Source organism: Musa acuminata, chromosome BXJ2-8, assembly GCF_036884655.1.
Source record: "Musa acuminata AAA Group cultivar baxijiao chromosome BXJ2-8, Cavendish_Baxijiao_AAA, whole genome shotgun sequence".
In the NCBI taxonomy this organism is placed as follows: domain Eukaryota; kingdom Viridiplantae; phylum Streptophyta; class Magnoliopsida; order Zingiberales; family Musaceae; genus Musa; species Musa acuminata.
The window spans coordinates 42,806,121-42,950,299 of NC_088345.1; the positions used below are offsets into that span (position 1 = coordinate 42,806,121).

Below are 144,179 nucleotides of genomic sequence, written 5' to 3' on the forward strand. Positions count from 1 at the left end.
TTTTATAGAGGGTGGTTGGGCATAATTATAATATTTCGATTTGTCTCATATTAAAAATCAATATTTTAATCTAAAATATTTTAATTAGTGATTTAAATCAAATAAAATTGATGAGTTAATTAATTAATCAAATCGAATTATTATATTTGATATTTAAGTAGGTTGAAGCATCTGATAAATATATTATTATCAATTTTATGTAAGTATTTTGATCAATGATTTATATTAAATGAATGATAACACGAGAACTAAAATACATTATAATGTGCATAAATTATACGAATCAATTAATTCTCCTCAAGTGGCGATTGTTTTGTTTCCGTATCTGAAATAATTCTCCTCAAGATCACAATCACAAGCTCTGTAAAGTCTCTGCATAAAATCCTGATGAATCCTTTGTTGCAGCTCTCAATTCTTCCAAGTTTTTCCACCAAGAGTTTCCTATTCATCCCCCACCGCACTCTTTGGATTGGCAGTCTCTCTCTCTCTCTCTCTCTCTCTCTCTTCTTTCTGTGGCCTTGCTTCAATTACAGATCTGTTTGTATCTCTTCTTTTCTAGCAATCAGAGTTTCTCTCTCTCTCTCTCTCATTCATTAATTATATATATATATATATAATAAATATATATATTTCTGTCAGTTTCTGTGGCGTTGATTCAATCCCAAATTCTGTGTTATAAAAATAGTAATAAACAAATAATAAAAGGAGAGGACAGACTGCTCTGTACATTATCTCCTGACGAATGATCCAAAAAAAAAACACATATTTTTCTTAGGTATATATATATATATATATATTCGTGAAACGATGACGAGCAAATATTCTTATTTGCCGGCCCCCTTTCTTGTTTCTTATTTTGTTGGTGCAGTGGCTTTGAACTCTGCCGTCAGAAACCCACTAAAACGGCTCCGTCTGCACTCTCACTCTGTTCTCCTCCTCTGACCCTCGAGATTTTCAGGTGGTAATCCGATCGGATCGGACGGAATCCAACTTTTCTTTATCGTTTTCGGATGGCTTATCTCATCAAATCATTTTTTGTTTTGGGGGTAAGAGTTGGCTTTTTCGACTGGATTTCAGGGATAGGAGGTGAGGGATCTCCATCGGGAATGGCACCGAAGCCGTTGGATTACGAGTCGCTGAACGAGAACGTGAAGAAGGTCGCGTATGCTGTGAGAGGCGAGCTTTATCTGCGCGCTTCGGAGCTGCAAAAGGAAGGGAAGAAGGTTTTGTTTTCTTCCGCTTCACCATGTTTGATTTTGCGGCATCAGGGTTTAGGTTGTACATTGCTGATTGTGCTTTTATTAAGAATCGTGTTTCGGAAAGAGAGAATGATCCTTGTGTTGTCGAATGCCTTGATATTGAACATATCTAGTTTTAGAATTGATGTCAGTATTGAAGAATTTTACTGCTTTAGGTTCTTATTATTTCTTTGGCGTATCCTGTGTAAGATCAAGATTTATAATGAAAAAAAAATCAAGTTGCAATTTACTCTCAAAAAGTATGTTGCAATTTGGGGTTAGTCTTCTTGGAAAGTCTTTAACCGGTAAAAATTGAAATGCATGAGAATCTTGTTTACATAATTTTGTTATGAATTTGAATTTTTCTGTTATTTGCAGATTATTTTTACAAATGTTGGGAATCCTCATGCTCTAGGACAGAAGCCACTAACATTCCCCCGTCAGGTTATTTGTCTTCCCTGTCTTCACTATCCTTTTTCAATAAACTAGTTGATGCATCATTATCAATTTCTTTCTTCTTTAATGTTTTATTCTACTTTTATATTTGTTTGAGAAACTTATAGACAGTGTAAAGTTCATAGGTCTCGTTAGGTGACATATTTGTTTCAATATGGAGCAAATTTTCCTGCTCGGACTTCATGAAGCTTCTTTTTTTTTTTTAGATATCGCTTCTGGTTGTGTAATTTTGACATTATGTGGTACATTCTTTTGCAGGTGATAGCATTATGCCAGGCTCCATTTTTGTTGGATGATCCTAATGTTGGGCTTCTCTTCCCAGCAGATGCCATTGATAGAGCTAAACATTATCTTTCGTTGACCTCGGGTGGTTTAGGTACTCTATTGGTTACCTGCTTCAAGATGGCAACTTGGTCAAACCTGTTTTCTGTAGAGTTCATGCTTCTCATTTATCAGGCTTGGAGATCTTAAATTTTCACTTTTGTTCACTGGCGGTTGACCTTAAGATGGCAATTAGATGAAATATCTCTCCATACTTGTTCATGCTTTTCATTAATGGGCTTTTGAGACATTGATCAATAATAAGTGCAAAGTCTGCTACTTCTGGTTCAACCAATAGTCCATCTTTGTTTTTGTCTAGTTTTATCACATATGACTTTAAATTGATAATATCAATTCATTCGAAGACCCACTTTGGTCTTTTACTTTTAATGATAAATCTTGATTGTCTCTATTCTATGTATTTCTTATTCCTAACTGTTTCAGTGTTACTTTATTAATATCTTTTCCATGTGTTTCTGTTTGCTTATCTTTTTTGCCTGTGGAAGTATGGCTCCATAATCACTCAAGTGTTGCATCTACTTGTTGCTTTTTACCATTTCAGTTAATCTACGATTAGGTTTTGGTATCCAAATGTGGGGCATATAATTTGGAGTTACATAATGACTGGATTGGCTGCATTAGCATATAAATACATCATACTGGCATTTAACAAAATGAAACCTGATGTTTTCAATGTGTTGCACCATTTTAGGATGCATATTGTTCCCAATGGTGCAGCAGTTCAGGACAAATTTGCCTTCGGATATATAACCCGTAATTATTCTTCGGTGTCCACGCACTTCAAGATCCATTAAACATTAGATCTAGAAAACTATATAATTAGACACATACGATATGATGTGATTTTGGTCATTTAATATTTTTTTTCCAAATAAACCAGCAATGAAGCTATATTTGTTTTACCAGATTATCTGATCTTAATCATATGTCAGAAAGGAAAATTGTTAATCCTACGACCCAGAGTCCCCATATTTATAGTTCATGCTAGTATACTAGGCCTAGTCCAAGCTCATGTAAAATGTGATGATGCAATGTTGCAACATTTTTTTTGTATTTTACCAGGTTAATCAAAATTTTTAATTCTCAAGTGCAGTGTTTGGTGTTCATAATCTTTCAGTTTCATTTCTTAGATTTGATTCTTTTATTAGCTATTATTATGCAATAAATCCAAGAGAATGATATGCTTTGGTTTTCTTGACAAGAATCATCAATTTTCTTTGAGCTATCAGGTGCCTATAGTGATTCCCGAGGTCTTCCTGGAATCAGGAAAGAAATTGCTGAGTTTATTGGACGGCGTGATGGGTACCCTAGGTAACAAGATTATGACCAAGCTGACTGATTATATTCTAACAAAGGAACATAGTAACTAAATTTTAGTAAGGATATTAATCTTGTATCTCACTAATTGCAGTGACCCAGAGCTAATATATCTCACTGATGGAGCTAGCAAAGGTGTGATGCAGATTTTAAATACTATAATCAGAAATGAGAACGATGGTGTAAGATTTTTCTTGAGAATATAAACATATACCCAAACAAAACTCAAAGGAAAGAAACCATGATACATAATGTTAGCCATTATTGATTTCTCTAATTTGCAGTTTTCTTCTTCTAAGATTGTCGGGATTAAACACTTGTAACTTGACAGATTTTGGTTCCAGTTCCACAATACCCTCTTTATTCAGCTACAATATCCTTGTATGGTGGATCTCTTGTTCCATATTATTTAGAAGAAGAGGCCAATTGGGGTCTTGATATCAATCACATTCGCCAATCTGTAGCAGCTGCTCGGATGAAAGGAATTTGTGTAAGCTAGTGTTGTTTTCAATTTTACATTTATGTTTTTCTTGAAGTAATTTTCAAGAACCTAGCTTTTTGTTGATGTTGGTGACAACCAAATCAAAGTTCCAACTTCCCACTACTTGTCAGCATTGCATCTTTTACTACTAACATCTACAAGTATCAATATGTTGTTATAGTATTGTTTAAAAAACAAATTCTTGGTCACTGTTCAACTTTTCATTTATGTTTTATTGCAGTTAATAACATTCCAGCCTCTGAATTAATTTCTTCATATGATATTACTCTTCACTCTTTTATGTCATTTGTACTATAATCAGATAACAACTTGCATGTTATCTGTATGGAAATAGCAACATTGTGACCCTTCCATGCATCTTCATTGCACCTTTAAAGCAATCAAGTGTTTAACCATTCTAAAAAGATATAAATATGAAAATTTTTAGCTTCTCAAAATTCTCTGTGCGGCATAACCATGTACGCCATCGCTATCCAATTCCTAGTATTTTATATTAATCAAGTACAGTTAAACTATGTACTTTCCTCCCAAGTCCCACTAGGCTTGAATCAAACGACAAAAGTTGAAATTTTTTGTCTGTATATATATGTTTTTGGCTTTGGAGAAGTTCTCATCAATATCCTATCTGTTATGGTGCTTGCTTTTCCTTGATTACAATTAAAAACATATTTTGTGTTTTATTTTTATCGACTTCAGCTGGAGGCTCTGCACCTTAGCTAGCATAACAAATAATGTTGTTGTGGACACAGGTTCGAGCTCTAGTTATCATAAACCCAGGAAATCCCACTGGCCAATGTCTGAGTGAGGCCAATTTAAGAGAATTGTTGAAATTTTGTTTTCAAGAAAACATAGTCCTACTTGCTGATGAAGTTTATCAACAAAACATATATCAGGATGAACGACCCTTCATAAGTGCAAGAAAAGTAAGGAAGTGGAAATGTGTTTTCATTGCTAAAATTCTTGTATGATTTGTCATGACTGGTATTTTGATCTAGAATCTACTCAATACTTCCAGATATTGTTGGACATGGGGCCACCTATTAGTACGGAGGTCCAACTTGTGTCTTTCCACACTGTGTCAAAAGGATATTGGGGAGAATGTGGTCAGCGTGGAGGATACTTTGAAATGACTAACCTACCTGCTAAGGTGCATTTTTTCAAATTTTTTAACTGGTGTTTTATACTCTATTACATCTTAGTGATGCATTGCATGTTTATCCTTCTGTTATGATCACCGAACACTAGAAGATGCATGAAATAAAATACCTTTTGTACATTTTTACAAAGTCCAAAGAAAAATCGTTTGTCCTAGTGCTTGATGTGATCTGCTCATCCGTGCCTATAAATGTCTGATGGAAATTTGAATATGATCAGTACCTGAATGATGTCCTATACCAACTAGATGTTGACAAATTTATGTCTGCGCTAAAAATAAGATGATATCTCTATGCTAATCAGTTCCAGAATTATCAGAATAGTTTTATCAGCATGTTTTCATTAATAACACTTGACATGATTAAGAGCTTTTATCCGATCATGGGTAATTCTTTTTGGTGCATCACAGAGGAATCAGATATGCCAATGTTCAAATTTTCATAAACGAATGCAAGTTTGTCCATAAAGCAACTAGATAGTAAAGCAAATTATTAATTTGTTAAGATGGGATGAGATACATCTACCACCAGCTCTAGAATTAATTAAAAAAACTTGTTAACAAATTGTGCAAAGGATTGATTTATATTCCTTAAGTTTACAAGTGAATTTTTAGGGATCTCATAAAGGAACCAGATTATGGTATTTGGAGCTATCAAGGTTAATGCAACCAACAATATCATAAAGCAGTCCTTCACAGTGCTTTCCTCATAACCAGATGCCCTATTCTAATGATACTGCTTGATTTTTAATATTATGCGTAACATTTAATTCTTTTACAGACTGTAGATGAGATCTACAAAGTTGCATCAGTGTCACTCAGTCCTAATGTTCCTGGACAGATCTTTGTAAGTTTATTTTTCTTGTTAACTTGGTTCAGGTTGCTCTTTAACTGTAACTGCTTGTTATATCATAATATGAAAAAGGTGATTTACTTTTCAGTTAGGGCTGATGGTTAACCCCCCCAAACCAGGAGATATCTCTTACTTGAGGTTTGCTGCAGAGAGGTACGAATAATTAGTAAGCAACTTCCAGGATCAGTGTCTTTCCTTTTCCAGATTTTAGTATGAGATATGCATTTTAAGATCTCGTTTTCAAATACATCAACGTATACAAAAAGTGATCACCAGTTACCTTCTGTGAAAACAAGATGATTAAAATAGCGAGGGGTGTTAGGAGTTTTGTGTAATCATCGGATACCTTTGAGATTAAAAGAAAAATTTTATAAGATAGTTGTGAGACCAATAATACTTTATGGATCTGAGTATTGAGCATTTAAGAAACAAAATATACAAAAAGTTTGTGTTACCGAGATAAAAATATTAAGATGGATGTGTAAAGTTATTAGGTATACGTTGAAAGAAAATTGTTTGAGATGGTATGAACATATATTTAGGATACCTATGGATGCAGTAGTTAAAAGAGATGAAATGATTAATGATACGAGGAGAGATAAAAGAAAACCTAAAAAGACCCTAATAAAAATCATAAATAAAAATTAAAGTACTCTAAGCTTTAACTAAATATATGATTTTTTACATATTTCAATGGGTTAAAATATTCATGTAACTGACTCCAAATAGTTGGGACTTATGACTTTGTTGTTATCGTCGTCATCGTATTTTCAAATGCATCAACATGTACCAATCAAGAATTGATGATGTGTATCATATTTAACCTAGTCCATACAAGCTTTATATATGTAGCTCTTTTGGTAAAAATGCATGTGACATCATTGATTATGTTATCTTCATGATGCAAATTAATGTTTTCCAATGTTACCTAAAATTATTGATGAAACCTATCACTTGTCTTGTCTAAATGCCTATGTACTATGAAGTCTTCATTTAGTTTCTGTTGTATAATGTTATGTACATTGTCTTGTACAAATGGTATAAGAACAACAATGAATGCTGTAGCAGCCCGAATATCTGTACTTCCATTGGAAAATCCTAGTAGCAAACTTGGTCCCCTGTATCAAGTTTGACATTATAGCTTTCCAAATGTGAAGAAAAATCATTTATGATAGTGTTGACCATTATTTATACTGATTTTTTAAATCTTGCTTATGTCAATTATGTGGACTAACTTCCCTATAATTTAGTTAGACTAAACATGGAAAAATCGAAGTTTGCAACTTTTTACTGAAAACCATCAGATTTGCTACCATACCACTATAACTAGATCAAGCTGTATGACCTCCTAATATGGAAAATAGGATTTTTTGGAACATCAAAGATCATGATCCTAGACAAACAGGTTAAACACTTGATTTACACATTCACTGTCTATGAATTCCCATGTATAATCCAACATCAACTAGTTTGCATTACATCAATAAGAAAGTATAGAAAAGAATAACCTAACAGTTTAGGCAGATAGACTAAAGAAAATGACATGTTTTGGAGTAATTGATTGGAATGACTGGGTCAATTTGGATTTAAATATATCAATTGCAGTTTTTCATTATCACACAGGTTGATGCTTTGCAATTGGAATTTATATCATGTGAATCTGTCATATGTCATTTGATGTGATATAGAATTGATGCTCAAATCACTGCCTGACCCACCTGTTTGGTTTGCAACACCTTGCCAGTTGATTTGTGTAATCAATTTTTTATGGGATTAATTTTATCTATTTTAATTAAAAATAAATGTTTTTAATGTCATAATTATTTATATAATTCTGTATTACAAATACTGAATGCACATCGTTTTTAGTTAACTGGACCTAGGCGTATAATAATATGTCATGCTGTTAAATTATGGTGCAGTAATGCAATCCTCGAGTCCTTGAAGAGAAGAGCCCATATAATGACTGATGGGTTTAATAGTTGCAGAAATGTTGTCTGCAACTTTACAGAAGGTAATACATGTGAATCATATTGTGTCAACATTAGTCAGCATGAATTATTGGCTACTAAAGTTGAGGCTGGTTTTAGGTGCCATGTATTCATTTCCACAAATACGCTTACCACCAAAAGCAATTGAAGCTGCTAAAAGGGCTGGCAAGGCTCCTGATGTTTTCTATTGCCTCAAGCTTGTGGAAGCTACAGGAATTTCAACAGTACCAGGCTCAGGTTTCGGCCAAAAAGAAGGGTACTTATGAGTTATTCTGTAAACTGCTTTTAGATTTTTTTTAATTCATCTTATCAGGTTTGTCGAATCTAAGTTCTCGAGATTGAAGTATATAATGATCTATAAATGAAGTATGATTCACATAAATGGGTATGCAACAATTTAAGGAAATCCATTCATTCTGGTTTTTTGACGCAAGAAAAATTCCATTGTCCTAATTGTGCTATGTAAATTGGTTATTTCGAGCAATACATACATAATTTGATAATAATTTTGATTTAGAAAGTTTATGCAAAGGAATCATGATCATTAAGGATTAAGACCTGAGTTTATAGAGCATAGATATTTCTCGAGGAAGAAATAATGGGCCCTGATTATCGCTTTTGTTTTGGGTTACATGAAAAACTTGAGACAAAATTTGCTGCTACTCGGCAAAGCTAGGAGTTGATCTTTAGAAGCTCTACTTAAAATGACGACAATTTCTTCAATCAAGTTCAGCTTAAATGTCTTGCAGTTCTATTGAAATATAGAAGTTCTTTTCATTGAATTTTTAAGTTTGAGATTTTGCTAACCTTTGAATGTGATGGAATAGGAATTTGATTTCCTTTTTTCTTGTGGAAGTTGAGACAGGCAAAGCCTGTCTGAAACAAAGGTCTCAAAACCTCAAAGAAGCTTATAATAATCAAGCCTTTGGTTCTTGACAGGGTTTTCCATCTAAGGACAACCATCTTGCCAGCAGAAGAAGAAATGCCAGCAATCATGGACAGTTTCAAGAAATTCAATGATGAGTTCATGGAACAATATGAAGATTACAGAGGTTACTCCCGGATGTAGATCGATTAAATGGAAGTTGAAGCATACTGAAACCGCAAGGAAAAGGAAGAATTCTCTCCGATTATGGAAGTTGCTTTGCTGTGTCATATCAGCATGAACCCTTACAGAATATTTCAGTCCACCTTGTAATTGTTCCAAGCAAAATTCATCAAGGAAAACCTGTTTCATGTAATTGATTAAGAGTCGGCTCAAGGACTTGGAGCATAGAAATATTACGTGAATCAATGACTTTTGTTATGTACATTAAAAAGCTTGTTTTGGAGGAAGCTGACCGAACCCGAACCAGATGACCCGAATCCGACCCCTTATCGCTCTCGGTTAATCCCACGGACTGCCGCCCGATCGGTATAATCTGAGCCGTAGGATTCAAGAAACAGAGCGTTTCGGCTGCCGTTACTTCGGGTCTCGGTTAATATCCTCACGCGCTTCTCGACGCCACCCGTCCGCTCTCGCCCTCTCTTCCCCCTCTTGGTGTACTCTCCAACGACAGATTCCCCATTTGCTTCCTTCTTTCTTGATCTATTCGCTGATTTATTATTGATTTGACTTGATTATCTCGTGTCGATTAGATCCGGCATCGAGGCGGTCGCGGGTCACGGATGCGATGGCGCTGGTGAGTTTTTGGAACGATGTAACCATTTTCGTTCCTGTAGTTGTATTTCTTTTATTGATCGGTCCTCTTCGTCCGAGAGTTAGGTCTCTTTATTCATTTGAAAGTGTGATTGGATTACCAGTCATGCTGTCACTTTTGTTTTGATTTGTCCGCAATTGTTATCTGGGGTTCGGAACATAAGAAGTCATCTTTGGGTTTTCGGCCGTGTTGGTGTTGTTGGATCTTTATCGGAACATGCTGTCTTTTGATATGCTCCCATCCTTGTGTAATTGTAATCTAACATGTGCTTGCAACAAATGGATCTATGTTATGATATCAATTTAGGTCAAAAAAGAGATTTAGCTGTTGGATCCACATGCTCCTGCTTCTATTTGCTGTTATAATGTCGTTCTCGCTGGACATTTTTATCTACATTCTATCCCTTTTCCGTACCTGTGGGGGTCCGGTTGATCTTGTAGAAATCCACTCATGTCGCTTCTCCTCTGGTTGTTCTAACCACTAAGGCTTGCTGACTTGTGGCATTTATGCTGTATGTTAATGGATAACAGTATTAATCGACTTAAATGACATTAGATAGTGACAAATTACCATTTGCTTGGGTCAATTGTTGTTTGACTTTTTCAGAGTTTGGCTCAACTATAGTAGTTTCACAGGGGTTGTCGGGGATTCGTGTTGACTCCGTATAGTTGGGATTAAGGGTTTGCTGTTTTTTATCATTAAGCCAAGAAAGAAAGGTGTGAGAACTCGGTGCTCAAGTGGTCGGGTGGACTGGGTAAGCGTTGCTAGTCGATAGTTCAGGAAGCTGATGTTAGTTGGTAATAGTGGCCTCGGCCATGCAGTTGGGAGCCATGAAAAAAGGGTTTTCAGAAAAATTGCTAATCAGCAAACTTTTTTCCTGCTATTTTAATTATAAGTAACTGGTAAAACTTAAGAGAATTTAATGTTATGTGGTTTTCTTGTCGCCTTGATATCTGCAGCTAGATTATGCAACACCAATAGCAATCAAAGCTATTAATGGCTCAAGGCATATTGAGATTCAAATACAAAGATCTCTTGGAGCCTAGAAGCAACTTCCCTATTAACCTCTACTTTTGACATCTCGTGTGGCTTCCTTCTATTTTCCTAGTTTGTTTGGGCCCTGGTTGTCTTAGTATGAAATAAAGTTTCTATTTTTTTTCTCTTTGTATAGTTCTTATCAGTTCGTGAGTCTGCAGACTGTGCACTTTACCATGTTTTGGCACAACTCTCCAAAGAGATTCATCTTCTTTGGTAAAATCTTTTGGTTTTACAGCTGCATGATGTTTCAGATTTTTGTTCCTCAGGTTCTGCATGCTGGCAACACAAACAAGAATGCATTTAAGACACTCATTGCAGCAGACTACAGCGGGGTCCAAGTTGAGTTAACCAAGAACTTTGAAATGGGTGTTTCGAATAAAACTTCGAGTTTCTCAAGACGAGAACCATATAGGAAAGGTAGGTAATGTTTCTATATGCAAATGTTTATTTTATTTTCATACCATAGTACAAGCTTGTGTAAGTTGTATATCTTTTGTAAAATCTGGAATTACTTTTGGTTTCAGGTGCCTGTACTGGAAATACCTGATGGTCCCACATTTTAGAGCATTGCTGTAGCTCGTTATGGTATGAAAGAACCACTTTGTTTTCAAGTTTTTAATTTATTATGGTTTGTTCACCATCAGTGATTATGAGTATTTCATACACATTATTCTTCCATTAAATATTCATATTTAAATAGTTTTAATGCACTAGAATTGTGATTTGTTTTTCACATGACCGATGCCACTAAAAAGTGCAAATTTCCATTTGACCAATAACAAAGGTGATGTGTACTTCTTTGCTCTTTTGGTCTCTTCAGTTACTCACTTGAAGGCTGATAACCCTCTTTATGGCAGTTCACATATGGATTATGTAAGTTATTTGCTGTCTTTTATCTTTTTTGGCCTCCTCTTACAGTTTACCTAATTGTTAATTCATGTTGTTGTCGGGCCCACATTGAACAGATAATTGATTTTGCCTCAATGGAAGTTGATGCAAATACTTCCCGCTGGCTTTATCCATGGCTTGGCCATATGCCTTACCTTGCTGTTGTGAGCGTGACACTTGTAATTGCATTATATAAGTTGTAGAAATTGTCTTTTAGGCTGAGGAATCTGCAATATCTTGTCTGAAGAGGAAACTTCATGTTCTGAACCCTCATCTTGCCGTGAACACGTTTCTTGTTGGCCATTCTGTTACTTTAGTTGAAAATATCATGACATGCAATTTATACCTCGGGTTCAGTCTGATCATGCTTAAGAGTTTTACCTCGGAGTTCCCTCATGTGGAGAGGTATTTCTGGACTATGGTTAATCAACCAAACTTCAGATAGGTGAGGCGTGGTCAAGCATGCAGACTCAGTTCCATCTGTTCCATCACAAAATAAGTCTCAAACTAAAGAGGCAGTTAAGCCAAAGGAAGTCAAGAAAGAACCAAAGCAGGAGGCTGTGAAACCCAAAGTACAGGAGGTTGTGGAAGAGGAAGAGGAGGCTCCCAAGCCCAATCCGAAAAATCCTCTAGACCTATTGCCACCTAGTAAGATGATATTGGATGAGTGGAAGAGGCTCTATTCGAATACAAAAGCTAACTTTCGTGAGCTTGCCATCAAAGGTATCTCTTCTAGCTTTGGATCCTGATTGAATTTGTTTTTCTGATGATCGTTAAGTTGTGATTGAATTGGGTTGTTGATTGAATTTGACAATGAAGGAGAACTAGATAGTATGATCACTGATGATAGATTTTGATTTTTTTTTAATGTGCATGATGTCTTTAGCTACTTAATTGGTAATTCACTGTTCATTTATTTTTATGATATAGGTAGCAATATCTGCTAAACCTAATTCATTGCAATTCTTGAAACAAGACATGCTTAAATATATGATGGATTTTGGTTTTAACAAGTATATAATAGTGTACTTTTTAACCTATTTGTGATATAGGTAGCACTCATGACAGAACATTTGTAGAGGATTTAAGAGCAGAGGTGTAGATTCTAGTGAGAATTGATAATGGATAAGAATTAATGCGGTGCAAAGTGATAGAAGAAGCCTAAGAAGACTTTATAACAAATAATAAACAGTGATGACTGTTTTTTATTCAAGGGTGGCAATAAAGTTTTTTTTTTTTCTGTGCATTTAATAAATGGTAGGAGAACCAATGACCTTTTCTATTGAATCTATTTCTAATAGTTGTATGAACCATATTCCATGTTCTAGCTTTATCTTGTAATGCAGTAAAAAACTTTTTGTTTTTGCATTATATTTCGGGTAGCTTTACTGACTCCTTTTATTATGGAGCATGACTCCAGGTTTCTGGGATATGTATGATCCTGAGGGTTACTCTCTTTGGTTCTGTGACTACAAGGTACAATGATGAGAACACTGTGTAATTCGTGACCCTGAACAAGGTCAGCGGCTTCCTGCAGCGCATGGACTTAGCTCGCAAATATGCATTTGGAAAGATGCTCGTGATTGGTTCTGACCCACCCTTCAAGGCGAAGGGGCTGTGGCTTTTCCATGGACTGGAGATTCCAAAGTTTGTGCTTGATAAGGTCTACGATATGGAGTTGTATGACTGGACCAAGGTTGACATTTCTGATGAAGCACAGAAAGAGAGGGTGAATACCATGATTGAGGACCAGGAGTCATTTGAAGGTGAGGCCCTACTAGATGCTAGACGCTTCAAGTAAATATTTTTGGAAGAGTCTGCATTAATTCATCAGATATCTCGACTTAGTGATGAAATTTTGTTGGAAACACTGATGATTTATGGGTTTTTCTGTTGGACAGTGTATATTAGTGATAACACCATATTCATCTCGAGTTTCACTAAGCGTATCGGTTATCATTTGTATGGAAGCTCTCTTTGAGACTAACTTGTATTTTATCAAGGCTATTACGGCTACCTCAGATCAGGAAATTACTGGTGAATGAAGTTGGTTATAGATCCCCATGTCTACACAGTAATTTCTTGGATTGCAGCTGTGTTACACATCTGGTGACTTCTGTGGGCACACGAAATCATTGCCTGATGGATAGTTGGGTGTCAATATTTTTCATTATACATGAGATCATCATATTTATCACTTTGCCAAGTCTGCATGTTGATAAGACTACATTCCAGCGACAGTATTAAGTGGTACAAAACTGTAGGAAATGGAGTTAAAGTGCAGTGTGCATATGAGGTTTCATGAGTAAATTGCACATCTTGCTGGGTATACAAATAAAAGCCTACAAGCCTAATGCACCAGGTATGTTAATCCAGTTAAGTTGCAGCTCCAGTTCACCGCTCTCCACATTTCTGAGCCTGAGAACAACATCTTGCACAATCATGTCAGCCTTCCAAACAATGGCACTCTCCTCAGCCAAGCAGTTCTGCCTGTTGGGAGTCAAAGTTTTGATTATGGTACCATTTGGGAGGCCAGAGAAGTTCATTTTGACTGCCTCCACAAATGGCTGGATATCGATCTCGGCGTCACCCATCTTATCATCTCTGCTGAATGTGTCCTTGTCATAAACTTGCTACAAGATCATATCAACCGCAGTTACAACAAGGCACAGATAATTATCTCAAGGTTTGCTCTTTGACTTTGATCTAATTTATGCAATAGGACTAGACAAGTCATCTTCTTGCCATCAACTAGTTTCTTGCACGACTTTAAGAAGTTGATCATAGTAGCTAACACTTTATATTGCATTATTTCATTGTAGTCAATTTGCTGCTACTTTTTCAAACTCGAGTTCATGCTTCTTGTTCAGTGCATTATCATGAGAAGCAGTTCATCAAGATTACCATTTTCTTGTAGCTGATATTGATAATAGTCTATCAACCTTCATGCTTCTTTTTAGCTGTCTGTATATTAGCAAAATGTTTGTCCAAAGCAACATTGAGCACTAGAATTATATTAATAAATGGCATCTTATTATGTGTAGGTTATGTTTTTGTTTGTGTATCCATTAAAGCAGACACATGTTAGGATATATTTTTTTTTCCTAATCTGTTCATAGCAAGCAAGCTCTTGATGTCCTCTATAGAGTTTAGCTAGCAGAGTAGAAAGATTATATAAGCAAAGACAGGCGCATACAAGTTTAATTGGTCGGAGAGGCTCCGAAACAGAAAGAGTGAGATCCTCATTCCAAACTGGATTAACATTGTGTTTCTTGACACTGGTCTTCAGTTTCTGCCCAACAAAATGATAGATAAAAATAACCATTTGGTAAAGCAAGAAATCATTGAATAATGTGAGATTAAATATCAATATGTGGACAATAAATTTAGCTAACGTTATAAAAATGGAACATAGGCGCCCTAAACTTCCCACCATCAAAAACTTATCTCTTAACATTATATAAATCAGGTTGGATGTAGATGAAGAGGCCATTATTATCTTGTCCAATGAAAAGACTTGTTCATGATTCTACCATGTATTTGAAAACTAGTACCGATTCTAATGCTATCTGGTGGGCATCATATCACAGAAAATTAGACATGCAACTAAAGAAGGAATTCTAGGAATAAGCCCTCGACAATAGGAGGAATATTAGTCCTGAAACATCCAAAGCTTACAGAGATATCTGAGATGAAGGAATGAATGTAACACAGGGATGACAGGCATGGGGAGAAGGGTTCTGATAGACCTGGCCGCCCATGCGCATGACCACGTATGGGTCGCTGCCTCGGGCATCGCGGTACGCAAGGTTCACCCCTCTCACCACCCGCACCCTGAGAAGCCCCATCATATGCTCCATCTCTCTCTCTCTCTCTCTCTTTTCTCTTTCAAGAAGAAGAAGACGAAGCGTCGGAGGAGGAGATGGATCGCGTACCACCACCCCCACCAAAGAAAAACAAAAGTCTTCCGAGGTAGAGTCGACGACTCCGCCTCTTTTTATGGGGCCCTCGTTAGAATTTGAACGCGGATTCTATGCATGAATGACCGTCCGTCCGTCTGACTCGAACACCGATGAGTGGCTGGGATCATAGGAGGGAATGGATGGACGGTGATGGAGGGAATTCTGAAAGACTTGTATGCGTAGGGTTTGCATGCCTGCATATCCGGCCTGGTTTTGTTAATAGCCGATGCCGACGTTGACTTGGTTTGCACCCGGTCAAAGACAATGCGGTCCGTTCGATCTCCCCGGAATCATGCAACGAGGTATGATTTCACTTTTCTGGCTGGCTCCAGTTAATTTCTTCTGTACATTTATATATTGATCGAGTAATAAGAAAATTTAGGTTTCGTTTTGGCATTTTTTGTGTAGCAATTAAGATGTAGAGACAACTAAAAACTATATTTTACATGCATCTATCTCCGAATAGTAACAAACAAGCAAATTTACAAATCAAATTTAATCTGTAATTTCTGTATGTATCGATCGATATATATTCCTTGTTTTAACTACATTTGTGGTTTGGTGTAGGATCCACGTGGAATCTAAATCTTGTTTTGGATTGCAATTCATGTTATTTGCCAACATCTCAGAATTGAACGTATACACTCAGGAATAAATATCAGGTTAGAAAATATTAATTATTTCGGATCCAAGTAACATTCCAATTGAGTTTTCGGCTTATCCATTAATGCACTCCTGGTAGATAACGAAAAGCATACATGTTTTATGTGTGTAGCATGTTTAATCCACAATGACTTAATTGCATGAAGAGGGTGATGATGGCTGTCTTTTTAAGCACCCCATTACCTAATTCATCTCCAATTGCCTTTCCCAGTGGCCATGCCAACAATGAATGGATCTCCACAACCAACACAGACATGAAAAATAAAATTAAAATAAATACAAGTGCCATAGTGCTTACTACTAGCTCAAATATCCAATTTGATCTCCTCTCAAATGACAGCAATACAGCTATATCAACCATAGTACACGCACAAGATTCCAATCTCTCTTTGAACCAAAAGTCACGAGTAGAAAACAATGGACATCTCTGAAAAGCTGAGTTAGAGGAGTCTAGCTGTGGGAGAGGTGACAGTGGCTGCCATTATTATGTGCATTGAACTGTTCTTTAGCTCTTGAGGGATCTTCTTCTTTCACCATTAATTATCACTATGCTTTCATGGTGGCATTGTTTGAGTGGTAACTCATTTGTTTAGGCACATGGTCTTCACAAATCATGCATGATGGACAGGCTCCACTTTTAAGGAGCTACACTAGTCTTTGATGCCCATGAAAGGCCCTCTTCATCACTCTTTTTTACAATACAAAACCAATCTTTATAATGTTTAGGTATTATGTATTTATGCAATTATGTTAGGTTAATAGGTTGAAGCAAAAAAACACAGCCCAACACAAGTATCTCAACTTGTGGACATGCATGGCTTAATATACCATAATGCAGAGGATACCTTTGGAATTGGTCTGGTTATGCAAAACCAGTAGTTTTATTCAAGCTGATCCCAAGTCACTTGTATTACATAGTTAATGTTCCACGATTATATGTATGTGGCATGCATTGATAGGTCACAACTAATTGTTTGTATGTATCATATTAGTATCATCTCCTTTTTCAAAAAGTGTTCAAGAATATATTTAGTAACATACAAGGAATGTCTTACAGTCTTATCAAGCATAGAGATTGTTTTGAGGAAAGAGATAAATTATCCTTTTTTTAAGGCCATAAAAGAATGATTTTACCGTGATGTTAGGATCCTCCCTCCTGTCCTAGCATTTATGAGATTGGCATATCTTTGATAGCATATCTCAGCATTTATATAGGCTTGTGTGGAGTGCCAACTGGGTGAGTTTTGTTGGTAGATTGGTAGCAGAGGACTTGCTGACTCCCCTCTCCCAGCCTGACAGGAACAAATCAAGTCCATCTCCTCTGTAAACAGCCTATTTGGAGGCAAGGAAGAAAGAGGGAAAAAAAGGGGTAAGTTATACATTTCAATGAAAATTAATGATCCAGCTTGAATCACAAACAAAAAAGAATATAGTGGTCCAAATCTGATCTCTCAGCTCATGTCTCTCATGGTCCTCCTCACCTCATACACTATCTTAACTCTACACTCCAGTGCGTCAGAATGAACAGGCATAAAATGATGGTGTTAATTCATTTATGCTGACAGATTACTAAACTTTGGCTGAGAAAAATACAGAAAGAATTGTGTCAAGTTATTATATCATTAAAATTACAAATAAACTGAAGTACTAAAGAAAGGGGCAAAAAAAGATTCCTCCTTGCTCACGGGTATTTTTCTGGGTACCAGCTGTGCGGGATACGTACCCAACCCGGCGAATCTGACGGGGATCGGATTCGGACCGCCAGTCAACAATAATTAGGTGGGGCCCGGGACCGGGCCCAGAGACACGGACAAGAAGTCGGAATCAGCGTGGGCAGAGGGAAGAAGAGAGAGAGAGAGAGAGGTGGGCGGTCAATGCGGGGGGTGGAGCGAGGAGGGTTGTTTAGGTTGAGGATGTCGCATGTAGAGGGCGCAGCGCCCCGCGATTCGTGCGCCCTCGCTTTCCCTTCGTCCCTCTTCCCCTTTCTTCTTCCTTGGTTGACTGCTCCGTCTCGGTTTGAGCCACGCACACCAGAGTTTGGTGGCCACTGTGTGTTGTTTCTGCGAGTGATGAGAGCTTAAGCCTCTCTCTCTCTCTGCTCCCTTTTGCTTTCTTTATGCCTCACGAGGCACCGCCCCACTGCCACGGCACGTGCGCACGTGAGTCCCCCTGATATTATACTGCCCTGCGGCCAGGGGCTCGCCGTGGATGCCGACCCTGAGCTGCACATTTGCCCCTGCTTTCGCGTACTAACACCATCCTCCACCCCCCCCCCCTCTGTCCCACCACCGAAACAGAGCTCAATGTAACAGCTGACATCTGCAGGCTGCAACAGCCAAGGTTGCTTAGGTAGTGCCAATTTTGTTCTCTCTCTTCTTTTTTGCAGATTTCTTTTCTTTTGGTTCCTCTTGCAGAGGAGACTGACGACAAGATTAACCGGGGGGAGGGGGGTTCTGCCAGCTGCAGTCACCTTGATCCTTGAGGAAATGTGCCAACCAGTCGACATATTGTTTGGCAGAATGCAAAATGTGGCCAGCATTTCTTGTTCGAAGATGCTACCGAGAGACTATTTAATGGTCTCCCTGTTGCCTCTTTACTGTCTACTCACGTGCACTGTAAGGCGGAGATCTGATCATTTGTGGTGGCTGAATCTGGTATCGGATTGTATGACCAGGGTAATTCGAGCTGTTATGCTGGAATTCTGTGCGGCGGTGGAAGTTTGATCCGTCCGCCATCCATGTTTCCTTGGATTGCGGGATGGCCATGGGTTGTGGACAAAGTGGAGCGGGAACGAACCATGCATGCAGGTTCATGGCGAGCGTGAGCTGGGCAACTGTTGGTATCCCTCTCTCATCTCGTCACCTGAACAAGCAACAGTGTTGTCAACTGCGCTCGAGGGTAGGTCTGTAATAGGAGTTAAAAAGTAACCCGAGGTTAAAAGAGACAGGACCAGCATGCCACATGACAAAGCAGCAAGGGAAAGAAGCTCACCCGTATCCTCCTCAACGTTGAACTGTTTTCTACTCCTCCCAAAAGTAAATAGCCAGACACCAACAGCTCCAAAATCCCTCACTCACTCTCTCTCTCTCACTCTCTGCTCTTTTGTTAACAAACTTGGTCAGGCCACTGCGAAAGGTAGGAAAGCTGAGGTGGGGATGTGAGACCTCCTGCTGCAAAGAGAGAGTTGGAGAGAGACCAGAGAGAAAGAAAGCCGAGGGGCCCTGCCACTCCTCTTTACTTACCCAACCTTGGTGTGGGGTTTGGTTGCACTGTTGATCGAAGGTGTGATAGCATCATCGGAGCAAGTTCAAGGAGGGTGAAAGGGAAAAATAAGTATATATCAAACAAAGAGTGAGATAGAGATAGAGATAGAGATAGAAGGAAGAAAGAGATGGTGGGCTCAGGAGTGGGAGGAGATAGTAGAAGCAAGGAGGCCGTGGGCATGTTGGCTCTCCACGAGGCCCTCAGGAACGTCTGCCTCAACTCGGATTGGACTTACTCCGTCTTCTGGACCATCCGACCTCGCCCGTATCCCCTCCGCTCTCTGTCCTCTCTTCTTCGATTCATCATCATCATCATCTCTTGGCTCCCCCTTCCCCCGACTCCTATTTCTTGAACTGTTTGTGATGTGTGGTTTGCTGCTGTAGGAGGTGTAGAGGAGGAAATGGCTGCAAGGTTGGGGACGACAATGGCAACCTGTGAGTCGTGTTCTTCACTCCACACCACCTCGTGTTGCTCTTTTGCTCGGCAGATGGAATAAATAATTTAATTTAATTTAATTTTTTTTTTTTTTTTTGTCTGATTCCCTTCTATTTGATTGCTTCCTTTGGCCTGCAGGATGTTGATGTGGGAGGATGGGTTCTGTAGGACAAGAGTGGATGATATCGATGGAGAAGACCAAGTGAGAAAGGCCTTCAGCAAGATGTCCATTCAGCTGTATAATTATGGAGAAGGGTGGGTACTGGGTAGGTGTTGTTATTATTTTCACAGAAAGGGACACTATAATTATTATCTTTCTCTTCATTTTGCCTGTGGTGTAATCCTTTGCCCAAATTTGTTTCTTTAGCCAGTACAAGTTAGTGCTAGTCTTTGTGTCCTCTATTTTGTTGTCATTGGTCTGGAAAAGGTAAAGAGCAGGAGGAGCAAAGGGAAATTAGGACGGGAAAGAGGGGAGTTGTTTTGCAACTTTTGCTTTTTTCACTTCTTCTTCTTCTTCTTCTTCTTCTTCTTCTTCTTCATCTTCTCTCTAGCTCTAGCTCAGGCTTCAACCTTAATATGGTTTGATTGATTTGATTCGAACAGGCTGATGGGTAAGGTTGCTTCTGATAAGTGTCACAAATGGGTCTTCAAGGAACCTTCTGAATGCGAACCCAACATCGCCAACTACTGGCAGAGCTCCTTTGATGCTGTATGTACCCCTTGCCCCTGTGCCACTGTTTTGCTTTTTTTGTTTCTTCCCTCCTTTTGTTGAGCGAGTGAAAGAAAGAGGTCCTGTAACACTAGTAGTGGATTCATATGCTAGCTTCTCTGTTCACTGCAGCTTCCTCCTGAATGGAATGATCAGTTTGCTTCTGGCATTCAGGCAAAACCCACACTCCCATTTCCACTCTTTTTTAATCCTGTTTTATTCACCTTCCGTTGCTGGTGCTGAGGTGAGTGATTCTGATGTATTGATGTTCTGATGTATTGATGTTCTGTGCACAGACTATAGCTGTGATTCAAGCTGGCCATGGGCTGCTACAGCTGGGTTCCTGCAACATTGTGAGTGGCAATGTTCTTCTTTCTGTTTGTGGACCAAGATGAACAGTCCCCAAGTGCTTCATATTGACATGCTCCTCCTCCATCCGTTTGTATGGATGTGTATCAGATACCTGAAGACCTGCATTTTGTGTTGAGGATGAGACACATGTTTGAGTCACTGGGTTACCAATCTGGCTTCTTCCTTTCCCAGCTGTTTTCCTCTTCCAGGAACAGCTCTCCATCACCATCTGCCCCGGTGAAGCAGATCCCAGCTCGGCCTCCGCCGCCGGTCTTCAACTGGAGCCACCCTCCACTCGCTTCCCCTGCTTACCACCCTTCGGCTCAAATGGGACTACCCAGCAACAAAGACGACACCCAGCTGTACCTCCTCCCTCCCTCCTCCGAAGCACAGATGGATGAGATGATGCCGGAGCAGGAATCCGACCTGAAATGGCCCAATGGACTGTCCTTCTTCACTGCTTTAACGGGAAGAACAGATGATGCCAAGCTACTGTTTGGTGCCGAGATGTTGGGACACCAACCACCACCTCATCAGCATCCTCTCATGACGGCTCGGAAGAATCTGACTGCAAGCTCTCCGGTCAGCATCTGTGGCAATGCGGATGAGTCGAAGGCCATCGAGGCTTCTGGCTTGCCGGGCCAGGGAAATATAGGCGATAGCGGCGCAGCACTCAGTGCCAGTAACACCGAGGATCTCTTGAGTTTGGAAAGTCATTCCGGCAAGGCTAGGAAGATGGAGAACAGCAAGTTCAAGAGGAGCTTCACATTACCCGCAAGAATGACTACCTCTTCTTCGTCGTCTTCGTTGGACCATCATCACGCATCAACACCACAGCCCATGGATTACAGGGGCTCGGAGGCCGGGATCTACCAAGACATCATGGAAACCTTCTTGGACTAATCCGAGATCAGGCCTAGTGTCTGTGGGAGGAGGTTGTAAGACAAGGGTTTGAACTAGTGATCATGTGGCTTACTCTCCTCTCAGTGGCTGGCTCTACTCCATCCTTGCTCCTACCGGTCTGCCTTCAACTGCTTGTTCACCTGTATCGATATGCTGCGGATGATCTTCTGAAGGATTTTGTTTGCAGTAGTTTTAGAGTGATTTAGATGGACTTTAGGATTGGATTGCAAATATAACTCTGCTAATGTTGTGCTCGGTTTCTTGGTGAGAATGAGAAATGTGTCTAGTTAATTAGCAAGAGTATGTTGTCTTGCTCTTTTTGTTTGGAAAATAAAGCAGCTGAGTCCTCCTCTTTCATATTTCCATGATTTAACTGCAAACAAGAAGCAGAAGGCTCATACTGAATTAGATGACAGATGATGGCCACCATATATGCAACTTCTTTTGCTTCTGACATCTTTGCTCTTGTTGGAGAATATAAAAGGATGTTGAAGTAAACACCCCTTTTGCAAAGATCACAAGTATAGTGAGTTTTGCTATGTCTAACAAGTGCTTAGAAGATTGGTTTATGCATGTTAGTCTTTTTTGCTCTGACTATTTATTCAAGTTCATTTGATGTGTAATGTATGATGTACAGCTTGGTCCACAACTAATATTGACCAGATCTTTGAGGATTCATCAATGGACTTAGTTTAGAATCTGTCAGCTGGTGCTTAGATAATTGGCTTTCACAGTTCTCTATGCTGGGTTGCATATTTTGTATGTTTTAATAGGCATTTGCTGTGAGCAGTATATGATGTTATTATATGGGTAACTATGATTAATATTCCGGTTCATATATTTAAAAAAAATAGTATTGGGGTTCCTATGCTTATGAAAGTAAAATATTTAACCTTAATTCTTCTTACGTCGTTAATTTTATCGACAGAAAAAAAAAGTATATGTTATCACGTACAAAAACGATACGAATGAAAAAGGATAAAAATATAATTTTATTATATTTTAAATTATTAATTTTATATAAATTTCTCGTCATGATCGATTTCCTCTTCTCCTCCTTGCCCGTCGCTCGTCGCACCTAATGTTACTCTTGCTCGCTCGTCACACCTCCTTTTGTCATCGTTCGCCACTTCTTGATCAAAAGTAAAGAGATCGGTGGCCAATTGCTCCTGGTCCTCCTCAATATCATCATTTTCATATTTATAATCTTTTTTGTTGAGGCTCTCATCATCCATCCTTATGATCACTCTCGGAAGTAAGGGTCAAGATGATCTCTGAAGACCTACTTGTAGAGGAGGAAGTTTGGCCAAAGGTGGAGGGCATGGTCGGGGTGGAGGTGGGTGAGGAGCTTGTGCTTGACATGGAGGTGTTGTGGATCTTGACTGAGACATCTCGCCAATACCAGCAGAAGGGGAAGGCCACGGGGGTCGCGGAAGTGGTGGGTAGTGTTCACTCGATCCGTGATCAATTATAACTTCTTCTCCCGTGTACAAAGCCTAGCAAGGAGGGCACCCCCTAATAGCGACGACAATAGGGTCACGTGCTCCATATCAGCATCACTTCATCCTCCTCCCTCAACTTCTTTCGCTTCATCGTTGGTAAGATTGGGTTGACCAAGGTGCTGCCTCGAAGAGTGCTGACTATGGTGAAATGATAACTCGCCTTGCCTCTATAGGAAAATTTATGGGCGATATCATAGGCGCAGCATAAGAACAAAAGGAAAAATCCCAGATTTTCACAAAAAAGTTTCATCGTCGTGTGAAGATTGGTGCACAAAAACTCACGGAACTAAAAATCACGTATGAGATAGTTGTGTTACCCAGGAAGATTATATATTCTTGAATTCCTATGGGAGAGGATGAAGGAGACCAACTATTCTCTGTAGTAATGATCCACATGGTAGGGGCTGCGAAGACGCTCCTTAATCGCTACCCAAATCTTCACACACCTCAAATAGGGGCTGTTGGTTGAGGAGGAAAATAAGATGTGATAGTCAAATAGGCATAGCCTATGACCTTTTGGTTCCCTCCTATTTACAAAGGCCCCCTATCAACATAACCCTAATGGATCCTGTCCTATTGGGTATTGATCTCCATCCAACTATCTAAGCCTATTAGATTAGTGGATCTCAACCCAATAATATCTCATTAGCTCTTATTGGATCTCATCAATATGATCCAATAATAATGAGGCATATTCGATATCTAATAAGATAGAGGCTCCAACGGATATCTCATATCTGAATCTCTACTTATCGTAGTACCTACCATATGTGTGACCCTCTAGGCCCAATATCAAGTTGGTCGTGAGTCATATCTGTAAAAATTTCTTCTAGCTCATTGAATTATTATAGAGATAATAATTCACTCGACTCATCGACATACTAGACCACTACGCCGTACTCCCTAGACGATACAAGGAAATCCAATCATTAGACTTATCTGTTCTTAGTTACCATATATCTATAGTCCCTTATTCATCTAATATCTCAAAGACTATATATTGGGCATTGTGTTGTCAGGCCTATACGGTTTCTACTGGAGTCTTGCTCTAATCGGATTCTCCTAGAGAACTCTTTCTCTTTCAATCCGAATGACCCTAACTAGGGATTTGTTTGAATAAGAACACACAGGATATTTCTCTATCGACACTCAATAACCATCGTAAGGTTGGCTACCACTCTTGATAATTGACTATACTAAATTTGAAACTTCTAGACTTATAAGTTTGGTACCAAATAGTGGAGTACTCATATAGGACATTCTTAGTGTCTCAAGTCTAAGGACCAGATACACTATTGGGACGATGGAATCATTATTTGACAATGAGATATCATCAACCATTTAGCATTTTGTGAGCGGATCAATTAGTGAACTCATTCTCTAATGAGACTAGCTATGCGACTAATTGCTTTCATTATATGGATGGGTATATAGTATACCAATTTGTTCAGTTATCTTTGATGTCCCTCTTGCGTAACTTATGACTAAGATTCTTTAGGATCTGTGTTTAAAGGTGAATCGGTCTCATTATCATGATCTCATTACGATTTGATTCTTATTGCACAGATTCATTGATATTATAATATTATATATATATATATATATATATATATATATATATATATATAAAGTGAGAAAATATCATAATAATAATGATAAAAAAGAGTATGTCATGTCACACGTACTATCATTCGTGTGATTGGCTTGTAGAGCACCTATAATTAGCAGCCTCAACTACACCACTCTTGGAGGTTTTTTGGGAGCATCAAAACCTTAAATTCGGATATACTTGCTCTTATTAATCCATGGTTTTAATCATTGTGATAGATAATTGTAACTCTTATAACTCATGATCATGGCCATATAGGGAAGGTTATATAAAATTAATAATATAAAATTAGTAAAATTATATTTTTTATTCTTTCCATTTGTGCCCCTTTTGCATGACATGTATCTTTTTCCATTGATGAAGTTAACAACAAAAGAATAATTGAGGTTAAATATTTCACTTTCATAAGTGTAAGGGACTCCAATACTATTTTTAAAAGTATACGGATCAAGATGCTAATCATAATTAACTATAGGGGATAATATATAATTACCCCTTTATTATACTTTGCCAAATTGGCAAGGTTTATATTTCATGTCTTAAGCATATGCTATACATTCAGCACTCTTGAGTTTTCAAGGAAGGATTAATTGGTTAGTTTTTGCTCTCAACGAAGAAGAGAGTTTTCACTCTATTTGCTCGGGAAGTTGTCATACAAGTCTATCATGATCTCTTATGGGGGCTTTAGATCATTAAATTTAGCTTATTTTCTTACTTAATCTTTAATCAAATTTATTAGAATTTTTGGGATCATACATGTATAATTAAATGTGTTAAGCCATTATTTTGATTAGCTAAAACTAAAGTGACATAATTAAAATAAAATTATCTGGCTAAGAGGCATAATTATCATAAAAATTAATTGTGTAGATGCCATCAATAATATTTCTAACTTGGTGACGAGATAAATTAGAAATATTAAACGGCATAACTATAGATACAATTATGAATATAAATAGGGTTATGATCCTCAGTTGCAATATTAAATTCAAATTATCTTCACCTGTCAAAGAGAAACTAAAAGGTTATTAAGGATACTATGTAATTGGAAGGCCAATTCACTGATTAATTCGGTAAATACTAATTCATCAAATATGCTTCTATATTAATGTGTTTCATAATTATTATAGAATTCCATGTATATTATTGTGGATGTAATAAGTTTTATGAAAACATTCTAAAATTTAGTTTTGGGTCTATAAAGCATGTTTGATCCATATTTGTTATGTTAAATTACCAACAATGAATAACATAACATTGGTATCAAAGTCATCCTACAATAATTACTGAACATCTAGGCTTTATTTTCACATATTTTCTTGATATTTTGGTAGTATTTTAGCATGATTTAGTTCTATCATCGTCGAGGAAGACGATGGTTTTATGTAATTACATTGCAACGTACTTCACAGTCTATCGTGCCTTAGCACTATAATGCATAAATCTTCTTGTTGTAGTGTATCCTATAGTTTATTTTTTTAAATGTTTCTTCAATGCCTTTTTCTAAAAACATTGCTCGCTCCAATGCCTTTGGATTTTCTCATTAATTAAATTCATACAAATTTAATTAATAATAATTAGTTTATGCATAATATTGGTTCTTTAAAGTTATTTGTTGACATAAATTAAATAGTGTATATACACTAAATGTTTAAGTTAATAAATTAAGATCAAACTAATTTGACTAATATGGTTCAAATTTAATTAATGATTATATAGTTGTTTAATGTTAGATTAAGTAATTTGATACATGAAGTCACCAAAGTCACCTCTCATGAGTGACATTTCTCATGAAAATATATTAAATATAGTGTGAATTTATATCCATGCATTAATTACTCGACCCAAAAAAGGTTAATATAAGATTTTATACACACTTGTAATGGTAAACACGTAACAATTATAAAGTTATACATATGAATGATAAATCAATCCAAAGATGAGTTTATCATTTGATATGTTTTATTGTCAATGTTTGATCATTACAATAAGACTCACTAACAATTAATATTAAAATCCAAAGATAAGATATAAATGTTGCTGGTATGTTAAGATGGGTTATATCATTATTTGAATTTACTTAAGTATAATTTATGGTTGTATATTGTTATCTGGCTATAATATCTGCTAACCTCAATTTAGTACCGAAATGGAATCAACTTTAAGGATTGGAAGGATATTTTGATCGTTCTAGGCTGCATAGATCTGGACCTTACACTAAGGGAAGACCAACCCGCTTCTCTTACGAAAACTAGTACTCTTGATGAAAAGAGACTATATAAAAAGTGGGATAGGTCTAATTGCATGAGTATCATGATCATTAAGCATGACATTTCGGTGACCTTTAGAAGTACAATATCCAAAGGGATTATCAAGGCCAAAGATTTTCTTGCCTAAATAGAAAAGGTGTTTTCTTATAAACGATAAGGCGGAAACAAGTATTATGCTTTAGAGCTTGATTTCCATGAGGTACAATGACAAAAGAAATATAAAGGAGTACATTGAAGATGTTTAATATTGCTTCAAAGCATTAAAGTTTGACTTATAAGGACTTACTTGTCCATTTAATTCTTATATCTCTCCCTACATAATTTAGTTAGTTTAAGGTCATCTCTTAACGAGCTCATTTCATATTGTGTGCAAGAAGAGGAAAGGTTGAAGCAAGAAGAGATTGAAGGTGCTAACTCGGCTAGCACTTGTAAGGATAAGGGCAATAAAATAAAATACAAATATTGAAAGAATGCGGCTAATAAGGATCCAACACAAAAAAAAATAAAATAAGGTTAATACTTGTTTCTTCTATAAGAAATCTAGGCATTTGAAGAAGGACTATACCAAATATCACGCTTTGGTATGTTCCTTTTTTTGGTTTATTCTGAAGTCAATTGAACTTTAGTACCTAGAAACACTTGGTAGTTAGACTTTAATGCAACTACTAACATTAGTGTTTCAATGCAAGGTTGCCTAAGCTGTCGAAGGGCCAATAATGTTAAGAGATGCATTTATGTGGGGATGAAAAATCGATGGATATGGAAGCTATAGATACATTTAGATTGTTATTGTGTATTGGATACTATTTAGATTTAAAAGATAATTTTATTGTACCATCATTTAGATAAAATTTAATTTCTATTTCTTATTTGGACAAATCTTGTTATTCTTATTCATTTAGAAACAATCGATTTACTTTATCTTTAAATTCAAATATGATTAGAATTGGTTCACTTATGACTTATGACAATCTATATTTACTTGATACTATAACATTCTATCATGAATCTATAAATGCAGAATTGCGAGGTATTAAACGTAAAATTAAAAAATCGAGTGTATTATGACACAAACAGTTAGGTCACATCTCTAGATATAAAAGGTAAACAAATCAAATCTAAAAGATCAGGTGCATATAGAGCTACAAATGTTTTAGAATTGATACATACTAATATTTATGAGTCATTTCCTATACCTTTGTAGAATGGTCAATAATACTTTATATCATTTATATATGATTACTCTAGATATGGATACTTGTATCTAATATATGAAAAGTCTCAATCTTTAGATATGTTCAAATCATTTAAAGTTAGAAGTTAAAAACGCAAAAGGATAAAAAGCATTAGATCTTACTGTGGAGGGGAATATTACGACAGAAATGATAGCTCAAGTGAACAACTTCCAAGACCATTTGCTCTATACCTAGAGGAGTGTGGAATTGTCCTTCTATATACAATGTCAGGGTTACTTAGCATGAATAGTATAACTAAAAGATGAAACCACACACTTAAGGATATGGTAAGAAGTATGATTCCTCTATCTAATTTGTCAAAGTTACTCTAAGGAGAACAATAAAGACTACAGCTTACATTCTTCATAGAGTACCAACTAAAGCAACTGCAAAAATACCTTATAAGTTTTGGATTTGGAGAAAGTCTAGTCTAAAACACTTTCATATATGGGATTATTTAGTTGAGGTAAGGTCTTACCGGCCTAATGAAAAGGAATTGGAACCTCGAACAGTGAGTAATTACTTTATTAGTTATTCTAACCGATCTAAAGGGTATAAATTTTATGATCTCAAATTAAAAAATATTTTTGAGATGGGAATTGTTACATTCTTTGATGTTATTGAGTTTGGGGGGAGAAATAATGTTAAAGACTTTACCTTTGAGGAAGAATTGGTTCAATCTAATCTAATTCATATAGTTTGTATTGATGTGATAAATTTAGCACCTCAAAAGTATATAATCATTTCAGCTCTCATATAGTATAAGGAATTTGTTCATAAAGAATAAACTCAACATCCACGAGAACCCCTACCATAAGAGCTAGCACCTTTACAAAGGTCAACTAGAGAAATGAGGAGTGTCATTTCATATGATTATATGGTATTTCTCCAAGAATACGAAGAAATTAGTGGTATGATGGAAGATGATCCAATCAACTTCCGTGAAGCTGTGGAGGATTCCAATTCGGATAAGTAGATTGAAGCAATGGATCAAGAGTATAAGACTATGCAAGATAATAAAGTTTGAACTTATCCTATTACCAGAAGGTGTGAAACCCATTGGTTGTAAAGAAATTTCTAAAACCAATAGGGATTCTAATAGTAATGTGGAGAGGTATAAGACACGTCTTGTGGCAAAGTATTATATTAAAAAGAAAGTGATTGACTTTAAAGAGACATTCTTTCCGGTTTCAACGAAAGACTCTTTTAGGACAATTATGACTCTAATTGTGTATTTTGATTTGAAGTTTCATCATATGCATGTAAAAATAGCGTTTCTTAATGGAAACATTGGTGAAACAATTTATATGGTATAATAAAAAAACTTTTTGTTAGGAGACCTAAAGAAAATGATTTGTAAATTTACAAAATCAATCTATAGGTTAAAATAGGTATCTCGTCAATGATATCACAAATTTCATTAAGTAATTCTCTAATTTGGTTTTGAGGTGAATGTTGGTGATGATTATGTGTATCACAAGTTCAATAAGAGAATATTCATTTTTTTGATATTGTATGTGAATAACATTTTGGTTGCCACAAATGATATAAGCATATTAGAGAAAACCAAGATATTTCTATCAAGAAAATTTGAAATTAAAGATATTAGTGATACTTTTTTATATTAGAAATTCAAATATATTGAAATAGATCTCGGGGTATTCTAGGATTATCACAAAAGAGCTATATCGATAAGGTACTCAAAAGGTTAAATCACCTCTATCGCAACGAGAAACAAGTTTAGTCTCAATCAGTGTTCTAAAGGAAATATGAAAACTCAAGAAATGTAAAAGATTCCCTATACATCAATTGTAGTGAGTTTAATGTATACACAGGTTTATACGCATCCGGATATAGTATACATTATTGAAGTGTTGGACAGATATTTAAACAATCTTGGAATAGATATTTAAAGAGAACAAAATATCATATGCTCATATATAGAAGATCAAATCATTTAGAGATCATTGGGTATTCTGACTCCGATTTTGTTGAATGTCAAGATAGTAGGAAATTATTGGGCTATAATTATATGTTGGTTGGTGGGCCGATTTCTTTGCATAGTGCCAAGAAATCTCTTATTAATTCTTTCACCATGATAACAAAATTTGTAGCATATTTTGAGGCATCCAATCATGAAATTTGACTAAGAAAATTTATCATAGGACTGCAAATAGTACAAGGGATTGAAAGATCGCTAAATATATATTATGATAATAAATTAATTATTTTATACTCCAATAACAATAAGAGATCGACTAAGTCAAAGCACATTGACATTAAGTTCCTAGTTATGTAAGAAAAGGTGTAAAGTTGAAAAATTTTTATATAACACTTAGGGACAAACTTTATATTGGTAGATCCTCTCACAAAAAGTGTACCACCTAAGGTCTTTCGTGAGTATACTGCTTATATGTATATTAAAATTGGAGAAAATTTTAATTTAGTAGGAGTTTATCATATATTTATTGTATGTTCTATGTCGGATTTTATATTTGTATAGATATTTTCTAATCAGAAATAAATTTTAGTTTATTATACTTTATACATTATGGCTATTAAAGTTATTAATGATTTTATAAAGATAAAGTTGGATAAGTTGAAAATTGACATATACATATCAGTAATTTTCATGCTACATATTTTATAATTGATCAATGTAATTTGGTTATATGAATATTAGTAATCATTGATGTGTTTAGCTATAATTAATAAAACAAAGATCACTTTAGTCCTATACTAATATGGCTAATGGATAATATTATTTTGTATGTCTTGTTTAATAATGATAATAATTTTGAGCTCATAAAGTATAATATATTTATAAGAATACATATGTGACCCAACGAGAAATTGTTATAATTTTTAAGGTCACACATGTATAAATAAATATGTTAAGCCATTATTTTAATTATCCAAAAATAATCTAATTAAAATAAAATTATTTTATTAAGAGACATAATTATTATAAAAATTAATTATGTTGATACCATCAGTAATATTTCTAACTTGGTGACGAAAAATATTAAACATCTTAGGGCATAACTATAGATATAATTATAAATATAAATAGAGTTATGATCCTAATATCAAATTTAGATTCTTTTTACTTGTAAAGAGAAATCAAAAAAATCTTAAAGATACTCTACAATTGGAAAGCCAATTCATCAATTAATTCAGAAAATATTTTGATTGACTCATCTGAGTATATTTTCGTATTAATATATTTCGTAATTATTATAGAATTTCATCTATATTATTATGGATTTAATAAGTTTTATAAAAAAATTAAAATTTAATTTTTGGTTCATATAACATGATCCATATTTATTGTGTTAAATTACCAACAATGAATAACGCTATAAGATTATTTATATTCTATCATCCTACGAACATAGTTGGTCAGTGTGTTCATCAATGCAACATGAACATGAGATCCTCCCGTTCACTTTACTCGTCTATCGATATACGTATAAGATCTATACAATCTTTGGATCCTGCTCCATTTTAATTGAGGTATTAGAGAACCTATGGAGGTGATGGTTGAATCTTGTTCTCTGCAACACCGACGGAGCTCAGCTTATCAAGCAGAGAGAACATGCGGAAACACTTTCCACCGTCGTGCTTCCAACATTCTGCAGAAATCAACGGTTGCATGCATGCCTGTGTGTAAATGTTTATTTATACGTCTCTCACCTTACGATACATACTCGTACGTGTTTCTTCGACACTGAAATTAACCGAGTCGATCCGCAAATGACGGTCCAATCGAACCGGACCGTGGGCGATCCAAGCCGAACCGGGCCGCACCAGTCGGGCCCGAACCGTGTTCCATTCCGGACCCGACCATCAACCCGACAACGAAGGAGGAAATAAAAGAGTAAACAGGGCGGGAGAGAGAGAAAGAGAGGGACGGGGGATAGGAGAAACCTGCAAACGCCCTCCGAAATCCCTCCCCTGATCAAGGCCTCTTTTCCTCCGTTCTCATCTCTCAATAGCGGAGATCTCGCCGCCGTTACGATCCTTCCACGATTGCAATATTTCATTTCTTCGATTCGTTTGGTTTCTTGGAGATCCATTCATCCAAAGCTCCTCGCTCCTTCCTTCGGTCCCCGAACTCCAAGGTCCGGGGATCCTAAGGGTCGCGGCGGACGCGGACGTCGGGGATTTTAAAGGGGACCGGAAGGGGATAGGGTTTTCGCTATGGCTTCGGCGAAGGTCATGCCCAGTTCGGTCGCTTCGTCGCGCAAGAAAGGGCACCTCGAATTGGGGAAGAAGAAAGTAGGGTTTCGATCTCTCTTTTTTTAGCTTCCGGTCGATGTTTTGGGTGTTTCTTTGTGGCATTCTTGAGATCCGCAATCATGAAACCTCCAAATGGATGTATTCGTATTAGAATTTAGGTCTTTTTGATGATTAAGTATCAAGAAACCTCCGAATTTCTGTATTTAAATTAAAATTAGGGCTTTCTTGATAACTTTGGCAAATTTAATTTCCTGAGTTGGTGTTTCGAATAGTATATTGTCATGTCCGTGCTGGCTCAAAGTTCATTTGCGAGATCACTCTTTTTGATTTAGTGGAAGAAACATAAGGCCTACAGTGTTGCCCTCCAGAACCACAGCACCTTTCTTGGCTAAGGATAGGAAGCATGAGTTATTCGCTTACGGCTCCATGCAGATAACTAGGGTCACTTGCTTGATTGAGGTCAATTGCTCTTGGCTTGTTTTGATAATTGCTAAATGTGTTGAATGCTCTCGCAAATTATGCATGTCATTGTGCATCATTTTGATATTGTAATATCAAATTCCCTGAGAGCAAAGGTGTGGAATAGAGGTAGCTAATAGGTAAACGAGTGAATGATTTAAAATGCTGTTGTATTCCTTTGCTGTTATTATGTGAAACTTTGAGCTGTGTGATCATCGACTATCTTTTAATTTGTCTCAGTCTAACCACAATTGTCTATTGATGTTTGCTTTTATTAGATCAAGTATATTAAATTTCCTATTGTTAACGTAGGGGACTAGGCTAGATGGTCAAATGCTTATAACATGAGAAGTGATACTGAATCTCATGGGAAATCTATTAATTGGAATGTTAATTGAAATCTATTAACTGGACTAGACTAGATGGAAACTCAGAACCTGGATTTTTCATCTGAACTTTTTCTATAAATTTGCAGATATGAATATCCAAACAACTTGATGCTTAGCAGACATATCGTCTTTCTGAATGTATACAAACATTGCATGTGCCATTTTATGCATTATTTGAAATAAATCTTTTATTGTGTTGCTTCATGAAGACAAATTTGTTATATGAAACTTTGGATTTTTCTAAGAACACTAAGAATATATGGTTTTACTCTTCTGATGTGTCTTTTTCGTTTTCTATTTCTTGGTTGGGGTGGGTATGGTAGTAACTGTTTCTTGTGAATCATTGGTTTGCTTTTATCAGTTAGAGGAGTTTCGGAAGAAAAAAGCTGCTAAGCAGGTCGTATCTGCTGGCCAATTGCAGCAGTCATCTGATATAGGCCAATATGAAAATCCTTCTAAAAATAATCAGCTTAAGGGAGATGAGTATTCTTCAGGTGGAGATGGTACAGATGTTGCAACAACTTCCGGGGTCATGATGCCCTATGAAGGTAAAGAAGGTGGTTCATCCCAAGACAGTGATGTTGATTCCTCAACTGGGATGTCTGTTACCTCAACTGCCTGGAACTATGACAATCATTCGTCACATGAAAATTCAATTCATGAAGCCCTTAAGAGCAGAGTCTCCAACTCAAACGAAAGCTCAACTTTTTCAGAATTAGCTAATGGTTATCATAATCACTGGGGAGAGAAAATCGAGCATAGTGGTAATGAGGAACCAAAGGTTGGATCAGTTGCTGGTTTTAGTATAGATCAGCATATTGCTTTTGTTCCAGATATCACAAAGCCATGTATTGATGGGAACGTCAGCAATTCAGGTTTACAATTGCACAACAATAACAAAAATTCTTCCAGAAGTCACATGCAAATTATGGATGTGCCAAGTGCTTATAATATGGGAACTATTCCTGAGAAATCAGAAAGTCATTCTGCAAGGAAAACATTGGGTCGTCTTAGCACATCAACCAACATATATGATGGTAACAACTTCCAACTGTCAAGCTTTTTAAACTAGCATTTTGCTACTAATGAATTTAATATACAAGAGTTAAGTTCTTAACAAAACAAGTGTCTGTTCATGCAGTGAAGCAACCTTTTCAAAGCAGTAATGTAGAAAATCATGGTACCGTTGGTGTGGGAGGGAGGATAGCTGATGCCATTAATCGTCACCTTAATGTTGAAAATTCAACCTGGATTGCACCAGAACCTTCGTCTGCAGGATTTAGTTCTGGTTTTGGAAATTCTTCTAGTGATTTTACAGGTTATAAGACTACTTTTAGTCGATCCCGTCCATTTTTTCTTGATTCACTTGGTCTTCCCAGAGTTCCTTCTAACATTCTGCATGGCGAGCCTGATAGCACTGTTACACCAGTGCCATATGACAGTTCGAAGTTCCAGAAAACAGAGGTTCAGTTGGCATCTTCTCTGCTGCAGCCATCTGCAGATAGCTTCACGGAACAGTCTCTCAGCTTAACAACTCTTGATTCCTTTAAAGAAAATCAATTATCTCTCAACACTTCGGCTTCTTTGAATGAGGAACAACAGCTGAAGCAGGGAGCAAGAGAACAAGATATGCCAAGGGACCATGAGTTTCCATATTTGAATAAAGATGCAGATTTTGCTGCTCTGGAGCAGGTTATTTGTTATTTGTTTTTCATTTAAATTGATATACTAAGTTTTAGTTGCTATTGCTTTCTTTGTACCATGTTGGAGTAACATTTTGCAGGTCTTAAACTCATCATATGCAGTAATACTTGAACATAATAATTTTTTTGTGGTGTACCTTACCTGCTTCTTACTTTATCTTTTGCAATGTGATGGCTTATTAACTGACTCAAGTTGCTTGCAGATTTTCCAGTTAGGATCCTTCTGTTATTTTTCTTTTGAAATTTTTACTAGTATTTACAGATGAATTGCCACCATCATGAAATTTATTTTTCTTCACTTCTCTGTTCGTAGTTTGTCTAAGGGTCACTTTCTGAACAGTTATATTGTCAAATTTTCAGCATATTGAGGATTTGACTACAGAAAAGTTTTCATTGCAACATGCTTTAGAGACAGCCCAAGGTCTAGCAGGGTCCTTAGCTTCTGAGAATTCATCAATAACAGACAGCTTTAATCAACAGGTGTGATCTTTGACTGTGAATAATATCTTTATATGATAATGTAATGCAAATAACATTTATCGTTGCAAGTCTGTCACTTGTTTTCTCAGGGGAAAGTTATTACTCAGTTAAAATCTGACATGGAAAGATTGCAGGAGGAGATTAAGGCTCAAATGGTTAGTTCCTTTTTTGGCCTATGGTGTAAGTCTGTGCTGCATCCTTTTCTTTTCCATTTCAGCATAGTGTTAACAAGTGGATTTCTTATGTGATACTTTTACTGTTGACAAACAATTTATTTTTAGTAGTTTAAACAAACTTCTTGGATTTAGATTTAAGAGTTGATTTTGAGTGGGCTGTTCTCAGAGTCAGTTATATTGTGAATAATTGAGTAGCATTTTATGTATATCTCCCTAATTATGAGTTTGAGTTGAGAGAGATTGGACCTATTTGCAGTTCCAGATGCCATAATGAACCTAGCTGTGAACAGGATACATTTTAGTTCATCTATTAATATGTGGCAAACGTTTGCATAGCATGTAATTATTTGGGAACTGGGATATTGGTAATAAATGACATGAAATGAACTATCTGTTGGAAATATAAGTATATATTTCAATATTTCCAATTTTTGGTTGTCTGCACTGATAAAAACCATTCATGTGACTTCCGCTTACTATTTCATGGGTTCTATGATGTGTTATTCATTCACATGATTATCTACTTGAATGTTAACAGCTTGCACTTGAATCTGTTAAGTTGGAGTATGCAAATGCTCAGCTAGACTGCAATGCTGCCGATGAAAGAGCCAAAATACTTGCATCTGAAGTGATAAGCTTAGAAGAGAAGGTAGTTAATTTTTTAACTTCATTATTTATGATTTAAGAGTTCATGGTATTAATCTGAGAGTTCTTAATCAAGACAACATTGTTTAGATCTTTGCAGGAAAAAGTAACTTGTCTTATTGTGTATTATGTTTCTACAGTTGTTTCTTTTTAACTTTTTTCCTAATAAAATAAGGTAGGCTGCGATTGTGGTTATATAATTTAAATATGATTGTAATTGCTTTGAGTGAAACTGACATGGTTGAGTATATTTGTCTATTAGTTTATCTAACGTGAATTCTTTTCTATATTTTTTTAAAAAATATGATGTATGGTGCTGTACAATCCATTCATCAACATCCTCTATGTAATTTGGATTTTTTTGTTGGACTAGGTTCCACAAGAGCTCTAAAGAATAAAGATCATAAGAATTTCAAACAACTTTTAACATGAACAGGATATGGTGCTTCTTTTTTTGTAGGTTATATAATTTTTTGTTAACAAATGTCAAAATGTTAGTTTAGTGGTTGTTAGGAACAATTTTCTTGAAGGGATTTGTGACATGTAGGAGTGCAATATGCATGGCATATTAAGGTATAATTACAAAAATCAAACAAAATAAAGATAAAAAAATAATATATGCAGTCAAGTAAAAAACCAATTGCATGGTATTTATATTAATTATGAAGTTATTTAAGTGATAAGTTATAAGGTCAACATTAAATTGTCATTGACTATGTTTTGTACATTTAGGACAACATAATGGTAGAAACACGAACAATAAGAAGGAACCATAAACCATATTTGTGATCTTAATTTCAGGAAGGATATAAATTTTTTCTTTTTCCCTTGTGATTATCCATGATGTTGTAAGTTCACTCCATTGATTATGGAAATGTTGCTATTTGGATATAAAGAGAAACATGCAGTTATTATGCAGCTCTTTTAAGCAAATTAACACTCGACAAGGTTGCCTTCCCATTTGCCTTTGCCTTTGCATGCTAGGTAGACGACTATGACGGTTGGGTCTCTTTAGTTCCTTTCTTATGGCTCAAACAGTCAAATTGATCATTTGAATTAGGATAATCTCAGCCCGACATAGATCCCCTATTGCTCGATACGGGGTCATGTTACATGTACCGCCCGGTATAGGGCGATCCACATATAGGTCCCTTATTGGATCGGTACATATCGCTCGTAGTGGGTGGTACACCTCGGTACGATGAACCTTGGTGGAAAATGACTTTGTTACAAGGGGTTTCTGTGGCTAGTAAAACATGAGTATACCAATCTCTAGCCGTTTTGGTCCATAGTAATTAATACAGTATGTCATTGGCCCAATGATGATCGACCTTGGCTAATCATTTTTTCAAGTGTGTTGTTACTCCCTTATTATGGCATGAGACCTTTTGTTGATACATACATGATGCAGTTGACTTTTGTACGATTAATACAACATTCCTTGCCTTCAGGATTTTTGGTGGCCTTTGCTCAAAAATCCAAGGAGCTAACATATTAGGACTCATGGCATCCTTGCCAACCATGTTCCTTGTGGTGTTTGTTCATACTAGGATGCCTCCGTCTTTTCCCATCTTTGTTTCTTTTCTTTACCCTTGTCTTCTCTATCTTCCTTCAAGGAGGCATGTGTAATGGTAGTCTACAAACATTTTTGGACAGTGAACTTCATGCTCTATAGGGTTAAGTGAACAATTAAGTTAAAGATTAGAATTTACATTTTGGTTTGACTTCGATCAATTAGTTGTTGATAGAAGTCAAATCTTTTATTTTTATGATGACAATTGTTATGTGAAAGGAATAAATTTGTGCAATTTTTGCATCTGCATTGTCGCACAAAGGAATAAAGTTCATGTTACTTCTCCTCTGCCATATATTATTGCGTGAAAGAAGCGCACACCATTTCTCTGCTGTTGTGTTGTTGCAGGAACAGAGAGGATGTGCTTCTAACATTTTAAAACTTTTTTCTAGTTTCATGTGTGTCCCATGAATAAGCCATATCAATTATAATTTATGGGCTTAAGGTTTCCACCATATTTCTTTAGCTTTAAGTCTAGAAAATCAATGACCTAGTGACTTACATTTGCTTTGATTTCTAGTATGTTGTACATTGGCTGAAATTAAAAATATTCAATTTTGTTGCACAAATTAGCTTTAAAGGGTTTAACAGGCATTACACAACTGTGCATCCTCTAGTCAAGAATGATGCAATTCCTAATGAACAAATGTAAAAAATTTATAACATTGGTTTCTGTGAAATTTTACATCCATTATGTAGAAAAGAAGCTGTGACTAATCAGTCCCTAGTGTTCGTATTCTAACACAACTTCCCATGTCATCTATTTTCCTTTTTCTCTTACAATTATTTTGGTATTTATCCATTTATCTTTTGTTCCACTTATCAGTCATTGATGTCAACTCATTAGATCAACATAAACATTAAACAGGCACTGCGATTGAGGTCAAATGAGCTAAAGCTAGAAAAGCAATTAGAGAAGCTGAATTCTGAGATGACATCATATAAGTAAGTTCAGCATTTTTTTATTTTTTTTATTATTGCTGATTATTGATTTCCTAATCAAATTTTGATTCACTAGTATCTTGGAATAGATGTGAAAAATCAGTGTACAAAGGCATATTTATATTCCTGATGCTTAAATCTCTTGTGTTCCTCTAAATCAAGTATGAGTTTGGACAAGTGTAATTAGGTTCCTGACATCTAAAATTTGGTGTGTGATTTCTGTTCAAACATGTTGCTTCACAATATATACCTACTTTAAAAACATTTCAAGTGATAGTCATTGCAAGGTGACAATTAAATATTATGGTCTACTATGGCAACTAGTTAATTCATGTCTTGTTTATGGATATTCATTTGTTTTACACTATAGTTGTGCTCAATAATTATGGTAGCTCATGTTCATCTTTCCCCCTACTATGAATTTTGTGTTATTGATTTTATTTTATTTTATTTGTCATTTCCATATTTTGTACAGAGTCTTTGTGTAATGATTAATGTTTAGTTTGAATTTTTACTATTTTGGATAAAATATTTCTGCAAGATTTTTTCTGAACATTTGTTTTCACAAAATTACTGCTAAATCACTTGTTCCATTAACTAACACTCGTTGTTTAGCAACTTGCTTATGGTTAATATTCCAAAGTCAAGATCTGTAAAACAATAAATTAAATCATGAATTGTTTTTGTATATTAGATTGACAATATTCTGGTTGTGACCATAATTAATAGCACTTTAGGGCAACCTTCATATAAAATTAACGTAGTTAATCAGTCACAGGAGATATTCATGCACTGTTTAGAGGTGTTAGTTTTGATCTTTCATTTTCTTTTTAAACCTTCAATTTGGGATTGCTAATTAATTTTTTTTCAGTATATTGTAAAACATATTTCATCAAACAATATGAATATATTGATGTTTGCACTTGTATTTTTTTGCAGTTGTTTCACATGTAAGAAAATTAGGTGCTTGTTTTTGTATCTTTGATCCCTGGACTTAATTTGGGACTTTTGCATAATAAGTTATAATATATTTTTCTTAATGCATTTGGTGTGTTAAATCTATGAAAGAGCAACCAAAAATTTTTGGCTTGTTAATCGGGGCATTTGGTTTCACATCAGGGCACTATGAGCTACATTTCTCCCCAAAAAGGAGAAGAAAAAAGACTGATGATTGAAGATTGTTTCTAATTTAACTTCTGAATCTGCCTGATATTATGACTTTTCACGACCATATTGGTGCGATTTGTGGCTTTTGAGTATTCATTAATCTACACAGGCGTAAAGTATCGATTCTAGAGAAAGAGCGCCAAGATTTCCAGTCTACTGTTGATGCCCTACAAGAAGGTATGATTTCCTTGATCTATATAGTCTGAAGCTTTACTGCTGACTTTCTTTGGATAGTTCCTTCATTTCTAGTGGTGTCAATGTTCATTCAGACAGATGGTCTAGACTGATCCAGCCTGTATTGACCTATCTAAGATGATCTGTCGGGTACATGAGATAGGTTATGGTCAAGGATTTTAAACCATCTGTGGGTTGGGTTTGGTCAAGCATATATTATCTTGATAATAAGGTTCAACCTGAACTGACCCTACCAACTTGGATGTATAAAATATGTCTTTACTTGTAAAACCAATCTGACCTAACCTTTTCAACCTTAACTGCCCTACTGTTGTCAGAGGTCTGGGTCAACCTATTAGCAGGTCAGTTTAGGTTTGGTTCAGCTTATGGTTACCGACCATTGCATGCCAACTCGATCGGCCCTTTGACTCCCCTATCCTTTGCTCTATGCACTGTAGCCCATCCGAATTTTAACCAAATCATTGAGATCACTGTCCTTTTCTGTATGCACTGTAGCCTATCCAAGATGATCTGTGGGGTACTGTCAGGCGGCGGTAGTGTGTGGGTGACCTGATCGAGTGACAGTACGGGCTTGCAAGCAGGACTTGTGACTGCTTGCAAGCCCTAAACCCTATGTTTTATTGAAAATAAATATTCGAACTGGACCACTGAAACAGGGGTGGTCCGCATCCCACTTGGTGGTTGGACCAGTAAATACCAGCCGCATCGTATCAAACTGATTGGTTTTACATTTCATGATCAGTGCTACTCTTGATGGTGGAGTTACATAATAAATAAAAGAATAAACAAATTATGCACCAAATCTTCACCCTTCAACATGAACCTTCATTATTAATATATATTTTTTCATTATTAATATTCAATATTGGGCTTCTCATGGTCTTATTCTTGTGCATCGCTTCATGCTTAATATAGGATATAAAAAGTTGGGCCTTCTTTGACAGTTGATATAGAGATTTGGTGCTTGTCTGTTGCCACATATTTTTTTAGATATTGTATTAGTTACATATTTATGTTATCCTTAATTTTGATCTTTGCCTATATTATTGCTGTTTTGTTAATTTACGTAGCTTGTTTTCATGCAATCTCTTACTCAAACTCATTATGTTAAATGAAATCTTACTATTATTTTACTTGCATTAAACAGAGAAGAAAGCATTGCAGTCTATGCTACGAAAAACATCAACTGATGGAAGAACCAAGGTTGTAATAGAAAATTCTTCCATTAAACAAGATGCATCTACATCCACAGATGATTTAGGTATGTATATTGTGCTTTCTCCATGTCGTCCATTGCCTATGGTTAAATATTGGGTTATTTCTTGGGATATAATCTGTCTCATGAAAACATGTGTGGCTCTCAATATGTCTCGGTTTCTTGGATGACCAGTGAACTATTCAATCTAACGTAAAATCCAGTAATCAACTAGCTGGGATAATTTTTGATTAAATGTAGATACTCCTACATTGGATATGGATATGTTTGATTAAAGGATGACAAAGCAATAAATAAGTACAGTGTGTAATTTATGGATATGTTTTTACTTCTGACAAACTTGATTCTGACTTTCATATTTTACCTTCACAACTTTAATGACTCTGCTTCTCAAGGTGGACTAGCTATATGCTGTTCTCATAAAGATGCTTAAACCACAGATATTATGTTTAAGGGTTTTTTTGTGTGTATGTGGCAGATGCTGGAAGCAGATTTTCGATATAGTGAAGTAAACGAAATGACCTGTGAAAATAGTCTTTGTGGCTTATCAGAAGTGTTAAACTAAAACTAGATCTGATTACGATATTTTATGAACTTATGTTCTGCTTTTCAGTCACATAAGTTGCACATAGATGTTCTTCATCAGCATCCAATTTTGTCCTCCAGATGTCAAAGATGGAGAGACCAGCGCAGAAGGAACTGCGCTGCATACTGGCATAAATTCAGTGCAAGATGTCAGACCATCTGTAGCTCTCTCCAATTGTACATCTCAATCCTCTTTCGTTCTTAGTGATAGAAGAGTGGATCTTCCAGATGGATACGGTGATCTTCCAGAAGACCAGCTCAGAATGATTGAGAACATTAAGGCTTTGATATCTGAGGTTGCACTTTTTAAATTATTCTTCTTAAGCCTTCTACTTTTGTTTTTAAGTCACTGCAAATGGTGAAAACCCAAATCTGTGTAATCTTCAAAACATTCTCTTATCTTATATACTAAGTGGTGTTCATTGTAAAATTACAGTTATCAGTGGAGAAAGAAGAGTTGGTACAAGCACTGAGAATTGAGTCATCTAATTGTTCCAAGCTGAAGGTACTGATAACTACTTCTGACTTGTAAAATTCACGACAAATGTAGTTAGTTTTGCAATAAGGTACTGAACTGAAACAGTACGGTAGCATGTTTTGAGTATGACAACAAATATTGTCAACTTATATTCTCACAATGCTGCTGTGATTGTTCGTGGAACTTTAGAAGCATGCTCATGCAAATGTATTTGGATTGCTATTTGTCTATTGGTCCTAATGATGGTGGCTATGAGAAAATGGTGGGAAGATAGGCCCTGCATGCAAAATGATCCTATCTTTCAGTGGAGATCACTCATTTGGTGGAAGGAGCATAATTCCTTGAGCAAGCATCAATCCTTGGACTATCTGATTATTCTGATCATGCTTGTTTGCATTTAGTTGGTTATATATGAAGCCTTTGTTTCCAGCATTACATGTTAACTGATGATTGTTATTTTGTGTTTAACTTAAAGTGATATGCTGGTTAAGAATGAATGCATTTACTAGGATTGTAACTTTTCTTGTATTTTTCTAGCTCAGTGATATCAATCTGTTCCTATCTATCCATTCATGGTTATATTCTTTGGGATACCTAAGACATCTTTTTCATATGAAAATTAAATTTAAAAAAAAAAAGAATGTCTAAAAACTGCTTGTAGATGTCTTAATTCCAGATGATCATTGCCAGATTCACTACACTGTAATATAAATGAGAATTTGTTTAACCCTAAATAATCTGTTTCTGAAACCAGTGTAGAAAGAAAGCCTTATTGGATAGGGTGAATTCAGGACAGTTGCTTTCGAATGGTAAATCGGAACATTTGCTTTCTAAGGAATTTCTGAAGTTTGTCCACCTTTTATGTCAGGGGTTGTTTGAGACATATGCCTTTGGAAGAAAGTGCTGCATGGTAAACCTTGTTAAACGAGATTAAGGAAAGATGAAAAAATTATTTTTATAAATTATTTAATGAATATTCCACATAAGACTTAGATTTAATGATAAATAATAGTGATAGATTTAATAATCATAGATTTGTTTGTAAAATTAGAGCCAATGAAGTAACAGATACATTAAAGAAGATGGAAATAACTAAGAGTATAGGGCCTGATGGTATCCCTATTAAGGTTTAGAAAAGTTTAGGGAACAAGGGAGTAGCTTGGTTAACTAGTTTATTTAGCAAAATTATGAGATTCAGAACGATGCCTAATAAATGGAGAAAGTTTTTTATATCAATTTATAAAAATAAGGGTGATATATAAAATTTTTCAAATTAGAAAGGAATTAAATTCATGGGTCATACTATATAACTTTGGAAAGAGTCATCGCAAGTAAGATAAGGCTTAAAACAAATATCTCTAAAAATCAATTTTATTTTATACCTAAAAGATCAATCATAAATGTTATTTATTTATTAAGACAATTAATGGAAAAGTATAAGGGGAAAAAGAAAGACTTGCATATAATTTTTATTGACTTAGAGAAAGCCTATGATAGGAAATCTAGAGATTTATTATGGTGGGTTTTAGAAAAGAAAAGTATATCTACTAATTATATCGATATTATCAAAGATATATGGTACTATAGCTACTAGTGTTGGAACTATAAGGAGTATGCTTAGTGAGTTTCTTATTAGCATACGATTACATCAAGGATCCGCATTAAATCTTTACCTTTTCAAATTGATAATGAATGAACTTACTAGTTACTTGCATGATACATTTTCTTAATATATATTATTTAACAAATGAAAGCCTATGTGGAATTAATTGAAAACTTGAGCTATGGAGGCAAGCCTTAGAAATTAATGGTTTTAGATTAAGTAGGACTAAAACCAGGAGAATATATAAAATATAATTTTAGTGATTATAGAAATAAATAAAAGAATATAGTTAAATTAGATGGACAAAAAGTTCCTTTAAGTAAAAGCTTTATGTATCTTGGGTCAACTTTTCAACAAGATAGAGAGATCGATGAAGATATTATTCATAGAGTAAAAATAGGATGCTTATAATGGTGAGGGGCATTAGGAGTCTTATGTGATCATCATCGGATATTTTTTATATTAAAGAAAACTTTAATAAAACGGTTGTGAGACCAATAATAATTTGTGGATCTGAGTGTTGGGTAGTGAAGAAATAACATATACAATAAGTTTGTATTGTCGAGATGAGACTGTTGAGATGGATGTGTGGAGTTTCTAGGAAAGATAGAAAAAAAATACTTTTATTCATAAATAACTAGCTATCGTTTCGATAGAGGATAAGATGAGAGAAAATTATTCAAGATAGTATGAGTTCATGCTTAGGAGACTTCGGGATGCGGTATCCAGAAGAGGTGAAATGATTAATATTAATGGTACAATGAGAGGTAGAGAAAGACCTAAAAAGACTTTAATAGAAACTATAGGTAAAGATTTAAATACTCTGTATTTAACTAAACATATGAGTTTTTACGGAACTCAATGACGATAAAAGATTCATGTAGCCGACTTCAAATAGTTGGGACTTCAGTTTTGTTGTTGTCAAGGTCCGCCATACCATAACGTACCGGAGTTTCGACCCGGGCTCGGTACGATACGGGTGTATCGACCGGTATACCGAGGTGTACCGAGCAGTACACCTGATTTTATCGATTTATCCCTCCAAAATACCTGAAAATTAGAAAAAAAAAGTTAGGATAGTGTTTTCAAGTTACAAATACATACCTCTTGATTAGAAAACGAATACATACCTCTTGATTAGGAAAGTTAGGATAGTCTTAATTATTCTCTAATTAAAGAAAACGAATACATACCTCTTGATTAGAAAAGTTAGGATAGTCTTAATTACTCTCTAATTAAAGAAAACGAATACATACCTCTTAATTAGAAAGTTCTTCCTTTTAATCTTCCTAAATTAGTCTCGATTGAATTCACAAATCATTGTTTTATAGAGTTTAGGAGAGAAAAAGAAAGTTTGAGAGAGAGTTTAAGAGAGTATAATGAAATAGGGGAGAGAAGAATGGTTTAAATAGGAGGAGAAAAAGCTCCAATGGTCAAATTGATTGTTGGAACACTGTAGCACTGCTACAGTGTGGTAACGGTCGATTTCGATCGTTACCGAGTGGTGTCGGATGGTAACGGTCGAAATCGACCGTTACCGAGTGGTGCCGGGCGGTAATGGCCAAAATTTTGACCGTTATCGCCCGATTTTGCCCCGTATCGCTCGATACGAAGGTTAGCGATACGGGGGTTTTTGGGGTGTACCGCCTGGTAGCAGGCGGTCCGTGTACCGGTAACCTGTCGGACCGATACGTACCGCCCGGTACGGGCGGTATGCTTCGGTACGGCAGACCTTGGTTGTTGTTGTTGTTGTATTATTTACTCTTGAGAAATTAAAATGGTTTTCAATCTCAAATTGAGAGAGACAACAATGCCTGCTTTGTTTCCTAATCTGAGTATAACTATCAATTATTGTTTCCTCTTCGGTGATCTTTTGTTTCTGTTAATTTCTACCAGAACAACTTTGTCAAGCAACTTCAAAATTTTCTAAACTTGCATTATTGATTAGCTGCATTCATCATGAAAAGATGAATTTCATCACTGACTATGTGGAGTGTCTGATACGAAATAGTTGCCCTTTTTTTTGCTTTCCAATGATTAATGTTACTTCTCTTCTTTCTTTGCCTGAATACTCAAGGATTTGAACAAAGATTTGTCCCAGAAACTTGAGGGTCAAACCCAGAGGTTAGAGCTCTTGACCACCCAGAGAATGGCAGATGAGAATGTTGTGGCAAGACCAATTGTTACTTGTAGCACGCATGATACAACAGAATATGCTGATGAGGGTGATGAGGTATGACAGTTACCTGATGTTGTTTCCTTCATGCAGCGGTTTCATAGAATATAGAAGTTTGTGCTAGCATCAGTTTAATGCTAAAGATGATCATCATGCTTTATTAACTATTAAGGTAGCTCTTCAAGCTCAATCTAATATCTGCTGGCAACATATAGTCAATAAACATCAAATCGAAATCAAATTGTTAGATAAATTACAGTTTGATTTCATGCTAATTGCTTTTCTCATTGATAATTGATGTTTAGTGACTTTAAAACCTAAACTATGTCTTCCCTATTTCTGTTAACATTTTATATCTTATATTGTTGTTGTTCTTTTAGGTGGTTGAAAAAGTATTGGGTTGGATAATGAAGCTCTTCCCTGTTGGGCCGAAGCGACGCAACAGCAAGCTTCTGTGATGGGGAGGGAGGACAGCAAAATTGCAAGACCGTCTTTACCAGAAAGCTTCTCTGATGGGGAGGACAGCAAAGTCCCAAAACTGACGTTACTACTGGTTATATATTGAGGTCTCAAAAAATGTACATGGGCCGTTAGTTGTAGCCGTTCTGTTTTTTGCACAGAAAATAGGAAATAGGTGTTTCTTCTTCTCTAGATTATATGCATGGAAAAGTGCATTGGTCGACGGAGAGAATAAACAGTAGATGTCCCCCACATTCTTTTTCGGCATTCTGTTTTGGCTCTCTTTGGTGGTTGTGAGGTGGGAGGGGGGGGAGGGGGGGGTGATATATGTAAGAAGAAACTGTTGTATTAGCTGTCGTTCCATCTTCTTCCAATTTCTGAATTTTGTTTTGAGCCGAGTCTTCTTTTGACCCACAACCGAGGCTGCATTGTTAGTGTATCTGATACTATAAGAAATTAACTTTTACGTCAAGAGAATTCGTGGGAACTGGACAACGCCTGGTGCTCCACGTCCTGTTATCCTTTGCTTTTGGAGGTTGTGGATTAAAATCTTTGGTTCGGATTAGATGCAGACTTGCACGTTATATTTGTGATGTTGCTAATGTTCTTGCGTCAATGTAGCAGGGATTAATATGAAAAGAATCAATCTACGCAATCTTACTCGAGTTGTTCATAACAATTAATTATACTGTCATATCTTCTGCATCTAGAACTGGTATTACCCTAGAAGAATTCCCACTAACACGATCCAAAGCCCCAGGTCAAGTTTCTGACCTTGACCTGTGAGGGAGGGGGTAATCTTTCAAGCCATTGCTGCCTGACCTCTGCAGAGAAGGGGGCTGGAACGAGTCACCCCAAAATTTGTGTTTGTCCCCTTTCAACACAGTCAACCTTGGCGTCTGTAGGTCAAGATTTTGTCCTGCCCTTTTCGAGTGACTGGCAATGGGGCTGACCAGGCTGTGTCAGTCAGTGTTCATACCAAAGCCGATAAGGCAACATTATACCACCACAAATCCTGCTTCCTGCTCCAGTATATATACACACAGCTCAACCTCTCATATTCACGCCATCATTTAATCTAAAAGTTTGGTCTCCACTTATCCTGCAGCGTCGACATACAAAATGCTGCTGAATTTGACAGTCAGATCCATGTGGATGTCAGAGTGGGAAAGCAAGAACTACTTACATCTTCGATTCAAGTACTTGTAAGGCCAAAATGCTGCTGGGTTATGCTTCTTCTTAGCCGTTTTGTCTTTTTTGCCCAACACATCATAGATTAGCACTCATCAGATTGTATCCCAACACTTGCATTCTCATTGACCACATCAATCTTTCATCTTTGTGCGCTGGAAGAACCAAATCTCTTCTTGATGTCCTTTGCTAGCCTAAATCTGCCGATGGGAGGCCACCTAATTCCATACATAAATAGTTATCAGATCATCAAATAATTTGCCCAAGTGGGAACGAATGATGAGCAATTCTGGTCAAAACAACCTCATCCAAGGTGAGGTCTCTTTTGACCTTGGCCTGCATTTGGTCATGCAAGTCATGAATAATACATGCATGGTACTCTTTTTGGTGAGCCTACAGCATCAGCTAAAATTCCAAATTCTGAACCTGTGCATGCAGAGCTCAGTCTTTGTGTTGCATCCTGCTATGATTGATTGGTCATGCGATTGTGTCGAGCTTTTAAGTCTCAGCAGCTTCATCCTCAAGGTGAGAAACATGCAACCAGTTAGGGTGTCAAATGTCATACACACACACACACACACAAAAAAAAAAAAGTGTTGGTCCATGTGTCACTGTTGGGATTTAGCCGGTGATGGAAACTGATGGTAAGACCTAGTCCGCATATTGATCCTATCTCTATATTCCTTGTTCTAATCATATCACAGAAGGCATTTTGCTTTCTGCCCAAGGCTTCAATTTCAACCATTCCTACATGATAAGTGCACGGATAGTGTCGAACACAACACAGAGGTGGGTCAATATAATTTAGGGAGACCCAAAGAGGGGTGGTTTACCAAATCGTATGCTTAATGAACTCAAAAGCTGTGTAGCACATTAGGAAGAAGAATTCAAACCTCCATTTCATCTGAAGAATGGTGAGGAGGGGTATCCTATTGCAATCAAGAACAAACCATCTCCATGTTATGTGCAGAAATCACCAATCGAGTCTCGCTCGCTGCAGTCTTCTCCTTCCCCACTGCCAAAAAGAAATAGCACTTGAAGACAGCTGGGTTCGGTGACTCCACCTACATCACAGAGCCTATCAGTTTGCACGAGAAAAAAAATATGTTGTGAGAGAGGAAAACAAAGAGAAGAAGACATGCAATAGAACAACAGCAACGCAAAAGAGCAAGTTGGAAGCTTGTTTTATGCGTTGGAATAGTCGAGGGAGTGAGTCGTTTGATCTACCCGTGACTCTAAATTCCTTTATGTTGAATTGAAGAAACAGCTGCTATTAAGTAATGGAGACAGTTCTGATATGCTGCCCATATTCTGTAGGACCATGCTTTGACCATTGCTGAGCAAGTAATCTCATTGGAAGGATTCCTACCATATAGATTTACTTCCACAGAAGATGTCAGATAAAACTTTTGATGCAGAATAGAAGCTCAAATATGTCGTCAACATGCAGGTGTTTTCACCCCTTTCTTTCTCCCTCTCATCCTCCAATTTTCTCTTCTGTTCCAGAAAAGCAGGTGGCGCAAGGAAAGGGGGGTTGTGAATGCAACCTGTAGAGGCAATAGGGAAGAAACAAAGCAGACACTATGTTCTATCAGTCAAAAGGGATAGAAATGACGAGATTGAAGGCTTGGCACTGTTACAGGTTACTCGAAGATGCTCACAGCACATAGATGACCATCTCACTTTGACTAATAAATGCTATCCACTTGGAAATGATAAGATTTTGGCCTCTCAAAGTCCAAACCTAAACCGCTCTTATAGTGCGCGATATTAAGCCTCGATTCGATTGGGTCAATATGAAGGTGTTTCTTTGAAAAGCTAAAGGGGATGGAGTTTTTGTGTCATTCCATGTGGAAACCACCCCAGCTGGTGGTGGGCCCATACAAGTCATGCTTGTGAGTGAGCCCCAGAAGCCGAGAAAGATATTGGGATGGGGCGCTCTGATGCTCGTCACTGAAACAAAAAAGGGGTGCATGCATACAAGGACAAAACTAACACCCATAATTGAATGGTGAATGTGGAGCCCCAACCGCTTGCCTTTTCCCAACCCAACCCAACCCACACTCTCTGATTTGATGACACCACCCGCTCTCCTCCCAAACCCCATCTGCTCCTGATACCCTGCAATCACTCCAAATCTCTCTCTCTCTCTCTCTCTCTCTCTCTCTCTCTCTCTTCCGGCTTGCCAACCCTCGTGAGAAGTCCCAGAAGGGCACTGGAGCTGTATCATTTAATGGCGGTTTCTGAGATTGCCTGACAAGACCCTTCTCTCTCTCTCTTTAAACCCTCCATTTCCCCAAGTCACACACAGCCCAAAGCCCTGCTCTCATACATCCATGCATGCATGAGTGCAACCAACAGGCGTCTCTACCCGACTCTTCATCCTGTTCTTCTCCTCCTTCCTCTTTTCAGACAACACCGGATAAAGTACAGAGATGGATACGTACCGGAGGATCACGCTGGTTGTTCTACTGGTGGTGATCTCTTTCCTGCCTCCTTCGGCTCTCTGTCGCTACTTGGACTCGGTGTACATGGAAGTTCTTTTTGAGGTGAGGAAATCTTTCACGGAGGACCCCCGAGGAGTGCTCGACGACTGGAGAAGGGATAACCCCGACTACTGCTCTTGGAATGGAGTCACCTGCGATCTGGACTCGGCGGTGGTGGCTCTCAATCTCTCCTCCTCGTCCCTGGCTGGCTCCCTCTCCCGCTCCCTCGGCCGGCTGAGTCGACTCGCCACCCTCGATGTCTCCTCCAACCGGCTCACGGGTACAATCCCGAGCCAGCTCGCCGGGCTTTCCGCTCTGACCACCCTCTTCCTCTACTCCAACCGTCTCTCGGGAACGATTCCCTCTTCGCTCGGCTCGCTCTCCAGCCTTCGAGTCATCCGGCTGGGCGACAACCCAGGCCTGTCGGGACCGATCCCGGACTCGTTCGGCGACCTCCGGAACCTGACCACTCTCGCCTTGGCCCTCTGCAACCTCTCCGGCTCCATTCCGCGTCGACTCGGCCGGCTGACACATCTCCAGAACTTAGTCCTCCAACAGAACCAGCTCGACGGTCATATCCCCTCGGAGCTCGGCAATCTGGCTGATCTCCGGATCCTAAACCTTGCCAACAACTTGCTGCGGGGAGAAATACCGAGTCAACTCGGCAAGCTGAGCCAATTAACCTACCTCAACATGATGTCCAACCGGCTTGAAGGGACCATTCCGAGATCTCTCTGCAAGCTCGTCGGCCTTCAAAATCTGGACTTGTCGATGAACGAGCTCGAAGGCGAGTTCCCCGCCGAGCTCGGCAAACTGAGTGAACTCAATTATCTAGTCTTGTCCAACAACAAACTCTCCGGCGGCCTGCCGGAGGACCTCTGCCAAAATGCGACTAGGTTGCAGCACTTGTTCCTGTCCACCAACAGGTTCTCCGGTCAAATTCCGGCCGGCTTGGTCCAATGCCTGTCCTTGACGCAATTGGATTTGGCAAACAACAGCTTCACTGGCGCAATCCCGGTCGAACTCGGTGAGCTCGTCGACCTTACTGATCTCCTGCTCAACAATAACAGCTTGTCGGGTTCGATTCCTCGCGAATTAGGCAACCTCAGCAATCTTCAGATACTGACGCTCTATCACAATGAGCTGCGAGGGCAGCTGCCGGAGGAGATTGGCAGGTTGCAGCAGCTTCAGATCCTTTATCTCTATGAAAACCAGTTGTCCGGCGAGATGCCCTCGGCCATTGGGAACTGTTCAAGCTTGAAAATGATCGATTTCTACGGGAACCAGTTCTCTGGCGGAATTCCGGCGACTATCGGCCGGCTGGAGCAGCTCAGTTTCCTGCATCTGAGGCAGAACGACCTCTCCAGCAAGATCCCCGCGTCGCTGGGCAATTGCCGGCAGCTCACGATCCTCGACTTGGCCGACAACCGGCTCCCTGGGGGGATTCCGGCGACTTTTGGGCTCCTGAAATCGCTCCAACAGCTCATGCTGTACAACAACTCGCTCGAAGGAAGCATCCCCGATGAGATGTTTGATTGCCGGAACATCACGAGAGTGAACCTGTCCAACAACCGGTTCAACGGGAGCATCCTTCCGCTGTGCGGCTCGACCTCGCTTCTGTCGTTCGATCTCACCAACAATTCCTTCAACCTGGAGATTCCAGCGCAACTCGGAAACTCACCGGCTCTCGAGCGGATCCGGCTGGGGAACAATCGTCTGACCGGCAAGATACCGCCGATGCTCGGAGAAATCGGGGCTCTCTCGCTTCTGGACTTGTCGAGCAACTTGCTGACCGGAGTAATACCGAAGGAACTGGCGGCATGCAAGAATCTCACCCACATTGTTCTGAACAATAATCGGCTAACTGGAGTCGTCCCGACGTGGCTTGGGAGCATACCGCAGCTGGGGGAGCTCAAACTCTCTTCTAACAGATTCTTTGGGCCTCTTCCTGTTGAGCTCTTCAATTGCTCTAATCTACTGAAGGTCTCTCTCGCAGATAACTCACTCAGTGGCTCACTCCCTCCTGAAATTGGCAAACTTGCATCCGTCAATGTCCTGGACTTAGCCCACAATCAGTTCTCTGGAGCAATCCCTGCCTCCATAGCGCAGCTAAGCAAGCTTTATGAGCTCCGGTTGTCGAGGAATCTGTTCACCGGGCCGGTCCTGGTCGAGCTTGGACGACTGCAGGAACTACAGAGTGCGTTAGACCTAAGCTTCAACAACCTCAGCGGCGAGATTCCGTCATCGCTTGCGTCGCTTGCGAAGCTCGAATATCTGAACCTCTCGCACAATTTTCTGACCGGAGATGTCCCGCGACAAATAGGTGAAATGAGTAGCTTGGTGGTGCTCGATCTCTCGAGCAACGATTTGGAGGGGCAATTGGACGGCCGATTCGCCCGCTGGCCACCGCAGTCTTTCGCTGCGAACCTTGGTCTCTGCGGGAGTCCCCTCCAGCCGTGCAACATTATCAGGCCCGCCCGCGAAGGTTCCACCTTAAGCTCAGCTGCTGTAGCCGTGATCTCTGCCACCGTGACGCTGGTGATCATTCTCCTGCTGATAGCCGCTGTGTTATGGATCAGAAGGCGGTGCGCAGAGAGATCAAGCGAGGTCAATTGCGCATACTCCTTCAAGGGTTCCTCTTCCAAGATTCATCGAGAACTGATCGTGAAGGGATCCACGAGGCGAGAACTCAAATGGGAAGCTATCATGGAAGCGACGTGCAACCTGAGCGACGAGTTCGTCATCGGTTCTGGCGGGTCGGGCACCGTCTACAGAGTTGAAATGCCGTCCGGTGAGACAGTGGCCGTGAAGAAGATTCTGCATGACAAAAGGGAATCCTTGCTGCAAGACAAGAGCTTCGTGAGAGAGGTGAAAATTCTTGGCCGGATCAGGCACCGGCATTTGGTCAAGCTACTGGGTTACCTTAGCAGAAATCAGGGGGAGCATCTGCTGGTATACGAGTACATGGAGAATGGAAGCCTGTGGAATTGGCTGCACGAGCCTGCAGTGAGCCAGAAGAGGAAGCGAGAGCTGAGCTGGGAGGCCAGGTTGAAGATCGCGATCGGCCTTGCCAAAGGAGTGGAGTACCTGCACCACGACTGCGTGCCAATGATAGTTCACAGGGATATCAAGTCGAGCAATGTGCTGCTCGACGGTGACATGGAGGCGCATTTGGGCGACTTTGGACTGGCAAAGGCGGTCGCCGCCGAGAATTACCCGGACGGTTCGGCACGGTACACGGAGACTGGCTCCTGCTTCGCCGGATCCTATGGCTACATGGCTCCAGGTACGCTGCATACAAGTAATCAAACCCGTGGTTTGTTCACTGTCATATCAAATAAACTTATAGCGTTGCAACATTATCAGAATATGCTTACTCCCCAAAGGCGACGGAGAAGAGCGACGTCTACAGCATGGGCATTGTTCTCATGGAGCTCGTTAGCGGGTTAATGCCCACAGATCGGAGGTTCGGAGGAGACATGAATATGGTGACCTGGGTGCAGTCTCGGACTGCGACGACGATGACGGTGACAGAGCGGGAGGAGTTGCTGGATCCTGCTCTGAAGCCGGTGGCACCGCGTGAGGAGGCCTCTCTGTTTGAAGTGCTCAATGTGGCCTTGCAATGCACCAGGAGGGCTCCTTCCGAGCGGCCTAGTTCGCGCCAGGTCTCTGATAAGCTGCTTCACGTTTCCCTGAAGATTCAGAGAGTAAGCACCGGAAAGAAAGTTGCAGTATAAGCATTCTGGCAGATTAGTTGTGTCGAAGCCTTAGTTTGGTTGGTTGACTTGAACAAAACCACCATTAGGCACAATTGGTAGCTCAGAGAAAATGATCACTAATAATAGTACAGTCGTGTCTATGTAGCAGGTCTAGTGGAGGTGAAGAATGGAAGAGATGTTCTTTCAAATGCTAACGTGAAAGCAGAGTCGTCATGTTGGGAGAAAACATGTCCTAGAGTATTCAAAGAGTCAAATTTCTAAGAACAGACATTCACCTTGCAGGTTTACTATCCAATTATAATGCCTGAAGATGATGCAGAACTGCACCTGGTTAAAGATAACTTCTCTTCATGATTGTAGGCATAAAAATTTAGGGAACTAGTGATCATGAATTTGTAGGAAAGATAAACCCCTATAAAAGGCTCAAAAAATTACCAATGAAGCACCTGATGTATTACTCAAAACTTCATCATCTGCAACATGATAAAAAAAAGAGCAACAAGAATAGAGAACCTCAATGAGCACTGATAGAAGTTTGTCTAATGAGAAAAACTTCTTGTCGAACAGCAAAAACATCATTAATTTACAAGAACATTAAATATTGCTTCACCTATGAAATCTTTGAATTTAGCTAAGTAAAACATTACATTGTTTCCCTGTATCCTAAGGGCAAGTAGCATGTTTACAAGCCAATCTGCAGTTGATGGTGCACAGAAGTAGACAGATTAACAACCACCAACTCATTCACAAAAACCAACCAATCAAGATATTTCCAAGAATCAGTGGATGAGTTTACTTGATCTAAATAGTATTTCATGAAGATTGCACTCTGCCTGCAGCACAACTGTTGCTGAGAGACATGCCTGTCTTTGGATTACAACATACAAAGCAAACAATCTCACATAATTTGTTAGCTGGTGGTCTGTATAGGTATATTCACATATATACTTCTCTAAAGTTGATATCAGTGCCATCCACCATTTTCTATGACAAATGAGGGAAAATTTAGAGTTATTCAGTTTTATAATCAATGACGATCCATATTAGTGAACAATTTCATGCACCAAAGTTCTACGAAGGGGCATACAAGCATTTTCTGAATGATGCTAAACTTTGTTAATTACTGTATAGACGTTGGGAAGCTGAATTTTTCACAATGCAAATCATATTTTTAAGACAAGTTTTTGGAGCAGAAACAGGGTAATTTCTTCCCTTCATGCAATACCTCAATATACAGGTAATTTCAATTAAAAATATGAAAGCTACCAACATCATCATAACTGTTCACACCTGCTTGACAGCTTCATCCATTCAACTGTTTTTAAGGGAAAGGATAATGATGATGGTGATCTTCAGCTGGTGATAAAGAAGAAAGGGAAAAAAGAGTTTTAAGTCCCACTAAAAGACGGTTGTACCAAATTGGATTTATAAGCATATCTGCAAGAAACAATTCATTTTAATATAACTTCCCAAAAATAGTCACAGATTTCCAGAAATTGGGTGCAGCCTTTTTTTTTTTTTCCAAATGGAAATACCCCTTTGTGTTTGTCTCTGCTTAGTTTAAACTTGGTAAACATTTTCTTAGATTATCACATGTCATGTCACTAAAAGCGTCTGGACCTGCACATATTTTTTAGATGGTATATAACATTAGCTAGTGTTACAAAGCTCAAAATAATCATCGGTGTACTCTTATAAGATACTTCAGTCCTATCACAAAGGAAAAGAGATGGCACCAACATGATTTATTAGAAGTACTAGAGATGTCAATTAATCTTGAGAGTTCATGATGGAATAAACCTACAGAAATAACAATTACTGAGCCCTATTCACGATCCAGATTGATTTTTTTTTCCTTTTATAATGATGATTTTTCTATTCCATGTGATGGAGAAGGTGCATGGATTAACAAGTAATGAAAATTTTGCAGATACAGTATGCCAAAACAACTTAAGAATATGTTCTATTAATATTTTTCCTACATGAACCAGAAAATTGCAAGAACTACAGACTAAGAAGACCTTGATCGACTAATATGCTAAATCTGTATCGATTGAGCATGACAGTTGATTAATTTGACTCCTTAAGAACTGAAGCAAGTATACATGGATAAGCTTACACATAAAGGTAGAAGTTGATTGGCAAGATTTATCAGCATTTACCAAAAAGATGAGCGCAGGCATCCAATTTTGTTTATCCATCATCAGCATCTATCAAGTTTGCTACACAAGCATCCACCAAGAAAATAGGAAGTCCCATGAGCATTATGAATCAAATGAACAAGTTCTAAATCATTACCTTATTGAACTGTGCCGAGTCAGACAATGTGAAAAACAATGTTGTCTGAAACTTGGCATACAATAACAAAAGAGAAAGGAAATTATGTAGGATATTTCAGTATTCTTTTCTTTCATATAGTATATATCCTTCCTTCCTTCCCTAATTGTCATTGTTATTTCCTTTTAATTTTCTCTGTCTGTGCTCATTGTTACAAATTTTTAGGTGTGCAATATCTATTTTGTTATCGAATCCTTCGAACATCAAAATACATCCACAATCTTCAATTACATAGCGCGACCATCTCAATCTTTCAGTGGTCCCTAACAGTACCACCTCATGTGGATACTTGGCGTCCTCACCCCTCAATTCTTCCACAAACTCTCATATCTCGCAAACCTTCAACGCGAGGGATCAGAAAGAATGCTTCTTGAACACCTAAAATTAGGTTTTCAGATTCAGAACACCAACTGGTGATCAAATCGAACAGGATAAAGAAATCAAGAAGGGGTAGGCAAAATAAAAAGACGGACAGAAGTTTCTGTACTGGTTGACGGCCATTGCCTTGTGCAGCATCTTGTCAACCGCCGCCTCGAGGTCGTCGTCCTACGAAATGATTCACGAAGACGACCCTCAGCCTCATCCCAGCACGCAAGGTAACGTAGAACCGATCGATCCCACCCATCCAACACTAAAGAAGAAGATATCAAAGAAGATTAGGGTTTGGGGTGCCGGAGGAAGGAAGGGGCAGTTGCGTACGCCGGATATAGAGGAGCTTGCAGAGGGCAACGGAGTGCATCTAAGATGCCCGGCCCAAACAGGGTTCCCACCAGCGTCAGCGTCAGCGTCGGCGTCGGCCCCGGCAGCATCTCCTTTATTCTCTCCGAGGGTAATGGATTCACGTGAGAGTTGATCTCTGTGACGGGTTTACACTTGGGCTTTGGGCCACAACACCATTGGTTCGTAATCGTCATTGTAGCTAAACAAAATTAATCTCTTCTTGATTGACATGGTATTTTCTTTTAAGCCCTCGACTTCTGGGCTAATTATATACTAGCTGCTACTCCTCTCATCTGTGGTAGTTATTTTCACGTAGGCCCTTCTCCTTGAGACTAATCGCATTATAGTTCTTTTTTCCTTACCATACGTACGTGGGACAATGCGGGCTTTGTGAGTACTTTTTTGCACATAAGCCCTAGTTTTTGGGATTTATTGTATTGTAAGTTGGACAATACACTATGTGAGAGGGTTATTTGCATACAAGCCCTCATATCTGAGACTAATTACATTTTAGGTTCTCTCTGTTGTTAGCATTCATGATCCCAATTTCTACCCACTGTTCTTGATGACTTCACCAAATAGAAATTACAAGACTACGTTGTCGCCCAACTCCTCGTGCAGGATGAGCTACAACAACCGAGTCAAGCGTGGCATGCACAATATGCCCTTCGCAAGTAACACGACTCTCTATGTTCAACAAATCCTTATGTGTGTGATATGCTCGGCGTAGTTTCCCAGTCCACACATTCGTACTCTTTAGATGTGCCCCAACCAAACAAATTTAATGACACAATTAAAATTAAATAATAATAAAATGATACTTATCTTTCGATGTTATTTAAAAAAAAATTATTTGATATATAAGAGCATTGTTGTCGGATTCGAAAATCACAATGATATTGATATACAAAACGAATTAGACTCGTTTCCAACCACCAATTGATACAAAACGAATTGATATACATTTGATATAATAAAATAATATTTTTCTCTTTCTATGTTTCACAATACCACTATTATAAGAAGAAGATCATTATCTTATAGGGATAGAAAAAAAAAAAGTCAACCCATAGAAGCTAGATTTAAAGGAGAAACTGACATTCTTCCTTCCATCAATGCCCTGCAATAAAAGAATTCTAGAGAGTTACTTTCCAACCACCAAGGATCCTTCCTCGCAAGATCCCTTAACCACTAGTAGATCTAGAGTCAATTCTTTCGAGAGAACCAAAGGAGAAAGCTAAGGAAGCACTATTGCCCAGAATCAAGCCACCAGCATTCCTATTTCGGGTTGCCAACCCGTGCAGGCCAAAGGCTTCTACATCTTCCTAACCCTCTATCAAAACCACAAGAGAAGGTCTTGATAGCGAAGAATCCCGTAGAGCAATGCCCAAGTTAGCGAGAACATATTCTACCGAGAGATATTTTGTCTAATCTATCGGAGAATTATACAATAGAAAACAGTCACAAAACTAGTAGCTTTCTCTTTATCCTTACCATCTAAGATGCAATTGCAAACTCAACATATTCTACTGAGAGATGCTTTGTCTAACATATCGAAGAATTATACAATAGAAAACAGTACAAAACTAGTAGCTTTCTCTTTGTCCCTGACATCTAAGATGCAATTGCAAACTCAACATATTCTACCGAAAGATACTTTGTCTAACCTATCGGAGAATTATACAATAGAAATCAGTCACAAAACTAGTAGCTTTCTCTTAGTCCTTGACATCTAAGATTTAATTACAAACTCAACATATTCTACCGAGAGATACTTTGCCTAACCTATCGGAGAATTATACAATAGAAAGAAGTCACAAAACTAGTAGCTTTCTCTTTGTCCTTGACATCTAAGATGCAATTGCAAACTCAACATATTCTACCGAGAGATGCTTTGTCTAACCTATCGGAGAATTATACAATAGAAAGCAATCACAAAATTAGTAGCTTTCTCTTCGTCCTTGATATCTAAGATGCAATTGCAAACTCAACATATTCTACCGAGAGATACTTTGTCTAACCAATCAGAGAATTATACAATAGAAAGCAGTCACAAAACTAGTAGCTTTCACTTTGTCCTTGACATCTAAGTTGCAATTGCAAACTCAACATATTATACCGAGAGATACTTTGTCTAACCTATCGGAGAATTATACAATAGAAAGCAGTCACAAAACTAGTAGCTTTCTCTTTGTCCTTGACATCTAAGATGCAATTGTAAACTCAACATATTCTACCGAGAGATACTTTGTCTAACCTATCGGAGAATTATACAATAGAAAGCAATCACAAAACTAGTAGCTTTCTCTTTGTCCTTGACATCTAAGATGCAATTGCAAACTCAACATATTCTACCGAGAGATGCTTTGTCTAACCTATCGGAGAATTATACAACAGAAAGCAGTCACAAAACTAGTAGCTTTCTCTTCGTCATTGACATCTAAGATGCAATTGCAAACTCAACATATTCTACCGAGAGATGCTTTGTCTAACCTATCGGAGAATTATACAATAGAAAGCAATCACAAAATTAGTAGCTTTCTCTTCGTCCTTGACATCTAAGATGCAATTGCAAACTCAACATATTCTACCGAGAGATACTTTGTCTAACCTATCGGAGAATTATACAATAGAAAGCAGTCACAAAACTAGTAGCTTTCTCTTCGTCCTTGACATCTAAGATGCAATTGCAAACTCAACATATTCTACCGAGAGATGCTTTGTCTAACCTATCGGAGAATTATACAATAGAAAGCAATCACAAAATTAGTAGCTTTCTCTTCGTCCTTGACATCTAAGATGCAATTGCAAACTCAACATATTCTACCGAGAGATACTTTGTCTAACCAATCAGAGAATTATACAATAGAAAGCAGTCACAAAACTAGTAGCTTTCACTTTGTCCTTGACATCTAAGTTGCAATTGCAAACTCAACATATTCTACCGAGAGATACTTTGTCTAACCTATCGGAGAATTATACAATAGAAAGCAGTCACAAAACTAGTAGCTTTCTCTTTGTCCTTGACATCTAAGATGCAATTGCAAACTCAACATATTCTACCGAGAGATACTTTGTCTAACATATCGGAGAATTATACAATAGAAAGCAGTCACAAAACTAGTAGCTTTCTCTTTGTCCTTGACATCTAAGATGCAATTGCAAACTCAACATATTCTACCGAGAGATGCTTTGTCTAACCTATCGGAGAATTATACAACAGAAAGCAGTCACAAAACTAGTAGCTTTCTCTTCGTCATTGACATCTAAGATGCAATTGCAAACTCAACATATTCTACCGAGAGATGCTTTGTCTAACCTATCGGAGAATTATACAATAGAAAGCAATCACAAAATTAGTAGCTTTCTCTTCGTCCTTGACATCTAAGATGCAATTGCAAACTCAACATATTCTACCGAGAGATACTTTGTCTAACCTATCGGAGAATTATACAATAGAAAGCAGTCACAAAACTAGTAGCTTTCTCTTCGTCCTTGACATCTAAGATGCAATTGCAAACTCAACATATTCTACCGAGAGATGCTTTGTCTAACCTATCGGAGAATTATACAATAGAAAGCAATCACAAAATTAGTAGCTTTCTCTTCATCCTTGACATCTAAGATGCAATTGCAAACTCAACATATTCTACCGAGAGATACTTTGTCTAACCTATCGGAGAATTATACAATAGAAAGCAGTCACAAAACTAGTAGCTTTCTCTTCGTCCTTGACATCTAAGATGCAATTGCAAACTCAACATATTCTACCGAGAGATACTTTGTCTAACCTATCGGAGAATTATACAATAGAAAGCAGTCACAAAACTAGTAGCTTTCTCTTCGTCCTTGACATCTAAGATGCAATTGAAACTCAACATATTCTACCGAGAGATGCTTTGACTAACCTATCGGGGAATTATACAATAGAAAGCAATCACAAAATTAGTAGCTTTCTCTTCGTCCTTGACATCTAAGATGCAATTGCAAACTCAACATATTCTACCGAGAGATACTTTGTCTAACCTATCGGAGAATTATACAATAGAAAGCAGTCACAAAACTCGTAGCTTTCACTTTGTCCTTGACATCTAAGTTGCAATAGCAAACTCAACATATTCTACCGAGAGATATTTTGTCTAATCTATCGGAGAATTATACAATAGAAAACAGTCACAAAACTAGTAGCTTTCTCTTTGTCCATACCATCTAAGATGCAATTGCAAACTCAACATATTCTACCGAGAGATGCTTTGTCTAACCTATCGGAGAATTATACAATAGAAATCAGTACAAAACTAGTAGCTTTCTCTTCGTCATTGACATCTAAGATGCAATTGCAAACTCAACATATTCTACCGAGAGATGCTTTGTCTAACCTATCGGAGAATTATACAATAGAAAGCAATCACAAAATTAGTAGCTTTCTCTTCGTCCTTGACATCTAAGATGCAATTGCAAACTCAACATATTCTACCGAGAGATACTTTGTCTAACCTATCGGAGAATTATACAATAGAAAGCAGTCACAAAACTAGTAGCTTTCTCTTCGTCCTTGACATCTAAGATGCAATTGCAAACTCAACATATTCTACCGAGAGATGCTTTGTCTAACCTATCGGAGAATTATACAATAGAAAGCAATCACAAAATTAGTAGCTTTCTCTTCGTCCTTGACATCTAAGATGCAATTGCAAACTCAACATATTCTACCGAGAGATACTTTGTCTAACCTATCGGAGAATTATATAATAGAAAGCAGTCACAAAACTAGTAGCTTTAACTTTGTCCTTGACATCTAAGTTGCAATTGCAAACTCATCATATTCTACCGAGAGATACTTTGTCTAACCTATCGGAGAATTATACAATAGAAAGCAGTCACAAAACTAGTAGCTTTCTCTTTGTCCTTGACATCTAAGATGCAATTGCAAACTCAACATATTCTACCGTGAGATACTTTGTCTAACATATCGGAGAATTATACAATAGAAAGCAGTCACAAAACTAGTAGCTTTCTCTTTGTCCTGGACATCTAAGATGCAATTGCAAACTCAACATATTCTACCGAGAGATGCTTTGTCTAACCTATCGGAGAATTATACAACAGAAAGCAGTCACAAAACTAGTAGCTTTCTCTTCGTGATTGACATCTAAGATGCAATTGCAAACTCAACATATTCTACCGAGAGATGCTTTGTCTAACCTATCGGAGAATTATACAATAGAAAGCAATCACAAAATTAGTAGCTTTCTCTTCGTCCTTGACATCTAAGATGCAATTGCAAACTCAACATATTCTACCGAGAGATACTTTGTCCAACCTATCGGAGAATTATACAATAGAAAGCAGTCACAAAACTAGTAGCTTTCTCTTCGTCCTTGACATCTAAGATGCAATTGCAAACTCATCATATTCTACCGAGAGATGCTTTGTCTAACCTATCGGAGAATTATACAATAGAAAGCAATCACAAAATTAGTAGCTTTCTCTTCATCCTTGACATCTAAGATGCAATTGCAAACTCAACATATTCTACCGAGAGATACTTTGTCTAACCTATCGGAGAATTATACAATAGAAATCAGTCACAAAACTAGTAGCTTTCTCTTTGTCCTTGACATCTAAGATGCAATTGCAAACTCAACATATTCTACCGAGAGATACTTTGTCTAACATATCGGAGAATTATACAATAGAAAGCAGTAACAAAACTAGTAGCTTTCTCTTTGTCCTTGACATCTAAGATGCAATTGCAAACTCAACATATTCTACCGAGAGATGCTTTGTCTAACCTATCGGAGAATTATACAACAGAAAGCAGTCACAAAACTAGTAGCTTTCTCTTCGTGATTGACATCTAAGATGCAATTGCAAACTCAACATATTCTACCGAGAGATGCTTTGTCTAACCTATCGGAGAATTATACAATAGAAAGCAATCACAAAATTAGTAGCTTTCTCTTCGTCCTTGACATCTAAGATGCAATTGCAAACTCAACATATTCTACCGAGAGATACTTTGTCCAACCTATCGGAGAATTATACAATAGAAAGCAGTCACAAAACTAGTAGCTTTCTCTTCGTCCTTGACATCTAAGATGCAATTGCAAACTCATCATATTCTACCGAGAGATGCTTTGTCTAACCTATCGGAGAATTATACAATAGAAAGCAATCACAAAATTAGTAGCTTTCTCTTCATCCTTGACATCTAAGATGCAATTGCAAACTCAACATATTCTACCGAGAGATACTTTGTCTAACCTATCGGAGAATTATACAATAGAAAGCAGTCACAAAACTAGTAGCTTTCACTTTGTCCTTGACATCTAAGTTGCAATTGCAAACTCAACATATTCTACCGAGAGATACTTTGTCTAACCTATCGGAGAATTATACAATAGAAAGCAGTCACAAAACTAGTAGCTTTCTCTTTGTCCTTGACATCTAAGATGCAATTGCAAACTCAACATATTCTACCGAGAGATACTTTGTCTAACCTATCGGAGAATTATACAATAGAAAGCAGTCACAAAACTAGTAGCTTTCTCTTTGTCCTTGACATCTAAGATGCAATTGCAAACTCAACATATTCTACCGAGAGATACTTTGTCTAACATATCGGAGAATTATACAATAGAAAGCAGTCACAAAACTAGTAGCTTTCTCTTTGTCCTTGACATCTAAGATGCAATTGCAAACTCAACATATACTACCGAGAGATGCTTTGTCTAACCTATCGGAGAATTATACAACAGAAAGCAGTCACAAAACTAGTAGCTTTCTCTTCGTCATTGACATCTAAGATGCAATTGCAAACTCAACATATTCTACCGAGAGATGCTTTGTCTAACCTATCGGAGAATTATACAATAGAAAGCAATCACAAAATTAGTAGCTTTCTCTTCGTCCTTGACATCTAAGATGCAATTGCAAACTCAACATATTCTACCGAGAGATACTTTGTCTAACCTATCGGAGAATTATACAATAGAAAGCAGTCACAAAACTAGTAGCTTTCTCTTCGTCCTTGACATCTAAGATGCAATTGCAAACTCAACATATTCTACCGAGAGATGCTTTGTCTAACCTATCGGTGAATTATACAATAGAAAGCAATCACAAAATTAGTAGCTTTCTCTTCATCCTTGACATCTAAGATGCAATTGCAAACTCAACATATTCTACCGAGAGATACTTTGTCTAACCTATCGGAGAATTATACAATAGAAAGCAGTCACAAAACTAGTAGCTTTCTCTTCGTCCTTGACATCTAAGATGCAATTGCAAACTCAACATATTCTACCAAGAGATACTTTGTCTAACCTATCGGAGAATTATACAATAGAAAGCAGTCAGAAAACTAGTAGCTTTCTCTTCGTCCTTGACATCTAAGATGCAATTGCAAACTCAACATATTCTACCGAGAGATGCTTTGTCTAACCTATCGGAGAATTATACAATAGAAAGCAATCACAAAATTAGTAGCTTTCTCTTCGTCCTTGACATCTAAGATGCAATTGCAAACTCAACATATTCTACCGAGAGATACTTTGTCTAACCTATCGGAGAATTATACAATAGAAAGCAGTCACAAAACTAGTAGCTTTCACTTTGTCCTTGACATCTAAGTTGCAATTGCAAACTCAACATATTCTACCGAGAGATATTTTGTCTAATCTATCGGAGAATTATACAATAGAAAACAGTCACAAAACTAGTAGCTTTCTCTTTGTCCTTACCATCTAAGATGCAATTGCAAACTCAACATATTCTACCGAGAGATGCTTTGTCTAACCTATCGGAGAATTATACAATAGAAAGCAGTACAAAACTAGTAGCTTTCTCTTCGTCATTGACATCTAAGATGCAATTGCAAACTCAACATATTCTACCGAGAGATGCTTTGTCTAACCTATCGGAGAATTATACAATAGAAAGCAATCACAAAATTAGTAGCTTTCTCTTCGTCCTTGACATCTAAGATCCAATTGCAAACTCAACATATTCTACCGAGAGATACTTTGTCTAACCTATCGGAGAATTATACAATAGAAAGCGGTCACAAAACTAGTAGCTTTCTCTTCGTCCTTGACATCTAAGATGCAATTGCAAACTCAACATATTCTACCGAGAGATGCTTTGTCTAACCTATCGGAGAATTATACAATAGAAAGCAATCACAAAATTAGTAGCTTTCTCTTCGTCCTTGACATCTAAGATGCAATAGCAAACTCAACATATTCTACCGAGAGATACTTTGTCTAACCTATCGGAGAATTATACAATAGAAAGCAGTCACAAAACTAGTAGCTTTCACTTTGTCCTTGACATCTAAGTTGCAATTGCAAACTCAACATATTCTACCGAGAGATACTTTGTCTAACCTATCGGAGAATTATACAATAGAAAGCAGTCACAAAACTAGTAGCTTTCTCTTTGTCCTTGACATCTAAGATGCAATTGCAAACTCAACATATTCTACCGAGAGATACTTTGTCTAACATATCGGAGAATTATACAATAGAAAGCAGTCACAAAACTAGTAGCTTTCTCTTTGTCCTTGACATCTAAGATGCAATTGCAAACTCAACATATTCTACCGAGAGATGCTTTGTCTAACCTATCGGAGAATTATACAACAGAAAGCAGTCACAAAACTAGTAGCTTTCTCTTCGTCATTGACAGCTAAGATGCAATTGCAAACTCAACATATTCTACCGAGAGATGCTTTGTCTAACCTATCGGAGAATTATGCAATAGAAAGCAATCACAAAATTAGTAGCTTTCTCTTCGTCCTTGACATCTAAGATGCAATTGCAAACTCAACATATTCTACCGAGAGATACTTTGTCTAACCTATCGGAGAATTATACAATAGAAAGCAGTCACAAAACTAGTAGCTTTCTCTTCGTCCTTGACATCTAAGATGCAATTGCAAACTCAACATATTCTACCGAGAGATGCTTTGTCTAACCTATCGGAGAATTATACAATAGAAAGCAATCACAAAACTAGTAGCTTTCTCTTCATCCTTGACATCTAAGATGCAATTGCAAACTCAACATATTCTACCGAGAGATACTTTGTCTAACCTATCGGAGAATTATACAATAGAAAGCAGTCACAAAACTAGTAGCTTTCACTTTGTCCTTGACATCTAAGTTGCAATTGCAAACTCAACATATTCTACCGAGAGATACTTTGTCTAACCTATCGGAGAATTATACAATATAAAGCAGTCACAAAACTAGTAGCTTTCTCTTTGTCCTTGACATCTAAGATGCAATTGCAAATTCAACATATTCTACCGAGAGATACTTTGTCTAACCTATCGGAGAATTATACAATAGAAAGCAGTCACAAAACTAGTAGCTTTCTCTTTGTCCTTGACATCTAAGATGCAATTGCAAACTCAACATATTCTACCGAGAGATGCTTTGTCTAACCTATCGGAGAATTATACAATAGAAAGCAGTAACAAAACTAGTAGCTTTCTCTTCGTCATTGACATCTAAGATGCAATTGCAAACTCAACATATTCTACCGAGAGATGCTTTGTCTAACCAATCGGAGAATTATACAATAGAAAGCAATCACAAAATTAGTAGCTTTCTCTTCGTCCTTGACATCTAAGATGAAATTGCAAACTCAACATATTCTACCGAGAGATACTTTGTCTAACCTATCGGAGAATTATACAATAGAAAGCAGTCACAAAACTAGTAGCTTTCTCTTCGTCCTTGACATCTAAGATGCAATTGCAAACTCAACATATTCTACCGAGAGATGCTTTGTCTAACCTATCGGAGAATTATACAATAGAAAGCAGTCACAAAACTAGTAGCTTTCTCTTCGTCCTTGACATCTAAGATACAATTGCAAACTCAACATATTCTACCGAGAGATACTTTGTCTAACATATCGGAGAATTATACAATAGAAAGCAGTCACAAAACTAGTAGCTTTCTCTTTGTCCTTGACATCTAAGATGCAATTGCAAACTCAACATATTCTACCGAGAGATGCTTTGTCTAACCTATCGGAGAATTATACAACAGAAAGCAGTCACAAAACTAGTAGCTTTCTCTTCGTCATTGACAGCTAAGATGCAATTGCAAACTCAACATATTCTACCGAGAGATGCTTTGTCTAACCTATCGGAGAATTATGCAATAGAAAGCAATCACAAAATTAGTAGCTTTCTCTTCGTCCTTGACATCTAAGATGCAATTGCAAACTCAACATATTCTACCGAGAGATACTTTGTCTAACCTATCGGAGAATTATACAATAGAAAGCAGTCACAAAACTAGTAGCTTTCTCTTCGTCCTTGACATCTAAGATGCAATTGCAAACTCAACATATTCTACCGAGAGATGCTTTGTCTAACCTATCGGAGAATTATACAATAGAAAGCAATCACAAAACTAGTAGCTTTCTCTTCATCCTTGACATCTAAGATGCAATTGCAAACTCAACATATTCTACCGAGAGATACTTTGTCTAACCTATCGGAGAATTATACAATAGAAAGCAGTCACAAAACTAGTAGCTTTCACTTTGTCCTTGACATCTAAGTTGCAATTGCAAACTCAACATATTCTACCGAGAGATACTTTGTCTAACCTATCGGAGAATTATACAATATAAAGCAGTCACAAAACTAGTAGCTTTCTCTTTGTCCTTGACATCTAAGATGCAATTGCAAATTCAACATATTCTACCGAGAGATACTTTGTCTAACCTATCGGAGAATTATACAATAGAAAGCAGTCACAAAACTAGTAGCTTTCTCTTTGTCCTTGACATCTAAGATGCAATTGCAAACTCAACATATTCTACCGAGAGATGCTTTGTCTAACCTATCGGAGAATTATACAATAGAAAGCAGTAACAAAACTAGTAGCTTTCTCTTCGTCATTGACATCTAAGATGCAATTGCAAACTCAACATATTCTACCGAGAGATGCTTTGTCTAACCAATCGGAGAATTATACAATAGAAAGCAATCACAAAATTAGTAGCTTTCTCTTCGTCCTTGACATCTAAGATGAAATTGCAAACTCAACATATTCTACCGAGAGATACTTTGTCTAACCTATCGGAGAATTATACAATAGAAAGCAGTCACAAAACTAGTAGCTTTCTCTTCGTCCTTGACATCTAAGATGCAATTGCAAACTCAACATATTCTACCGAGAGATGCTTTGTCTAACCTATCGGAGAATTATACAATAGAAAGCAGTCACAAAACTAGTAGCTTTCTCTTCGTCCTTGACATCTAAGATACAATTGCAAACTCAACATATTCTACCGAGAGATGCTTTGTCTAACATATCGGAGAATTATACAATAGAAAGCAGTCACAAAACTAGTAGCTTTCTCTTCGTTCTTGACATCTAAGATGCAATTGCAAACTTAACATATTTTCCCGAGAGATACTTTATCTAACCTATCGGAGAATTATACAATAGAAAACAGTCACAAAACTAGTAGCTTTCTCTTTGTCCTTGACATCTAAGATACAATTGCAAACTCAACATATTCTACCGAGAGATACTTTGTCTAACCTATCGGAGAATTATACAATAGAAAGCAGTCACAAAACCAGTAGCTTTCTCTTTGTCCTTGACATATAAGATGCAATTGCAAACTCAACATATTCTACCGAGAGATACTTTGTCTAACTTATCGGAGAATTATACTATAGAAAGCAGTCACAAAACTAGTAGCTTTCTCTTTGTCCTTGACATCTAAGATACAATTGCAAACTCAACATATTCTCTCGAGAGATACTTTATCTAATCTATCGAAGAATTATACAATAGAAAGCAGTCACAAAACTAGTAGCTTTCTCTTTGTCCTTGACATCTAAGATGCAATTGCAAACTCAACATATTCTACCGAGAGATACTTTGTCTAACCTATCAGAGAACTATACAATAGAAAGCAGTCACAAAACTAGTAGCTTTCTCTTTGTCCATGACATCTAAGATGCAATTGCAAACTCAACATATTCTACCGAGAGATGCTTTGTCAAACCTATCGGCGAATTATACAATAGAAAGCAATCACAAAATTAGTAGCTTTCTCTTCGTCATTGACATCTAAGATGCAATTGCAAACTCAACATATTCTACCGAGAGATGTTTGTCAAACCTATCGGAGAATTATACAATAGAAAGCAGTCACAAAACTAGTAGCATTCACTTTGTCCTTGACATCTAAGTTGCAATTGCAAACTCAACATATTCTACCGAGAGATACTTTGTCTAACCGATCGGAGAATTATACAATAGAAAGCAGTCACAAAACTAGTAGCTTTCTCTTTGTCCTTGACATCTAAGATGCAATTGCAAACTCAACATATTCTACCGAGAGATACTTTGTCTAACCTATCGGAGAATTATACAATAGAAAGCAGTCACAAAACTAGTAGCTTTCTCTTTGTCATTGACATCTAAGATGCAATTGCAAACTCAACATATTCTACCGAGAGATACTTTGTCTAACCTATCGGAGAATTATACAATAGAAAGCAGTCACAAAACTAGTAGCTTTCTCTTTGTCCTTGACATCTAAGATGCAATTGCAAACTCAACATATTTTACCGAGAGATGCTTTGTCTAACCTATCGGAGAATTATACAACAGAAAGCAGTCACAAAACTAGTAGCTTTCTCTTCGTCATTGACATCTAAGATGCAATTGCAAACTCAACATATTCTACCGATAGATGCTTTGTCTAACCTATCGGAGAATTATACAATAGAAAGCAATCACAAAATTAGTAGCTTTCTCTTCGTCCTTGACATCTAAGATGCAATTGCAAACTCAACATATTCTACCGAGAGATACTTTGTCTAACCTATCGGAGAATTATACAATAGAAAGCAGTCACAAAACTAGTAGCTTTCTCTTCGTCCTTGACATCTAAGATGCAATTGCAAACTCAACATATTCTACCGAGAGATGCTTTGTCTAACCTATCGGAGAATTATACAATAGAAAGCAATCATAAAATTAGTAGCTTTCTCTTCGTCCTTGACATCTAAGATGCAATTGCAAACTCAACATATTCTACCGAGAGATACTTTGTCTAACCTATCGGAGAATTATACAATAGAAAGCAGTCACAAAACTTGTTGCTTTCACTTTGTCCTTGACATCTAAGTTGCAATTGCAAACTCAACATATTCTACCGAGAGATACTTTGTCTAACCTATCGGAGAATTATACAATAGAAAGCAGTCACAAAACTAGTAGCTTTCTCTTTGTCCTTGACATCTAAGATGCAATTGCAAACTCAACATATTCTACCGAGAGATACTTTGTCTAACCTATCGGAGAATTATACAATAGAAAGCAGTCACAAAACTAGTAGCTTTCTCTTTGTCCTTGACATCTAAGATGCAATTGCAAACTCAACATATTCTACCAAGAGATGCTTTGTCTAACCTATCGGAGAACTATACAACAGAAAGCAGTCACAAAACTAGTAGCTTTCTCTTCGTTATTGACATCTAAGATGCAATTGCAAACTCAACATATTCTACCGAGAGATGCTTTGTCTAACCTATCGGAGAATTATACAATAGAAAGCAATAACAAAATTAGTAGCTTTCTCTTCGTCCTTGACATCTAAGATGCAATTGCAAACTCAACATATTCTACCGAGAGATACTTTGTCTAACCTATCGGAGAATTATACAATAGAAAGCAGTCACAAAACCAGTAGCTTTCTCTTCGTCCTTGACATCTAAGATGCAATTGCAAACTCAACATATTCTACCGAGAGATGCTTTGTCTAACCTATCGGAGAATTATACAATAGAAAGCAGTCACAAAACTAGTAGCTTTCTCTTCATCCTTGACATCTAAGATACAATTGCAAACTCAACATATTCTACCGAGAGATGCTTTGTCTAACATATCGGAGAATTATACAATAGAAAGCAGTCACAAAACTAGTAGCTTTCTCTTCGTCCTGGACATCTAAGATGCAATTGCAAACTTAACATATTTTCCCGAGAGATACTTTGTCTAACCTATCGGAGAATTATACAATAGAAAACAGTCACAAAACTAGTAGCTTTCTCTTTGTCCTTGACATCTAAGATACAATTGTAAACTCAACATATTCTACCGAGAGATACTTTGTCTAACCAATCGGAGAATTATACAATAGAAAGCAGTCACAAAACCAGTAGCTTTCTCTTTGTCCTTGACATATAAGATGCAATTGCAAACTCAACATATTCTACCGAGAGATACTTTGTCTAACTTATCGGAGAATTATACAATAGAAAGCAGTCACAAAACTAGTAGCTTTCTCTTTGTCCTTGACATCTAAGATGCAATTGCAAACTCAACATATTCTCTCGAGAGTTACGTTATCTAATCTATTGGAGAATTATACAATAGAAAGCAGTCACAAAACTAGTAGCTTTCTCTTTGTCCTTGACATCTAAGATGCAATTGCAAACTCAACATATTCTACCGAGAGATACTTTGTCTAACCTATCGGAGAATTATACAATATAAAGCAGTCACAAAACTAGTAGCTTTCTCTTTGTCCTTGACATCTAAGATGCAATTGCAAACTCAACATATTCTACCGAGAGATACTTTGTCTAACCTATCGGAGAATTATACAATAGAAAGCAGTCACAAAACTAGTAGCTTTCTCTTTGTCCTTGACATCTAAGATGGAATTGCAAACTCAACATATTCTACCGAGAGATGCTTTGTCTAACCTATCGGAGAATTATACAATAGAAAGCAGTAACAAAACTAGTAGCTTTCTCTTCGTCATTGACATCTAAGATGCAATTGCAAACTCAACATATTCTACCGAGAGATGCTTTGTCTAACCAATCGGAGAATTATACAATAGAAAGCAATCACAAAATTAGTAGCTTTCTCTTCGTCCTTGACATCTAAGATGAAATTGCAAACTCAACATATTCTACCGAGAGATACTTTGTCTAACCTATCGGAGAATTATACAATAGAAAGCAGTCACAAAACTAGTAGCTTTCTCTTCGTCCTTGACATCTAAGATGCAATTGCAAACTCAACATATTCTACCGAGAGATGCTTTGTCTAACCTATCGGAGAATTATACAATAGAAAGCAGTCACAAAACTAGTAGCTTTCTCTTCGTCCTTGACATCTAAGATACAATTGCAAACTCAACATATTCTACCGAGAGATGCTTTGTCTAACATATCGGAGAATTATACAATAGAAAGCAGTCACAAAACTAGTAGCTTTCTCTTCGTTCTTGACATCTAAGATGCAATTGCAAACTTAACATATTTTCCCGAGAGATACTTGTTGAATCTCGTATTTTGATGATGAAACTACTTGATATATGTTTATGATTTAATCTGCGTTTTGAGTGACGCAGGATGCTTCGATCAGGATGAGACAATTAAAGCAGGAAAATCATGTTGTGCCGAAGGAACATGTCAGAAGATTGGACGTCGGGCCGGTGGATCGGTCGACGTATCGACAGAAGGCTTCGGGCCGTGGACTCGGGCATCGGGCCAAGAAGAGCGGGTATTGTGCCAAGGATATCGGAGTTGCGGAGTCAACTGGCCGATTGGGCAATAGGCTGCACGAGAGGACGATGCGCCGAAGAATCGGACGAAGCGTCGAGGGACCAATGACATGTCGGACAACTTGGTTAATTGCTTAGGATTAATTGTCTCGATCGAAGTTTTGATTTGTTGTGCAGGATTAACTACGATGAGAGTAAGACAAGCAGCAGGAGTTGCGCCGGAGTCAAGATCATGATCACGTTGGGAGTTCGGGAGTTCGACGGAAGTTCGGACGGTCGTCGGAGGTTCAGAGAGAACAGATCCGAGAAGTCCAGAATCTTACCAAGCGAAGCTCGTCGGAACTCGCCAAGTGGATCGTCGCAAAGTCCAGGAGTATGCCGGATGTCCGCAGGAGGATCACCGAGGGTTATCGGTTGATCGACGGAAGTTGGCCGGAAACTCGCCGGAAGAAGCGATTGACGCATCGGAGCAAGCTGCAGGAGTTGTCTTAGAGATAATCGTAGTTAGCACGATGATTAAGCAGGAAAATGGGAGGTGAACCCATTAGCTTAATCTTGGGGCAATTGGGCCCCTGAAAAGATTCAAGTGGGTCGAATGGAGTGAACCATTCGGACCCTGATTGCACCAGGAGGTGCAACCGCCCCAGCCAGGAGGTGCAACCGCCTGGGCTGAGGGGTTGAGAGGTGCAACCGCCCCAGCCAGGAGGTGCAACCGCCAGGGGTGCACGGCTGGGAGGTGCAACCGCCCCAGCCAGGAGGTGCAACCGCCAGGGGTGCACGGCTGGGAGGTGCAACCGCCCCAGCCAGGAGGTGCAACCGCCAGGGCTGCACGGCTGGGAGGTGCAACCGCTCCAGCCAAGAGGTTGCACCGCCAGAGCTCAAGTTCCGAGCTCTGCCAGGCGATGCAACCACCAAGCTCAGTCTTCGAGCTTTGGCAGAGTGGTGCATCAGCCTGAGCTCAGTCTCGAGCTTTGCAAGGTGATGAATTCACCAAGCTCAGTCTTCGAGCTATGGCAGAATGGTGCATCAGCTTGAGCTCAGTTTGGAGCTCTGCCAAGTGATGCAACCACCGAGCTCAGATTTCGAGCTCTGCCAGGTGATGCAACCACCAAGCTCAGTCTTCGAGCTCTGCCAGGTGATGCAACCATTGAGCTCAGTCTTCGAGCTCTGGCAGAGAAGAAGCAATCGGCAGAGCTCAGTCTTCGAGCTCTGCCAGGCGGTGCCACCTCTCCAGTCGAGAGGTGCAACCGCCTGATCCCAGAAATTCTGGGATTAGATCGATTTGATCGTTTTGAGCTCGAATTTTGAACTGGGTTGGGGCCTATAAATACCCCACCCATTCAGCACTGAAAAGGCACAGACCCATACCGAAATTGTGATCTTTTCTGTGATTCTAAAGAGCTCAAAAGTGTTGTAAATCCTTGAGTCTCCTCCTTCTGTTCTTCAAGTGTTCAACTGTAAAGTGAGGAGAGAAAGGTCTGTAAAGGTTGTCTCCTAAGCCTGTCAAAAGGAGAGAAACTGTAAGAGGGAAGTTTGGCCTTCGCCCATTGAAGGAAGGCAGCTAGTTGACGTCGGCAACCTCATCGGTGGAGGAAGCCAAAAGTGGAGTAGGTCAAGGCTGACCGAACCACTATAAATCTCTGGTTTGCGTTTAATTTCGAGCACTTTATCATTACTGCAAACCTCCCTCATCACTACTGCTCTCTGCGCTTTCACGAACAAGTTCTAAGTGCTGTTCTTCCAAATCTGGATTCAGACGTAAACTCGCATTTTCGTACATTACAGTTTACGTTTACGTTTGATTCTGCAGAACTGTTTTCTGCGCTTTTACGAACGAGCTTCCTTGCAGTTTACGCTTGCATTTTAATCCTATTAATAACTGCAATCTGTCCTCTACGATTTTACGAACGAGTTTTAACATTTAGACGTAAAACTGCATTCGGACGTAAATCGGCTTTCTTCGCTCAATCATCAGATTTCAGTTTACGTTTACGTCTTGATTTCAACTGCATACTGCCTTCTGCGAATATACAAACGAGTTTCAAAGTTTAGACGCAAATCTGCGTTTAGACGTAAAACTGCGTTTAAACGTAAAACTGCGTTTAGACGTAAATCTGCGTTTAGACGTAAAACTACGTTCAGACGTAAAACTGCGTTTAAACGTAAAACTGCGTTTAGACGTAAATCTGCGTTTAGACGTAAAACTACGTTTAGACGTAAAACTGCGCTTAGACGCAAAACTGCGCTTAGACGCAATCTGCGCTTAAGACGCAAACTGCACTTAGATACAAACTGAGAATTTGCTTTTGCATCATAATCGTTTTTGAACGAACGCAGCTTTTTGTTTTTAAATTATTATAAAATTTCCGCTGCACTAATTCACCCCCCCCCTCTTAGTGCTCTTGATCCTAACAATTGGTATCAGAGCGGGGTTTTTCTCATTTCGGATTTACACCCGAGAGAAATGACTTTTCAAGAGGGCTGTTCGGTCTTTCGTCCACCGTTCTTTAACGGATTGGACTACACTTATTGGAAAACTCGAATGAGAGTTTTCTTAATTTCTCTAAATCTGGATTTATGGAATATCATTGAAAACGGTTTTCAACTTCCCTCCAAACCGATGAACGAATGGTCGGTTTTGGAGAAGAAGAATTTTTCTTTAAACGCAAAGGCTATGAATGCCTTATTTTGCGCATTGGACAAAAATGAGTTCAATCGGATTTCTACGTGTGAAACGGCTTTCGATATTTGGCGCACTCTTGAAATCACGCACGAGGGAACTAGTAGAGTCAAAGACTCGAAAGTTAATATTCTACTGCTTGATTTCGAGCTTTTTCATATGAAACCAAGCGAAACCGTTGTTGACATGTACACCCGTTTTACGGATGTCGTCAATGGTTTAAAATCACTTGGTAAAAGCTTTTCGGATTTTGAACTCGTTAACAAAGTTTTGCGCTCACTTTCTAAAACTTGGGATTCAAAAGTAACTGCTATTCAAGAATCGAAAAACTTGAACCATTTTCCACTTGAAGAACTAATTGGTTCATTGATCACATATGAAATGACGTGCAATGCACGTGAAGAACTTGAGAACCACCTTCCAAAGAACAGGAAGGATTTGGAACTCTGGACAAATGAATGCCACTTGAGCGATGACTCAAGTGATGAGGACAATGATGAACAAACCAACCTTCCAAAGAACAGGAAGGATTTGGGACATAGATCATTTGAAGACCACTCGAGCATAAGCTCAAGTGATGGTGAACTTAAAATGAAACGAAAATTAAAAAGCAAAAAGAATGGAACTACTTGCTTTAAACGCAAGAAGAAGAACAAAAATTGGGATGAATCGAGCTCCTCCGAAGAAGAGAAAGTCAACAAAAGCAAGGCGGCAAACTACGCCTTAACAGCCTACAATGATGAGGTAATCGAAATCCCCCTAATTTACTTCGAAATTACATGATGCTTTTCATGATGCACTTTTCTTTTTCTTTAAATTTTGTTGAAAATTATATTTTTAATAATTTAACCATGAAAATGCAAAAATATGATCATGCTTGAAAATGATAATGAAAATTGCATGTCTTATGTTAATGCAAGATAGAAATCTAATGATTTTACACCTAGTGAGATTAATCTTATGTGCTTGAGAAGCAAGAATGTATATTTTGATGATTTTCATATTGCTTTTCAATGACGATACATGGCTTTTGTCTGGAAGGCTTGATATTTTTCATTGTCTTTGTTTATGAAATATAATGTATGGTTTTGACATAAAAATAAAGATTTGAGCATGCTATTATAAAGTCAATCATAGATTAAAACTAAAGAGGTTTTAGGCATCTATAAGAATCATTCAAAATTATGTTCAATGAAACCTTGCTTAATGCTGCAATGAAAATATTAAAGTTATACTTGATGATTTCAGATTTGACAAATGCTACACTTTAAATATGAATCATTCTTCAATCAGATTAAATGCTTCAATCATTTTCTATCTCTAAGAGTTCTCGATTTTGGTGAAATACAAGTAAATTCATTTATGATATCTTGTAAATCACTTGAATTATGAATGAGTTTTTCTTTTTTATGATGTGTTAAAAGAATCACTTAAAAAGAAAATGTTTTTCCCATTTTATCGAGATTAATGATTTCATGATATTATGTGAATCTCGAAACTGATTTTGATGAAATAGTAATAACGTTATTCATGTTATGAATCTTAAAAATGATTGAAATATTTAACACTTTTATGCTCTTCCCCCTACTTTCTTCTTGTTTTCAATGATAAAATGGGGAGAAGTTTTGATCATGCATGGTAGGATATAATTTGACAAAATTGATACCATCATGATATGAAACATTTATAATGTACAATTATGCATACAATACTTGTGCTTTCTAATTATGATGTGATGTATTGCATATGATGTAAATCATGATTTAAAATGCTATGAGTGCCAAGTTACACATTTTGAGAAGAAATTGTTATATTGAAATATTAATGTAATTATGAATGGTGATATGATATCATGCATGTAATACTTCAATTTATGATAATGATGCATGCTATGATAAAATATTCATGATGAAAAATTATCTTGACATTCATAACTTGATTATTCATCATTTGTCATGATTTTGAAATCGTTGTAAAAGGAAAAGAGAACTACAAAACTGTATTCTCTCTTTCTTTTTTTTACAATGACAAAGGGGGAGATAGCTAGCTTGTACAAGTCAAGAAGATGCAAAAACTTGATTTGCTAGCTTACCTATTTTAAGAAGCAAAGATTGCTAACTTGCTTATTTCAAGAAGAAAAATTGTCTTCTTGAACATCACTATCATGAATATCTCAAGAAGCAAAACTTGCAATTTGCACATTGCAATAGGAAGCAAGAATCATGAGCTTACACAAGAAATTTATCTTGCATTTGCTTTCGAAATTTTTGCTAGCTTATATATTGTGAAACTTGTATATCGTAAAAATTGCTAGCTTGTTGGTCTAAAGAGAAGCAAAAAGTTGCTATCTCAAAAGAAGCAAATGTGCTATCTTGCCTATCTCAAGAGGCAAAAATGCTAACTTGTGCATCTAGCAAAGTGAGCAAAATTTTCAAGAAGCAAGAGTTGCCTTCTTGAACATCTCTAATTTGCTAGCTTGCATGATGTAGAACTTGCTATCTTGAACATTACCAAAAGTGCTATCTTATATGCTATAAAACTTGCATATCTAAAACTTGATAGCATGAATGTTCTAAAGCATGATGTAACACTTGCTAAATCTTCTAGCTCCAAGATTGCATGATGATAAAACTTGATACTATGATTTTCATGCAATGAGTTGAACCAATATCACACACACTTGATTGTAGTACTTCTCCTTTTTGTTGATGACAAAGGGGGAGAAGTATGTTGATGACATGACATGTGATGCATAAGTTTATGCATAAGTTCATGTTGACGTGTTGCAAGTATTCATGATGAATATTGCAATGACTTGAATTCAGTGTGAATTCAAGGTTCTATCAATATGGCATATTGATAGGGGGAGTTTGTTTAAACTCCGGGAGTTAAGGTTAATTCCGTTTATGATGACATGTTGCTTAGATTTTTGAATCTAAGAGGTTCTATCAATATGGCATATTGATAGGGGGAGTTTGTTTAAACTCCGGGAGTTAAGTTTAACTCCGTCATCAAGTGGTTGTCATCATCAAAAAGGGGGAGATTGTTGAATCTCGTATTTTGATGATGAAACTACTTGATATATGTTTATGATTTAATCTGCGTTTTGAGTGACGCAGGATGCTTCGATCAGGATGAGACAATTAAAGCAGGAAAATCATGTTGTGCCGAAGGAACATGTCAGAAGATTGGACGTCGGGCCGGTGGATCGGTCGACGTATCGACAGAAGGCTTCGGGCCGTGGACTCGGGCATCGGGCCAAGAAGAGCGGGTATTGTGCCAAGGATATCGGAGTTGCGGAGTCAACTGGCCGATTGGGCAATAGGCTGCACGAGAGGACGATGCGCCGAAGAATCGGACGAAGCGTCGAGGGACCAATGACATGTCGGACAACTTGGTTAATTGCTTAGGATTAATTGTCTCGATCGAAGTTTTGATTTGTTGTGCAGGATTAACTACGATGAGAGTAAGACAAGCAGCAGGAGTTGCGCCGGAGTCAAGATCATGATCACGTTGGGAGTTCGGGAGTTCGACGGAAGTTCGGACGGTCGTCGGAGGTTCAGAGAGAACAGATCCGAGAAGTCCAGAATCTTACCAAGCGAAGCTCGTCGGAACTCGCCAAGTGGATCGTCGCAAAGTCCAGGAGTATGCCGGATGTCCGCAGGAGGATCACCGAGGGTTATCGGTTGATCGACGGAAGTTGGCCGGAAACTCGCCGGAAGAAGCGATTGACGCATCGGAGCAAGCTGCAGGAGTTGTCTTAGAGATAATCGTAGTTAGCACGATGATTAAGCAGGAAAATGGGAGGTGAACCCATTAGCTTAATCTTGGGGCAATTGGGCCCCTGAAAAGATTCAAGTGGGTCGAATGGAGTGAACCATTCGGACCCTGATTGCACCAGGAGGTGCAACCGCCCCAGCCAGGAGGTGCAACCGCCTGGGCTGAGGGGTTGAGAGGTGCAACCGCCCCAGCCAGGAGGTGCAACCGCCAGGGGTGCACGGCTGGGAGGTGCAACCGCCCCAGCCAGGAGGTGCAACCGCCAGGGGTGCACGGCTGGGAGGTGCAACCGCCCCAGCCAGGAGGTGCAACCGCCAGGGCTGCACGGCTGGGAGGTGCAACCGCTCCAGCCAAGAGGTTGCACCGCCAGAGCTCAAGTTCCGAGCTCTGCCAGGCGATGCAACCACCAAGCTCAGTCTTCGAGCTTTGGCAGAGTGGTGCATCAGCCTGAGCTCAGTCTCGAGCTTTGCAAGGTGATGAATTCACCAAGCTCAGTCTTCGAGCTATGGCAGAATGGTGCATCAGCTTGAGCTCAGTTTGGAGCTCTGCCAAGTGATGCAACCACCGAGCTCAGATTTCGAGCTCTGCCAGGTGATGCAACCACCAAGCTCAGTCTTCGAGCTCTGCCAGGTGATGCAACCATTGAGCTCAGTCTTCGAGCTCTGGCAGAGAAGAAGCAATCGGCAGAGCTCAGTCTTCGAGCTCTGCCAGGCGGTGCCACCTCTCCAGTCGAGAGGTGCAACCGCCTGATCCCAGAAATTCTGGGATTAGATCGATTTGATCGTTTTGAGCTCGAATTTTGAACTGGGTTGGGGCCTATAAATACCCCACCCATTCAGCACTGAAAAGGCACAGACCCATACCGAAATTGTGATCTTTTCTGTGATTCTAAAGAGCTCAAAAGTGTTGTAAATCCTTGAGTCTCCTCCTTCTGTTCTTCAAGTGTTCAACTGTAAAGTGAGGAGAGAAAGGTCTGTAAAGGTTGTCTCCTAAGCCTGTCAAAAGGAGAGAAACTGTAAGAGGGAAGTTTGGCCTTCGCCCATTGAAGGAAGGCAGCTAGTTGACGTCGGCAACCTCATCGGTGGAGGAAGCCAAAAGTGGAGTAGGTCAAGGCTGACCGAACCACTATAAATCTCTGGTTTGCGTTTAATTTCGAGCACTTTATCATTACTGCAAACCTCCCTCATCACTACTGCTCTCTGCGCTTTCACGAACAAGTTCTAAGTGCTGTTCTTCCAAATCTGGATTCAGACGTAAACTCGCATTTTCGTACATTACAGTTTACGTTTACGTTTGATTCTGCAGAACTGTTTTCTGCGCTTTTACGAACGAGCTTCCTTGCAGTTTACGCTTGCATTTTAATCCTATTAATAACTGCAATCTGTCCTCTACGATTTTACGAACGAGTTTTAACATTTAGACGTAAAACTGCATTCGGACGTAAATCGGCTTTCTTCGCTCAATCATCAGATTTCAGTTTACGTTTACGTCTTGATTTCAACTGCATACTGCCTTCTGCGAATATACAAACGAGTTTCAAAGTTTAGACGCAAATCTGCGTTTAGACGTAAAACTGCGTTTAAACGTAAAACTGCGTTTAGACGTAAATCTGCGTTTAGACGTAAAACTACGTTCAGACGTAAAACTGCGTTTAAACGTAAAACTGCGTTTAGACGTAAATCTGCGTTTAGACGTAAAACTACGTTTAGACGTAAAACTGCGCTTAGACGCAAAACTGCGCTTAGACGCAATCTGCGCTTAAGACGCAAACTGCACTTAGATACAAACTGAGAATTTGCTTTTGCATCATAATCGTTTTTGAACGAACGCAGCTTTTTGTTTTTAAATTATTATAAAATTTCCGCTGCACTAATTCACCCCCCCCCTCTTAGTGCTCTTGATCCTAACAATACTTTATCTAACCTATCGGAGAATTATACAATAGAAAACAGTCACAAAACTAGTAGCTTTCTCTTTGTCCTTGACATCTAAGATACAATTGCAAACTCAACATATTCTACCGAGAGATACTTTGTCTAACCTATCGGAGAATTATACAATAGAAAGCAGTCACAAAACCAGTAGCTTTCTCTTTGTCCTTGACATATAAGATGCAATTGCAAACTCAACATATTCTACCGAGAGATACTTTGTCTAACTTATCGGAGAATTATACTATAGAAAGCAGTCACAAAACTAGTAGCTTTCTCTTTGTCCTTGACATCTAAGATACAATTGCAAACTCAACATATTCTCTCGAGAGATACTTTATCTAATCTATCGAAGAATTATACAATAGAAAGCAGTCACAAAACTAGTAGCTTTCTCTTTGTCCTTGACATCTAAGATGCAATTGCAAACTCAACATATTCTACCGAGAGATACTTTGTCTAACCTATCAGAGAACTATACAATAGAAAGCAGTCACAAAACTAGTAGCTTTCTCTTTGTCCATGACATCTAAGATGCAATTGCAAACTCAACATATTCTACCGAGAGATGCTTTGTCAAACCTATCGGCGAATTATACAATAGAAAGCAATCACAAAATTAGTAGCTTTCTCTTCGTCATTGACATCTAAGATGCAATTGCAAACTCAACATATTCTACCGAGAGATGTTTGTCAAACCTATCGGAGAATTATACAATAGAAAGCAGTCACAAAACTAGTAGCATTCACTTTGTCCTTGACATCTAAGTTGCAATTGCAAACTCAACATATTCTACCGAGAGATACTTTGTCTAACCGATCGGAGAATTATACAATAGAAAGCAGTCACAAAACTAGTAGCTTTCTCTTTGTCCTTGACATCTAAGATGCAATTGCAAACTCAACATATTCTACCGAGAGATACTTTGTCTAACCTATCGGAGAATTATACAATAGAAAGCAGTCACAAAACTAGTAGCTTTCTCTTTGTCATTGACATCTAAGATGCAATTGCAAACTCAACATATTCTACCGAGAGATACTTTGTCTAACCTATCGGAGAATTATACAATAGAAAGCAGTCACAAAACTAGTAGCTTTCTCTTTGTCCTTGACATCTAAGATGCAATTGCAAACTCAACATATTTTACCGAGAGATGCTTTGTCTAACCTATCGGAGAATTATACAACAGAAAGCAGTCACAAAACTAGTAGCTTTCTCTTCGTCATTGACATCTAAGATGCAATTGCAAACTCAACATATTCTACCGATAGATGCTTTGTCTAACCTATCGGAGAATTATACAATAGAAAGCAATCACAAAATTAGTAGCTTTCTCTTCGTCCTTGACATCTAAGATGCAATTGCAAACTCAACATATTCTACCGAGAGATACTTTGTCTAACCTATCGGAGAATTATACAATAGAAAGCAGTCACAAAACTAGTAGCTTTCTCTTCGTCCTTGACATCTAAGATGCAATTGCAAACTCAACATATTCTACCGAGAGATGCTTTGTCTAACCTATCGGAGAATTATACAATAGAAAGCAATCATAAAATTAGTAGCTTTCTCTTCGTCCTTGACATCTAAGATGCAATTGCAAACTCAACATATTCTACCGAGAGATACTTTGTCTAACCTATCGGAGAATTATACAATAGAAAGCAGTCACAAAACTTGTTGCTTTCACTTTGTCCTTGACATCTAAGTTGCAATTGCAAACTCAACATATTCTACCGAGAGATACTTTGTCTAACCTATCGGAGAATTATACAATAGAAAGCAGTCACAAAACTAGTAGCTTTCTCTTTGTCCTTGACATCTAAGATGCAATTGCAAACTCAACATATTCTACCGAGAGATACTTTGTCTAACCTATCGGAGAATTATACAATAGAAAGCAGTCACAAAACTAGTAGCTTTCTCTTTGTCCTTGACATCTAAGATGCAATTGCAAACTCAACATATTCTACCAAGAGATGCTTTGTCTAACCTATCGGAGAACTATACAACAGAAAGCAGTCACAAAACTAGTAGCTTTCTCTTCGTTATTGACATCTAAGATGCAATTGCAAACTCAACATATTCTACCGAGAGATGCTTTGTCTAACCTATCGGAGAATTATACAATAGAAAGCAATAACAAAATTAGTAGCTTTCTCTTCGTCCTTGACATCTAAGATGCAATTGCAAACTCAACATATTCTACCGAGAGATACTTTGTCTAACCTATCGGAGAATTATACAATAGAAAGCAGTCACAAAACCAGTAGCTTTCTCTTCGTCCTTGACATCTAAGATGCAATTGCAAACTCAACATATTCTACCGAGAGATGCTTTGTCTAACCTATCGGAGAATTATACAATAGAAAGCAGTCACAAAACTAGTAGCTTTCTCTTCATCCTTGACATCTAAGATACAATTGCAAACTCAACATATTCTACCGAGAGATGCTTTGTCTAACATATCGGAGAATTATACAATAGAAAGCAGTCACAAAACTAGTAGCTTTCTCTTCGTCCTGGACATCTAAGATGCAATTGCAAACTTAACATATTTTCCCGAGAGATACTTTGTCTAACCTATCGGAGAATTATACAATAGAAAACAGTCACAAAACTAGTAGCTTTCTCTTTGTCCTTGACATCTAAGATACAATTGTAAACTCAACATATTCTACCGAGAGATACTTTGTCTAACCAATCGGAGAATTATACAATAGAAAGCAGTCACAAAACCAGTAGCTTTCTCTTTGTCCTTGACATATAAGATGCAATTGCAAACTCAACATATTCTACCGAGAGATACTTTGTCTAACTTATCGGAGAATTATACAATAGAAAGCAGTCACAAAACTAGTAGCTTTCTCTTTGTCCTTGACATCTAAGATGCAATTGCAAACTCAACATATTCTCTCGAGAGTTACGTTATCTAATCTATTGGAGAATTATACAATAGAAAGCAGTCACAAAACTAGTAGCTTTCTCTTTGTCCTTGACATCTAAGATGCAATTGCAAACTCAACATATTCTACCGAGAGATACTTTGTCTAACCTATCGGAGATTTATACAATAGAAAGCAGTCAGAAAACTAGTAGCTTTCTCTTTGTCCTTGACAACTAAGATGCAATTGCCAACTCAACATATTCTACCGAGAGATGCTTTGTCTAACCTATCGGAGAATTATACAATAGAAAGCCGTCACAAAACAAGTAGCTTTCTCTTCATCCTTGACATCTAAGATGCAATTGCAAACTCAACATATTCTATCGAGAGATGCTTTGTCTAACCTATTGGAGAATTATACAATAGAAAGCAGTCACAAAACTAGTAGATTTCTCTTCGTCCTTGACATCTAAGATGCAATTGCAAAGTCAACATATTCTACCGAGAGATACTTTGTCTAACCTATCGGAGAATTATACAATAGAAAGCAGTCACAAAACTAGTAGCTTTCTCTTCGTCCTTGACATCTAAGATGCAATTGCAAACTCAACATATTCTACCGAGAGATACTTTGTCGAACCTATCGGAGAATTATACAATAGAAAGCAGTCACAAAACTAGTGGCTTTCTCTTGGTCCTTGACATCTAAGATGCAATTGCAAACTCAACATATTCTACCGAGAGATACTTTGTCTAACCTATCGGAGAATTATACAATAGAAAGCAGTCACAAAACTAGTAGCTTTCTCTTTGTCCTTGACATCTAAGATGCAATTGCAAACTCAACATATTCTACCGAGAGATGCTTTGTCTAACCTATCGGAGAATTATACAATAGAAAGCAGTCACAAAACTAGTAGCTTTCTCTTCGTCCTTGACATCTAAGATGCAATTGCAAAGTCAACATATTCTACCGAGAGATACTTTGTCTAACCTATCGGAGAATTATACAATAGAAAGCAGTCACAAAACTAGTAGCTTTCTCTTCGTCCTTGACATCTAAGATGCAATTGCAAACTCAACATATTCTACCGAGAGATACTTTGTCGAACCTATCGGAGAATTATACAATAGAAAGCAGTCACAAAACTAGTGGCTTTCTCTTGGTCCTTGACATCTAAGATGCAATTGCAAACTCAACATATTCTACCGAGAGATACTTTGTCTAACCTATCGGAGAATTATACAATAGAAAGCAGTCACAAAACTAGTAGCTTTCTCTTTGTCCTTGACATCTAAGATGCAATTGCAAACTCAACATATTCTACCGAGAGATGCTTTGTCTAACCTATCGGAGAATTATACAATAGAATGCAGTCACAAAACTAGTAGCTTTCTCTTCGTCCTTGACATCTAAGATGCAATTGCAAACTAAACATATTCTACCGAGAGATGCTTTGTCTAACCTATCGGAGAATTATACAATAGAAAGCAGTCACAAAACTAGTAGCTTTCTCTTCGTCCTTGACATCTAAGATGCAATTGCAAACTCAACATATTCTACCGAGAGATACTTTATCTAACCTATCGGAAAATTATACAATAGAAAGCAGTCACAAAACTAGTAGCTTTCTCTTCGTCCTTGATATCTAAGATGCAATTGCAAACTCAACATATTCTACCGAGAGATTCTTTGTCTTACCTATTGGAGAATTATACAATAGAAAGTAGTCACAAAACTAGTAGCTTTCTCTTTGTCCTTGACATCTAAGATACAATTGCAAACTCAACATATTCTACCGAGAGATGCTTTGTCTAACATATCGGAGAATTATACAATAGAAAGCAGTCACAAAACTAGTAGCTTTCTCTTCGTCCTTAACATCTAAGATGCAATTGCAAACTTAACATATTTTGCAAACTTAACATATTTTACCGAGAGATACTTTGTCTAACCTATCGGAGAATTATACAATAGAAAACAGTCACAAAACTAGTAGCTCTCTCTTTGTCCTTGACATCTAAGATGCAATTGCAAACTCAACATATTCTACCGAGAGATACTTTGTCTAACCTATCGGAGAATTATACAATAGAAAGCAGTCACAAAACTAGTAGCTTTCTCTTTGTCCTTGACATCTAAGATGCAATTGCAAACTCAACATATTCTACCGAGAGATACTTTGTCTAACCTATCGGAGAATTATACAATAGAAAGCAGTCACAAAACTAGTAACTTTCTTTTTGTCCTTGACATCTAAGATGCAATTGCAAACTCAACATATTTTACCGAGAGATACTTTGTCTAACATATCGGAGAATTATATAATAGAAAGCAGTCACAAAACTAGTAGCTTTCTCTTTGTCCTTGACATCTAAGATGCAATTGCAAACTCAACATATTCTACCGAGAGATGCTTTGTCTAACCTATCGGAGAATTATACAATCGAAAGCCATCACAAAACTAGTAGCTTTCTCTTCGTCCTTGACATCTAAGATGCAATTGCAAATTTAACATATTCTTCCGAGAGATGCTTTGTCTAACCTATTGGAGAATTATATAATAGAAAGCAGTCACAAAACTAATAGCTTTCTCTTTGTCCTTGATATCTAAGATGTAATTGCAAACTCAACTTATTCTACCGAAAGATATTTTGTCTAACCTATCGGAGAATTATTTAATAGAAAATAGTCACAAAACTAGTAGCTTTTTCTTTGTCGTTGATATCTAAGATGCAATTACAAACTCAACATATTCAACCCCTTCAATAGTGCCAAAAAGAATCGTTGTCTGATTGATGAGAGGAGGGAAGAAATAGAGAACCAGCAACAACCTTTCTGCCGAGAGTGATTTATTCGTGCTCGTCACATGAGAATTTTTGAGTGATCGCTCAAGAACTTTTTATTTTAGTATTCTATTTTAGGTATTTTAAATTCACAACAAGAGTAGAATAATTTTTCTTTTTAAATTATGTTTATTACAGTAAAAAGCACTACTCTACTGACAAAACTTTCATCTAAAAGTTAGTATTGAGTCGACAGATTGTCAAACCCAAACCTAATACGGATCAGTGTATGTGTGACACACCCAACCCAACATGATACTCATAACTAATGTATTCTTTTATACTTAATGTACTATTATTGGATAAATCATGAAATACACCTAATGCAACATTCGAAGACAATATGTCTCTTGCACTCGATGTTCCCTTACCAAGCATAGCATGTTATGCGCTCGATGAGGCCTTCACAATGAACACATTTACTAATGCTCTGTCATAACTAAGAAAAATGTGTGGTGTGTCTGACGTAGAACTTGTGGCCAATGCATCTCCACACATTCGATGAATTCTCACTGGGCAAACAACATGACATGCATTTGCCAAGCAAAAAGTATGATGCACTTGCAAGATGATAGTATCAATTAATTCTTCTCCTCCACACTCAACATATCTTAAGCAAGCAGAAGTATCAATTATGCATTTGCAAGACGATAGTATACCAGAAATCATTATTTTTTTTAGTACTAATTAATCAGCACAAGTAGTATCCCACGGTAGAAATCAAACATTCATTGTATTGGTTGTTAAAGTAAATTATTTTTCTTGCATTTCTATAATGTGATATTATTATGTGCATCAAAATTAAAAGTATGATTAAACGAACTTATAATTATATTAAATAGAATTAACTTCCCACAAACATCACTCAAGTCGTTGTAGTATAGTGGTGAGTATTCCCGCCTGTCACGCGGGTGACCCGGGTTCGATCCCCGGCAACGGCGTTTGATATTGGTCGGTCTTTTTGTTTCCTTATCGTTAACGGTGTCATCAGAGCTTTCTTGATCTTCATGGTGGCTGCATATTTTTGATCTCATGGTGACCTGTAGAGCAGTAGGTAGGTTCACCTCGATCCATCGTCCACGAACGACCTTCGCAAGAGCTCATCGATTTCACCACCTTTTTTATTCCGACCACCTGCCCCAGCCTCTTCAGCAATGCGTCATGGAGAGAAAGAAGGTAATGAATGGGGGTCGAGGATCGAAACAGCTTTCCTCGTTCTACTACTTCCAAGTGCAGCTGGGATTATTAAAGTCACCGAGAGAAGGTAACCAACTCATCACACAGAAAACAACACAAGTTTTAATGGCCATACTTTTCGAGTCAAGACATGCCATGCCGATGAAGACACTGTCAGCAGCCTTTGTTTTCTTTCTTTCACTGCAGGTCTTCGAGAGGAAGTCATCTCGTAACGCGGGCTTGCGTCGATAGGTTTGGATGATAGTTAAGTTTGATGACTTGACCCTACCGATTCCAATGGAATTTACATGCCTATGCATCATGTTCGACGATTTGAGCAGATACAAATGAAAGAAAAATCTTTGATATCGATCGATGGCCGGCTCGGGATGGAGATTCCGTCCACTGGTTGAACGACCTGTTCACAGCCACGAATGACTTTGGCAATTGCTCTGATCTTTCCTCCTGTCTGAATGCACGCGTCATATTTGTCGGTCAACGCATGTTCGAAGTCAAGCGTACGTTTTCTGGCTTGAAAAAAAATCAACAGGAAAGACAATAATTCGTGTGGACTCCGTAAGAGTCACGCAGTTGCAAAAAACGATAATACTATGGACGATAAAGAAAGACGACTATTCTTTGGCCTTTCATTGTGCACAGCCATATACTTCAGATGCAGTCGGATATGGTTTTTGAAACATTTCATGGACGACGGGTGGATTAATATAAAGCAAGCGGCATCCTAAAGGCAGTGGATACATCTGGCTATAGTGCAGGTCCTCCGTTGCTCGAGCAGAACCCTTTTGGAAGAACCACGAAAGGTACCTTCTCAGAAACCCATGATATATTTCTTTCCACTTCTTGATGTTCCCAGTTAAGCTCAACACATTTCTTAATGTGTAGTAATTGTTGTTGGTTGAAGATTATATAACATGTTAGAATTATGATCTCTGTGGATACGTGAGAAAAGCTTATGCCGATAGTTAGATGAGGCGATGAAGCAGCAGTACGTGATCTAAATACTCCTGCACAGACTTGTCGACGTAGAAGTTAGACCTGTAATCAATTAGAAGGTTTAGGATAAGTAATTAAGATATTCCTAAGACAGCCTATCATAAATACATAATTTTTTTCTATCATTCGATAACCATAATCAAGATCCAATTAAATCTATAATATATCTTATCCAATTATACAATTATGTAATTTATCTTATCAAATTTTAAAAATTAAAAAAAATATTTAATCAAATTTTAAAAATTAAAAAATTATACATGAACATTAATTTTAAAATAAGTTAATAAGTTCAATACTTCATTAAGTTCGACTATCAATACTAGTAATAACGGTTATATGTCATCGATATCATATTTCTTTTTATGTACCATTAACACTATTAGTTTTTCTAATATAATCCATAATGACCTATGTAATTTATCTTATCAAGATAATCCTATTATCATATTTAGTTACAATATATATATATATATATATATATATATATATATATATATATATATATACATAAATATATATATACATAAATATAAATAGGATAGTATAAATAAATAAATTTAATTAACTAATAAAAAAATTCATGAATGATATCTACTTAAATACTTATTTAATGTAGATTACTCATCTAAATCCATATTGAAAAATTTTATTTTTATATTCTAACTCAAGATTATAGTAGGCTATTGATGTTATAACAATTCTCATCGAGTCTCATTTAAAAACTAGAGAAACAAGCTCAGTATAATCGATCTCTTCTTTTTGAAAAAAAAGTCTTTAGCCACAAGTTTGATTTTATATCATTCAATATTATTATTTAAGTTACAGTTTATCTTAAAAATTTATTTATAATTGACTCTTTTGTAATTGTTAGAAAATTCAATGAGTTCCCAAATATTATTTTGGTTTATCAATTTCAACTGTTCTTTCATTGCATCTATTACTTTTTATAATCATTACTTTTTATGACATAAAAATGATAAGGGATCTATTTTGATTCCTATACTATAATCTAGTTCTTGTATATATACTATATAATCATCGAAAATAACATATCTTCTTTTCCTTTGAGATCTTCTCAAAACTATTGGTTATGATTATTTTATAAGATTATAAGCTACTACATCAATATCAAATGGGAGTTCATTAGCGTTGTTTTATTATTTACTCTCATTAATTCGTTAAGTGATTTGAGGAACAACAACCTCTCGAATAAGAAATGATAAAGGAGCATCAACATATATCTCCTCTATATCAAATTAATCTTTTGAGATTTTTTAACTCTCACTATTTTGATATTTTCTTAGAATCTTACATTATTATATTATACTATCCTCATACTATAATTAGGTGTAAAATCCATATCTCTTGGAATTCTTTAGATAATCAGTAAGATACCTAGAAATAGTTCTTGGATCTTTTTTTTTTGTATAGATTAAAGACTCTTATCACTGCATGATAACCTCAAATATATAGATATCTTAAACTAAGTTTCTTATAAATTTATAACTCAAACTGACTTTACTAAAAACCTTATTCAAGATATATATAGCTGTCCTAAGTGCTTTACTCCATGTCGACTCATATATATATAAATAACTCATTATACTCATAATTATGTTTATAAGAGTATGCTTTTATTTTTTAACAATACTATTCTACTATGGCACACTTAATAAGAAATACTAAGCACAAATAACTTATTTTTTTAGGAATCTAGCAAAAGGAATAGGATTCCAACCAAACTTATTATTTCTATCATAAAATTCACTATCCCTATTAGATCTGATAATTTTAATTTTTCTATCTAATTATCTCTTGACTTCATTTATGTATACTTCAAGAGTATCAACAACATGAGACCTTTTATGTATTAGATATGCATAACTATATCTTGATAAGTCATATATAAATGTGATAATATATCTCTCTTTATTGAAATAGAAAATATAAAGTGGTTTGTAAATATTAGTATAAATAATCTCAAGGTGTTTTTTACTATTGTAAATTTTATATATACTTAATTTATTTTCCTTTAATACAATCTTTATAAACATTAAAATCAAAATTAGTAAATTCTAAATCTTTCAATATTTTTTTGAAGATATACCCAAAATGTTATGCTATAAGATAGAAGATTTTTCATTATTGAAACTATGTTTTGATTTAATATTTAATTATATTTTAGTAAACTTAATATTCAAATTAATTCTATGCAAACTATATACATAGAAACTTTTATTGAATCATAAAATATACTATATTTACTATTAATAAAAAAAGATAATATATTAACTCATCAATTCTAGATCGAAAAACTAAAATTTAAAAAAAGTAAAAACATAGCATGTGTTTGCAATATCTGAGATGATTCCCCGTAATGATGAATCTTTTATATTTATTTAAATTTTAGGTTATAATAAATCATTACATATTATTATTAACATAAGTTAAAGCATCAAAATAAATCCACCAAATATTAAAAGGAATCTTTGTAATGTTTGATTCAAAACATACAAAAGTTAAATTTATATTTTTCTTTTCAAACCAATTCTTACATTTAATGTATTCCTTTTTCATATATCTTTTCTTATCAAAAAAATACTTTATTATAAGGTTTTCTTTTTATTAGTCTGCTTAACATTTTTAGACCCGATAAATTTATTTGGTAGATGATATTTCCATTTTTTTTTTATTACTAACTACTTGAGTAGTAAGATCTTTCATACCTTAACCTTAATTCTTCTTAAATAGATATACTAGTCAACTTGTTCAAGTCCTATTTATCCTTACTTATATCATAGTGAATTTTGAATAGGTCAAACTGAAAAGAAAGAGAATTAAGAATAAATTACATGAGGAAATACTCATTCACATATATGCATAATGCTTTTAAGTTTCGTAGCCTTGTTAGTAGGATATGATCTTGAATCCCCCCGAATGTCATCATACTAAGTCATAGTTAGTTCTTTTACTAATATGTCCATTAATAAATTATCAATAAATTTAAACCTATTTTTAATAACTCTCAAATATTCTAATGTGCGCGATGATGAAGTCTTAATATTATTTATAATTGTCATTCTTATAACCATTAGACTAAGTCTATTAGATCTTTCTTAAGAGTTTATTTTAATAACTTATTTTATATTACTTTATCAATCAAGTCTATGGATCTTTCAATAAGCAATGTTAGGTAAAAATTTAATATACCCAATGTGAACTACATATTCTTTAACTATTTTGAATAATTTGAACCAAAGAGTATAGAGATACTAAAAGTATCAGAATGCATAGAAGAAAATATTACTATGAAATATAAAATAATATTAATGCTTTGAGTTTTCAAAATATAATGAACTATTAATATCATCCATATTTCACCTTAGAATAAAATATTAATATATATGATGTTCACTTAAAAAATTATTTATGGATGACTAATATTATCCTTGTGGACTAATATTGTTATCTTTAGTTATACAACTCTAAATTGTAAGGATATTTAAAATAATATTATCCTATCCCATCACATAATTATCTAAATATCTTAATTATGTGCATCATTAAAAAAATTTTAATGTCATTTGTGACTAATTTTTTAATATAACTTTATGAGTCATTAGTTTAAGTTGTTTTGACAACTATTAGATCAATATAATAATATAAAATATAGTTTAAAGTGACCTATAAATGATAGCATTTATTGCAATTCATAATCCATAAACTCATTATCCTAGGTCATCATGATAGTTACTAGTGAAACAAAACTTAGAGATATAAAATATAAATAATATTCACTAATTTTTTATTAATATAATTTATATAATAAGATAATAATAGTAATAATAATAATAAGATAATAACTGTAATAATTATTAAATATTAATTAATAGAAAAAATCTCATATGATGATTATAATCATAATAAAATATAAATCATATATTTATGTAAAAAATATTATTTTATAATTTTAGTTCATGCTCAGGTATTTAATAACCACATAAATATCCAAAACAATAATCAAAATTTCTAAATAACATAAGCAATTAATTTAGACAATCATAAATCATATCATATGAATAATAATAAAATATTTATAATTTATTTTTCTATTTAATTTTGGTAAAATAATTTATCAAAATTTATGACATAATTTATGTTTTTATGGTTCAACAATAATGCCAAATCAAAAGGGCAAAATCATAAATAAAAGATATTAGTAAAACATAATTAATTTCATGTGGGTAAAATAAAAATTTTACAATTAAAAGCATAGGTTAGAAATAGTTGATTTTTAAAGGGCAAATATAATTTTTTAGGATATATATTGAAATTATCTATTTTTAAAGGGTAAAAATGTCATAAAGGGATATCAACTAAAATTAATAGATTTCATAACGATAAAATTGATCTTTTGTAAGGTGGAAGCCCTAAAACCTTATCCTTTCTCCAAATTGATATCGGACCATAACTTGCCCATGTTATTGCCAAGTACGTGAGTCTTCATCAGTGGTGCATGTCACCATCGACATATGTAAGGCCACCGAACAAATCACCACCCAATCACTATAACCTCCTTGAGTGTCGACAATGTAGCATCATTGTTTGTCATCACCATCATTGTCCGCTAGATAGTTGTCATGCCAAAACCCATCGTCATAGGCCTTGTGGACTTTAGCAACACCATTAACCTTGGTCATAAGTAAGCATGCGACCAAGATCCACTGTCGTGATGCATCGTCATGATCCTTCTTACTATGACTTGCCATGTCAACGATAGCTAGAAAACCATTAGCACAATAGCCAAAGACCACCATTGATATGGAAAATGCAACTACACTAGTGTAGTTGTTGCCCACAATAAGGCTCGCTATACCTTTGTTGTGATGCACAACAGCACTATCATTTGTGTAGCCTCCATATTGTGATGAGGACACCTCGTGGCCCTCCTCACTATTGAAAAATCTAGGGTGGCATCACATGCATAGCGGAAGAATAGAAAATAAAAAATTCAGAATTTTTCGTAGAAAAGAAGGTTTCATCGTTGTACAAAAGTTGATGCGTAAAAACCTGTGAAATAGAAAACTACACGTATAAAAAAGATGTATTACATAGGAAGATCGTATATTCCTAAAAACTTATAGATCTATAGGATAAGATGAAGGAGGTCAACTATTCTCTTCTCTAGTGGTGATCTACATGGCATGGGCTACGAAGATGCTCTTCAAATCGTTGCCCAAAATATCTTCCTAGCGCGCATCACGTAATCTAGAAGGGGCTGCCCCTTCATGTTGTCCACATGCCTCAAATAGGGACTGCAGGTTGAGGTGGAGAAGGGGAGATGAAAATAAGAGGTAGCAGCCAAAAAGCCTAGCTCATGACCCTTTGGTTCCCTCCTATTTATAGAAGTCCCATGTCAATTTAACTATAATGGATCATGCCATATTGGGTACTGAATTTCTATCCAACTATCTAAGCCTCTTAGATTAATGGGTATCTACCTAAAAATCCTACATTTACTCTTATTTAATCTCATCCATAGGATCCAATAATTTAGGGGCTCATTGGACATCCAATAAGATAGAGGCTATAGCGGATATCTCATATCTGAATATCTACTCAATCACAACACCTACCATATGTGTGTGACCCTCTAGGCCCAATATCGAGCTGGCCGTAAGATATACCTATTAGAACTTTTTTTGGTTCGGTGAATTATTATCTCCTTAATAATTCACTTGACTCATCGACTACGAACATACTATGCCACTACACCACAGTTCCCAAACGATATAAGAGAATCCAATCTTTTAGACATGTCTGTTCTAAGTTATCATGTATCTATAGTCCCTCATCTATTTAATATCCCAAAGACTGTATTCCAAGTATGGTGCTATAAGGCCCATATAGTTTCTACTCGAGTCTCACTCTAATCGGATTCTCCCGGAAAACTCTGTCTCTCTCAATCTGAATGACCATAGCTAGCAATTTGTCTAAGCAAGAACACATAAGATATTTTTCTCATGACACCGAGAGTGGATGATCCTCTATCGACACTCAATAGCCCTCGTAAGGTTGGCTACCACTCTCAATAACAAGCTATGTTAAATCTGGAGCTTCTAGACTTATAAATTTGGTATCAAAGAGTGGAGTACTCATATAGGACATCATTGGTATCTCAAGGCTAAGGACTAGATACACTACTGAGACGATGGAATTGCTGTATAACAATAAGGCATCATCAACCATCCAATATTCTATGAGTGAATCAATCAATAAACTCATTCTCTAATGAACACCTACACTGCATCCCTAGTGTCCCACACGAGCAGCTATGAGATCAGTTGCCTCCATCATATGGACCGGTATATAGTACACCAGTCTTTGCAGTTATCTCGATATCCCTATCGAGTAATCTATGTTCGATATTATTTAGGGTTTATATTTAAAACTAAATCAGTCTCATTATCGTGATCTCATCATGATCCAATTCTTATTACATAGATTCATGGACATCACAATATATACATATATAATAAGCAATATAAAATGATAAAATGTCAAATAATATAATAAGTAAAAAGAATGTGTATCATATCATATGTATCATCACTCACATGATTGATTTGTAGGGTACTTATAACTAGCACTCACTAAACCCAATTGTCCTACAATGTTGATGTCTACCGTTAATAACTTCAACCACCTATATCATAGTCACCACATATGGGCCAATGACCGCCACCACTACCTGTGGCAAGATTGGTAGCCATATAGGGATGGGTTGCCATCGACAGTAGCGATGACTTCACCACATGAAATAGGCCATCACACCTTAAGTCCAATGACCATAATAGGTCATCGACCAATCATCATCGCACCTCCAAGGACAACATGTCGTTTATAGCAATGCCGATAAGTATATTTGTTATGAACATAAATCATCCACCACAGGGATAGCAACCGTAAAAGGTAGTTGTCGTCCACATTGTTGTCATCAACAACAAGTTGTTGACAACATATTGTAGATCAAAATTGGACAACATAATTTTGCAAGCAAAGATGCTTATAAATATATCTAAATACAAAACATATCTGATATATTTTTATGATATAATATATTCGACTTCAAAACAATAGGCTTTGAGGCTAATTGTAAGCATAAAATCATAATTATACCATTATATGAAATAAATTTAATGTCAGAATATGAAATCAAATATTTATATATGAAACATTACGTGTGCATGTCTTTCGATATCATTCAGAATATCTTTATTTGATTTATAGAACGTACTTCGATACGTAGAAGGCAACAATACCAATTTGCAAAGAGAATTAGAATCTCTTTCTCTAATTCTTGTATATATTATCATATTGAGTTTCTAGAATTAGGATCTATGATAAGTAATTAAGAAAGTTTTTCAGGTCATCTTTTAAGAAATCTATCATAAATAATTTTTTTATTAAATTTATATTATATCTTATCTAATTAAATAGAATCATATAATCTAACAAAAAAAAGAAAAAAACTTTTTGGTGGATTAACTGTCAAAATTGTTCACTTGCTTCTCTCCCATTCTGATGAAAAACTTGGCAGATTCCCTATATTTTAGCTTTTAGAACATCTGGTTTATGATGATAAGCTGTGTTGGCATCTTCTTCTCCAATGTGCAATGATCTCTGTGAATTTGTCAGCCATGATGCCGCACAGAGCGAGGGCTTTATGCCTTTTGTTCTGCTTCTCCACCATGATTGCCTGTACGAGCTCTCTGTCCTTCAACTTCTCCGGTTTCAATCAAGACACAATGTCGAAGATGACCGTTCAAGGCAACGTACTCATCAACGACACCACAATACTACTCACCAAGGATGGAGCCAACATGGCTAGCGTCGGCAGAGTACTGTACAATGAAGCGCTGCTCCTGTGGGATGCCAAGACGGGAGAACTGACTGATTTCACCACCCAATTCGCCTTCCTCATCCACTCCCACGAGGATAACTATGCCGATGGCCTCGCGTTCTTCCTCACGGCCAATTATTCTTCTTCCGGTACGCCTGTCTATTCCGAAGGTGGCTACCTCGGCCTCTTCTGCAATAGCACCATCATAAATTCCACAATTAACGCCGTGGCCGTGGAGTTCGATACCTTCTCCAATGAATGGGATCCCAAACGCGAACATCTCGGCATCGACGTCAATTCGATCAAATCCTCTGCGACCGTGTTGTGGAACGCGAGTGTCAAAGTGGGCAGGCCGGCAAATGCACGGGTGAGTTACAACGCTAGCACCTATAACTTGAGTCTCTTCCTGACCTACGAGAGAACAAATCTGTTACCCAGCAGTAACTACAGCCTACACTATATTGTGGATCTGCGAAAAGTCCTGCCGGAGAAGGTAGCAGTAGGCTTCTCGGCGGCCATAGGCAACTTCACCGAGACGCACAGCATTCTCTCGTGGTCTTTTAGCTCGAGTCTACAGCCAAAGAAGAAGAAACTGACGGCTGGACTTCTTGCCGGTTTGGTTGTCGTCGGAGTGGTCGTCTTGATGCTTGTGTCGATGGTCTTGCTGTGGTTGTATAAGAAGATGGAGAACCATAGTGGGACAGAAACAGATGCAGAGGACATGGACTATGATGAGACTATCGATCATGAGTTCGAAACCGAGAAAGGGCCAAAGAGGTTTCCTTACAGAGAGCTGGCCGCTGCAACACAGGACTTCTCCGAAGAGAGAAAGTTAGGGGAAGGAGGATCTGGGTTGGTCTACAAAGGTTACTTGAACCAACCGAAGCTTGATGTAGCCATCAAAAGGATCTCCAAGGGATCGAAACAGGGAAGAAAGGAGTACATCTCCGAGGTCAAGGCCATCAGCCGGCTGAGGCATCGGAACCTTGTGCAGCTGATCGGCTGGTGCCACAACCGCGGCGAGTTCTTGCTCGTCTATGAGTTCATGCCCAATGGAAGCCTCGACGCCTACCTCTACAGTACCAAGAAGCACCTCGAGTGGTCGGTGAGGTACAAGATTGTGTTGGGGTTGGCTTCCGCACTGTGTTACCTCCACGAGGAGTGGGAGCAGTGCGTGGTGCACCGCGACATCAAGACCAACAACATCATGTTGGATTCGGCATTGAATGCCAAGCTGGGAGATTTCGGCCTCGCCAGGCTAGTGGACCATGACAGTAACCTGCAGACGACGGATTTAGCAGGGACCAGGGGGTACATGTCTCCTGAATACTTCTACACCGGCAAGGCCAGCAAAGAGTCGGATGTCTACGGCTTCGGAATCGTGGCGTTGGAGATCGCGTGCGGGAGAAGGACGATCGAGCCAATGGAGCACCCGAACAAGGTGAGGCTAGCCGAGTGGGTGTGGGAGCTCTACGGAAGGCAAACCATCCTGAAAGCGGCGGACGAGAAGCTAAAAGGCCACTTCGACGAGAAGCAGATGGAGAGCTTGATGGTAGTCGGATTGTGGTGTGCTCATCCGGACTACAATCTGCGGCCATCGATCAAGCAGGCGATCAGCGCACTGAATTCGGAGACACCATTGCCTGTGCTTCCTGCAAGCCGGCCGGTGCTGACGTACAGAGTGCTTTCCATGGACGACGCGTCGATTACTACGGTATACAGTGTCAATGATTCACCTTCCGACCGTTGTACACATTTCTGCGAGCGAAGCTCGTCTCCAACTGGACTTTCGAAGTGAGATTGATGTGGAACAGGACCAACATCTGACATGAATGTGTGTATATTAAGTTATTTGGACTGGATTTTCGCGCATCATACAAGTTATCGACAATAAGATGTTGAAATCGATACTCATGTTCCGTAGTGTAGTCAGCTATAATTTCGGTGTAGTGACATTGCTAATCATGACACTATTAGCATGCTAATATCACAGTTGACGTGAGAATAGCAACATCGATTGCACGTTACTGGAACGACATCAAAACTTCCACGTCGAAACATATCCAAACACGATTTAGGTTCCAACGTATCAAATGCTTTGGTACAAAAGTTCGAATCGCTAAACAATAATGTATGAGATGAGAAATCTCTTCGATGTTTTCCACGAAGCATTGATATCATGCCACAAGGTGGTGGTAACTGACAATTGCCGCCGAACAGAGAAATGCGCTCTCTCCCTATCTATTCATTCTTGTTATCTCCAACTTCTCTCCTCAGTTATCTCCGAAGCTATTCAAAATAAGCATATTACCCCCTTCAAGGGGAACCAAGATCTCCCATCTTAGGTTTGTTAGCGATATCCTCCTCACCTTTAGAGCTAAGCATAGATCAAAGAAAAATGTTAGACATTGATCGATTGCCGGCTCGGGATAGAGATTCCGTCCACTGGTTGAACGACCTGTTCACAGTCACGAATGACTTTGGCAATTGCTCTGAGCTTTCCTCCTGTCAGAATGCACGCGTCATATTTGTCGGTCAACGCATGTTCCAAGTCAGGTGTCCGTTTTCTGGCTTGAAAAAGAATCAACAGGAAAGACATTAATTCGTGTGGCCCAGAGAACTCACTAAACCAAATAAACAACGATTGGACTCCGTAAGAGTCACGCAGTTGCAAAAAATGAAAATGCTATGGACGATAAAGAAAGACGACTATTCTTTGGCCTTTCATTGTGCACAGCCATATCCTTCAGATGCAGTCGGATATGGTTTTTGAAACATTTCATGGACGATGGGTGGATTAATATAAAGCAAGCGGCATCCTAAAGGCAGTGGATACATCTGGCTACAGTGCAGGTCCTCCATTGCTCAAGCAGAACCCTTTTGGAAGAACCACAAAAGGTACCTTCTCAGAAACCCATGATATCGTTCTTCCCACTTCTTGATGTTCCCAGTTAAGCTCAACACATTTCTTAATGTGTAGTAGTTGTTGTTGGTTGAAGATTATATAACATGTTATAATTACGATCTCTGTGGATACGTGAGAAAAGCTTATGCCGATAGTTAGATGAGGCGATGAAGCAGCAGTATGTGATCTAAATGCTCAGCTTTAGATGCATGCTCCTGCACAGACTCGTGGACGTAGAAGTTAGACATGTAAGCATAGATCACACTTATCAATTAGAGGGTTTAGGATAAGTAATTAGGATATTCCTCTCAGGTCATATTCTAAGAACTTCTTTTCTATTATTCAATAATCATAATCAAGATCCAATCAAATCTATAATATATCTTATCATTAATTAGTAATATATACCTAGAATTCAAAATAAAAAAAAAATAAAATAAAAATTTATTTAAAAATAGTTTTATCTAATCAAATTTTAAAAATTAAAAAAATTATACATAGACATTAATTTTAAAATAAGTTAATAATTTAAATACTTAATTAAGTTCGACTATCAATGCGAATCATAGTGGTTGTATGTTATCGATATCATACTTCTTTTTTATGTACCACTAACACTATTAGTTTTTCTAATATAATCCATAATGATCTATGTAATTTATCTCATCAAGATAATCCTATTATCATATTTAGTTATAATTATATATACATAAATATAAATAAGATAGTATAAATAAATTTAATTAACTAATAAAAAAAATCAATAATGATATCTACTTAAATACTTATTTCATGTAGATTACTCATCTAAATCCATATTGAAAATTTTTATTTTTATATTCATTTGATGTAACTTAATATTATAATAGGCTATTTATGTTATAACAATTCTCGTCGAGTCTCTTTTAAAAATTAAAGAAATAGGCCTAGTACAATCGATGTCTTCTTTTTGAAAAAAAATCTTTGGCCATAAGTTTGATTTTATATCATTCAATATTATTATTTGAGTTACATTTTATCTTAAATAGGTCATTTATAATTGACTCTTTTGTAGTTGTTAGAAAATTCAATGAGTTCCCAAATATTATTTTGGTTTATCAATTTCAACTCTTCTTTCGTTCCATCATATTACTTTTCATAATCATTGCTTTTTATGACATAAAAATGAGAAGGGATCAATTTTGATTCCTATGTTATAATCTAGTTCTTGTAGATATAGTATATAATCAACGAAAATAACACATCTCTTTTTCCTTTGAGATCTTCTCGAAACTTTCGGTTGTGATTATTTTACAAGATTATAAGCAGCAACATCAATATGATATGAGAGTTCATTAGTATTGTTTTATTAACCACTCTTATTAATTTGTTTAGTGATTTGAGGAACAACAACCTCTCGAATAAGAAATGATAAAGGAGTATCAACATATATCTCCTATATATCAAAATTAACCTTTTGATATTTTTTAACTCTTACTATTTTGATATTTTCTAAGAATCTTGCATTATTATATTCCACTATTCTCATACTATAATTAGGTGTAAAATCTAGATCTCTTGGAATTTTTTGGATAATCAATAAGATACCTAGAAATAGTTCTTGGATCTTATTTTTTTAATATAGATTAAAGACTCCTATCACTACATGATAACCCCAAATATATAGATATCTCAAACTGAGTTTCTTACAAATTTATAACTCAAACTGACTTACTAAAAACCTTATTCAAGATAAATATAGTTGTCCTAAGTGCTTCACCCCAAGTCAACTCATATATATAGAAATAACTTATTATACTCTTAATTATGTTTATAAGAGTATGCTTTTATTTTTCAACAATGCTATTCTACTATGGCATACTTAATAAGATATACTAAGCACAAATACCTTAGTTTTTTTAGGAATCTAACAAAATAAATAGGATTCCAACCTAACTTATCATATCTATCATAAAATTTACTACCCCTATTAGATCTGATAATTTTAAGTTTTTTATCTAATTATCTCTTAACTTCATTTATGTATAATTTAAGAGTGCCAACATCATGAGACCTTTTATGTATTAGATATGCATAACCATATCTTAATAAGTCATATATAAATATGATAATATATCTTTCTTCACTGAAATAGAAAATATAAAGTGGTTTGTAAATATTAGTATAAATAATCTCAAGGTATTTTTTACTACTATGATTTTTATATATATTTAATTTGTTTTCCTTTAATACAATCTATACAAACATTAAAATCAAAATTAGTAAATTCTAAATCTTTCAAGATATTATTTTTCACTAATCTTTAAATACTTTCTTTGAAGATATACCCAAAATGTCTATGCTATCAGATAGAAGATTTTTCATTATTGAAACTACGTTTTAATTTAATATTTAATTATATTTTAGTAAACTTAAGATTCAAATTAATTCTATGTAAACTATATACATAACAACTTTTATTAAATCATAAAATATACTATATTTACTATTAATAAAAGAAAGATAATATATTAACTCATCAATTCTAGATCGAAAAACTAAAATTTTAAAAATGTAAAAAACATAGCATGTGTTTGCAATATCTATTAGATGACCCATCTTTAGACATAGGTAATAAGCTTACATTATAGTTACTTCTACTCTGAGATGATTCCCCATAATAATGAATTTTTTTATATTTATTTTAATTTTAGGTTATAATAAATTATTATATATTATTAGTAACATAAGTTGAAGCGTCAAAATGAATCCACCAAATATTAGAAGGAATCTCTGTAATGTTTTGATTCAAAACATATAAAAGTCAAATTTATATCTTTCTTTTCAAACCAAATCTTATATTTAATGTATTCTTTTCATATGTCTTTTCTTATCAAAAAATTACTTTATTATGAGGTTTTCTTTTTATTAGTCTGCTTAACATTTTTAGACCCGATAAATTTATTTGGTAGATGATGTTTTTTTTTTTTATTACTAACTACTTGAGTAGTAATCAAGATATTATGAGATCTTTCATACCTTAACCTTAATTCTTCTTAAATACAGATACTAGTCAACTCATTCAAGTCTTATTTATCCTTACTGATATCATAGTAAATTTTGAAGAAAGAGAATTAAGAATAAATTACACAAGGAAATACTCATTCACATATATGCATAATTCTTTACGTTTCATAGCCTTGTCAGTCATATTAAGGATATAATCTTGAATCCCCCCGAATGTCATCATGCTAAGTCATAGTTAATTCTTTTACTAACGTGTCCATTAATAAATTATCAATAAATTTAAACCTATTTTTAATAACCCTCAAATATTCTAATGTGTTAGTTGTAGGCGGTGATGAAGTCTTAATATTATTTACAATCGTTAAGCATTAGACTAAGTTTATTAGATCTTTCTTAAGAATTTATTTCATTAACTTATTTTATAGTGCTTTATCAATCAAGTCTATGAATCTTTCAATAAGCAATGTTAGGTAAAAATTTAATATACCCAATGTGAACCGCATATTCTTTAACTATTTTGAATAATTTGAACCAAAGAGTATAGGGATACTAAATGTATGAGAATGTATGGAAGAAAGTATCACCGTGAAATATAAAATAATATTAATGCTTTGAGTTTCTAAAATATAATGAACTATTAATAACATCCATATTTCACCTTAGGGTGAAACATTAATATATATGATGTTCACTTAAAAAAATATTTATGGATGACTAATATTATCCTTGTGGAATAATATTATTATCTTTGGTTATACAACTCTAAATTGTAAGAATATCTAAAATAATATTATCCTATCCCATCACATAATTATCTAAATCTCTTAATTATTTGTGTCATTGTAAATATTTTTTAATATCATTTATGACTAATTTTTTAATATAACTTTATGAGTCATTAGTTTAAGTCATTTTGACAACTATTAGACCAATATAATAATATAAAATATAGTTTAAAGTGGCTTATAAATGATATCATTTATTGTTATTCATAATTCATAAACATATTATCCTAGGTCAACATGACAGTTACTAGTCAAAGAAAACTTAGAGATATAAAAGATAAATAAAATTCACCAAACTATTATTAATATAATTTATACAATAAGATAATAATAGTAATAATAATAATAAGATAATAACTATAATAATTATTAAATATTAATTAATATAAAAAATCTCACATGACGATTACAATCATAATAAAATATAAATCATATCTTTATGTAAAAAAAATATTATTTTATAATTTTAGTTCATTCTCAAGTATTTAATAGCCGCATAAATATCCAAAACAATAATCAAAATTTCTAAATAACATAAGCAATTAATTTGGACAATCATAAATCATATCATATGAATAATAATAAAATATTTATAATTTATTTTTTATTTAATTTAGGTAAAATAATTTATCAAAATTTATGACATAATTTATGTTATTATGGTTCAATAATAATGCCAAATCAAACTGGCAAAATCATAAACAAAGGATATTAGTAAAACACAATTAATTTCATGTAGGTAAAATAAAAATTTTACAATTAAAAGCATAGGTTAGAAATAGTTGATTTTTAAAGGACAAATATAATTTTTTAGGATATATATTGGAATTATCTATTTTTAAAGGGTAAAAATATCATAAAGGGATATCAACTAAAATCAATAGATTTCATAAGGGTAAAATTGATCTTTTGTAAGGTGTAAGCCCTAAAACCTTCACCCTTTCTCCATATTGATATCGAACCACAACTTGCCCATGTCGTTGCCCAACTACGTGAGTCTTCATTAGTGGTGCATGTCACCATCGATAGATTGTCATGGACTTAGCTGGTTTTGCCTAAGTCGTACAACACCCTTGCGTGTCCGTTCGCAAAGATGAGCCTCCTTGAAATCTCCCACGGTCCCTTAGGACCTACAAAAGAGAAAACGGGTTAGAGAAAGCGCCTCACTTGGGATCCACAAGCAAACATTCTAGGAAACACTTCATAGACAATGCAAATTACAAACAGACTTTATAAGCTCTGAATAGTTGCACAACAAAGGGTCAAAGTTATTGACGAGTTGAAACAGCGTAGCGGATCAAAAGTTCGACTACTCAATAATAGTAGCGAAGAGCAGTTGGAAGCCGAGAGGCGCATTACAGTTGGAGCAGAAGATTGAAGACTTAGCAAAGGCGAGGAGTTGTAGTGTCCACAAAGGCTTCGACGAGGACGTCGAAGGAATGGGTGAGGGAGAATGTCACGGACAAACTTCTAAATAGGATGTTTGATGTAATGCTTATGTATGTCCATGTCTTTTGGTATGTTCATGCTTTACACAATATGTAGAGGGACAACTAAAGGCTTAATAGTCTCATTTTAGTTGTGTTTGGTGGCCGCTTTAGACTTGTAAATAAAGGTTGTGTCATGTGGACACTTGTGAGAGATTTTCGACCTGTAATGGACCACTTTGACCCTTTGTTGTGCAACTATTCAGAGCTTGTAAAGTATGTATATAATTTGCATTGTCTATGAAGTGTTTCTTAGAATGTTTGCTTATGGATCCCGAGTGAGGCGCTTTCTCTAACCCGTTTTCTCTTTTGTAGGTCCTAAGGGACCGTGGGAGGTTTCGGGGAGGCTGACATTTATGGACGGATACGCAAGGGTACTGCACGACTTAGGTAAAACTAGCTAAGTTCGTGACATATGATATCAGAGCGGGACAAGCACTCAATAGAAACACTTGGCATGCAAACGTGGGGGACCTAGCGGGGCTGTGTTGAGGGCGATCAGCACACACGCGACCATTTGGGGGAAAACGGGCATGGGCATGTAGGGAAATGGAGTCGCTCGGAGGAGCGGGTATCTGAGAGTAGCATTCAGAGGAATGGCCAATGCTTTACGCAAGAGGCACCACGAGAACAAGCAAGCTGGAAAGAATGCAGAGCGCACAAAGGTTGGGATGGCTTAGTTCGAGCTACGACTCGACGTTGACAACTACACTTGATGGTGCTCAAGGCAAGCGAGATGCATGGTAAAGGATGAGACCATGCAAGGTAGAATAAGTTACTCAGCGACCGAAAGAGTTATGCAAAGCTCAGAGAGGTGCGGCGAATTGCTAACTCGAAGAATTCGGTACTCATGAAAGGGCTTGTATGCGGACGATGGAATGTTCGTGGCCATCCCAAGGTGACCGATACTCGGTGCTATGGAGCATTGAAACTTTCTCTTCGGTATGTGAAGGATACGTCCGTAGGAGGCTGAAGTGTGCAGTAAGTTCAGCATGTTGCTAGGCCTTGAGTGGTGCAGCGGGGACTATATTGATATGGAGTTGCAATCTAACAAGCATGCTTGCAGGAGGCAGAACAATGACATAGTTTGTTCAGCAAATCAGAGTAGTCCAAGGGGATGGTGGTCTCCGAAACGAAGAGATATATTTCTCTAACGGGATAGATATCCATGAGGGATAAGTCCTGGCTCTCTAGAGGGAGAATCATGTGCGACAAATCGCACATGTTAAGGAGTACCTCAAAAACAATAACTCCTCGAAGCTCAATAGACCAAGCGAGCGACGAGGAGTCGTTGCATGATTTCGTTTGAGAGAATGTATTAGTGGATGCATTGCGAGATCAAGTGGGGGAGCGACCTAAAGTAATACAAATGAAGGCACACTTGGAGTCGATATGGAGATCAGACTCAAGGGAGGGCTGATCCGTGGAATGGTGGGCGTGAGGGCCACCATCAACTCAATGCAAAACGAGGAGCAGAACAACTTGGGTGTAACTTGGTGAAGTACCCAAGCCATATGAAGTGAGCCGGCATAGAAGATGGAACATGGAGTGGAGGCATAGAGCTTTCCTTGGATAGAGGTCAAGGACATGAACTCTTGCAGAGGCAAGAGCAGGATCATGTTATTCCATAGGTCCTTCATTCTGATGGAGCGGACTCATCTTGCATGGTGCCAAAGACGAAGGGAGCTTCTGGGCACATGCACCTTTTCTCAGAGAAGCATTTGATGGAGAAACTAAGGTGACTCAACTTGCGGAGGCGAAGTTGGGTTCAGAAGGCCTTGGCATGGGGCAAGAGGATGCGAAGGTAGGTACTCTTGAAGAATATTCCATAGTGTTGCCATTCAAGTTGCTTGAGGGAAGCGGTGCACAGTGGAGATTGTGCTGGTAGGGGCAGAGGCCCAGGATCCAAACAATGGTGCACTAATTGCAGTGAAGTCAGTGGACTTTGGGAGCTACTAGGTGACCGACTATCCTAGAGCGGTACTTCATCTAGGTGTGACCCAAGAGTGGGTGGATGAAGGTCGATTGCCAAAGGAGCGAACAAAATTGAAGGTGGAAGAGACACTGCGATGTATTGGCAGAGGCCACACATGGAGGGTTCACAATTCGAGTTCATCCCACAAGGATCAGAATGCAATAAAGATGTCACCAGGAGGCGACATGGAGTAGCGGATTGTGGTGGAACAGTTCGTGGCAATACGATTTACACGACACAGCCCCGTGAGGGACTAGATCATACGGAGGTATGATCGGGAGCTATTGGAAGCTCCACTTCGGTGAACAATACAATGACAAGAAGGGCTATGGATTCAAGGAGTGAAGGCCATGGTACCGTAGAGGTGGATCTTTCGTGTATGCATCGAATTTTGCATCGGATGAAAGCCTTGGTCATCAGCATATGGGGGCTATGTTCCACCAAGGGAAAAGTTTGAATGCAAGTACCAGTGAGTCCCATGGGAGGAACTTGATCATGTAGAGGTATGATCGAAGCAACTAGAGAGTTGGACTGCTCCAGAGCCATATTTGCTTAAAGGAGCCCGACAAATCAGAGGACAAGATCGAGTAAGCGAACGTTGCTACCAAGGAAGCTAACGAGAATAGAATCGGTGCAAATCCTACAATGTGATGGCAGAGGCCATTTATGAGAGTTGCAGTCTATCTTTCCATCGACCAAAGGGATCTACTTAGAGGACACAAAGGTGTTGAAAGCAGGGGGTCGAAAGGGGCGCGGAAGCGACGACGAGTCCAAAGGGAGTTAGCTACCCAAAATCAAACATCAGTTAGAATGAAGGTGGACTTGGAGGAGTGCCATAGAGACATATCTATTAATCGTGAAGAAAAGGGATGCAGATGCAAGACAATGGATAGTAGGGCCATGGGCTTGGCAGCGCCATTGATCCCTTGCTCTTATGGAGGGAGAGCGCTTGGTCATGAAAGGGGCCAAGGAGGTGGAGCATGCAAAGGCAAACTCCATGTACCGAGACAAGGCTGAAGGGCAGAGGCCAAGAAACTTCGTAAGACCAGTGTCAACGAGATTCTCATCAAGATAGCCGAAATTGAAGGACTTCGGGTCATGCAAGAGTGCATTACCAAGGAACGAAGCAGGCAGTACATGATACTATACCTTTGCTACTCAGTAGAGTAGGTGACAGGGTTGATGGAGAAGACGGTACAATCCTAGAGGCGACCAAATCTATTAGAGAATTACTCCAAGTTGGGGTGAAAACTTCCTGCATTCCAGAAGTTCGATGACATTGAGAAGGTGAATCATAGTAGTTAACTTAATACAAGGAGTGCAAACACTTTGAGTGCTTCAGAAGTGTGAGCAAAGAGCAGGCGAAGGCCAGTAACCAGCTCGATGCATGGAGTACAACCTCGAGGAGGCGGGTGAAGTCAAGTAACCTTTGCCTTCTCAACTCTTAAGAGGATGGGCAAAACCAAGTACCCCAATTCTCTTATCTATCCAGTAGAGGAGCTATGCACAGGTTCAAGGACCCTTCGAAGATAATGGAAGACAATAGTTGTCAAATCCTCACTAACGATGATTAGTGCTACCGAGAGTAGATTGTCCGCTTCATTTCCCAACCAAATGCCAATCAAAAAAGGAAGTGATGCGAATCTACTTAGAAGGGACATCTAAGTGAAAGAAGAGTCGATGAGCAAATTTTGTGGAGGAAGGACCCAAAACTTTAAAAGTTTACGAGGTGATGCTCGTTAAAGCTCCAATAAGCATCCACCCAGTTCAAGCAGAATGAGGCATTTGAGAGACTGACGCATAGTAAGGATGGTCTTTTCCTTCATTTGGAGGATTCGCAGGAATCAACAAGGATCAACACAACTCAGCCAACCCCACACTAGAGTCAAAGTCATTGACGAGTTGAAATAGCATAGCGGATCAAAAGTTCGACTACTCAACTCTAACAGTAGAGAGCAATTGGGAGCCGAGAGGCGCATTGCAGTTGGAGTAGAAGATTGAAGACTCAACAAAGGTGAGTAGTTCCATAAAGGCTTTGACGAGGATGTTGAAGGAATAGGTGGGGGAGAATGTCACAGACAAACTTCTAAACAGGATGTTTGATGTAATGCTTATGTATGTCCGTGTCTTTTGGTATGTTCATGCTTTGCACAGCATGTAGAGGGACGATTGAAGGCTTAATAGTCCCATTTTAGTTGGGTTTGGTGGTCGCTTTAGGCTTATAAATAAAGGTTGTATCATGTAGACACTTGTGAGAGATTTTTGGTCTGTAATGGACCACTTTGACCCTTTGTTGTGTAACTATTCAGAGCTTGTAAAGTTTGTTTGTAATTTACATTATCTATGAAGTGTTTCCTGGAATGTTTGCTTGTGGATCTCGAGTGATGCGTTTTCTCTTTTGTAAGTCCTAAGGGACTGTGGGAGGTTTCAGGGAGGCTGACCTTTGCGAACGGACACGCAAGGGTGCCGCACGACTTAGACAAAACCAGCTAAGTCCATGACAAGATGTAAGGCCACCAAACATAATCACCACCCAATGACCACAACCTCCTCGAGTGTCGGCAACGTAGCATCATTGTTTATCGTCACCATCATTGTCCGCTAGATAGTCGTCACGCCAAAACCCATCGTCGTGGGCCTTGTGGACTTTAGCAACACCATTAACCTTGGTCATAAGCAAGCATGCGACCGAGATCCACTATCGTGATGCATCGTCGTGATCCTTATTACTGTGACTTGCCATGCCAACGATAGTTAGAAAACCATTAGCACGATAGCCAAAGACCACCATTGATTTGGGAATTGCTACCGCACCAATATAGTTGTTGCCCATAATAAGGCCCGCTACACCTTTGTTGTGATGCACAACAGCACTATCATTTGTGTAGCCTCCATATTGCGATGAGGACATCTCATGGCCCTCCTCACTGTTAGGAAATCTAGGGTGGCATCACATGTGTAGCGAAAGAATAGAAAACAAAAAAGTCTCGGAATTTTTTGTAGAAAAGAAGGTTTCATCGTCATGCAAAAGTTGGTACGCCAAAACCCGCGAAACAGAAAACTACACGTATAAAAAAGATGTGTTACCTCGAAAGATCGTATATCCCTAAAAACTTATAGATCTATGGGAGAGGATGAAGGAGGTCAACTATTCTCCTCTTTAGTGGTGATCCACATGGTAGGGGATACGAAGACGCTCTTCAAATCGCTGCCCAAAATATCTTCCTAGCGCGCACCACGCAATCTAGAAGGGGCTGCCCCTTCATGTTGTCCACATAACCCAAATAGGGACTACAGATTGAGGAGGAGAAGGGGAGAGGAGAATAGGATGTGGTAGCTAAAAAGCCTAGCCCATGACCCTTTGTTTCCCTCCTATTTATAGAGGCCTCATGTCAATTTAACCCTAATGGATCCTACCATATTGGGTACTAGATCTCTATCCAACTATCTAAACCTCTTAGATTAATAGGTATCTACCTAATAATCCTACATTGACTTTTATTAAAAAATCATCCGTTGGATCCAATAATTCAGTGGTTTATTGGACATCCAATAAGATAGGGGTTCCAACGGATATCTCATATCCGAATATCTACCTGTCGCAATACCTACCATATGTGTGTAACCCTCTAGGCTCAATATTGAGCTGGCCGTGAGACATATCTGTCAGAACTCCTTCTGGCTCAGTGAATTATTATCTCCATGATAATTCACTTGACTCATCGAGTACGAACGTATTAGGCCACTACACCACAGTCCCTAAATGATACAGGAGAATCCAATCTTTTAGACTTGTCTGTTTTCAGTTACCATGTATCTATAGTCCTTCATCCATCGAATATCCCAAAGACCGTATTCTAGGCATGGTGCTACCCATATAGTTTCTACTTGAGTCTGACTCTAATTGGATTTTCCTAGAGAACTCTTTCTCTCTTAATCTGAATGACCATAGCTAGCAATTTGTTTAAGCAAGGATACTTGAGATATTCCTCTTATAACATCGAGAATGGATGATCCTCTATCAACACTCAATAGCCCTCATAAGGTTGGTTGCCACTCCCAATAATAAGCTATGTTAGATCTGAAGCTTCTAAACCTATAAATCTGGTATCATAGAGTGGAGTACTCATATAAGGCATTATTGGTATCTCAAGTCATCATCAACCATCCAACATTCTATGAGCGAATCAATCAATGAACTCATTCTCCAATGAGCACCTGCACTATAACCCTAGTGTCCCACACGAGCAGCTATGAGACCAATCACCTCCATCATATGGATGGGTATATAGTACATCAGTCTCTGCAGTTATCTCGATGCCTCTCGAGTAATCTATGATCGAGATTATTTAGGGTTTATGTTTAAAGGTAAATCAATCTCAGTATCATAAACTCATCATGATCTGATTCTCATTACATAGATCTATGGACATCACAATATATACATATGCAATAAGCAATATAAAATGATAAAATATCAAATAATATAATAAGCAAAAAGAATGTGTATCATGTCACATATACCATCATTTACATGATTGACTTATAGGGTACCTATGACTATCACTCATTAGACCAACAACCTTACAATTGTCCTACAATGTTGATGCCTACCATTAATAACTTCAACCACCCATATCATGGTCACCACATATGGGCCAATGACCGCCACCACTACCTATGGCAAGATTCGTAGCCATAGTGGGATGGGTTGCCATTGACAATAGCGATGACTCCATCGCATGCAATAGGCCATCACACCTTAAGTCCAATGACCATAGTAGGTAGTCAACCAATCTTCGCACCTCCAATGACAACATGTTGTTTATGGCAACGCCGACAGGTATCTCTGTTATGAACATAAATCATCCACGACAGAGGGCTAGCAACCGTAGAAGGTAGTTGTCATCCACAATGTTGTCGTCAACAACAAGTTGTTGACAATAGATCGTAGACAACATAATTTTGCAAGCAAAGATGCTAATAAATATATCTAAATACAAAACATATCTGATATATTTTTATGATCTAATGTATTCGACTTCAAAACAATAGGCTCTGATGCTAATTGTAAGCATAAAATCATAATTATACTATTATATGAAATAAATTTAATGTTAGAATAGGAAATCAAATATCTATATATCACATAGTACATGTGCATACCTTTAGATACCATTCAGAATACTTTTATTTGATTTGTTGAACGTACTTCATAGTTAGATATGTAGAACGCAGCAATACCAATTTGTAAAGAGAATTAGAATCTCTTTCTCTAATTCTTGTGTATATTATCATATTGAGTCTCTAGAATATTTTGTATATTTATAGAGGAGGATAGAGGATCTATGATAAGAAATTAGGGAAGTTTCTCGGATCATCTTTTAAGAAATCTATCATAAATAAATTTTTTATTAAATTTATATTATATCTTATCCAATTAAATAGAATCGTATAATCTAACAAAAAATAGTTATACTTTTTGATGGATTAATTAGTTTTAACTGTCAAAATTGTTGACTAGCTTCTCTCTCATTCTTACGAAAAACTTGGCAGATTCCCTATGTTTTAGCTTTCAGAACATCTGGTTTATGATGCTAAGCTGTGTTGGCATTCTTCTCTAATGAGCAATGATCTCTGTGAATTTGTCAGCCATGATGCCGCACAGAGCGAGGACTTTATGCCTTTTGTTCTGCTTCTCCACCGTGATCGCCTGCACGAGCTCTCTGTCCTTCAACTTCTCCAGTTTCAATCAAGACACAAATTCGAAGATGACCTTTCAAGGCAACGCAGTAATCGACAACACCACCATACAACTCACCAAGGATGGAGCCAACGTGGCTGGCGTCGGCAGAGTACTGTACAATGAAGCGCTGCTCCTGTGGGATGCCAAGACGGGAGAACTGACCGATTTCACCACCCAATTCGCCTTCCTCATCCACTCCCACGAGTATAACTATGCCGACGGCCTCGCGTTCTTCCTCACGGCCAATTATTCTTCTTTCGGTGGTACGCCTGTCTATTCCGAAGGTGGCTACCTCGGCCTCTTCTGCAATAGCACCATCATAAATTCCACAATTAACGCCGTGGCTGTGGAGTTCGATACCTTCTCCAACAAATGGGATCCCAGACGCGAACATCTCGGCATCGACGTCAATTCGATCAACTCCTCTGCGACCGTGTTGTGGAACGGCAGTGTCAACGAGGGCAGGCCGGCAAATGCACGGGTGAGTTACAACGCCAGCACCTATAACTTGAGTCTCTTCCTGACATACGAGAGAACAAATCTGTTACCCAGCAGTAACTACAGCCTACATTATATTGTGGATCTGCGAAAAGTCCTGCCGGAGAAGGTAGCAGTAGGCTTCTCGGCGACCACAGGCAACTTCACCGAGACGCACAGCATTCTCTCGTGGTCTTTCAGCTCGAATCTACAGCCAAAGAAGAAGAAACTGACGGCTGGACTTGTTGCCAGTTTGGTTGTCGTCGGAGTGGTCGTCTTGATGCTTGTGTCGATGGTCTTGCTGTGGTTGTATAAGAAGATGGAGAACCATAGTGGGTCAGAAACAGATGCAGAGGACATGGACTATGATGAGACTATCGATCATGAGTTCGAAACCGAGAGAGGGCCAAAGAGGTTTCCTTACAGAGAGCTGGCCGCTGCAACACGGGACTTCTCCGAGGAGAGAAAGTTAGGGGAAGGAGGATCTGGGTTGGTCTACAAAGGTTACTTGAACCAACCGAAGCTTGATGTAGCCATCAAAAGGATATCCAAGGGATCGAAACAGGGAAGAAAGGAGTACATCTCCGAGGTCAAGGCCATCAGCCGGCTGAGGCATCGGAACCTTGTACAGCTGATCGGCTGGTGCCACAACCGCGGCGAGTTCTTGCTCGTCTATGAGTTCATGCCCAATGGAAGCCTCGACGCCTACCTCTACAGTACCAAGAAGCACCTCGAGTGGTCGGTGAGGCACAAGATTGTGTTGGGGTTGGCTTCCGCACTGTGTTACCTCCACGAGGAGTGGGAGCAGTGCGTGGTGCACCGCGACATCAAGACCAACAACATAATGTTGGATTCGGCATTGAATGCCAAGCTGGGAGATTTCGGCCTCGCCAGGCTAGTGGACCATGACAGTAACCTGCAGACGACGGATTTAGCAGGGACGAGGGGATACATGTCTCCTGAATACTTCTACACCGGCAAGGCCAGCAAAGAGTCGGATGTCTACGGCTTCGGAATCGTGGCGTTGGAGATCGCGTGCGGGAGAAGGACGATCGAGCCAATGGAGCACCCGAACAAGGTGAGGCTAGCCGAGTGGGTGTGGGAGCTCTACGGATGGCAAACCATCCTGAAAGCGGCGGACGAGAAGCTAAAAGGCGACTTCGACGAGAAGCAGATGGAGAGCTTGATGGTAGTAGGATTGTGGTGTGCTCATCCGGACTTCAACCTGCGGCCATCGATCAAGCAGGCGATCAGCGCACTGAATTCGGAGACACCATTGCCTGTGCTTCCTGCAAGCCGGCCGGTGCTGACGTACAGCGTGCTTTCCATGGACGACGCGTCGATTGCTACGGTATACAGTGTCAATGATTCACCTTCCGACCGTTGTACACATTCCTGCGAGCGAAGCTCGTCTCCAACTGGACTTTCAAAGTGAGATTGATGTGGAACAGGACCAACATCTGACATGAATGTGTGTATATTAAGTTATTTGGACTGGATTTTCGCGCATCATACAAGTTATCGACAATAAGATGTTGAAATCGATACTCATGTTCCGTAGTGTAGTCAGCTATAATTTCGGTGTAGTGACATTGCTAATCATGACACTATTAATATGCTAATATCACAGTTGACGTGAGAATAGCAACATCGATTGCACGTTACTGGAACGACATCAAAACTTCCACGTCGAAACATATCCAAACACGATTTAGGTTCCAACGTATCAAATGCTTTGGTACAAAAGTTCGAATCACTAAACAATAATGTATGAGATGAGAAATCTCTTCGATGTTTTCCACGAAGCATTGATATCATGCCACAAGGTGGTGGTAACTTACAATTGCCGCCGAACAGCGAAATGCGCTCTCTCCCTATCTATTCATTCTTGTTATCTCCAACTTCTCTCCTCAGTTATCTCCGAAGCTATTCAAAATAAGCATATTACCCCCTTCAAGGGGAACCAAGATCTCCCATCTTAGGTTTGTTAGCGATCTCCGCCTCTCCTTTAGAGCTAATCATAGATCTTGTTCCCACGTCCTTAAAATTATGAAGGTCTATGAGAATATCAACACCCACCTTACGGTTAATCTCATCAAATCAAACACCTCATTTGTCGATCCTTGTGTACTTGAGAACGTTTCTCTCATGGGGTAGAGATAATGAAAGAGAGCAATCTTTCGTTTTTGTCAAAGTCATAAAAAGTCTCTTATCGTTGGCTGACGAAGTTGTCCTTATCAATTCAATGATTAATTCGCTTTCCGTTCATTGATCTCAACTCCTGGGTTTCAGAAAAGATTCTTTAAAGACTCGCCAAAATGACTTAAGGAAGCACTACTGTGAGTAGCACGTACACTCATTCAACTCAACTCGACTCCCCTCTCTAGATGTGCCGTGGTAGAGTTGAGGGCGATTGGCACCTTAAAACTAGCCTCAGGAAATTTATCAAAAGGTAATTTTGACAACCTAATATAAATAATAAAGCAGAAAATTAAAAGCGATAATAACACCAAATTTACATGATTTGATCAATTGACCTACATGCACGGACGAAGGAGGAGCAAAACACTACTATAAAAGAAGGACTATTACAAATGCCTTAGGAAGATGTTCCTAGGCCATAAAATATGAAACTACTAAACAAGAAAAGCCTAAAACAAACAATTAGGTTTTCTTATGGTACATCTGATTTCAAAGCCCATGCCCTTATTTATAGTTTAAACAAGAGATACCAAACTTGATTTTCATGATGTGAGACTATGTGGGATTTGCCAAATTAACAAATTTTTACCTTGATATGTCCTAACAAAACTTTCTTCACCTTCTTCATAAAAGCCCCAACGAGCAATCACTAACAATGAACACCAACCAAGTCCAAGTGCTGCTTGAACTTGTAAACCGAAAAAGACTTCGTAAGCATATCAGCTGGATTGTCTTTCGTATGAATTTTCTTATCCGAAGGTAGCTTCACAAGATCCCAAATTCTATTCCGATGTAGAAATTCAATTTCTTCATTTATCGCAATCAACCACTTAGCAAAATTATCACAAAAAACTGCATCTGAGTAGGTAGTAGGCTCACCAACTTCACTTATTTCTTCTGCAATAAACAAAGCATATGCAACTAAATTTATATATCTTTGTGGTCTATTCTTGGCTATGGAATATTGTTCTTCCTCTAGATCATCTTTGTCAGTAGATTCGGGACTATCTACTGACATTCTTTGAGTGGAAGAGTTCGACTTAAAAGAATTTGAACTACCAATCTCAAGCTCCACCTGCTTCTGCGCACTATCATTTGTACAACTAGTAGATTCCTCTTTGGAAGATAATATAGACAAATTATCAAAAGTAACATCTTTACTTATTACAAATTTTGGGGATTTGGGATCAGAACACCATAATCTGTATCCTTCTACCCTAGAAGCATACCCAAGGAAAATATACTTTTTCGCTCGAGGCTCTAATTTGCCTTCATTTACATGCATGTATGCTAGACACCCAAAAATTTTTAAATCAGAGTAATTAGCAAGAGTACCTGACCAAACTTCATCCGGAGTTTTAAAGTTAAGTGCTGCAGAAGGAGCGCGGTTGACAACGTAACAGGCAATATTAATCGTCTTTGCCTAAAAGTCCTTTGTCAACCCTGTATTTGAAATCATACTCCTTGCTTTCTCTAAAAGTGTTCTGTTCATACGTTTGACCACACCATTTTTCTGAGACATCATCCTAACAGTGCGATGTTGAACAATTCCTTCATTTTTGCAGAATTCATCAAAGTCACCTTCACAAAATTCTATGCCATTATCTGAAGTCGCTTAATCTGTTTACCTGTTTGCTTCTCAATCAAAGCCTTCCATTGTTTAAAGATTAGGAAAACATCATTTTTATGCTTTAGAAAATAAACCCAAACTTTCCTAGAATAATCGTCAATGAAAGTCAATATATACCTAGCACCACCCTTAGACTAAGCATGAGCTGGACTCCAAAGGTCTGAATGAATATAGTCAAGAGTACCTTTTGTTTTGTGAACTACCGGAGAATTGAAGCTGAATCTTTTCTGCTTTCCAAAAATGTAGTGTTCACAAAAATTCAGTGGCTCAGTACTCTATCCGCAAAGAAGACCCCTTTTGCTCAATATGCTCAAACCTTTTTCACTCAAATGACCCAAATTTGGTGATGTCAGAATCAGACAATGATGATGATGAGACTACAACTGAGCGTGTGATAGTAGTTCCCTACAAAATATACAAGCTACCAGACCTACAAGCTTTTATAACAACAAAGGCACTTCTAGAAACTTTCATAACTCCACCTTCAGCTGCATATTTACACCCAAGAGCCTCTAGGGTGTCTAAAGAGATAAGATTCTTTTTTAAATCGGGAACATGTCTAACATTAGTGAGCGTCCTCACGATACCATCATGCATTTTAATTCGGATTGTGCCTCTACCAACAACATCACACGCGACATTATTGCTCATCAAAACAATTCCACAATTACAAGATTCATATGTGGAAAACAAATCTCTATTAGGACGCATGTGATAAGAACAACCCGAATCTAAAATCCATTCATTTTTAGACCTCGTTCTGTCATCAGTAACAAAGAAAATATTTTCAACATTCTCATCAGTTGCTACACTAGCGAACTCAGTAGTTTTCTCAATAATTTTTTTCTTTTGCTTTAATTTATTTTTTTAATTTAAAATAATCAGCCTTAATGTGCCCCATTTTATGGCAATATTTGCACTCCAAATTTTTATGTCTGGATTTAGATCTAGATTTAGATCTACTATTGTCAAATTCTCTTTTATCTGTTCTACCCTTGACAATCAAACCTTCAGCCTGATTTCCTCTACTTTCCCCAGTGATATCCTTCTATCTGCTCCTTAGATTTTAGTACAGATTTAATTTCCTGATATGAAATTATTTCTTTTCCATAAATCATAGTATCACGGAAATACTTAAAGGATTAGGGAAGATAACACAAAAGTAACAGGGCCTTATCCTTGTCATCAATTTTCGCATCTATATTCTCCAAATTCATAAGGAATCAAATTTATCAAGATGTGAGAGTATAAATGTACCTTCAGTCATTCGAAGCATATACAAACTCTGCTTTAAGTAGAGACAATTCTTCACTATCCTCTTCATATACAAGGCTTTAAATTTGTCCCACATGCTCTTAGTCGTAGTCTTCGTAGCTACCTCCTGTAAAACCTCGTTAGAGAGATTTAGAATAATGCTTGATCGGGCCTTCTTATCCATACCTGTAAGATCTTCCTTTGACGTACCATCTGGAATGTTCTCAGCTCCCTATAGTGCCAAATCAACTCCGTCTTGAACCAGAATGACCTCTATCTTGAGTTGCCATATACCAAAGTTGACATTTTTTGTCGAATTTCTCGACAACGATCTTTGTTATTGTCATCGTTGCTAAAAGATCTCGAAACCAGGCTCTGATACCAGTTTGTTAGAGCTAGCCCCAGGAAATTTAGCAAAGGGTAATTTTGGCAACCCAACAAAGACAATAAAGCAGAAAAATAAAAGCGACAAGAACACCAGATTTACAAGATTCGGTTAATTGACCTACATTATGAAGGAGGAACAAAACACTACTATAAAAGAGGGACTATTAGAAATGCCTTAGGAAGATGTTCCTAGGCTATAAAACATGAAACTATTAAACAAAAAAAGTCTAAAGTAAATAATTAGGTTTTCTTGTGGTATATCTGATTTCAAAGCCTAAACCCTTATTTATAGTTTAATCAGGAGATATCAAATTTGATTTTCCTGAATGGACTACGTGAGACTTGCTAAACTAACAGAATGGATGTGCTGCTTCTTTTTGGGTCTTATGAAACAGCCACAACGGTGCCAAATATTGGAACCACGCTATCAAGCCTTCGACACTCAGTAGTAGCTGCTGTCGATGATTATTTAACTTGTAACCCAACATCGGAGGGGTTGTTGGCAACGTCACACAGAGGGTGTACCCTTCGGGATAGTCAGATAAGCAGCACAGCTAGTCTTGAATTTGTTGGCTCATTTATCTCTAATCATCATCCCGCAGGATCAAGCTTTTATTATAGAGGATGTTGGAAACGTATACCTGTGGATGGGTGATGGATATAGCAGAGCTATCAACCCTTGCATGGCAGAATCACAAGCTCTTCTCGAAGGACTAAAAGCTGCAAGCCTTTTTCGGGACATCTTACCCCTTTATCTGTGAGCCCAAAATTGTAAACTTTAGTTGCATCTTGGGAGTCATTCACTGGCAAACCCCTTGTGTTCCTTTGTTATACTTCTGTTATCGATACGCCAAGGTTGAGGACTTTTCTAAGGAGATAGCCAAGCCTCAAGACTTAGATGGTCCAAAGTTCACCATTTTTTTTCTTGCTTTAAAATAAAAAGTGTGACTGTTTTGAGCACACTGTCAAAATTATTATATAAAAAGATTTTATATCCCTTAATATGATTGTCATATATTTTTTCTGATTCCTACCAGACAAGAGGAATTCAATATTTCTTGATTTTTTTAATTTATGAAATTATTTTGATTATATTTTATCCAATAAATAGGGTTACAAGAAAATGCATGAATAAAATATATGTTATTATTCCTCTTTTCTCTTCTACCACGTACAATTAACTTGATAACAACATTATCTCTTGAGTGTGGGATTGATTGTGATTGTTTTGTTAAAGATCATCATTGAGCATAACCCTTTCTCTCTGTTGTTGAGCACAATCGAGATTTAGATCTTTCGTCATTGAACACAATCCTTTGTCTCCATCAATGAGCATAGTTAAGATCTAGAATCATCATCGTTTACCATAATCCTCTGACCCCATTGTTGAGCACAGTCCTTTGTCATTAAGTATAATTAAGATCTAGATCATTTATCGTTGAGCACAACCGAGATCTTATCCTTGTCGGATTCTTCAATGACCCCTTATCGAGCAAGGTTTTCTCATAGATATATTCAGTAAGTCATTATCATCACAAAAAGTTAGCTTCGTACTTTTTAAATTTAAGCTGCATTCTACTTAATCATCTTAAGTTTGTAGGAGTGTATCAAAGTTACTGTGTAAAAGGGACCTCATATCCCTTGATATGATCATTATATATTTCCCTTGATTTCTACCATCCAAGAGGTATTTGATATCCCTCGATTTCTCAAATTTTGAGATTGATTTTATTATATTTCACCCTATAAATAGGTTTATGATGTACATAGAAAATGCATGAATAAAACACAAGTTTCTTCATCTTTTCCTCTAACAAAGATGACAAACTTGACAACAACAATATCTTTTGAGGACATGATTGATGATGATTGTTTTATTAATGATCCTCTTAAGGATATAATCATCTTGAAGGAAGTGACCGTTGTTAGGACATGTCCAACTATAAAATGATACAATGTTTAAGGGGATAACTTACCTAAAATGACTGGGGCGAGGAAGGTTGTGAGTGCCCTATGACTTTGGAATAGATCTATCCTTAGGCATATAAAACCCTAGAAGACTTAGCATTACAATATAATGAAGGTTGAAGCCATAAAGATTATTCATTGCCATTTCACATCAAGTATTGAGCTATTTCTTTGACTTGAGGATTTTGACTATTGTATAGATTTCCCTTTAGAGTAGGTCGGAGAACGTCATTTTGGTTTCCCTTTAAAGTCAATGATAAAGGTATGAAAGAGTATAAAGAAAGTAAAATTAGGTAGATCACAAGTTTAGATGTAGCTGATTCATGACTTGTTTATGCCTTGCTATATATATATATATATACATATATATATATATATATATATACATATATATATATATATATATACATATATATATATATATATACATACATATATATGTATGTATATATATATATATATATATATATACATACATATATATGTATGTATATATATATATGTATGTATGTATGTATGTATGTATGTATGTATGTATGTATGTATGTATATGTATATGTATGTATATGTATATATATGTACATATATATACATAGATATATATATATATATATATATATATATATATATATACATAGATATATATATATATATATATATATATATATATATACATAGATATATATATATATATATATATATATATATATATATAGATAAAAAAAAAGTGTATTAAAATATCAACCTTGATCTTAATCAAGGATTAGACACAAAGAATCATTAGTCATAAATGATAAAAGGTTTCTGAGCACAAAGAATTCACCAATAACATCAACTAAAATCCCTTGAATTATTTAGAATAAAAGATAGAAAGCTACTGAGCCCACTAGTCCTGGCATTGGTTCCTAAACATTGGTTTGCATGAGCTGAACTAACCTAATTTTAAATTGAACCAACTTTAAACTACTTAAACTATTCTAAAAATACCATAAACCCGCTTGAATTAACTAAAACCAACCTAATTTGGATTCTATAATTAGATGGTTGGCTATTATATTCAAAATTATATAAAGAAAGGGGGCGCTGTTAAGGAAATCTAAAAAGGGGAGACAACTTCCAACGAAATGCCCAAAATATGTGCTTTTTCCAGAAAATCACCCAATTAAAATTCTATAACTTATGTCTGACTTTAATATTATTTTATACTTTCTAATATTTTATGCCCTCTTTTGGAATATGTCTCAGCAATATATATATATATATATATATATATATATATATATATATATATATATCACTATAATAAAAAATAATCTATTTATTTAAAAATATAAAAATAAAATAAAATAAAAATCACCATACCTTACTAGATATGCTCCCTCATCCCCTATATAAATCTGACATCACTCCACCTATTTATCTCAATCTTGATCAAGTAAGGGCTCGATTGTAAAGGAAGATTTATAAAGGTCATCATTCCTTAAAGTGCATGTTCTTTATCTTTTCTTAGGCCCTCTAGTGTGCGTAAAAGACTCATTAGAAGAATAGAAAAAGACATATTGTCATAAACCCATAGATGAAACATGATCTTTCTTTCATATTTTTTATACTTCCTCTCAAGGTTAATATGTTATTTAATGTGTACATGAGTTTGTATTTTGTGTTATTTGAAGATTACGCAACATGATGAACTATGTTTTTGAAATGAATAAATAAGTTGTGAAATGAGATTGAATTCATTCTTCTGTATTCTCTTATGGACTTTAGTCTCCAAATTTGAATTTTCTTATAGAAATCATATGTATACTTTATATTTATTATCATCTTTTTTTGTCAATTAATTTTTTTTTTTCTCTTGAGAGTGTTTGCCTGCAGACCGTAACTAAAGGTTTTACTTTATAGCCATAGGTTTCTCCAAATAGATGTGATTTTCATGAGACGACATGGTTCGATCCACAGTATACTTTCAGAGCATTCAAATGCGAAAATCTGTAAGAGAGTGAACCGCTTGTAAAAGTTGTAAGAGGGGTATTTACCCTTCCCTTTCAAGAGATTTGCTAGTGGAAGGTGGGAGCCTCATCGAAGAGGGGCCTCGCAAGTGGATGTAGGTCATTTGACCGAACCACTGTAAAATCGACGTAATCTCTGGTTTGCATTTACTTATTGTCATTTATATTATTGCAAACCATTTGCACTTTAATGCTATACTGCTTTGTCTCCATCTTACTTATCTCTTCAAGTTAAAACGTAATCGAAACGGTTTTAAACGAAAACGTTGCTTTTATTGTACGAAGTTTCCGGAAAGTGTTTAAATCGTGAAAAGTTTATCGCACTTCACCGCTGCACTAATTCACCCCCCCACCTCTTAGTGCCGCTCCGATCCTAACATAAATAGCTTTCTATAGTTGACAAATATGGCTTGGATATTGATGGTGGACGAAGCTAGGAGACTATTGCATAAAGACATATTTAGTTAGGGTCTCCTATAAAAATACATTGTAAAATAATATATTATTATATTATTAATAATAGAAGCTAATTTTATAATATGCTTTGAGGCCACAAATCAAGTCTTATAACTATAAAATTTTATCTCAAGACTCAATTACTAAATTGCTAAAGATACTTTATGACATATGTAGCTCTATACATTATTTATACAGCACTTGATAGTTAGAGAAAAGAGTATAGATATAACCAATATTAATTAATAACTTGAGTCACACTATATTGATTGCTACTATAACTTGGACTTGTAATCTAAAGTGTTTTGAAAAAAATATTCTTATGATTGAGTTTATGAACAAACCATAAAAGCTATGGTGATGCATATTTAAGTGAATATTATAATTAACATTCTTATACGTAAAGTTATTTATTTCTATTATCATGTTCACATTTATGTATGTATATATTATAGTTGAATGCGATGATAAGATTGTCTTGAGAAAACAAATTATATGAGTTATTTTGGATTATATTAGGAAGGATTAATAGTTTTATGATATATAGAAAAAAGTATGACATTGATGACATATAATCGTTATAATTTATATTGCTAGTGAGGCTTAATGTAGTATTATTATATTTATTAGATATATTGGCCTACCTTTTTTAAAAATTCGCATGTGTATAATTGATTTTTAAAATTTAGAATCTAATTAAATAAAATTATTTTAAAATAAATTTTATTTTATTTATTTTTGATTTTCAACCCTTTTATCTTACTAACTAATAGGCCAAGTGGGAATATATTAGATTATGTAGTCCTATCTAATTAGACAAGATATCTTATTGATATGATTGGATTTTTATTATTGATCAATAGAAAGAAAGTTTAATTATGATAGGATTCTTGACGAGATGACCTTGATAGAAGGGACTCTCTTAATAACACAATAACGAAAATGCACATACGCAGATAAGAGGAGACAAGAATATACGATATGATTGAGAGATTATATATCTTCTATCATCTTCCTTTGATGACGTAAACCAGTCAATGAGTGATTGCATATCTCCTCTCATATCCCATTTATCATTAAATTCATTGCTTACAATGGTCATGTGAAGAATAAAAAGAAAGGAGAAAACAAGTATAGTTCTCCTAAAGGTCCTTACAATTTATTTATATATAAAAAAGATTTTTTGAATAAGCAATGAATCAAATGACATGTATTATAAATTTAGATATATTATTATTTGATTTTAGATTTTGACACAAAAATCTTCTGCATAATAATAACACTAATATTATGATTTTTATACTTACACAACAAAACAAAGTTACCTAAGTTCGAATATAAATTTACTTCCACAGTTCATCATATAACAAACATCTCTAGTTTAGTTCCATGTAAGAGACTTGATGAGCTTATTATTATCAACATAGGCATTTTGGTATTCGATTTATCGAAGCATAATGTGCTAAAGGTGTTCCAGTGTTGGTGTCTGCCGGATCCTTGTCTATCTTGTTATCGTTGCCTTACTAGAAGGATAGGAAGCTGCAGCGAATCAAACATGTATACGCAATCTTCTTCCGGTGCTGTCAAAGCACGTCAGTACTGATAAAAAATGGCAAGTAATTGTTCAATCACCTACTCCTTCCACGTTTGAATACGATGTATCAATATCAATATATCTTTGCGCGACCGAGTTGGAATTCAGAGCAAGGAGCAGCTTGCGTTTGAACAACTTACACAGCTGCTTGACTTCTCCCATGTCTCTACCCTCCACCCAAGCACGATCATGTCACAATGGATTTAATATGAAGGGCCAAATATGCACGCAATTTGCTCTCACAATATGAGATTTATTTAATCTCTTGGATAAGAATATATATACATTATTTAATATTAATTTGTTTAATCTACCCAAAAATCATGAGATTTTGACTTGTCAAAGGAATTGAGGTGCAATTGAAGCAAATTCTTACGTGACCGTTGAACAAAAAACACGTGTGGAATAATAGTATCTCAACTTCTTTGTCCATAAAAGCCCACGAAACCCTCATGCCTCGCCACACAATCCTCCGTCCACCTGTGCACTTCCTGCACAAGCTTCTCCATGGCCTCATCTCCATCCTTCACTCTCCTCCTCCTCTTTCTCTTCGCCACTGTTGCCATTGGGAGCAGCAGCCGTGAACACAAAGAGAAGATGACGCACCTCCACTTCTACTTTTACGACTACTACGGTGGCTCGAACGCGACCACCATCACCGTCGTCAGCCCTCCCGGCAACAACACCTTCGGGAGCATCGGGGTGGGCGAAAACATTCTCAGGGTAGGGCGTGAGTCGAGCTCCAAGCTCATCGGGAAAGCGCAGGAGCTCACCGTGCAGGCATCCTTGGAGAGTCCGGCCTACCTCTCGGCGCTAAATTTCGTGTTCACCGCCGGAAAGTACAACGGGAGCAGCTTCTCCATCTTGGGCAGGGCGGTGCTGACGGAGCCTAGGATGGAGCGGGGCATCGTTGGGGGCACCGGCAAGTTCCGGATGGCCCGAGGCTACACCATCAGCAGGCTCATCAGGTCGACTGGAACTACTCAGATGGAGCTTGTTTTTGAGTACGACGCCTACATCTATCACTACTGATGAGCTGCCGTCTGCTGCCTCTCATTGTTTGTTGCAATAAGGGCTGCTCAGCCTTGCGGCTTGTTCTACATCAATACTTTGCTCTTTCTCTTTCATACCGCATCGATGCCATTGGCTCGTGTACTCTATATCTTCTCTTTGTACCAAGTGATTAGTAATTAACAGTTGCCGCTAAAATTCTTACGACAAAGTAATAAGCAAGTTCGAGCATTCAGGAGACGTACAACAAAGAGTAGCTGAAGTAGAGTAAATAAGCTATGTCGTCAGTACTGTAGATGATGCCATTCGGCTACCTGCTCATGCTTGACTATCTCGGTCTTGTCGTCTCCACTTGAAAGAGGCTGCGTTGTCGTACAAAATTCTACGGTGAATCGAAGATGCCTTGTCAATCTACATCAAGTGCTGAAAATATTTGAAGTACTTCCTGGTGTGATTCCAGTACAAACTGAGAAACAAACACGATCACCAACTCTTTACAAGTTGGAATGTGACGTGGGACATCTGTTGAATCTGTTTTCTCTTTTAAAAAGTATGATCAAGCCACCAAAGAAGAGTCTGCAGTCGAAGGAAGAACGATCGACTGTCTTTTTCCGCCCGATGTCCTTTGGTCACTGTTCAACCAAGCTTTTCAAACGGAAAAGTCAAATCTACCTTCGCCTTGATGACTTGGTTGCCTTCATGATTCTGGATGGCCTTGTCTTCATCCTCTTCATCCCCGTTCTGTCTTATCTTCCACTTTATCTGTCATAAGAGGGAAGATGAGCCACCTTTACTTCCACGGTGGTAAGAGCCCGACCGCCGTCACCGATGTCAACCCTCCGGTGATAATGGCTCCTACATAAATCAAAATCATCGAACATGAGACTAATTCACATAATTTTCTATAATTTACATAATTTACATAATGTAGTAGATATTTTACATAATTTTCTATAATGGAGTCCAAATACTACTAAATATAAACGAAAAGAAAATATATACATATCCCCAGAGATATCTCCTCCCCAGTTCTGACATTTGGACTTTGTCAAAGGAGTCGAAGTCGGCTATCTTTCTCAATCCAATGGTGGCGGAGTCCAAACACAACTTCCGTGCATGAACACACAATACTTCTTTGTCTGAATGTATAAAAGCCCACAACCCCCTCCCCTCATGCCTCGCCACCCAATCCTCCATACTTCCTCCCACATCAGATCATGCTTGATTCCCTTAAACACAAATGATTAAGACAAAAGAAACGTTTAGCTTGTATTTAGAACACGATCCGACATAACTGAATGATTCTTTAAGGAAAAGATGGAAAGTCTATCCTCTTTTAATTGACAAAATGAAAAGAAAAAGAAACATCACTCCAAAACAAAATACGGGTAAAAGAAATTTCTTCTTCCGATGTAATTTCTTACAGGATATTACCTAAGATGTGCAATTTGATGATGTACGTTGATCTCTCATGAGCCATCCCAACCCAACTAATGTTGGCTTTTCATACTTTTTCTACGAAACGAGACAAGAATCCAAGAATTCGATCTACGCAACGAGACAAGAAAGCAAAACGCAGTTCTTGTCTAGCTTCTCTCTCGTTCTGATGAGAGAGAACATTGGTTTTTGACGCTAGCTTGTGCCGGTTTCATCTTTCTCTAATGAGCAATGATATCTGTGAATTTGTCAGCCATGATGCTGCACAGAGCGTGGATTTTATGCCTTGTGTTCTGCTTGTCCACCGTGGTCCCGGTTTTAGTCAAGACACGAGGTCGAAGATGAACAAAGGCGACGCAGTCATCGACGACACTCGGTACTACTCACCAACTATGTCCGCCAATCGAGAAGTTGGTGTTTGCACAGGCGGCCGTAAGGAAGCTTCGATCTAGCTTCCAAGCACATATGATACATCTAATCACTGACAAACCACTTGGCCTTTATCGACTCAATGTGTCGGGCTGATTCATTACATCCTGAGGACGGCAAACCTAAGGCATCAGCAGATCTTTTCCCGATCTCAGCCAACAGTCGCTTGAGGCCGCACAAGCGCCTCGGGGATGGGCCCTATTCATCAGCAAGTATACGAGCTTGAACCAAATTCAAAATTTCTAATAAGGAGATGGAGTATTGAATGAGTATATTTTGGCCTTTCGTGGTAACGAGCAGTAGCCACCTCATGACCAACGTTATGTACGTGCAATGACAAAACATATCGAAACTGACGGTGATGATAACCGTACACATACCATATCCTACATCAAGCCATCCGTGATGACCTAAAGGTGATACTACATAACTCAAAGCCGTGCAGGTGGGCTCGCATCGTGCTAAAAGCATGGGTCGATCTTCCGAGGTATCGTGGATCATTAAGAGCCTTGTATGTTCGACCCTTCGATAAACATATGTAAAAGACAATCCCTTCCCCAATGATAAGGGAGCACACCTTAAACACCTATATACTATCTCGAGCTTACTTAAATTTCTAAGGGTTGAGTCGGGAATCCCTCTCCCATGCGAAAAGTGTATTAAACATATTCATTACAACATCAACTTTAATCTTAATCAAGGATTAGAGACAAAGAATCATTAGTCATAAATGATAAAAGTTTTATGAGCACAAAAAATTCACCAATAACATCAACTAAAATCACTTGAATTCTTTAGAATAAAAGATAGAAAGCTACTGAGCACACTAGTCCTGGCATTGGTTCCTAAACATTGGTTTGTGTGAGCTGAACTAACCTAATTTTAAATTGAACCAACTTTAACCTACTTAAACTATTCTAAAAATATCATAAACCTGCTTGAATTAACTAAAACCGACCTAATTTGGATTCTATAATTAGGTGGTTGGCTATTATATTCAAAATTATGTAAAGAAAGGGGGCGCTGTTAAGGAAATCTAAAAAGGGGAGACATCTTCCAAGGAAAAGCCCAAAATATGTGCTTTTCCCAGAAAATCACCCAATCAAAATTCTATAACTTATGTCTGACTTTAATATTATTTTATACTTTCTAATATTTTATGCCCTCTTTAGGAATATGTCTCAGCAATATATATATGTATATATATATATATATATCTCGATCCAATAAAAAATAATCTATTTATTAAAAAAATAAAACTAAAAGGAAAAAAAAAGCACCATACCTTACTAGATATGCTCCCTCATCCCCTATGTAAATCTGACGACACTCCCCCTATTTATCTCAATCTTGATCAAGTAAGGCTCCATATGTGGGCTTGGACAAATTTGTGCCATCTCAAGAGAGAAAGGGCAAAATTGAGTGAGAGGGCAGCGTGCACAGTAAGTGTGCAGATTGTAGCGTGCGGCGACATGCAGAGAAAAGATGAGAGAAAAATAGAGAGAAAAAAATTAGGTTTCTGAGATTTCTACTTGACGATCGGTGGCCAAATGTTGTCAGTTTTGGCCCAAATTTTATGTGGAGAATCCTTGCAGTAAACTCTACAATCCTAACGGTGTTGATCTACAGTTTACCCTCTCTAAGGTACTTTCATGTGATATCCACTCTGTGAGACCTAGAATTCTCTTTTGAGGAGATCCATCGTACATGATGAAGATATGTTATTCTTGAGCCAAGATCTATGATCTTGATATTATTCTGATCCTCTAGTTATTCTAGAGAAGACCTACTGTAAACCTATTATCATTGATAGTGGAAGTTTGAGGTGGACTACGGTCCCGTGGTTTTTCCCACATTGGGTTTTCCACGTTAAAAAGATTTGGTCTCACTGTGTGATTGATTTTTGCTCTATTGTTTATGCTGTGCTGGTTGATATTTTCATTTGGATATTAAGTTGGTATTTTTGATGAGGAACCCATTTTGATACACAAAGAGGGAAAAGAATATTTCGCTTTAACAGGTTTCTTCCCAACAAGTGGTATCCGAGCAACAGGTTATTTGGTGTTAGTTTTTCTTGTGTGATTGAAATAGAGCAGTCAGATTGTATGATTAAATTGAACTAATCAAATTATTCAACTTGGAGGCGTATGATGGAAGATTTGCTTTATTGTAAAGATTTGTATAAGCCCATCAAGGTTAAAGATAAACCTTCTACTATGGACGATGAAGAATGGGGAGTTCAACATAGAAAAGCTATTGCCTATATTAGAAGATGGATGGATATAAACTTGCATGAGCATATTTCAGATGAAACCAGAGCTGATGTTGTTTAGCAAAGGTTAGAAAATCTCTTTGCGAAAAAGACAGTGGGAAATAGAATTTCTCTCCTCAAAAGGCTTGTAAATTTGAAGTATAAAGATGGTGGTAACATTGTTGAGCACATAAGCCTATTTCAGAGTCTTGCAAATAAGTTGGTTGCTATGAAAATGAATATAGATGATGAGATGCAGGGATTATTACTTCTCAGCTCTTTACCAGAAAGTTGGGAAACGTATGTGGTGACTATTTGTAACTCCACGCCAGAGGGGACTCTAACTATAGATATGGTTAAAGACAGTTTGCTAATTGAAGATGCCAGAAGGAAAGAACATGGTGAATCTTCTTCTGGGGCATTTGTTACTGAAAAATAAGAAAGACGTGGAAGAAGTCATAGCAGAAATCCACATGGATATAGAGGAAGATCTAAGTCTAGAAGAGATATCAAATGTTTTCACTGTAACAGGCCAGGTCACATGAAGAAAGAGTGTAGGTTTTGGAAGCGAGAACAGAATGAAATGAAGAAAAATGAGAAAGAGACCAATACAGTTGCTGCTGAAGGTAATATCACTATTGTCTGTGATGAAGGTTGTGTTAGCCTTGTAGCTCAGGACAGTAATTGGGTAGTTGACTCTGGTGCTTCATTTCATGTCACTTCTCATGGTGATTTCTTTAGATCTTACACTGCTGGTGATTTTGGTAATTGCTAGTTATAGGTGCCCAGCAAGCCAATCATGTGAGTGATGGCACGTGTGACTTGATACAGAATCTTCCTAAGGCATTTGTAATTGTTCTTTTATAGTAGTGATTTGCTCATCTTTCGTCCGTGGATGTAGGTCAAAGTCAATTGACCAAACCACGTAAATCTGATGTTCTTGTTGCTTCTTTTATTCTTCCGCTTTATTGTCTTTGTCGGTTTGCCAAAATTACCCTTTGGTAAATTTCCTAGGGCTAGCTCTAACAAACTGGTATCAGAGCCTGGTTCTGGGATCTTTTGGCAACAATGACAATATTAAAGATCGTTGTCGAGAAATTCTACAGAAATGTCAACTTCGGCATGTGGCAACTTAAGATGGAGGCCATTCTGGTTCAAGACGAAGTTGATTTGGCACTACAGGGGGCTGAGAACATTCCAGATGGTACGTCAATGGAAGATCTTACGGGTATGGATATAGAGCCGATTCAACATTATTCTAAATCTCTCTAATGAGGTTTTACGTGAGGTAGCTACGGAGACTACGGCTAAGAGCATGTGAGACAAGCTTAAAGCCTTGTATATGAAGAGGACAGTGGAGAATCGTCTCTATTTGAAGCAGAGTCTATATATGCTTCGGATGATTGAAGGTACATCTATACTTTCATATCTTGATAAGTTTGATTCTTTGGTTATGGATTTGGAGAATATAGATGCAAAAATTGATGATGAGGATAAGGCTTTGTTACTCTTGTGTTCTCTTCCCCAATCTTTTAAGTATTTCCGTGATACTTTGATTTATGGAAAAGAAACAGTTTTGTATCAAGAAATTAAATCTGCACTGAAATCTAACGAGCAGATAGACAAGAATATCACTGGGGAAAGTAGAGAGAATCAAGCTGAGGGTCTGGTTGTTAGGGGGAGAATAGATAAAAGAGAATTTGACAATAGTAGATCTAAATCTAGATCTAAATCCAGACATAGAAATTTGGAATGCAGATATTGTCATAAAATGGGGCACATTAAATCTGATTGCTTTAAATTGAAAATTAAATTAAAGCAAAAGGAAAAATTTGTTGAGAAAACTATTGAATCCACTGAAGTTAGTGTAGCAACTAATGAGAATGTTGGAAATATTTTCTCTGCTATTGATGATAGGACGAGGTCTAAAAATGAATGGATTTTAGATTCAGGTTGTTCTTATCACATGTGTCCCAATAGGGATTTGTTTTCCACGTATGAATCTTGTAATGGTGGAATTGTTTTGATGTGCAATAATGCCGCATGTGATGTTGTTGGTAGAGGCACAATCCGAATTAAAATGCATGATGGTATTGTGAGGACGCTCACTAATGTTAGACATGTTCCTGATTTAAAAAAGAATCTCATCTCTTTAGGCACCCTAGAGGCCCTTGGGTGTAAATACACAGCTGAAGGTGGAGTTATGAAAGTTTCTAGAAGTGTCCTTATTGTTATGAAAGCTTGTAGGTCTGGTAGCTTGTATATTCTGCAGGGAACTACCGTCACAGGTTCGGTTGCAGTTTCGTCATCATCATTGTCTGATTTTGACATCACCAAATTATGGCATATGCGTTTGGGTCATATGAGCGAAAAATGTTTGAGCATATTGAGCAAAAGGGGTCTACTTTGTGGACAGAGTACTGGGCCACTTGATTTTTGTGAACACTGCATTTTTGGAAAGCAGAAAAGAGTCAACTTCACTTCTCCGACAGTTCACAAAACGAAAGGTACTCTTCACTATATTCATTCAGACCTTTGGGGTCAAACTCAAGTTCAGTCTAAGGGTGGTGCTAGGTATATGTTGACTTTCATTGATGATTATTCCAGGAAAGTTTGGGTTTATTTTTTGAAGCATAAAAATGATGTATTTCTAACATTTAAAAAATGGAAGGCTTTGATTGAGAAGCAAACAGGTAAACAGATTAAGCGGCTTCGAACAGATAATGCAATGGAGTTTTGTGAAGATGACTTTAATGAATTTTGCAAAAATGAAGGAATCGTTCGGCATCGCACTGTTAAGATGACGCCTCAGCAAAATGGTGTGGCCGAACGTATGAATAGAACACTCTTGGAGAGAGCGAGGTGTATGATCTCAAATGCAGGGTTGACAAAGGACTTTTGAGCAGAGGCAATTAATATGGCCTGTTACATTGTCAACCGCGCTCCGTCTGCAGCACTAAACTTTAAAACTCCGGAGGAAGTTTGGTCAGGTACTCCTGCTGATTACTCTGATTTAAAAATTTTTGGGTGTCCAGCATACATGCATGTAAATGAAGGAAAATTAGAGCCTCGAGCGAAAAAGTACATTTTCCTTGGGTATGCTTCTGGTGTGAAAGGATACAGATTATGGTGTTTTGATCCCAAATCCCCAAAATTTGTAATCAGTAGAGATGTTACTTTTGATGAATTATATATGTTATCTTCTAAAGAGGAATCTACTAGTTATACAAATGATATTGCGCAGAAGCAGGTGGAGCTTGAGATTGGTAGTTCTGATTCTTTTCAGTCGAACTCTTCTACTCAAATAATGATAGTAGATGGTCCCGAGTCTACTGACGCAGATGATCTAGAAGAAGAGCAATACTCCATAGCCAATGATAGACCACGGAGAGATATTCGACCACCACAAAGATATGCAAATTTGGTTGCATATGCTTTGTTTGTTGCAGAAGAAACAAGTGAAGTTGGTGAGCCTACTTCTTACTCAGATGCAGTTTCTTGTGATAATTCCGCTAAGTGGTTGATCGCGATGAATGAAGAAATTGAATCTCTCTATCGGAATAGAACTTGGGATCTTGTGGAGCCGCCTTCGGGTAAGAAAATTGTCGGATGCAAATGGGATACCATTGCTGAGGGGAAAGTCCTTGTTCAAAAAATTCATACGAAGGACAATCCAACTGATATGCTTACGAAGCCTCTTCCGGTTTACAAGTTCAAGCAGTACTTGGACTTGGTTGGTGTTAATTGTTGGTGATTGCCCGTTGGGGCTTTTATGAAGAAAGTGGAGCAAGTTTTGTTGGGACATGCCAAGGTGGAGATTTGTTAGTTTGGCAAGTCCCATAGTCCCACATCGGGAAAACCAGGCTTGTTATCTCCTATTAGAACTATAAATAAGGGCCTGAGCTTTGAAATCAGATGCATCACAAGTGGCACCACAAGAAAAACCTAAGTGTTTGCTTTTGATTTAAGTCCATACTCAGTTCAATAGTTTGGGCTTATAGTTGAGGTTTTTCTTGTTTAGTATTTTCGGGTGTTTTATTCCATAGGAACATCTTCCTAAGGCATTTGTAATTGTTCTTTTATAGTAATAATTTGCTCCTCTTTCGTCCGTGGATATAGGTCAAATTCAATTGATCGAACCATGTAAATCTGGTGTTCTTGTTGCTTCTTTTATTCTTCCACTTTATTGTCTTTGTCGGTTTGTCAAAATTAACCTTTGGTAAATTTTCTGGGGCTAGCTCTAACAAGCCATCCCAATCCAACGAGACAAGAATTCAATAATTCGATCTACGCAACCAGACAAGAAAGCAAATCGCAGTTCTTGTCTAGCTTCTCTCTCGTTCTGATGAGAGAGAACATTGGTTTTTGACGCTAGCATGTGCCGGTTTCATCTTTCTCTAATGAGCAATGATATCTGTGAATTTGTCAGCCATGATGCTGCACAGAGCGTGGATTTTATGCCTTGTGTTCTGCTTGTCCACCGTGGTCCCGGTTTTAGTCAAGACACGAGGTCGAAGATGAACAAAGGCGACGCAGTCATCGACGACACTCGGTGCTACTCACCAACTATGTCCGCCAATCGAGAAGTTGGTGTTTGCACAGGCGGCCGTAAGGAAGCTTCGATCTAGCTTCCAAGCACATATGATACATCTAATCACTGACAAACCACTTGGCCTTTATCGACTCAATGTGTCGGGCTGATTCATTACATCCTGAGGACGGCAAACCTAGGACATCAGCAGATCTTTTCCCGATCTCAGCCAACAGTCGCTTGAGGCCGCACAAGCGCCTCGGGGATGGGCCATATTCATCACCAAGTATACGAGCATGAACCAAATTCAAAATTTCTAATAAGGAGATGGAGTATTGAATGAGTATATTTTGGCCTTTCGTGGTAACGAGCGGTAGCTACCTCGTGACCAACGTTATGCACGTGCAATGACAAAACATATTGAAACTGATGGTGATGATAACCGTACACATACCTTTTGGATATATATATGAGATGGTGCTATCCTACTTGAGCCATCCGTGATGACCTAAAGGTGGTACCGCATAACTCAAAGTCGTGCAGGTGGGCCCATATCGTGCTAAAAGCATGGGTCGATCTTCCGAGGTATCGTGGATCATTAAGAGCCTTGGATGTTCGACCCTCCGATAAACATATATAAAAGATAATTCCTTCCCCAAAGATAAGGGAGCACACCTTAAACACTTATATACTATCTCGAGCTTACTTAAATTTCTAAGGGTTGAGTCGGGAATCCCCCTCCCATGCGGAAAGTGTATTAAACATATTCATTACAACATCAACTTTAAACTTAATCAAGGATTAGACACAAAGAATCATTAGTCATAAATGATAAAAGTTTTATGAGCACAAAAAATTCACCAATAATATCAACTAAAATCACTTGAATTATTTAGAATAAAAGATAGAAAGCTACTGAGCCCACTAGTCCTGGCATTGGTTCCGAAACATTGGTTTGCATGAGCTGAACTAACCTAATTTTAAATTGAACCAACTTTAAACTACTTAAACTATTCTAAAAATACCATAAACCCGCTTGAATTAACTAAAACCAACCTAATTTGGATTCTATAATTAGGTGGTTGATTATTATATTCAAAATTATGTAAAGAAAGGGGGCGCTGTTAAGGAAATCTAAAAAGGAGAGACATCTTCCAAGGAAAAGCCCAAAATATGTGCTTTTTCCAAAAAATCACCCAATTAAAATTCTATAACTTATGTCTGACTTTAATATTATTTTATACTTTCTAATATTTTATGCCCTCTTTAGGAATATGTCTCAGCAATATATATATGTATATATGTATGTATATGTATGTATGTATATATATATATATATATCGATCCAATAAAAAATAATCTATTTATTAAAAAATAAAACTAAAAGGAAAAAAAAGCACCATACCTTACTAGATATGCTCCCTCATCCCCTATGTAAATCTGACGACACTCCCCCTATTTATCTCAATCTTGATCAAGTAGGGCTACATCACAAAGGAAGATATACAAAGATCATCACTCCTAAAGTGCAGGTTCTTTACCTTTTTTTAGGCCCTCTTGTGCGAGTAAATGACTCTTTAGAAGAATAGAAAAAGGCATATTGTCATAAGCCCATAGATGAAACATGATCTTCCTTTCTTTCATATTTTTGATACTTCCTCTCAAGGTTAATATGTTTTTTTAATGTGTATATGAGTTTGTATTTCGTGTTATTTGAAGATTACATAACATGATGAATTATATTTTCGAAATGAATAAATAAGTTGTGAAATGAGATTGAATTCATTCTTCTGAATTCTTCATCTGGTAAGATACGAATGACTATATTTGTCACTCCTAATGGACTTTACTCTCCAAATTTGAATTTTCTTATAGAAATCATATGTATACTTTATATTTAATATCCTCTTCCCTTTGTCAATTAGTTTTTTTTTCTCTCTTGAGAGTGTTTGCCAACAAACCTTAACTAAAGATTTTACTTTGTAGCCAAAGGTTTCTCCAAATAGATGTCATCTTCTTGAGGTTGGTATGAGAGGATATGGTTGGATCCACAGTATACCTTCATGGCGTTCAAATGTGAAACACACCATGTATGTTTGCAAGGGTTAGGAGCAAAGTCACTTTGTAGGTAATTGATCTGATCTTTTTTCTAAAATTTTAAAAAGAACTACAAGTATGAGAGCTAATTTAGCTTATTAATTAGCGCACATGCACCACGTTGGTGATGCACCATGCCATGCACTTGTCCTACTCGATCCATGAGGCTGGCACGATCCAAAACACCCAACTTGCCTTTGAATGCCAAATCCTGCAAGACATGGCTGACTTGATGTTGTGATGCACCATGCATGCACTTGTCCTACTCGATCTTCTTGACCTGTGATTCATGGTGCTTAAGAGATAGAAATTCAGGCTTCCATTCGGCATGAACAAGTAGACGAGCAACACAACATGTTGTGGCACCTAACTGGTGGACTGCACAAGGTTCCTATCACTCAATCGACTAGTGGCCTTATCCTTGGACGTGTGTTCTTTTCTTTCTTATTTTGATCCCTTGAACATCCTTTTGATGGTCACATCAAGCCCAAAGTTCTTCCTTTCTCTTCTCCCTTTCTTTTACTTGAGAAGTCTCTTTGTTCATGTGATCAGCTCTGTGGGGGAACCTCACTGGCCCTATAGCGCTCTCGAACTCATGGTCGATGGTTCCATCATGTTCCATGCCTTTCGCATTCAACCATTTTCTACTATGGTTCTGACAATACGAGCCGCCATACTAAGTTCAACATGAGCAGCTGGTTTGGTTACCAGAGTGGTCGCCTTGATGCTTGTGTTGAGCTTGCTATTGGCTTGTGTTATCTATGAAAGAAAGAAGACCATAGCAGGCAAGAGATGGATGCGGAGGACATCAACTATGACGGCATGAGTTCGAGCATGAGAAAGGGCCAATTAGACATTGACTTACAAAGAGCTGGCTATCGCAACAAGGGACTTCTCGTAGAGAGAAAGATAGGGAAAGTAGATTTTGGATCTTTCTGCAAAGGCTAATGAATTGAAGTTTCAACTGGTGACCTAAAGGATCTCCAAGGGGATGAAAGAGGAAAAGAAATATCTGAGGTCAACGCCATTTGCCGGTTGAGGCATTGGAAACTCGAGCGGTGCCACAACCATTATGAGTTCTTGCTCGTCTACGAGTTCATGCCCAATGGAAAGTTCGATTCCTACCTCCACAGCGCCAAGAATCACTTCGATGACTGGTGAGGCATAAGGTCACCCTAGGCTTGGCCTCTACATTGTGCTACCTCCACAAGGGTGGGAGCATTGCGTGGTGGACTGCAACATCGATCAAGAGCATTGCGTGGTGGACTGCAACATCGATCAAGCCCAACAACTTTATGCTGGATTCGGCATTCAACGCCAACTTGAACCTTGCAACACTCGTGGACCATGAACGTGACATGCAGATGACAGCTTTGACAGGGACGAGGGGCTACATGGCCTGAATACTTCTTCACCAGCAAAGCCAGCAAAGAGTCTGCATGTTTGTCTTTGCTAACAGATCTTGAATATATTTCTTTTGATATATAAAAAGTTCAAAAGATGTAAATATTGTTTCTACTTCCAAAAATTAGTTTAAGATTTCTAGGTCCTTGATAGAGAAATAATCTGTCAATTCTTAATCTCTATTAGATTATTACTGTAATGATAATGTCATCCATATCCACCGGTAGATATATAATACTTCCTTTTTATTATTGAAGAAATAATGAGGTGTCCGACTTGGAGTCGATGAAGTCAGTTGAGGCTAAAAATGAGCCGAGTTTAGTATATCAAGCTCTTGGAGCTTGACGAAGTCTATAAATTGTTGAATCTCGTATTTTGATGATGAAACCACTTGATATGTGTTTATAATTTAAACTGCATTTTGAGTGATGCAGGTCTACTCGATCAGGATTAGACAGTTAACGCAGGAGGAATTGATGTTGCGCCAGAGGAGATCACGTCAGGATGTTGGACGGCAGAAAGCTTCGGACGTCGGGCATCGGGCCAAGGAGAGCAGAATTGCGCTAAGGATATCGGGGTTGCGGAGGTCAACCGCCGATTGGGCAACGAGCCACAAGAGAAGACGATGCGCTGAAGAATCAGACGAAGCGCCAACCAATGACGTGCTGGGCAACGGAATGTCGATTCGCGTTGTAATAATTGTCTAGATCGGAGTAGAGTTTTAGTTTGTGTGTGCAGGAATAACTATGATAATGAGAAAGACATAAAGCGAAACAAAGTGCGGAGTCAAGTGCAAAGGATTCATTGGGAGTTCGAGAGTTCGACGGAAGTCCGAAGGTTCGTCGGGAATGCTGCCGGAACTAGCCGAGAATGAATAGGGAGCTTGCCGAAGGGTTTTTTGGAAGCTCACTGAAAGGTTCGTGGGAAGTTCGCGGAGCTCGCCGAGAGAGATCGGAGCTTGCCGAAGAAGCTCGTTGGTACTCGCCAAGATCAAATCGTGAAGTTTAAGAGCTTGCCGGGAGTCCGTAGAATGGTTTCCGAGAGTTTATCGGAAGACCGCCGAAAGTTCGCCGGAAGCTCGCCGGAAAAGTCTTGACTTATGGACTTTGTAATAGCTTATAAAATATTTTTAAATTCGTAATTAGCATGTTAATTAGGGTTAGGATTAGGTATTAATCCTATAACCCAAGTAGGGGCCAATTGGGCCCGAGTTCAGACTAGTTTGGGCCAAGATTGAAGCCCAACTAGTGGGCTGAAAACACTGTAGGTGGTGGCACCGCCCAGCACTGTCAGGGTCAGAAACTGACAGGCGGTGGCACCGCCAGCATTGGGAACTCCAAGAGAATTCAAATTTGGAGCCCAAATTTGAATCCTCTTGAGGCTTATAAATACCCCTCAAATCTCAGCTGAGATTACAACTTTTTGAGAAGTAATTGATTGAGAGAAAAGTCTTAGAAGAGTCTTTGCTAGTCTTGTTTTCAATTTGCTAGTGTTCACCTCCTTCTTTCTTGCTGAAAATCTGTAAGAGAGTGAACCGCTTGTAAAAGTTGTAAGAGGGATATTTACCCTTCCCTTTCAAGAGATTTGCTAGTGGAAGGTGGGAGCCTCATCGAAGAGGGGCCTCGCAAGTGGATGTAGGTCATTTGACCGAACCACTGTAAAATCGACGTAATCTCTGGTTTGCATTTACTTATTGTCATTTATATTATTGCAAACCATTTGCACTTTAATGCTATACTGCTTTGTCTCCATTTTACTTATCTCTTCAAGTTAAAACGCAATCGAAACGGTTTTAAACGAAAACCTTGCTTTTATTGTACGAAGTTTCCGAAAAGTGTTTAAATCGTGAAAAGTTTATCGCACTTCACCGCTGCACTAATTCACCCCCCCCCCCTCTTAGTGCCGCTCCGATCCTAACATAAATAGCTTTCTATAGTTGACAAACATGGCTTGGATATTGATGGTGGACGAAGCTAGGAGACTATTGCATAAAGACATATTTAGTTAGGGTCTCCTATAAAAATACATTGTAAAATAATACATTATTATATTATTAATAATAGAAGCTAATTTTATAATATGCTTTGAGGCCACAAATCAAGTCTTATAACTATAAAATTTTATCTCAAGACTCAATTACTAAATTGCTAAAGATACTTTATGACATATGTAGCTCTATACATTATTTATACAGCACTTGATAGTTAGAGAAAAGAGTATAGATATAACCAATATTAATTAATAACTTGAGTCACACTATATTGATTGCTACTATAACTTGGACTTGTAATCTAAAGTGTTTTGAAAAAAATATTCTTATGATTGAGTTTATGAACAAACCATAAAAGCTATGGTGATGCATATTTAAGTGAATATTATAATTAACATTCTTATACGTAAAGTTATTTATTTCTATTATCATGTTCACATTTATGTATGTATATATTATAGTTGAATGCGATGATAAGATTGTCTTGAGAAAACAAATTATATGAGTTATTTTGGATTATATTAGGAAGGATTAATAGTTTTATGATATATAGAAAAAAGTATGACATTGATGACATATAATCGTTATAATTTATATTGCTAGTGAGGCTTAATGTAGTATTATTATATTTATTAGATATATTGGCCTACCTTTTTTAAAAATTCGCATGTGTATAATTGATTTTTAAAATTTAGAATCTAATTAAATAAAATTATTTTAAAATAAATTTTATTTTATTTATTTTTGATTTTCAACCCTTTTATCTTACTAACTAATAGGCCAAGTGGGAATATATTAGATTATGTAGTCCTATCTAATTAGACAAGATATCTTATTGATATGATTGGATTTTTATTATTGATCAATAGAAAGAAAGTTTAATTATGATAGGATTCTTGACGAGATGACCTTGATAGAAGGGACTCTCTTAATAACACAATAACGAAAATGCACATACGCAGATAAGAGGAGACAAGAATATACGATATGATTGAGAGATTATATATCTTCTATCATCTTCCTTTGATGACGTAAACCAGTCAATGAGTGATTGCATATCTCCTCTCATATCCCATTTATCATTAAATTCATTGCTTACAATGGTCATGTGAAGAATAAAAAGAAAGGAGAAAACAAGTATAGTTCTCCTAAAGGTCCTTACAATTTATTTATATATAAAAAAGATTTTTTGAATAAGCAATGAATCAAATGACATGTATTATAAATTTAGATATATTATTATTTGATTTTAGATTTTGACACAAAAATCTTCTGCATAATAATAACACTAATATTATGATTTTTATACTTACACAACAAAACAAAGTTACCTAAGTTCGAATATAAATTTACTTCCACAGTTCATCATATAACAAACATCTCTAGTTTAGTTCCATGTAAGAGACTTGATGAGCTTATTATTATCAACATAGGCATTTTGGTATTCGATTTATCGAAGCATAATGTGCTAAAGGTGTTCCAGTGTTGGTGTCTGCCGGATCCTTGTCTATCTTGTTATCGTTGCCTTACTAGAAGGATAGGAAGCTGCAGCGAATCAAACATGTATACGCAATCTTCTTCCGGTGCTGTCAAAGCACGTCAGTACTGATAAAAAATGGCAAGTAATTGTTCAATCACCTACTCCTTCCACGTTTGAATACGATGTATCAATATCAATATATCTTTGCGCGACCGAGTTGGAATTCAGAGCAAGGAGCAGCTTGCGTTTGAACAACTTACACAGCTGCTTGACTTCTCCCATGTCTCTACCCTCCACCCAAGCACGATCATGTCACAATGGATTTAATATGAAGGGCCAAATATGCACGCAATTTGCTCTCACAATATGAGATTTATTTAATCTCTTGGATAAGAATATATATACATTATTTAATATTAATTTGTTTAATCTACCCAAAAATCATGAGATTTTGACTTGTCAAAGGAATTGAGGTGCAATTGAAGCAAATTCTTACGTGACCGTTGAACAAAAAACACGTGTGGAATAATAGTATCTCAACTTCTTTGTCCATAAAAGCCCACGAAACCCTCATGCCTCGCCACACAATCCTCCGTCCACCTGTGCACTTCCTGCACAAGCTTCTCCATGGCCTCATCTCCATCCTTCACTCTCCTCCTCCTCTTTCTCTTCGCCACTGTTGCCATTGGGAGCAGCAGCCGTGAACACAAAGAGAAGATGACGCACCTCCACTTCTACTTTTACGACTACTACGGTGGCTCGAACGCGACCACCATCACCGTCGTCAGCCCTCCCGGCAACAACACCTTCGGGAGCATCGGGGTGGGCGAAAACATTCTCAGGGTAGGGCGTGAGTCGAGCTCCAAGCTCATCGGGAAAGCGCAGGAGCTCACCGTGCAGGCATCCTTGGAGAGTCCGGCCTACCTCTCGGCGCTAAATTTCGTGTTCACCGCCGGAAAGTACAACGGGAGCAGCTTCTCCATCTTGGGCAGGGCGGTGCTGACGGAGCCTAGGATGGAGCGGGGCATCGTTGGGGGCACCGGCAAGTTCCGGATGGCCCGAGGCTACACCATCAGCAGGCTCATCAGGTCGACTGGAACTACTCAGATGGAGCTTGTTTTTGAGTACGACGCCTACATCTATCACTACTGATGAGCTGCCGTCTGCTGCCTCTCATTGTTTGTTGCAATAAGGGCTGCTCAGCCTTGCGGCTTGTTCTACATCAATACTTTGCTCTTTCTCTTTCATACCGCATCGATGCCATTGGCTCGTGTACTCTATATCTTCTCTTTGTACCAAGTGATTAGTAATTAACAGTTGCCGCTAAAATTCTTACGACAAAGTAATAAGCAAGTTCGAGCATTCAGGAGACGTACAACAAAGAGTAGCTGAAGTAGAGTAAATAAGCTATGTCGTCAGTACTGTAGATGATGCCATTCGGCTACCTGCTCATGCTTGACTATCTCGGTCTTGTCGTCTCCACTTGAAAGAGGCTGCGTTGTCGTACAAAATTCTACGGTGAATCGAAGATGCCTTGTCAATCTACATCAAGTGCTGAAAATATTTGAAGTACTTCCTGGTGTGATTCCAGTACAAACTGAGAAACAAACACGATCACCAACTCTTTACAAGTTGGAATGTGACGTGGGACATCTGTTGAATCTGTTTTCTCTTTTAAAAAGTATGATCAAGCCACCAAAGAAGAGTCTGCAGTCGAAGGAAGAACGATCGACTGTCTTTTTCCGCCCGATGTCCTTTGGTCACTGTTCAACCAAGCTTTTCAAACGGAAAAGTCAAATCTACCTTCGCCTTGATGACTTGGTTGCCTTCATGATTCTGGATGGCCTTGTCTTCATCCTCTTCATCCCCGTTCTGTCTTATCTTCCACTTTATCTGTCATAAGAGGGAAGATGAGCCACCTTTACTTCCACGGTGGTAAGAGCCCGACCGCCGTCACCGATGTCAACCCTCCGGTGATAATGGCTCCTACATAAATCAAAATCATCGAACATGAGACTAATTCACATAATTTTCTATAATTTACATAATTTACATAATGTAGTAGATATTTTACATAATTTTCTATAATGGAGTCCAAATACTACTAAATATAAACGAAAAGAAAATATATACATATCCCCAGAGATATCTCCTCCCCAGTTCTGACATTTGGACTTTGTCAAAGGAGTCGAAGTCGGCTATCTTTCTCAATCCAATGGTGGCGGAGTCCAAACACAACTTCCGTGCATGAACACACAATACTTCTTTGTCTGAATGTATAAAAGCCCACAACCCCCTCCCCTCATGCCTCGCCACCCAATCCTCCATACTTCCTCCCACATCAGATCATGCTTGATTCCCTTAAACACAAATGATTAAGACAAAAGAAACGTTTAGCTTGTATTTAGAACACGATCCGACATAACTGAATGATTCTTTAAGGAAAAGATGGAAAGTCTATCCTCTTTTAATTGACAAAATGAAAAGAAAAAGAAACATCACTCCAAAACAAAATACGGGTAAAAGAAATTTCTTCTTCCGATGTAATTTCTTA

General features: G+C 37.4%; 9 protein-coding genes, 2 long non-coding RNA genes, 1 other non-coding gene and 1 pseudogene across 15 annotated transcripts; 10 read left to right on the forward strand and 3 right to left on the reverse strand.

The window, feature by feature from the left end:
* The first annotated feature begins 798 nt into the window (after positions 1-798).
* On the forward strand, positions 799-9,162 carry LOC135619520 (glutamate--glyoxylate aminotransferase 2-like). Its single transcript, XM_065121619.1, has 14 exons — positions 799-958; positions 1,078-1,223; positions 1,617-1,682; positions 1,953-2,070; positions 3,266-3,347; positions 3,448-3,535; positions 3,685-3,843; positions 4,605-4,778; positions 4,871-5,002; positions 5,790-5,855; positions 5,950-6,014; positions 7,784-7,875; positions 7,952-8,108; positions 8,792-9,162. Exons 2-14 carry the CDS (start codon positions 1,107-1,109, stop codon positions 8,919-8,921), a joined length of 1,446 nt encoding a protein of 481 aa, XP_064977691.1. The 5' UTR covers positions 799-958; positions 1,078-1,106; the 3' UTR covers positions 8,922-9,162.
* Positions 9,163-9,255: 93 nt separating this feature from the next.
* LOC103994682 (elongation factor 1-gamma 2-like) lies at positions 9,256-14,521 on the forward strand (annotated as a pseudogene).
* LOC135619522 (protein C2-DOMAIN ABA-RELATED 3-like) lies at positions 13,629-15,545 on the reverse strand. The gene is made up of 3 exons (XM_065121622.1): positions 15,228-15,545; positions 14,675-14,770; positions 13,629-14,111 (listed from the first exon to the last, which is right to left on the reverse strand). Exons 1-3 carry the CDS (start codon positions 15,336-15,338, stop codon positions 13,821-13,823), a joined length of 498 nt encoding a protein of 165 aa, XP_064977694.1. The 5' UTR covers positions 15,339-15,545; the 3' UTR covers positions 13,629-13,820.
* A 2,972-nt stretch (positions 15,546-18,517) lies between these two features.
* On the forward strand, positions 18,518-22,122 carry LOC135619521 (protein RICE SALT SENSITIVE 3-like). Of its 2 annotated transcripts, XM_065121621.1 has the most exons (8): positions 18,518-19,138; positions 19,226-19,631; positions 19,751-19,801; positions 19,941-20,057; positions 20,406-20,511; positions 20,644-20,685; positions 20,808-20,864; positions 20,971-22,122. In XM_065121621.1, the coding sequence occupies exons 2-8, from the start codon at positions 19,495-19,497 to the stop codon at positions 21,763-21,765; spliced, it is 1,305 nt and encodes a 434-aa protein (XP_064977693.1). In that variant the 5' UTR covers positions 18,518-19,138; positions 19,226-19,494; the 3' UTR covers positions 21,766-22,122. The 2 variants fall into 2 exon arrangements, with proteins under 2 accessions (XP_064977693.1, XP_064977692.1); XM_065121620.1 differs by having other exon boundaries at positions 18,518-19,631.
* A 10,169-nt stretch (positions 22,123-32,291) lies between these two features.
* LOC135619525 (protein BLISTER-like) lies at positions 32,292-47,356 on the forward strand. Its single transcript, XM_065121626.1, has 13 exons — positions 32,292-32,662; positions 33,833-34,508; positions 34,613-35,163; positions 35,535-35,654; positions 35,744-35,809; positions 36,369-36,479; positions 38,917-38,993; positions 40,267-40,334; positions 41,500-41,613; positions 42,235-42,449; positions 42,590-42,658; positions 46,312-46,467; positions 46,791-47,356. The coding sequence occupies exons 1-13, from the start codon at positions 32,585-32,587 to the stop codon at positions 46,866-46,868; spliced, it is 2,379 nt and encodes a 792-aa protein (XP_064977698.1). The 5' UTR covers positions 32,292-32,584; the 3' UTR covers positions 46,869-47,356.
* Positions 47,357-47,904: 548 nt separating this feature from the next.
* Positions 47,905-50,081, reverse strand: LOC135619526 (uncharacterized). Of its 3 annotated transcripts, none has more exons than XR_010489407.1 (4): positions 49,722-50,081; positions 48,954-49,607; positions 48,056-48,278; positions 47,905-47,971 (listed from the first exon to the last, which is right to left on the reverse strand). It is a non-coding gene; the product is annotated as an uncharacterized LOC135619526 (long non-coding RNA). The 3 variants fall into 3 exon arrangements; XR_010489408.1 differs by having other exon boundaries at positions 48,954-49,124; positions 49,288-50,073; XR_010489406.1 differs by having other exon boundaries at positions 48,954-50,073.
* Positions 50,082-50,212: 131 nt separating this feature from the next.
* On the forward strand, positions 50,213-54,560 carry LOC135619524 (LRR receptor-like serine/threonine-protein kinase GSO1). The gene is made up of 2 exons (XM_065121625.1): positions 50,213-53,832; positions 53,913-54,560. The coding sequence occupies exons 1-2, from the start codon at positions 50,496-50,498 to the stop codon at positions 54,281-54,283; spliced, it is 3,708 nt and encodes a 1,235-aa protein (XP_064977697.1). The 5' UTR covers positions 50,213-50,495; the 3' UTR covers positions 54,284-54,560.
* A 1,938-nt stretch (positions 54,561-56,498) lies between these two features.
* Positions 56,499-57,482, reverse strand: LOC103994676 (uncharacterized). Its single transcript, XR_001979470.2, has 2 exons — positions 57,076-57,482; positions 56,499-56,980 (listed from the first exon to the last, which is right to left on the reverse strand). It is a non-coding gene; the product is annotated as an uncharacterized LOC103994676 (long non-coding RNA).
* Positions 57,483-87,887: 30,405 nt separating this feature from the next.
* TRNAD-GUC (transfer RNA aspartic acid (anticodon GUC)) lies at positions 87,888-87,959 on the forward strand. Its single transcript has one exon. It is a non-coding gene; the product is annotated as a tRNA-Asp (tRNA).
* A 919-nt stretch (positions 87,960-88,878) lies between these two features.
* On the forward strand, positions 88,879-99,028 carry LOC135619527 (L-type lectin-domain containing receptor kinase IX.1-like). Its single transcript, XM_065121627.1, has 2 exons — positions 88,879-89,015; positions 96,910-99,028. The coding sequence occupies exon 2, from the start codon at positions 96,912-96,914 to the stop codon at positions 98,910-98,912; it is 2,001 nt and encodes a 666-aa protein (XP_064977699.1). The 5' UTR covers positions 88,879-89,015; positions 96,910-96,911; the 3' UTR covers positions 98,913-99,028.
* Positions 99,029-99,868: 840 nt separating this feature from the next.
* LOC135618221 (L-type lectin-domain containing receptor kinase IX.1-like) lies at positions 99,869-115,038 on the forward strand. Its single transcript, XM_065119089.1, has 2 exons — positions 99,869-100,012; positions 112,925-115,038. The coding sequence occupies exon 2, from the start codon at positions 112,927-112,929 to the stop codon at positions 114,928-114,930; it is 2,004 nt and encodes a 667-aa protein (XP_064975161.1). The 5' UTR covers positions 99,869-100,012; positions 112,925-112,926; the 3' UTR covers positions 114,931-115,038.
* Positions 115,039-125,502: 10,464 nt separating this feature from the next.
* LOC135620393 (pterocarpan synthase 1-like) lies at positions 125,503-126,027 on the forward strand. The gene has a single exon (XM_065123317.1). The coding sequence runs from the start codon at positions 125,503-125,505 to the stop codon at positions 126,025-126,027; it is 525 nt and encodes a 174-aa protein (XP_064979389.1).
* Positions 126,028-142,252: 16,225 nt separating this feature from the next.
* On the forward strand, positions 142,253-142,777 carry LOC135620394 (pterocarpan synthase 1-like). The gene has a single exon (XM_065123318.1). It carries the CDS (start codon positions 142,253-142,255, stop codon positions 142,775-142,777), a length of 525 nt encoding a protein of 174 aa, XP_064979390.1.
* The last annotated feature ends 1,402 nt before the right edge of the window (positions 142,778-144,179 follow it).

Coding starts and splice junctions, on each gene's coding strand:
- LOC135619520 (XM_065121619.1), top strand. CDS start 1,107: ATGGCACCGAAGCCGTTGGATTACGAGTCGCTGAACGAGAACGTGAAG. Junction 5,003..5,789: donor TGACTAACCTACCTGCTAAG/GTGCATTTTTTC, acceptor ATTCTTTTACAG/ACTGTAGATGAGATCTACAA. Junction 8,109..8,791: donor GGTTTCGGCCAAAAAGAAGG/GTACTTATGAGT, acceptor GGTTCTTGACAG/GGTTTTCCATCTAAGGACAA.
- LOC135619522 (XM_065121622.1), bottom strand. CDS start 15,338: ATGGAGCATATGATGGGGCTTCTCAGGGTGCGGGTGGTGAGAGGGGTG. Junction 14,771..15,227: donor TCATGCGCATGGGCGGCCAG/GTCTATCAGAAC, acceptor TTTGTTGGGCAG/AAACTGAAGACCAGTGTCAA. Junction 14,112..14,674: donor CTCTCCGACCAATTAAACTT/GTATGCGCCTGT, acceptor ATGATCTTGTAG/CAAGTTTATGACAAGGACAC.
- LOC135619521 (XM_065121620.1), top strand. CDS start 19,495: ATGGTGGGCTCAGGAGTGGGAGGAGATAGTAGAAGCAAGGAGGCCGTG. Junction 19,802..19,940: donor GGGGACGACAATGGCAACCT/GTGAGTCGTGTT, acceptor TTTGGCCTGCAG/GATGTTGATGTGGGAGGATG. Junction 20,058..20,405: donor CTGTATAATTATGGAGAAGG/GTGGGTACTGGG, acceptor TGATTCGAACAG/GCTGATGGGTAAGGTTGCTT.
- LOC135619525 (XM_065121626.1), top strand. CDS start 32,585: ATGGCTTCGGCGAAGGTCATGCCCAGTTCGGTCGCTTCGTCGCGCAAG. Junction 32,663..33,832: donor TCGAATTGGGGAAGAAGAAA/GTAGGGTTTCGA, acceptor TGCTTTTATCAG/TTAGAGGAGTTTCGGAAGAA. Junction 42,450..42,589: donor TTAAGGCTTTGATATCTGAG/GTTGCACTTTTT, acceptor GTAAAATTACAG/TTATCAGTGGAGAAAGAAGA.
- LOC135619524 (XM_065121625.1), top strand. CDS start 50,496: ATGGATACGTACCGGAGGATCACGCTGGTTGTTCTACTGGTGGTGATC. Junction 53,833..53,912: donor CTATGGCTACATGGCTCCAG/GTACGCTGCATA, acceptor CAACATTATCAG/AATATGCTTACTCCCCAAAG.
- LOC135619527 (XM_065121627.1), top strand. CDS start 96,912: ATGATGCCGCACAGAGCGAGGGCTTTATGCCTTTTGTTCTGCTTCTCC.
- LOC135618221 (XM_065119089.1), top strand. CDS start 112,927: ATGATGCCGCACAGAGCGAGGACTTTATGCCTTTTGTTCTGCTTCTCC.
- LOC135620393 (XM_065123317.1), top strand. CDS start 125,503: ATGGCCTCATCTCCATCCTTCACTCTCCTCCTCCTCTTTCTCTTCGCC.
- LOC135620394 (XM_065123318.1), top strand. CDS start 142,253: ATGGCCTCATCTCCATCCTTCACTCTCCTCCTCCTCTTTCTCTTCGCC.